This window comes from Paramisgurnus dabryanus, chromosome 19 (genome assembly GCF_030506205.2).
Source record: "Paramisgurnus dabryanus chromosome 19, PD_genome_1.1, whole genome shotgun sequence".
In the NCBI taxonomy this organism is placed as follows: Eukaryota; Metazoa; Chordata; class Actinopteri; order Cypriniformes; family Cobitidae; genus Paramisgurnus; species Paramisgurnus dabryanus.
The window spans coordinates 10,013,472-10,157,650 of record NC_133355.1 but is presented as its reverse complement, the minus strand read 5'-3'; the positions used below and the strand labels follow the sequence as shown (position 1 = coordinate 10,157,650).

At 37.1% G+C, this 144,179-nt stretch overlaps 10 protein-coding genes across 16 annotated transcripts in view; 8 read left to right on the top strand and 2 right to left on the bottom strand.

Annotated features, from left to right (window-relative positions):
* grb10a (growth factor receptor-bound protein 10a) overlaps positions 1-39,242 on the bottom strand; it is a 53,565-nt gene extending 14,323 nt beyond the window's left edge. Inside the window, exons 1-6 of one of the 2 annotated variants that reach the window (XM_065288623.2) lie at positions 39,061-39,242; positions 31,447-31,561; positions 27,631-27,724; positions 21,965-22,211; positions 20,238-20,373; positions 66-222 (exon numbers count right to left, since the gene is read on the bottom strand). In XM_065288623.2, the coding sequence (XP_065144695.1) occupies positions 66-222; positions 20,238-20,373; positions 21,965-22,211; positions 27,631-27,724; positions 31,447-31,497 (685 nt within the window). In that variant the 5' untranslated portion in view covers positions 31,498-31,561; positions 39,061-39,242. Of the gene's footprint in view, positions 1-65; positions 223-1,132; positions 1,277-20,237; positions 20,374-21,964; positions 22,212-27,630; positions 27,725-31,446; positions 31,562-39,060 lie in introns of those variants that run through there. The other variant, XM_065288632.2, reaches the window with a different exon arrangement.
* Positions 39,243-56,369: 17,127 nt separating this feature from the next.
* On the top strand, positions 56,370-60,585 carry LOC135771937 (interferon-inducible GTPase 5-like). The gene is made up of 4 exons (XM_065282253.1): positions 56,370-56,484; positions 56,732-56,822; positions 58,169-58,745; positions 59,015-60,585. Exons 3-4 carry the CDS (start codon positions 58,169-58,171, stop codon positions 59,632-59,634), a joined length of 1,197 nt encoding a protein of 398 aa, XP_065138325.1. The 5' UTR covers positions 56,370-56,484; positions 56,732-56,822; the 3' UTR covers positions 59,635-60,585.
* Positions 60,586-70,785: 10,200 nt separating this feature from the next.
* On the top strand, positions 70,786-72,187 carry LOC135773234 (interferon-inducible GTPase 5-like). Its single transcript, XM_065282718.1, has 2 exons — positions 70,786-71,332; positions 71,589-72,187. The coding sequence occupies exons 1-2, from the start codon at positions 70,786-70,788 to the stop codon at positions 72,185-72,187; spliced, it is 1,146 nt and encodes a 381-aa protein (XP_065138790.1).
* Positions 72,188-74,757: 2,570 nt separating this feature from the next.
* On the top strand, positions 74,758-77,474 carry LOC135778138 (interferon-inducible GTPase 5-like). The gene is made up of 4 exons (XM_065288590.2): positions 74,758-74,877; positions 75,143-75,224; positions 75,476-76,043; positions 76,296-77,474. Exons 3-4 carry the CDS (start codon positions 75,476-75,478, stop codon positions 76,922-76,924), a joined length of 1,197 nt encoding a protein of 398 aa, XP_065144662.1. The 5' UTR covers positions 74,758-74,877; positions 75,143-75,224; the 3' UTR covers positions 76,925-77,474.
* Positions 77,475-79,850: 2,376 nt separating this feature from the next.
* Positions 79,851-83,872, top strand: LOC135778122 (interferon-inducible GTPase 5-like). Of its 3 annotated transcripts, none has more exons than XM_065288561.2 (4): positions 79,851-79,960; positions 81,067-81,164; positions 81,369-81,939; positions 82,142-83,872. In XM_065288561.2, the coding sequence occupies exons 3-4, from the start codon at positions 81,369-81,371 to the stop codon at positions 82,768-82,770; spliced, it is 1,200 nt and encodes a 399-aa protein (XP_065144633.1). In that variant the 5' UTR covers positions 79,851-79,960; positions 81,067-81,164; the 3' UTR covers positions 82,771-83,872. The 3 variants fall into 3 exon arrangements, with proteins under 3 accessions (XP_065144633.1, XP_065144649.1, XP_065144641.1); XM_065288569.2 differs by having other exon boundaries at positions 79,876-79,960; positions 81,070-81,164; XM_065288577.2 differs by lacking the exon at positions 81,067-81,164 and having other exon boundaries at positions 79,871-79,960.
* Positions 83,873-85,034: 1,162 nt separating this feature from the next.
* On the top strand, positions 85,035-87,972 carry LOC135771921 (interferon-inducible GTPase 5-like). Its single transcript, XM_065282252.2, has 3 exons — positions 85,035-85,136; positions 85,243-85,813; positions 86,529-87,972. Exons 2-3 carry the CDS (start codon positions 85,243-85,245, stop codon positions 87,155-87,157), a joined length of 1,200 nt encoding a protein of 399 aa, XP_065138324.1. The 5' UTR covers positions 85,035-85,136; the 3' UTR covers positions 87,158-87,972.
* An 8,444-nt stretch (positions 87,973-96,416) lies between these two features.
* On the top strand, positions 96,417-105,566 carry LOC135778091 (uncharacterized). Of its 4 annotated transcripts, none has more exons than XM_065288537.1 (7): positions 96,417-96,621; positions 100,087-101,024; positions 101,222-101,318; positions 102,783-102,893; positions 103,938-104,026; positions 104,341-104,384; positions 104,503-104,653. In XM_065288537.1, the coding sequence occupies exons 2-7, from the start codon at positions 100,108-100,110 to the stop codon at positions 104,517-104,519; spliced, it is 1,275 nt and encodes a 424-aa protein (XP_065144609.1). In that variant the 5' UTR covers positions 96,417-96,621; positions 100,087-100,107; the 3' UTR covers positions 104,520-104,653. The 4 variants fall into 4 exon arrangements, with proteins under 4 accessions (XP_065144609.1, XP_065144601.1, XP_065144594.1 ...); XM_065288529.1 differs by having other exon boundaries at positions 103,860-104,026; XM_065288522.1 differs by lacking the exon at positions 104,341-104,384 and having other exon boundaries at positions 104,503-105,566.
* A 120-nt stretch (positions 105,567-105,686) lies between these two features.
* LOC135778114 (uncharacterized) lies at positions 105,687-116,510 on the bottom strand. Its single transcript, XM_065288548.2, has 14 exons — positions 116,001-116,510; positions 115,713-115,837; positions 115,394-115,426; positions 115,175-115,264; positions 114,940-115,011; positions 114,185-114,273; positions 113,318-113,420; positions 112,858-112,963; positions 110,160-110,212; positions 108,599-108,668; positions 108,364-108,423; positions 108,203-108,262; positions 107,001-107,194; positions 105,687-105,816 (listed from the first exon to the last, which is right to left on the bottom strand). The coding sequence occupies exons 1-13, from the start codon at positions 116,005-116,007 to the stop codon at positions 107,151-107,153; spliced, it is 912 nt and encodes a 303-aa protein (XP_065144620.1). The 5' UTR covers positions 116,008-116,510; the 3' UTR covers positions 105,687-105,816; positions 107,001-107,150.
* Positions 116,511-123,506: 6,996 nt separating this feature from the next.
* LOC135773225 (interferon-inducible GTPase 5-like) lies at positions 123,507-125,080 on the top strand. Its single transcript, XM_065282708.1, has 3 exons — positions 123,507-123,528; positions 123,603-124,091; positions 124,187-125,080. Exons 1-3 carry the CDS (start codon positions 123,507-123,509, stop codon positions 124,810-124,812), a joined length of 1,137 nt encoding a protein of 378 aa, XP_065138780.1. The 3' UTR covers positions 124,813-125,080.
* A 15,387-nt stretch (positions 125,081-140,467) lies between these two features.
* LOC135778087 (interferon-inducible GTPase 5-like) lies at positions 140,468-143,301 on the top strand. Its single transcript, XM_065288498.2, has 3 exons — positions 140,468-140,784; positions 141,483-142,050; positions 142,191-143,301. Exons 1-3 carry the CDS (start codon positions 140,641-140,643, stop codon positions 142,820-142,822), a joined length of 1,344 nt encoding a protein of 447 aa, XP_065144570.1. The 5' UTR covers positions 140,468-140,640; the 3' UTR covers positions 142,823-143,301.
* The last annotated feature ends 878 nt before the right edge of the window (positions 143,302-144,179 follow it).

Genomic DNA, 144,179 nt, shown 5'->3' with positions numbered 1-144,179 from the left:
TCCTCCAAGACTGGGTGTGTACCGTACACAGACGCGTACAAGAACCTACAGACGTACTTGCTTACCCAGACCGAGGACGGAGTGATGCTCCACCAATGACCAGCAGTTGTCATCTAGACAGTGGTTCTTGTAAACCAGAAACTGGCACACATCTCTGGCCGTCATGTCGGCAGGAACCTCCACGACTTTTCCCACGCCATCCTCGCTGTAAACCTTGACGATCTGGTGAACGCACAAAGTTCGTAATGCATTATGTAAATCGAGGGCAATGTTATAATTTGAATAAGCAAATATATACACGATTACATACAATTTAAACATCTTGTACTTTAGCACATTAACATAAAACATGAGACTGAAACAGCAAAGTAAGTACAGGTGAATACTGTTGATAGATGTGCAAAAGTACATAGTAGAAACAAAAACTTTTAATTAACAAAAAGTGATGCGCAAAAGATTTATAATGTGAATTCTCAGAGAAAAAGTTTTGCACATAGATAATTTATATATTTTGGGATGCTCTTGCTGTTGCGAAGTATCCACACGAAGTCTAATCACATTTAAATGGAGCATGGCATTCTTAAGCCCGGCTCAAACATGCACGCACATGAGGATGTGCTCTTTAAGAGGAGTGAATTCACAAAAATGCCAACAGTCCGAGAAAAGATATTAATAGAGAGACGTTTTCAATTCTAACCAATCAAGTACGTGCACACAACCCAAAAAAATCCAAATTAAATATACATTAAATATATTAAATATAGACAATTTTAAGATCTGTACAGGGACAACAAATAAAAAATAATTTTGGCTATTTCTGGTGCATTTACAGTAATGTTAATTCATGTACACTGTCCCTGTCAAATAAATAAATAAATACAATAGGTGTAACAGCGCATAGCAAAGTTTTACAATACATGCTTTTAAAGGTTCACAAAATCATGCATGACAGCAAACGTTTACATCTTTAATTATTACAGACGCACTTTTTTACAACTTGGCAGCATTGAAGAAATCTATAATTTACAAGCTTTTTTTAAACACACTAAATATCAATATCAAGTGGCAGCATGTGTCCAATTGTCTGTCTGTACAGTGTCAGTCTATGATTAGTAGCTGCTGTCAGTCTTACCTCGCCTGCCTGATACAAGCAACAGTCCAACGAACACGATGGCATTTTCGCTCTGACACAACCTCTCTCGCTCACGCAGAGAGAGAGTGTGCGAGAAAGAGAGAGGGGAGGAGAGAAGAGGAGGAGAGGATGAGAGGAGCTAAGAATGGGTTGCTGAAATGAGAGAGGGACATAGAAAAGGAGCGAGAGAGAGAGAGCGACAAAGAGAGAGAGAGAGAGAGAGAGAGCGACAAAGAGAGAGAGAGAGAGACTCAGCTGACAAGCTTATACTAGATTAAGCTGTGAGAAACAAACTCTAGGTGTGAGTAAGAGACAGAGAGAGAGAGAGAGAGAAACAAAGTATTTGGCAATAAATTTTTTGGTAAAGTATGACAGCTGGGATCTAAAACGCTCCAAGTGCGTCTAACACGATTTCTTGTAAATGAGATTTTTTTTATCAGACTTATTGGATTCTGCTAACAAACTGGTATTTCTAAATGACCTGAGGCCAGGATTAAGCAAAAAGATTTTAAGCAAAAGTATTTGATGAACATATAATACGTGCCGAGAACGGTTAATTCTCTGTTAATTATTCTGTTAATATCTTATTTTTGACAGAAGTGGCCCTAAAGGAATAGTCAATTTTCTTAAAAAAAATCCAGATAATTTACTCAGCACCATGTCATCCAAAATGTTGATGTCTTTCTTTGTTCAGTCGAGAAGAAATTATGTTTTTTGAGGAAAACATTCCAGGATTTTTCTCATTTTAATGGACTTTAATGGACCCCAACACTTAACAGTTTTAATGCAGTTTAAAATTGCAGTTTCAAAGGACTATAAACGATCCCAAACGAGGCATAAGGGTCTTATCTAGCGAAACGATTGTCATTTTTGGCAAGAAAAATAAAAAATATGTACTTTTAAACCACAACTTCTCGTCTTCCTTTGGTCGGACCTCACGTAATACACATCATCATGTCAATAGGTCATGAATGACGTATGCGAAACTACGCCCCAGTGTTTACAAGTGTGGAGAAAGAGGACCGTTCCGACATTGTTGTATGTCGAATGATACTAATGTCTTTGTGTGAGTGTATTATTTAAAATGTGCGCTTCATATATGTAACACGTGACCTTTCGCGGTGATTACGCAATTACGTGAGGTCACGCTGAATTGTCACACAGCCGGAGGAAGAGGAGAAGTTGTGGTTTAAATTGCATATTTTTTATTTTTCTTGCCAAAAATGACAATCGTTTCACTAGATTAAGACCCTTATGCCTTGTTTGTGATCATTTAGAGTTAAACTGCATTAAAACTGTTAAGTGTTGGGGTCCATTAAAGTCCATGAAAATGAGAAAAATCCTGGAATGTTTTCCTCAAAAAACATAATTTCTTCATGACTGAACAAAGAAAGACATCAACATTTTGGATGACTAATCATTTAATTATTCTTACTAGCTAGTGATACAACAACAAACAGGCTGAATAATCTGCCAATGTTTCATTTTGAGGCATCGCCTAATATCCGTACAAAGTTAAAATTAGATTTGCACATATAACATGTTACAGCGTTCAGACTGCACATGTAAACAAAGTAGCGCAGCATCTCAGAAACGACATTTAAAACTTATGGTCACCCAATAAAAAAAATTATCATATCCTTCTTAAATAAGTTTTATGAGTCTACAAAAAATGATGCAAAAAACTGTCTGAGGCTTTATGCAAGTTAAAGAAACGGCTTTTTTATTCAAATCTGTCTGAATCCAGGCAATTTAAGCAAACTATTACTATTAGATGTAAATGTAGCCTCCCTTCTAATGTAAATTAGATAATACTGCAATAAAATATATAATAGTTCTCCATAAAACACTCACAAAAATTTTCTTAAATAAATACCCAATGCATTATCCAAAAATTACAATTTCTATTTTATAAATGTAAATGAAACAAGATGTATGAATGTACGCTCGCCCACCACCGCCACAGATTCAAGATGTATGAAACAGGTTTAATAATCATGATCATAATTCTTTATCCATACCACCTCTCTCTCTCTCTCTCTCTCTCTCTCTCTCTCTCTCTCTCTCTCTCTCTCTCTCTCTCTCTCTCTCTCTCTCTCTCTCTCTCTCTCTCTCTCTCTCTCTCTCTCTCTCTGGTCCTCAGAAAGTCTTAAGACAGAGAGCCACGTCCAACTCTCACGACACACACACACACACAGACCAAGTGAGATTTTGTTCTCATTCTCTTCCACTTCAGTTTCTCCCCCGACGTTTGGCTTTGAACTCCACAGCCAAAGAAAATCTTTCGCTCTCTTTTTCTCAAAACTCAGCATATCACAAGCGAAAAGTGTTTCTTAAACACACAACCGAGTCCAAATCCAAGTAAAACCCCTACTCCCACAAAGCTACACTAGGGAAACAAGTCATTTTTCTTAACCGCTGACACAAAACGCTCACAATACCTTCATTCACATACTGTTTGAACTTCATCTTTAGGGAAAATAAAGACAATAAATTCTGAAACCGATCTGATCAGGACAAAAACGCTGGAGGTCAAGTTACAGGCCACTAAACCAAAGCAAACCATTTATAATGTAAACACGTATACAGCGTATTTGTGTCGAATGCCCTTTTCTATAAGCTTTATGACGTAGCGATATTTACTCAATGTTGTCAGTATGCATCCTCATTGTCGTGTTCCTGTTTGTTCTCAACTGCTCGCTCCCACCTCGGCGGGTCACACGGGAGGATTGTTAAATGTTAAATAAAGCTTTTTAAACATTCTAAGAGGGTCACATGGTAACAAAGTGTTTGTCTGAAGTTAATTGAGGGTTGTTCAGGCATTGTTCTCCGTTTGTCTAAAGGGGGAAGAGGTTAACCAAGCATGGAAAAGAGGTTACAGTTGATGACAAATATATAGATACTTATGTTACATTATTTTAGTGCTGTGACAATGCATATCATACAGATAAACAGTATGCACGATACAACATTTCTACTAATATTCGATTACCGTATTTTCTGGACTATAAGTCGCTTCGGAGTACAAGTCGCATCAGTCAAAAATGTGTTTTGAAGAGGAAATAACATATATAAAAGTCGAGTTTATTTAGAAAATGATTTCACAAAATCAAAGCCGAAAAACAGACATTTAATCTGGAAAGGCAATTATTCAACTAAACAATAGCACAGAACAGCAGGCTGTATAGATGTCCATACATGTTAAAGTAACATAAACAGTTATTTACACGATACACAATAGCATACAGAACATACCTGGGAGGCTGAATAGGCTAAATTAACACGACAAGCCAAATCAAGTTCAAAAAGGTCCCAAAGTCATACCGCATCACTGAATCCATTGAATTACATAAATACAGGAGCAACGTAGAGCGGACTCTCGCCAAACTATGAAAAAAGTGCTACTTATAGTCTGGAAAATACGGTGCTTGGAAAGACATCTAACAATTCGATAGATATAGATAGTTGATTTTTTAAAGCATTATGTCACTAAATCTTAGAAATGCAGAGCGAATCAGACAGTTTTTGATAGGGGAGAAAAATGCTTTTATTTGCAGATACCAATTATAGGCTGATATATCAGTGCATCTCTAATAAATATCTTTTTATATTAAATAGCTATATTTGAATAGCTGGTCAGACAAAGATAGACATTTGAATAGATATATAGATTATATAGTTATGTATATAAAGCATTAACAGATATACAGACAAACAGATGTCTATTTTAACTGTAAATGTTTTTAAGATCACCCACACTGTAAGAAAAAATGGTCAAAATATGTACTTCAGCTGTCACTGGGGCTATACCCTTTTCAAAACGTACAGCTTTGCACCTAAAAAGTTCATATTAGTGTCTCAAATGTACATATTGGTACCAAATGCATTCAAATCTGTACCATAATGGACCATTTTTAAAGGGTACTGCCCAAGAGGCAGCTAGGGTACATATTTTGACCATTTGTTTTTAACGGTGTATGGCAAACTAAATATATAATACTAAATATTCAAGTCTGAAATAGCAGTTTTCCCTCAGTCATAACACAAACTACACTATTCTTTTATATACAATCCCTAATCTAAACAATATGCCGCCATTGGATTTGCACAACAATAAAAATCCTTAGATTCAGTGTTACAAATGTGATTCAAGTGTTGTGTTTGGCATCGCTCAGCATGTCTCAGTGAGTCAGGGGAATAATCAAACTCATGTGTCTATGAAACCAGCACTGGCCGGCTTCTGACCATGTGTACGTGTGATCGTGAGCGTACACTACAACAAAAGAAAAGTTGGCTCGTGGGCACACAGGCGCATACGCATACATGTGTGGGTGAGAGACGTTTCATTTAAAAGTCATCCTATAACAGGATCGGCCTCCACAGTGCATGATCAAAAAGCTGAACTGCACTTATAGCATTAAAATTGACCCTGATATTGCACCGCCAAAGGGTCCACCCAAATTCAACACCGTGCCTGTGTAATTTATTACATTTTTATTAAGATACACACACATTCTTGTCAGTTGCTTAGGTTAGGAGGCATCGTAAAATTGTGGTTTTTCCAACAAATGGAAATATTATTCTCAGAATCGTATAATTTACAGAAATAAAACAAGTCTACGCTTTAGTAGGTTACAGTAAATGAGAATAGGAGACCCCATCTAACTTTTTGGAAAATTGTGTGATTTCATTGTAAACTGTGCTGTCTGTAGTGATCAGGTTCATTCAATTTAAGTCCTGTGCAACGCTGAGACACAAAAAACCACATATATACACACACACAAACACAAACGCGTGCATGCACATGCATAACCACCCGCAGTATAATGAACTCTGAATGAACCCTGACTTTTAATTACATCAAAAACACAACGTAAAAATCCACATTCGCACACTTCAGGCAAAAATACAACCAACGCGCTGGTACTCGCACGTACCTTTGTTGAGATCTCAAGGGACACACTTTACTGACAGCTTTGAAAGTTTCGGATTTCACAGTGTGTGTGTGTGTGATACAGAGAGACAAGTTTGTACAGTGCAACATATTTGACAGTTTAACAGCAAGTGGAAACAAACCAGAATGAAGAATAAAATATAGCACAGTAATATATTTTCTAAATTTGAAAATATAAATCATATCTGAACCCGGTTGGTGGAGCACTACATTTACAATGCAAAGGTCATGGGTTTGATTCCCAGGGAACACACATGGTGATAAAAATGTATAGCTTGGAAGTTGCTTTGGATAAAAGCATGTGCCAAATGCATAAATGTAAAGTAAAATATGGAAAGACTGATAATTATGAAACCTATGAATGGTTCATGTAAATGATAAACAAAGAACATTGGCAAGAGGAAGTTGATCCGCATGATGATCAATGCGATGCCAGCATGTTTTGGGAATGTTCCAAGGAGTGTGGTCAATGTCAAAGATTTTCCTACATTTGAATAGCAGCTACATTAACGCATTTGGCAGATGTTTTTATCCAAAGCAACTTACAGGTATGCAACTTTTTCAGCATGTGGGTGATTCTCGCGAAATTAGACTTATAAGGTGTCATGAAACATTTTGATAAAAAAGTAAATGCTATCAAAATAAGAAGCATACGGTTACAAACATCTCTTCATGTACTATTTTGCACATGATTTCAAATGACATCATACAAACCAATTTTGTTGTTTTTTTCCACATTTAAGGGGAAAATTTTCATTACCGCAACATGTCCATGACTGAATTTGGGTTCTTTGACATGGAAAATTTATAATTAAAAAATCCAAAAAAATACAAAGCTTCAGTGCATGTTATACTATAAACATTTACAGTAAAGAAACATGTGGTATTTAGTGATCATCGGTAAATGTAGAGACAATAATAAGGAATATAAATGTGTCCAAGACCAATTTTCTCATCCTCCGCAACAATTTTCAATCATTGTTTAAGCTCTCAAAACTAACATTTTCAAAAAAAAAAAATGTTGTAAGGGACATAATTGACTGTGACACTTAAGATGGCTACCAGATAGGAAGTTCTTATTTTTTCTCTCCAGTTAAAAGTTGAAATTGTGTTTGTCATAGTACCTAGACGACTGTTCTCATTACCGAAACATGAGTTTGTAAATACATATATTAATGTAATATCATGTTGCGGTAATGATCATTTTTGATAATGATAATCTAAAAAAATGTAAATAATTAAATAGGAAATATTTTTTACATTCTCTAAAAATAATAGTTATAGCAAGTTCAGACCTTAATCTTGTGCAAAAAAAATTGGCTTCAAGAGCTAAAAAATCTAATGCTGGACACCTTCTAAGTCTGGATTTCGTGAGAATCACCCATGTGTGATCCCTGGGATTGAACCCACCTTTTGCGCAATGGTCTACAACTGAGCCATGGGAATTCCCTTCAAATTAGGACTTTTTTAAGGTTTCAAATGTGAAAGCGAAATAATTTTCTCATGATAATGTTTTTCGTGATGTTATCATGTTATCTTAAGGGGGATTTGTGTTGCAGTCAGCTGACTGGGAAGTGTGTGAGAGGTGTCTCCTTAGGGTCTGTCACATAATCTGAAGCAAACTGGTGCCGAGTGTACACTAGGGTAGTGACGGGCTCCACATGCACAGACAGATCCAACTCTCCTGCGGTGGTGTCTCGTTTCAGAGCACAAATCTTTCACCGGTCACCTGGGAAAAGGGTTCGGCGAGGGTTTTGCTAAAAGGGGGCATTTGAGTTTCTGTGGCTACGCGAACTAAGAATACAAAGTGGTTCTCACACACAGCATGACATTAAAAAAACAACTATGTGGCATTATGGGCCATAAAAATATTTGAATCCAGCATCTTCATCATACTATCAATCACAATTCCCTCTTAGTTAAAAGGAGTTAAGATCTAAAGTCTATAAGACTTCAGGCTACACACCCAGTAAAGCTCTTCTGTAATAATCTCTATTGTTAAAAGCTTTACACAAATAAAAATACAATGAATGACAGTCATTGTAATATTTTGGTCATATATATTTAAAGACTATAAATAGCAAAAATGAACAAAAGCAATGTATACATTTATATTGACAATGGCTCAGTGAAATTATAGGGTTTGAAACTTAACAAAGACTTTTATAGTGTGTGCATATAGAAACTCCTAGACACACACACCCATATGCATACATGAATGTAAAAGGTCACTTCTTGGAAATCTTTCTCATCTAGGGTGAGTTTATGACAGTGGATAAAGCAAATACGCAGAACACAAAACAAATAGTTTGTGCAAACACAAGGAAACCGGTCGCTGCCTAAAATACCAGCCAGACAAACATTAAATGCATATGAACAATGCATGTTAGGTTATGTGGTAAAGATAAATGACAGATCATATCGCAGGGAAAACTTTGGAAAAAGGGGTTTGACCTGAGAAGATGCACACAATGTGCAAAGTCTCATGAGATGACTACAACATCCTGATGAGAAAATGTACTAAAAAAACAACAAAAAACAGATAAGAAGTGTTGTCTTTTGCAGCCCGGAGCCTGTTATTTGAGAACAATGTCAGCCTATCATGACAGTCTGGCCAGTTTAAAGATACTCTGAGCATCTTACTGCAGATGGAACAGTATACAACAAATATACTAACTTTATGCCATATTATTTCTGAAAGAGCATATATTTAAACTTATGATGATGTCTTGCTACTTCAAATACACTGAAAAAATGATTCATTCAATTTACTCAATTTTTTAAGGTAAGTGGTTGCAATCAATTTATTTAAGCTACATTTAAACAAAAAAAATTAGAAAGGCAAAACAAAACAAAAAACTTTTGTTTAAATGTAGCTTAAATAAATTGATTGCAACCACTTACCTTAAAAAAATTAAGTAAATTGAATGAATACATTTTTTTCAGTGTAAAAAAACAAAAATGTTTGCATTGTTGCTGGTAAGTACTTCACTGAAATACAGACTGCAATATTGTAATATGCTGGGGCAGACAGCCATGTTTAAAGTACACAAGGAGGACGCATAACACTCACCCGCACATGTCTGAATTAAAGATAAATAAGACACTTTCCAAATTTGTCCCTCACAAAAGCGCACAAATGAAGCTCAAAGGACCACATCAAGTGCTGCATATTGGGGGTGTAAATGCCGTTTGCTAATTTCCTAACTTGTCATTTCGCTAACATTTTCATCCTAATGACTTACAGTTTACAAATTACAGGGACAAACCCCCGAAGCAGAGATGATGTGGGACACAAAAAACAGCCCATTACAATCCACGCCTCTTATAAACCTGCCCGCTGTCTAATCTAGATGATCCATTGATTTTCACTGTCTTAAATAGCCGCTTTTATATTGTGAAAGCACTTAAAGCTTGCGCAATAAACAGATGCATCAGTAATTAAACAGATGGATCTGAGGTCATGTTTTCCCCAGACAATGTCTGAACTTTTACTTGCATTTTTGTAGTTTGCATATACAAATTGCTTTCCAAACCAGTCAATCTCTGTCCATACCCACCCTGAAGCAACCTGGGGTTAAGTGTCTTGCCCCTTAAAGGGACACTCCACTTTTTTAAATAATATGCTCATTTTCCAGCTACCCTAGAGTTAAACATTACATTTTTACAGTTTTGGAATCCATTCAGTTGATCTCCGGGTCTGGCGATACCACTTTTAGCATATCTTAGCATAATCCATTGAATCTGATTAGACCATTAGCATGGCGCTAAAAAATAACCAAAGAGTTTTCCTATTTCCTGTGGTTACATCACGTACTAAGACCGACAGAAAATTAAAAGTTGCAATTTTCTATGCAGATATGGCTAGGAACTACTCTCATTCTGGCTTAATAATCAATGACTTTGCTGCCGTAACATGGCTGCAGCAGGCGCAATGATATTACGCAGAGATTGAAAATAGTCCCATGCTATAGAAAGTAACCAAGGAGACTATTTTCAGGCACTGCGTAATAACAATACGCCTGCTGCAGCCATTTTACGGCAGCAAAGTCATTGATCATTACGCCAGAATGAGAATATAGTTCCTAGCCATATCATTAAAATCGCAACTTTTAATTTAATTTTCCGTCAGTCTTAGTACACGATGTAACCACATAAGAGTCAAGTTTTAAATAGGAAAAAATATCAAAACTCTTTGGTTATTTTTTAGCGCCATGCTAATGGTCCAATCCGATTCAATGCATTATGCTAAGCTATGCTAAAAGTGTTAGCGCCAGGTCCGGAGATCAGCTGAATGGATTCCAAAATGGTAAAAATCAAATGTTTAACTCTAGGGGAGCTGGAAAATGAGCATATTTTCAAAAAAAGTGGTGTGTCCCTTTAAAGAGTCTTAAACTGCAACCTTTTGGTTACCAGCCAGGGTATTTGACAACTAAATTAAATTACCCCAAAACCACAAGTACTACGCTGTATATTTTCATCATGACAAATTAATGTTGACACTTATGATTAATAACAGTATCTACTGTAACTTTTCCCTGTTGGCAAAGATCCAAGAGCTGATCTCTGCAGTATTTTATTCCCATCATCAGCAATTCATCTTGTCTATTCATGGTAAAGCGCATATATACACCACAGAAGACTGAACAAATATCATCCTATAATAACAACAGCAATAAAACTATAAACGTTAACATCATAAACATCTCCCAAAGCGCCTGCCAACAGAGAAAAAAAAGCCTTCTCCTTCCAAGTCTAAATCCTATAAGGAGGACAGTAGGTGTCACAGTAAAATAAACAAGTGATGGATAAGGTATAGAGATACCTGACAAGTACACGCTGAATGCTTTTTTATCCCTTTTATCTTCTATTTCAAAACAAAAACTAACTTTCTCTCACAACAGGTATGTCTCAGACTTGTAAAAACTAAAAACTTAGTAGCACTTCTTGTATTATTAACTGTAAATGATAAAATGATTTGTAGTGTACTCTTTGTAAAATTGCTTTGGATAAAAGTGTCTAATGTAAATAGACTACAACAGAGTAGCTTAACAGTCTGGGTCAGACATGTGATATCAAATAATAATAACCCAAGCCAACGGCCTGAACATTCTGTTCAGTCTCTGTGCATATGCATACGTACATCTAAAACACACATCAAGAAGCGCTACTGAGCTGTTTTCATTTGTTGCTATGCGTGTGATCCAAAAATTTTTAATCCAGACAGAGTGAAAACAAAGAACACGTTTAGGTGTTAACAGCTCTCTCTCACACACACAGACGTGTCTTTTTAACACTTAATCACTTGTCATTATATTGTCTGATTTTACGAGAGTCTTTAGGGCCTTTGGTGTCACCGTACACAGCTTACAGACACGCACCTCCTGAGGCGCTATGCTCTGGCCCTACGCCATTAATCTCTTGAGGTCACGGCAGGTTCAGCGCGTGAAACTTGAATTACTGCATCAGGGACGGATCGCTCGTGTGCAGAATATGCTGTTAGTATTTGTATGTGCATGAGGGGAAGGCGACACACAGATGTACAAAAAGAAATAATAGAAAGATACACGCAAAGCATAAGGGAAAATTGTGTTACGATGTGTCTGCCCACACACAAACACAAATGTTTTGTAACAAACTTTACCCTATTTGTTTTCCTAATGCATATATGTGGTACGAAAATGATTTACAGTTAGGCCACAATAATGGCGCTTTTCCATGGCATATTACCCCACAATTTGGTTTGGGTCAGGTCGGGTCAGCTCACCTCACTTTGGCCTGGTTAGCCTTTCCATCGAGTTTATTAACACTTCGGAATTGAAGGGATTATAGGTGTGTCGTTATATTTGTGCTGCGTACTGCTGTGACATCATACAAGTGAGAGCGTCGTTGTACATTCCCATACATTCATTTATTCATGACCACCACAAATAGATGTTTGCACATCGCGTTTATCACTACCTCTGTCTCACATGACAGTTTCTGTACAAACACCCGTTTGTCTGTACAAACACCGTGACGTTGGTCGACGTGCTCCGCTGAGCCTAATTTAAGTTGCATTTAAAGGTGCAAAAGAGGATGTTTGTTTTATACATTTTTGCAATATTACTTAAAAATGTCTTTACTAAATGATAAAAGACTATTTATTAGGTGTACTGACAGTAATAATATTAATATACGTCATCTGTGCACAAGATAGTGCCTTAAAAACATCAGCCAATTGCTCATGCGGTCATCGCATCAGCGATTGGCCCTCTGGCTTGTCAATCACTGCCATTACGATCCTTGTGAGAGACGTGCGCGCTCCAGTAACTTTACACAGGCGACGCATGCGCATAGCGCATAAAACTCCGTCTTAAGTTTCGGTTTGTTTTCATTGTGGATCCTGCTTTCCTCCTCGAATTTGCACCATGGAAGAGAAAAAACCCAAAGTAGGACGCAAAAGAAAGACTTTTTTAAGCCGCTGGGAATAGGAGAAAATTGTCAGAAGAACGTAATGTAACCAGAGTCGTTATTGGAGAAACATTTCAACGCTGGAGAGCAATGAAGGAACAGAGAGGTGTCAAGACAGACTGGTATAGTGTTTCTGTTTCTCAACCTGTGGATGTTTCTCATCGTTAAAGGGAATTTGGGAACTTACAGCAAAGCACAGATGACAACAGGTTTACTCGAGACAGCGGAAGCTAGCATGAAGGTAAAGCTAATCTTTTACATTATAGTGATGACTCTTGTAGTGACGATCCTCTCAGACCAATCAGTGATCTACAGTGTTTTCGCGTCACGTTTTCGTATCAGCTCGAGTCGCTTGGAACCCTGACCGAGGTGGTACTAAAAAAGTAGCGGGTACTGCACCCAGTGGAAAAGCTCCCAAAGTAAGTTGACCCAACCCAAACCGTGGTGTACTATGCAATGGAAAAGCGCCATAAATATGGCGTTTAAACAGACCCAAAAGTCGCGCGCACAAAAACCACGCGCGAGCGCGAGATACGAGCGCGCAGAACACTATTCGCACGCGGACAAGCGTCCTCGCGAGCGCGCAGAACACTATCCGCGCGCGGAAAAGCGTCCCCGCGAGCGCGCAAAATACAGTTCGCGCGCGGTAAAGCGTCCTCGCGAGAGGGCACCTCCGCTCAACACGCACAAATGTAGTCACGCGAGCAAAGGCTTGGATGAGCGCTCGCTTGACTCTCTCTATGCTTTCACAGCTGCACCACACGCGCTCGCTCGATCAAGATGACTTTTGGGACTTTGGGGGCGGGACATTGACTGATGTCTCCGCTTCTGTGATTGGTTGTTTGATTTGATTAGTGACACGCATGATCTCTTGTTCCACTATCCGTATCCAGTCAATCTAGGTAGAGAAAACATGTTTTAATATGACCATTATGTCGGAGTAGGTAATTTATGTTAAAACATTAGTCTTGTTTAAACCATGCAATAAGCTCCCCTAACAAAAATGAACCATGGTTTTACTACAGTTAAAACCAAAAAAACATGGTTACTATAGTAAAACCATGGTTACCACAAAATAACCATGGTTTTGATAACCATGGTTTTTAAAAACCATAGTTAAACCATGGTAAGTGTAGTAAAACCATGGGGTTGTTGATAGTAATCAATACACCAAAAAACATGGTTACTACACTTTTACTACAATAAAACCATGGTTAATTTTATTAAGGGTCCAAACATAACCAAACAATAATGCTCATTTTAAGGTATTAATTTTGTTTGTTGTTTAATATGTAGATAATTTAACAACCATATTATGGCAAATGAAACTCATTGGGAAACTCAAATACAACAACAAAGTAAAATTAAATGCTATTTTGACCCTGAAAAGATACAGAATAAAACTAATATATTAAACAAAACTAGTATCTAGTTTTTTAGTTTTTTTATATAAACATATACACATACACATTTATACACACCAACACACCAGTCCATAATTTCTTTATAGTGAGTTGGTGTTTGTATGTATCATTTCTGGTAATCTTTGTTTACATATTCTTTACACTATACTATTTTGTTTTGTATATTTTAAAAAAATCTTACTGTTCCATTTGACATTTTTAACTCTCTCACATTTACTTCTTTTATTTGTACACAGCCCAACTGAAAATGCTATACATGTACAGTCTTTGTCATGCTGATAAGGTACACTAAAATTACAATTGTTAGATAATATCACCTTTTTTTATAAAGTTTTGTACAGGACTATACTAAAGTTTGCTAATGCTAAGTCCGAACCAACTATGTGACCTGACAATGTCAGTAGCCTACAGTATATATGCAAGATGATAAACAGTAAACATAATAAAATTGGCAATGTTGTTTGGTTTTGCAATCATTAAAATTACGTGCTCCGACATAATGGTCATATAAACATGTCTTCTCTACCTAGATTGACTGGATACGGATAGTGGAACAAGAGATCATGCGTGTCACTAATCAAATCAAACAACCAATCACAGAAGCGGAGACATCAGTCAATGTCCCGCCCCCAAAGTCCCAAAAGTCATCTTGATCGAGCGAGCGCGTGTGGTGCAGCTGTGAGAGCATAGAGAGAGTCGAGCGAGCGCTTATCCAAGCCTTTGCTCGCGTGACTACATTTGTGCATGCTGAGCGGAGGTGCCCTCTCGCGAGGACGCTTTTCCGCGCGCGAACTGTATTCTGCGCGCTCGCGGGGACGCTTTTCCGCGCGCAGATAGTGTTCTGCGCGCTCGCGAGGACGCTTGTCCGCGCGCGAATAGTGTTCTGCGCGCTCGTATCTCGCGCTCGCGCGTGGTTTTTGTGTGCGCGACTTTTGGGTCTGATTAAACGCCATAGAAAAAACCCAAAATAGGACGCAAAAGAAAGACTTTTTTAAGCTGCTGGGAATAGGAGAAAATTGTCAGAAGAACGTAATGTAACCAGAGTCGTTATTGGAGAAACATTTCAACGCTGGAGAGCAATGAAGGAACAGAGAGGTGTCAAGACAGACTGGTATAGTGTTTCTGTTTCTCAACCTGTGGATGTTTCTCATCGTTAAAGGGAATTTGGGAACTTACAGCAAAGCACAGATGACAACAGGTTTACTTGAGACAGCGGAAGCTAGCATGAAGGTAAAGCTAATCTTTTACATTATAGTGATGACTCTTGTAGTGACGATCCTCTCAGACCAATCAGTGATCTACAGTGTTTTCGCGTCACGTTTTCGTATCAGCTCGAGTCGCTTGGAACCCTGACCGAGGTGGTACTAAAAAAGTAGCGGGTACTGCACCCAGTGGAAAAGCTCCCAAAGTAAGTTGACCCAACCCAAACCGTGGTGTACTATGCAATGGAAAAGCGCCATAAAGGTGCTTTATGATACCATATGGTGCTTTTCCATTGCATAGTTCCCAACGGTTTGGTTTGGGGTTGGGTCAGCTTACTTTTATGAGCTTTATCATTGGGTGCAGTACGTAGTACCCGATACTTTTTTCGTACCACCTCGGTTGGGGTTCCAAGCGATCCGAGCTGATATGAAACGCGACGCGAAAACACTGTAGGTTACTGATTGGTCTGAGAGAATCGTCACTATCAGTGTCATTGCTATAATGTAATAGATTAAATTGTGGGGGACTGAGAAATAAATTAATGTATGGGGATGTATAGCATTCCAACAATGCTCTCACTTGCATGATATTACAGCAGAAGGCAGTGCAAATATAACGACACGCCTATAAACCCTCCCACTGCAAAGTGTTGCTAAACTCGATGGAAACGCTAACAACGCCAAAGTGAGGTGAGCCGACCCGACCTGACCCAAACCAAACCGTGGGTTACTATGCAATAGAAAAGTGCCAATAGAGGAACCATTTTTACCTGAATGGTTCCATAAAGAACCTTTCTGTTGCATCAAAGTTTTTGTAGTGAGGAAAAAAAGGTTTATAAAATTTTAAGAAAGAAACAGATGCAAAACTGGTTCTTCTATGGCATCGCTCTGAAGAAACATTTAAGCACCATGATTTTTAAAAGTGCACACTTAAAATGCAAGAAATGTACAGCATTGAATAACAAAACATAAAATGATTTTTACAAAACCTTTAGAATATCAATTATTATGCAAGTTTATATACTTTTTGCATCCCCTCATAGTTATTGGATTTTACATTATAGAATTATACATTAAACTAAATACAACAAAGAATATATACATATACAAGTACATTTACAGAACCAACCCTAAGGGTTTTAGCACACAAAAAAACTGTGCAAAAGGCAAACATTCAGATGCAGTGACAAATGCGTTCACCTGTCAAAAATCTTACACGATTGGTCTACTGTGTATCTGGGCAAGAAAGATTTCAGTGGCAGATGTACAGAAAGTGTGCTGTAATCTTGTCTAGTCTGAAAACCATGCCAGTATAAATACAAAGATTAATGCACGCATATAAGCATAAAGGAATTCTGTGCAATGCAAAACCTGTTGAAATGACAACAGATTCCAGCCTTGTCACGCATATTGACAAAAATCACGAATCAGCATTACACACAACAACGACTAAATGTATTTTACTTCCATTTTCTCACGGTCTATAACAGACCATTAACTGTATTGAGCAATGTGTGCATGGTGCCCGTGGCATGCCTGCCAACGACAAGGCATTGCTGTCAGATGCCCGCCGGTCAATAAGGTTCAGATAATCCTCAGGAGAACATTAAGAAACTATTTGTGTAAATAACCTATCTACAGCATTCTTCTGTTCTAATGTCATATCCATCAATGTCAACACTTTTCTGTCAGTACGCTTTTGTCAAGATCATGTAGCTGATCAGAACTGTTTTAAGACAAATACCTGAGGTATAAGAACAACAACATAATGTGCTTTACGGTAGCTCACGAGACGCCTTCAATAAATAAGTTACGGATCATGTGATTCCGTTTGGGAACAAATGCATAAACCAAAACCCTAAATATGCCTTAAGTCTCGAAAACAGACCTCGTACCTTAAGCAGACTGCCTTGAATTCGACCTCACATCCAACGTCACGTCCTGTTTTCCTGTTGTTATATGTTCTCCATTCACTCAAGGGAGAAAGTACACAAGGGGAGGAAAACCATGTTTGCAAACAATTCCAAGTAGTTTCCAATAATCTTCTAACCCTTAGTCTAGACGTCGAAACTTTTCCAGCTGTACTTCCTAAGGAACCAGACTTTGCCAAGTCTTTAAACTGAGGTGTCTTGTTGACTCATGGACTCATTTATGTGTTCATTTAAAGGTCATCGCTAATGTTCATAACGACATTTTTGCATTTAAAATTATGGGCTGAGTGGCGAGACCGCAAATACTGTTGTGGTACTTTATGCAGCGGTCACACAGGAATTCTCATTCCATTGACTTCGAAACATGCCAAAATACGATTTATTTTCTCACAAGTTGCGTTTTTGGTCTGTCACATTCATATGCATATATCAAAAGTTAAAGGATGGGTGAATCGTGAACCGTGAATGCGTATCACGTCAAGACGTGACCAATAGATGATTGATACGTAACAATGTAACCTTTTCTAGTGAAGGAAAATTGAAAATAAAGTAAATCTGTACAATAACAATGAAAGTAGCATGTGTAGCACGTTGGAATAAAGGATGTGTGAATAATAAAACAACACTTCAGTGTGTGATGATATCTGTTTGCTGCCCATATAGGCAGATGTCCTGAAAATCCTGAAATGTGACCACAGCATCTGTTGTTTTATACTGTTCGAAACATATATTGTCGCGTATGCCTAATTATTTGCAAACAAATGCATGCATGCATCTTATTAAAAGTGACTTAAACTATGCACTTTTTGTGCCATTATGTGCTGCCTGAAAATGGAACCCATATTAGATTGATAGCGCACTGCTCTTCCAGTTGAGTTGCAGGAGTTACCAAAAACATTTAGCTGATAGTGCCATACAATCAAAAAAAAAAAAAATAGACTACAAAGCCACAGATAGGCTATCCCAAGGCAACTTTCAGAACTAAAATGATCCCTTTCACATGTAAAACAAAAACAGTGCCGAACAACACGGCGTTCAGAACATCACAAGATCTCACAACACCCGAGGTAAGGTCACCCAAAGTTAAGACTTTCAAAGCATCATTCAAAACAACATCTCTCCAAAGTGTTTGTGAATACCAGTGTGTAAAAATAGTAATTTTTTTCCATTCATAGGAGAGCTCAAGGCACTGCAATGTGGGAAAGGACAGAGAGGATAGCAAGAAGGAAGGAAGGGCCGAGACTGCTGGCGCAGAATCAGACTAATACACACACTCGCGAGCAGACGCAAGTGGAAACACAAGCAGCGTGTGAAAGGAAAGTGACTCGCATCTCCAGGAAAAGAGTCTCCGCTTAGAGGATGTTATGGGAAGATACGATGAGGCCGGTCGGAAACGAGATTGACACTTTTCCGTTCAGGATCTCGGGCTCGAAATATACATGCGTACGGCATCTCAAAAGGTCAACTGCATGCTGCTATCTAACAATAGTACACACTTCATAAGTATGGCTTTACAAACAACTCCTCTGACCCTGAAAGTCCAGGAGGAGTGCGAGAGATTAATCAGTCCTTGTTAGCTGTGTTCCATAACTTAGAGACCTTCAAAGGGGCCGTTTACACATTTTTTTAGCACATTTGGGGGTCCTGAATACGCAAACTAATTAAGACAGTTTTTAAAGAGTACATTTTTGAAAACAACTTCTTGTCGTCTTCGTGTAAACTACATAAATGCAGATCATTGTCTTGTTTGTATTTACTGCTTCTAAAATTTGAGAAAATCCTTCGCTACACCTTTAATGTGTAACTTTGTTCTTTTTTAAATGTTTGTAATTTCTTTATTTGTTATAAAATTTTTCCCACCCACTTTTTTGCTAATCCGAAAAATTATCCGATCCATACCTCAAAAACTGTAATGTGATCCAAACCGTGAATTTTGTGATCCCTCACACCCATAGTGTTTTGTCTTCGTGGATCCATGTAAACGCATTTTCCTTTCATCAGCGTTGAGGTGTGTATGTGAAATTTTTCAAAAACACAAAAGGAAAAAAAATTCTGCTTTTAACGTTGTGTAAACATAGCATGAGACAGCGATTTAGTTAAAATAAATCCTGACGTGTGACTTAATTTAAATAGTATTTACAAACTTTGAAATCGCACGTTCCACATGAAGCACGTAATATAACTATATTATCAGTGGTGTATAAAGACCTTATATAATGAACCGTATTGTTTTTATTATTTTAAAATTTTTATCTACATACACTGCGGGTCCCCTTACATTGAAGTCACTGTCATGTTCCTACAGTATCCCTAAGTGGAAAGCTTGTTTCATCCTTACATTGTTTCAAACTATGACATGTTTGTCCTGTGGCAGCTATCGTAGCTTCTCATTGCGTTTTGAAATTGAGCTTGGTTGCAATCCCACCACTAGATGGCGCTAAAAACTTTTACTGTACCTTTAAATGTTAAAACGTTACCTACGCAGGCAACTCACAAGATTGGAAACGTAGCTAACCTGTGCATGCGATGCAAGTTATGCAGCTTTCACATAGGACACCGTGTGCGCTGAGCTCGCAGCTGGGTTCAGCGCAGCCAAGATGAATACCCTGTTTGAATGGCCCGTTTCTATTGGTCACGCATGTATTCGTCACAGAGCGCAGTGCAAAAGTTAAACTATTTTGAACTTTGACCGCGGCGTGAGTGCAAGCAGTGCTCCGCTGCGCTCGCGCTTTGGTCGACGCAACAACAAACCGCCCTCGCGCGGCGCAAGCCACTGAAATAAATGGGTTTCATAGGGCAGGGCAGAGCACACCCTATGTGAAAGCCGCATTAGGACGAGAGCTTTCTGTAACAAAACTAGAAACATGCAAAGACAGACAAAATGTCAAAAAACATATAGTTTGTTAATCTCAAACCATGCACATTTCTTTTCCGTCGCACATAATGTTTTAGCTTAACTACACTCCGTTCCTATTAAATATTCTTACAAACATACGTGAGAACAGACTGAATATACCAAACGCACTGATGCTAAAAACCGAGTCTCATACTTGCAATAAATCAGTCATGCAACATCCCATGTGTATGTGACAGATAACAGCTCCAGGGCAGAGGGCGCCAATGTATGCATTAAGATCTTACATGCGACTCTGACGGCTGTGGCAGAGATCCAGGGCTCAGCACAGGAGATCCTGAGGGGCTGCAAAGTTCGGGGAAAGGGTTTGGAATAGCTGGCAAAGAAGCAGGACGAACCAGCGACTCTTCTTCTTGAAGACGCCTACAAAGGGTGACAGGCACAGAAAATACAGCATATATAAAAAAAAGTTTAATAAGTATTTAATTACTTAAACAGCTTGACCTTTTACATTAAACTTTTTAGACAATTTTATTGAAACTAACTAAATGTACATCATGTACTGTATATCTTAAGATATATGTGTTGCTGGGGATCAACCGCACTTTGCACTGTTAATACAGTGTAATACCTGTTACTTGTACTGTAAAGTCTAACCTGGTCTTGGTTTATCTCATTGATTCATTAACTATTCTGTGCTCCTGTAACTGCACCAAATCTGTATTTCAATCGTGCAGGGAATCAAAGCTAAAATTCCCCTATAATAATGAAACTTCAGCACTGTAAAGTGATACGTTCATGAAAAATAAAGTAGCCTTAGCCTACGCATTAAATTTTTATTACATTACGAATTCTACTACAGAATACATAAATGAAACCGAGAGGCAGCCGAAAATCAGTTCATGAACTCTCGCGGCGTTCAGCAGAGTTCAGCAGACGTACTCGCAGCCTACGGATGCTAAACCCATCTGCGAGTCTTTGATCTACATCAATGAGACCAGGAATAAAACATGACTGCCTCAACTCAGTTGGAGCCACCACAATAACTGAGAGAAAAACTGAGGGAATTTTTAAAATCTGACGCGTAGCAGGGGGTGTGCTGTTCAGAGTTCATGGCCAAGTCAGAACGAAACAAGACGCGTTTGTGAAACCTCTAAATGAACCCATCTCGGGGTAGATGTGTGTGAAACTACACCCTGCTGCCATGGAGATCAGTGAGGCTGGGATGAAAGACAGAACCATGAAAGTAACCAATAAAGTTGAGGTGTACATTAAGATCCAACTTACCACCGCCATGCAATTTATATTACATAACAGTCAATAATTGGACATGTTATTTATGGGTGATTCTCGCAAAATTAGACTTATGAGGAGTCATAAAAAAGTAAACGCTATCAAAATTAAAAGCATGCAGTTACAAACATCTCTTCATGTACTATTTTGCACATGATTTCAAATGACATCATATAAACATTTTTTTAGTTTTTTCCACATTTAAGGGAAAAGTTTTCATTACTGCAACGTGTCCATGACTGGATTTGGGTTCTTTGACATGGAAATATTTATTATAAAAAAATCTTAAAAAAAACAAGCTTCAGTGCATGTTATACTATAAACATTTACAGTAAAGAAACATGTGGTATTTGGTGATCATGTAGAGACAATAATAAGAATGTTCTCATCCCCGCAACCATTTTCAATCATTGTTTAAGCCCTCAAGGAACTAACATTTTCAAAAAAAAATTGTTGGAAGGGACAAAATTGACTGTGACACTCAAGATGGCTACCAGGTAAGCAGTTCTTATTTTTTCTCTCCAGATAAAAGTTAAAAATGTATTAAAACTTTTTAGTTCTCATTACCGAAACATGAGTTTGTAAATGCATATATATCATGTAATATCATGTTGCGGTAATGATAATTTTTGATAATGATAATCTAAGAAAAATATATATATTTCTATTGGAAATAGAGAGAGAGAGAGAGAGACACATTTCTTATTTTAATATATTTTACCTGACAGCCTGTATGTGCATTGGCTGAGATCGACGAAGCTTTTGGGCAGGAAGGTGGGGGACGGCCACTTTATTAGTAGGGGCCCGTGGCAGAAGGGCAACTCTACTGCCATGGACTTCACTGCCATCGTTTCTGTGCAAGAGGGGGGCGGAGTCAGCATGTAAGGTCCCGCAGGATGCATATGAGCTATCATAGGACGAAAGAGAGGCCATGTCATTCACCAGGGCCTCCAGATCTACATCATCATCTATAGCGAAGAGAAACAAAAAAATTGTTGTACCATGTCATTAATAAGGCACAGAATTGTATTATCAATTTTTTCTATAAAGCTCTTCTTAATATCATATTTTTGCATTATTGCAAAGCAAATACATTTTAGAACAAAGTAGAGACATAAGGAAAAACACTGAGAAATGAAATGATAAATAAATAGAACGCATGGTGGATTATTGCAAATAATACATTACCATCTGATACCATCACTGTACTAAGGCACAACCAACCACAGAACATTTTTGTACGGGTACATTTCCTTTTTTTTCCATTTTCATTCTCACACTGACAAACTGTCACCACCATGTTTGACTGGAATGTTCTTTCGCTTCATGCCAGATATAATGGGATGCATGTCATCCAAACCGTTCCATTTTTGACTCGTAAAACATCCCTCCAAAAGTCTTGGGGATCAGCCAGGTGCTTTTTGGCAAATGAGAGATGAGCGTTTATGTTCTTGGTTAGCAGTGGTTTCCACATTGCTCCTCTGTCAACCCACATTTCTTTGGAAGTTTTTTTAAGGCACACTGTGGCTTCCTGGATGATTTTAAGCTGAGCCACAGGACACATTTTGGCATTTTGGTCGTGGAAGATTCACTACTGTGTCCACTTGTTCTCCCCGTTCGGAGATTATGACTCTAACCACCATTCTGTGGTGTCCCAGATTTTTAAAAACGGCCTTGTAAATCTCTTCGAAATCGCCATTAGGTTTCCTGTCATCTATATCTAAAAGATCTTCCTTTCATTGTGGTATAATATGGTTGCTACGTCTTAGTGCTTTGTGGTGTAGTGGGATCTGGGATGATAATCAAACTAGTATGGCAAAAGGTTATACTTTTGAACCCAAAGTTTAAAACGCCAAGCTTCACCTCTAGTCAAACACTTAAATCAGCTAATCCAAGTCTTTTGCACTTTCAATTTTTTATTATTATTATTTTGAGGAGTTGGAGCTAAACTCTCCACAACTGCAGCGTGATCTAAACTGTTGAATAATAAGGATGACCTGAAAGCAATGTGTCACTAACAGCAATTTGCCACAAGGTGGCAGTATCAAGTTATTCGATTATACAGCATATTCAAGCGGTCAAGCCATTGGATCACAATTTCCAGTGTCCACTTGGCAAGACCCTTTATACCAGACTCAAAGCAATTCAAACTGACCTGACAACAATTTCTAAAATATATGCCATTAATCTTTCTTATTCATATACAACGTATCATGTGCTGTGAGTAAACCAGCAGGTGTTTTGGAAATTTGTTTGCTGTAGTTGACAGACACACACACATACACACGTACATGCATGCCATTACAGGCTTTGTTTAAAACAAATATGTCAGGTTTAATTTCTGCATTTCAATTATTTAATGACTGAATCATCTTGTATGCTTTAACCAACCACTGTTTCTGTTATTTTATTATGCAAACAAAAACATTGCATAATAAAGAACTAGAACCTGGCACAGGTCTAAGAACAACAACAAAGAAATCCTCATGAAATGCTTAAAAAGATGTCTACATGTACATGTAGTCTAAGTGCTGTGTAACACGTGTGGGTTTACTTTATTACTATTTAAGATATGCATAGATACAGAGGCAAATGTATGCAACAACTCTTGGCAGTGTAAGCTTGCCACTGAAAAAAGGAAGACCATTCTTTGTAGTTGACCCCAAGGTCCCGCAATGTTCTGGTCTAGGACAAGATACGGTTTATGATACCATACCAGGTCTAAATCAAAGTTCTGCCTCAGACTTCCTCAAATATACCAGCAGTGGCCAAACACAGCATTCCTCACATACCCCAGATCCACACATTTCCGTGTATGTGAGGGTTTGTGTATGTACAGAGAGAGTTCGGTGAGTGACCCGTGCATTTTACATGCCTACAGCAGTCTCATCAAAACACACAAGAGGATACAGTGGTATGATTCAATAAACTTTAAGACAATGGGATTTTCAAGAGGTACGACCTGTATAAATGTTAAAGAGCATTTTTCTGTTAGCTGTTCTCAGTGCCAGACAGACTGCTCTTTAAATATGCCATAAGAACAACAAAGTTAGTATTAACACTAACTAAACCTGCATTGTATTACCTTGGTTTTACCATAGTAATGCTCAGTACCATGATGGCACTATTTTGCATCATAAATACATCCTTGGTACAAGGAAACATGGTAAAACCATACATCTTGGCAATACTTTTAGAAATGGCACCACCCCAGTGACAACTTTTGTACTTTTTTATCTGAGAGCATACTAACTTAATCCCATCACATTTACTTTAAGCAGTAGCCTATCTATATGGTACTTTGAAAATGTACCACGGTATTACCATGTTTTTGGATGTTAAAACATGATGCAAACCATACGACATATCACCAAAGAGGCTAAACATCACTTTGCAATGTTAACAAAAATGTTACTAACATGCAATCCTGATAAACTTATCTTTTTATGTCTTAATGACAAACTAGAGTTTAAATAAATCACTGTGTGTAAATGTCCCATATATCAGAGCCAGTCAATAAGGACGATTCTTAGATAACAGCATGTAAGTGGATTAATAAACATGGATACAATGATCTCAGAGGCCAATACAGACACAGTGTCTCTTTCCTTGTCTCTCCCACTCTCTCCCTCTGTGTTACTTTGTGTTAGAAGACGGTCCAACTGTGTCCAGCTCTTCAGTGTCTCTGTTATTTTGTGTGTGTGCTGAATGTAGGTCACCTCATAAAACTTCAGCTCCAACTTATAGTGCGCAAACACAGACATGTAAGTGCAGGCATGCACCCCCTCCACCCCCTTGATTCCTGGCCACAGATAACTAGAAGCGAACACAGCACAAAAGATTTATGGGGTTCTCAGTGTGCGCGCGCGCGTGTGTGTATGCCTATAATTGTGGGAGCCAAATTTTGTGAACTCATATATAATCTCACAAATATAATGAAACATTGATTTATGTATGACACATGGGTATCTATATGTACTGTCTTATAAACATCACTGCATGCTTGTGTATGTTTACTTAACCATATAAATATACAGCTTTGACTAAAGTTTGCTAAATATTACAAATAGTCCTTATGTGGACAATGTAAATATCTTACTTAACGTTTCTGAGGATGATTAAAGGGACACTCCACTTTTTTTGAAAATATGCTTATTCCAGCTCCCCTGGAGTTAAACATTTGATTTTTACCGTTTTGGATTCCATTCAGCTGATCTCCGGGTCTGGCGCTACCACTTTTAGCATAGCTTAATCTGATTAGACCATTAGCATCACGCTAAAAAATAACCACAAATGTTCAATATTTTCCTATTTAAAACTTGACTTCTGTAGTTACATCGTGTACTAAGACCGACTGAAAATTAAAAGTTGCGATTTTAGGCAGATATGGCTAGGAACTATATTCTCATTCTGGCGTAATAATCAAGGACTTTGCTGATGTAACATGGCTGCAGCAGGCGTAGTGATATTACGCACTGCCCGAAAATAGTCCCCTGCTATTAAAGGACAAGTTCGGTATTTTAGACTTAAAGCCCTGTTTTCAGATTGTTTATGGTCAAATAGAATGGTTTTGACTGAAATTTCGACATTTTCGGCTGCCCTGAGAATTTTCGCTTGTTTGTGTTTCAGCTCAGACCTCTACAATGGCTTTATAGGTGCACTGGAACAATCCTTCCTAAAATGCATTCAACTTTCGTTTACAAAGACGAGAAACTCACCGAGTGGTCAGGGGTGTTCACTGATATGCTCACACAAAAATCGCGTCAAAAGATGCTTTCCAACAGCTGTTTTACCATTCGTTGTTAACTTGTGGACCTATTTCCCCAAACGCCTCACACCCGTACATTCTTCCGCTTAGAGCTTGAATAATAAACACTCCAGCCCAGGAGGTGGCGCTAATCCGCCTTTGCCAATTGCAAGAATAGAAACAAAGTTCCCGGCGCGGAGTAATACCGTACCTTACAGGACGTCTAATACAGTCAATGGAGTTGGTAAAAACTACGATAAAACCTGTTGGAATGCGTCTTTTGGAGCGATTTTTGTGTGAGCATACCAGTGAACACCCCTGACCACTCGGTGAGTTTCACGTCTTTGTAAACGAAAGTTGAATGCATTTTAGGAAGGATTGTTCCAGTGCACCTATAAAGCCATTGTAGAGGTCTGAGCTGGAACACAAACAAGCGAAAATTCTCAGGGCAGCCGAAAATGTCGAAATTTCAGTCAAAACCATTCTATTTGACCATAAACAATCTGAAAACAGGGCTTTAAGTCTAAAATACCGAACTTGTCCTTTAAAAGTAACCAAGGCGACTATTTTCGGGCAGTGCATAATATCACTACAAATTTTAAATTTTCCGTCGATCTTAGTAAACGATGTAACTACAGAAGAGTCAAGTTTTAAATAGGAAAAATATTGAAACTCTTTGGTTATTTTTGAGCGCAATGCTAATGGTCTAATTAGATTCAATGGATTATGCTAAGCTATGCTAAAAGTTGTAGTGACAGACCCGGAGATCAGCTGAATGGACTCTATAGGGGAGCTGGAAAATGAGCATATTTTCAAAAAAAAGTGAAGTGTCTTTTTAAATCTAGAGATATTAAAAATCGTCTGATTTCTAATTTGTCTGATAGACTCGAAGATACACAAAAAGACTAGTGAACAATAGTTAACAATCAAATCATGAATATTAATGTGTATATACGTGTATATATTTACATTTTATCCAAAAAAAATACATTTGCATTTATTCATCCAAGTGACTTACAGTGCATTCAAGCTAAACATTTTATCAGTACGTGTATCAGTATGATATACATCAATGTCAGTATTTTTGACAGCACTGACCAATGTGGTCGGCCCCACAATCTATATACATGCATGCAAAAAAAGCCTTCTTGGCTTTCTCAAAAATATATTTGCCGGCGGGTAGTGACATAAAGCAAGACAGCATCTGGAAAGCAGAGCTGAACACACACACACTGTGAACACATATGCACACAAAAAAAAATCTGTGGCCAACAGCCTTGCTCACAGCTATAAAACAGTTAGGGATTGGGGGAAGGCCCTGGCTTGCACAGTCCATAGAGGATATACAAATTTAAGTGCTCACAACCACTGCAGCTACAGGATTGACCCCGGTAACCTTTCCGACCTTACAGAACCCGGTGACCTGCTACACATATTTAAATACACACACACAACCACTGAGAATAACCGCTGCATTGTACTGCATGTACGCTAATTGTTTTTTTTTTTTTTTGAAATACAACCTGGCTGGATGAACAACAAGTGGCTAGTGAATAAAAGACTTGATTGTGAGAAACAATCATGTCCCATTTTATTCAAGTGAATTGTGTGAATTATTCATTAACCTTTTAACAACGCACCTGGGTGATTATGAGAATTCCGATTGGATGACTGTTGGAAGCGTGAGCCAAGGAGAGTGGATGGCCTGTGAGAAGGGGTGCGGTCAACATTGTCCTAAGGAAAAAGAGCGAGAAGGTTAGAGAGATTCAAGCAGGAGATATGTATGTACAGCTGTATGTTATCCATCTCATGGTATAGACAGACACAATAGATAGACATACAGACAGATAAGTAGTACTGACGTGGACAGATCAGATGGAATAATTATAAAATATATGTGATATATGTGCATGTGAAATTTTGCTGAGTTGCACATATTTTCTTCAACGCAACTAAATTAAGCCAAAACCAATAAAAGCAAACATACACATGCAGAGTCAGCTCACATCTTCTCAAACACATGCACTATATCACACTATATAATTCAAAGCAGAATGCATAAAGCTTCGAGTAGTCCAAGAAAAAATAATAAAAATAAAGCCACATTTTCAATTTCCAGTTTTCTAGGAAACCCAAGAACATGGAAGCCGAGTTTCCAGGAACTGGACTCTGCCAAAGGTCCCCATACACTCCACTGGGCCTTTCTTCTTTCTATTGCTCTCCTCGCACTGCAGCTCTCCTCGCACTGCAGCATGCCAAGCGGCTCTCAGAAAATGAGAAAACATCTATAAAAACGAGCGGCGGAAATTTATAGCTCTGAGAAAGAGCTTCTTTAATGCTTTAGCCAGTGCACTGTTAATCTTGCACCGTGTAACAAACACAAAAATGTACAATGGGAAAGATTCTGACTCCATTCAATGCTTTATGTTTGTTTTATTTGGTACAGGGTCATTTTCTTGAACTGTTACAGAGTAAAAAGCACGCAAAAAAAGAAGTGGAACAAAGCAGAGGATGATCGAGGAATGCAGGAGGGTGTGTGCAAGTGTGTGTGTGTGTGTTGCACTTGGATGATCTCCAGGCCTTGTGGCCGTTATGTAAACCTTAACCCCCCAGCTGATTCTGTGGGGCAACAAAAGCGCAGAATTTCCTAGAAAGGCGGGTCACGTGACCCGCGCAGAGCCTAGGCTATTGACAAAGGGTGGTTAGAAAGCTGAACCATTTAGGCGTTGACCTCCGACCTCTCCAGCTAAAACTTGGCAATTGGAGGCGCTGCTGTGATACACAAATGCACAGACACACACACACCTTCCAACTACTCAACTTTCCCATTTGGCTCCTACCCGCCAGACTTTTTGTCCCCTGCTATAAACCTGAAACTCTATTCCAAGTCTCAGTTTGACCTTTGACCCTAATCTTCATTCGCAACACAAGCAGCTTGCAACCCATCCCCAAACTTAAGTCAGTGGAGAACAGTGCAAAGAAAAAGTATAGGAGTACTAAAGTAGCAAGTAGCAGTACTACTAGGTAAGTAGTAGTAGTATACAAACTGCAGTTTTAAATCTAACAGGATGAAGTAAAATCCACCAAATGCCATTTTTGATCTTATAAAAAGCTACTAAAATACAGAACATGGCCCCTTTAATTCATTAAAGACAAAATGAGCAGAACCACGGGGCAAGTCAGGGTGACTGTGTTGTGTATACTTGTGACTTAAGTGGATATTTGGGCTGCACTCTTCCCCCACACTTATAAAGATTTAGCCCAGGTGCCCATGGCTCAGAGAAACCCCCTGCAGAGTTATATATACGCCCACAGGGGGCAGTCCGCACCCCTTCCTTCACTGTGTTTACACTAAAGTCCTGCCACGTTCACAGGCACTGCATAGGGCATCCCAGGCGAGGAGAATGGGGGAAGGTATAGAGGTAGTTGATATAAGTTGAGTATAATAAAGAAAGGAATAGATTGTGAAGGGATAAGTCGTTCGTGAGGTTAAAGTAAAGGAATGATTTAAGAGAGAGTGAAAAGTCAGAGAGAGGGCTGACTGTGCAGCGAGGGTATAAATAGCAACAGCCTCCACTTTGCAGGTCAGCATGTCAGCTGTGTGGCACCATGGCAACGCCATGGCGACGAAAGGCATGCGGACATGCCACAGAACCCTGGGGAACCACTGCTGGTGCCGGCACACTGGAGGGACGAATCCGCTTATGCTGGTTTTGAAGGAGTTGGGTTCTACATAAATTGTCTCCCAAAGTACTTAAAGCACAATGTATGACACAATATATGAATGTCTGTGCCTTTGAAAGCAAGTGTTTAAAAAAGCACTTTTCATGTAAAATCATTCACAACAAAATTGATACTATGGTCAACATCATGATATATTTGTGCACTGTCTACACCCGTGGATACTCTGTCAGGACACCTGTGTGAATTTGATACAATATGACCTTGTTGTTGTGGGAGATGCAGACTTTTATCACACCCCCAACCGGTACCAATTAAATCCACAACTGCCTAATGTGATAAATGTTCCAATGTGACCCTGTTTGTGAAATCCAGGTTAAAGTCTCATAATCTTATGTCTATCAGGAGCATCAGAGTTTGATTTCAATCATTGATTTTAATCATTGTCATGACTTTCCTGAGATAATATTAAAGGTGCCAAAGAATGCATTGAAATAATATGTTAAATTGTTCTCTGATATCTACATTGAAGGTATGTGCGAAAAAAAATATCCAGAAACGTCCATTTACAAGCCTGGGATTTGCCCTTGGAATGAAATGGCCTATTATTATCTCATTTGAATATTCATGTCGAGCTCTGCTCTGATTGGCTGTTTCTCAGAGCAGTTCAGTTCTATGTGTGTGTAAACAGACCTTATGTTTGAGCCTGTATCATATAAAGATACAGATTTTAAGGAAAAATCGATTATTCAGAGATTGTTAATGGACGTTTCTGAGTGGTAAGTTTGTGTTTTTTAAGTATGATTCTACAAAACGCAACTGTAATGTCAATACTTCCGCCTAAACCGTAGCATGCAGCGTTAACTAGCATACTTGTTTTTAAGCATTGTAACAACCTTGTAATTAATTTAAAGGAACAGTTTGTAGGATTGTGGCCAAAACCGGTACTGCAATCACAAAACTTGTGGCCAATACACAACATGACAACATAAACATCAGTTGAGGGCTGCAACTCCACTTTTTAAAAGACAATATCTTGGCCAGTGATATAAGTATTTGAAATGAAAATGATTTCTTAATGTCTAGTGACATATCAGGGCCATTTTATGATTTAATTAATATAAATTTCTTGCATACTGTTCCTTTAATGTGTAATTTAAAGTTGGGGCTTACATCATGACTGTAAGGTCGCAGTTAATGTTATGTTTAGATTGACGTGTTTTCCAGCGGTCTTTTGCATGCAAAAGATTTAAATAAGGAGGAGGAAACAATAGTGTTTGAGGCTCACGATATGTCATTACCATGTGCAAAACTCATTCATCTATGCAGTTCAAATACAGTTTTCTATTTAACGGCACATTTAAAGATATCAAGGTTACATTTTCACATTATGTTCTTTACATTATGTTGGATGATTACATTATGTAGGGTCACATATCATCATTTACATTCATGCAATTGGCAGACACTTTTATCCAAAGCGACTTGCAGTGCATTACAAGGTACACATTTTTATCAGTATATGTGTTCCCTGGGTTGAAACCAATGACCTTTTGTGCTGCTAATGCAATGCTTTACAACCGAGCTATACAGGACACATATCATATAACTATAAAACTCTTGATTCATTCAGAACATTATAAAAGTTAATTTGTAAATGTAACTGAGAAAAATGGTTAAGTGAGTGTTTGAGAAAAGGTGTAGTATAATTTGTTTGCAATTGCCACTGATATTTAATGCAGTATGTAATGTGTTACAGGAATATTGGACCTCACCTGGTAGTTTGGATGATGTAGAAAATAGTCTGGGCATCCAGCTAATGCCATACTCAGAAAAACTGCAGATGTTTTTAGTCGTCACATTCACCTCCTAACCCCTCTGTGCAGTAGCCTGAGAGAGATGACAGAGAGAGAGAGAGAGAGAGAGAGAGAGAGAGAGAGAGAGAGAGAGAGAGAGAGAGAAAGAGAGACAGACAGAGAGAGACTTGATGTTGAATGATTTATTACTAAATATCAAACATTTTTGACATATTAGCCACATATTAGCCATGGTCTGCTACTTTCCAGACAGTTGCAGTTGGTATTAGGGGAGGGACATGCGCATACTAGAGAGCATTTGATGGGATAAAAATCTGTGTAGTGCAACATGAGTCACCATCAATATTTTTAGTGTCTTCTCAGAAGAGAAATACTGGAAACCGTCCATGTGTATCTGCTAACGTTCAATTTGTCAACATTTAGGAGTACACCAGCATTACTGAGGGAATCAAAGCTAACAGACATGGGCTATGAAGCTACATAACTCTTTTTATGGCATCTCAAGTGGGATTGTTTATTAAAGGACCATCCAAGTACTATACCACAATCACAAACAAAATTTTACATGTGACCATGGACCACGAAACCAGCCAAGCACATTATTTTTAAATTGAGACGTACACATCATCTAAAAACTGAATAAATAAGCTTTCCATTGATTTAGTGTTTGTTAGGATAGGACAATATTTGGCCGAGATACAACTATTTGAAAACCTGGAATCTGAGGGTGTAAAAAAATCAAAACATTGAGAAAATGGCCTTTAATATTGTCCAAATTAAGTCCTGCATCCACTCACAAAAATAATGTTTTGATATATTTACTAGAGATGCACCGATATATATCGGCCAATAATCGGAATTTTTTTACACTAACGGCCAATAGTTTAAAAACAGCCATGTTGATGCAAATATATCCTGTCAATCAAAAGAGAACAAGAAAATAAAATGAATTTGAGCTCTTTGTATAGACTGTTTCATCGGACGCACGTGCGGTGACGTGTTACACGTCTGTTCGGAACTTTACTTCTGGTTTCTGTTTGTTTAATGGTCTGACTAGTTGCTAAACTGAACTCTTGAACAAAAACCTTGTCGAAAATACCAAATGTTTTGGTTTCCTAGGTAATCTATGCTTTCTTTTGCTTGTTATATAAATAAAGTACTTTAAAAGGACTTTGTTGTTATTTATTCTTAGCCGAGTTTACCGGAAGTTACGTGTACTCCACGAAAGCCGCTTGTTTATGTTGTTACTTCTGAAACAGTCTATAGAAAATGTAAAGAAACATCACTCGTTTAATATTTAATATCTTCAATATGTCTTCAGAATTTAGTTAATGAAAGTTAATATAGCCACTAACCATCGGTATCAGCAATGGACGATATCAGTCTGAAAAATCGGCTATTGGTATCAGTGGAAATATTTTAACATTGGTGCATCTCTATTATTTACGGTAGGAAGTTTATGAAGTATCTTTGTGAAACATAATAATTTTGACCCATAAAATGTACTGTTGGCTATTGCTACAAATTTACCTGTGCGACTTGAGACACAGACCTGGTTTTGTAGTCCATGGTTACGTATGACTATCAAAGAACGTTTAACATTTAAAATTCCTTTTTCACCCCCACAACACAATTTACAGATACTCTACTGAAGATTTACCAAAACAGATTCACTTAACAAGGTATGTGGTAAAACTTAATCAAGTGGGGACACAGATATGCCTTAACATAGTTTGTAATACGTTTACTGTAGACTACCAACGTGTTTGACACAGCATGTTACACGACAGAATTCACTACTTAAAATAGCACTGCACCATTTAAAACTGATCTCCTCTGAGCGAGAGGGTTGGGAGATGAGGGCCGTGTTAGGGCAGGCTTAAAAAGTGAGCTACAGGTCAAGCTGAACAAGAACTGTCAGAAAGAAGATGTAAAGAACTGAAGATAGATGAATGGAAGCCACAGAGAAATGATGTTTTGGTTTCCTCCAGGAACATTTTGATCTAACATGCCTGAAAGTAAAGCTCAACCCTGAACCAAAGTACTTTTTGACAAGGTACTATATAGGTCCAAAGTGAAAACTAACAGAGCCAAACATGTGGTTCTAAACTTTGGGATGAAGGCTCAACCTGAACGGCATGAGCACTCCACCAAAAAACCTCAAATTAACATCCAGCACTGAAAGACTCAGGGCCGCTACGCATCAGTGGACGAGCTCATTATACTGAAGAAAAAGAAAGACACACACATTCATGCACGTATACGCACAAAGACGCGCTGGCTAATGACTGAGACCACACGCTTAGGTAGTCTCTATTAGGCCAGCAAAGGAGGTTCAATCAGGTGCATGAAGTTCAAGTGAGCACAGACCTGGAACAGAAAGTCGAAAGTTGAATTTTGTGGTTTTTAGTCCATGCATGTTAACTTTGAGACCACCTATATACTCTACATCCGTAGTCACCAACCCTGTTCCTGGAAATCTACTGTCATACAGTTTATGAAAATTAGATATTTAGTCCAACAAGATAATCTTTACAGATGAACACAACTTTTTATGAAATTTAAAGTCTAAATGCATTGTGCCCATGCTGCATTGTTTTTGATGGTCTCGATGTCACCGAGAAAGTCTGTAGTCCCATATAGCATCTCTTAAAAGACACTTAAGCATTCAAAAACCCATTGACTTTGGGACGATGGAACCAGAAGTGCTAAAACTCGCTTCCAGGGTTTGCCCACCAAAAATACGTCATCCCTGCTGCACTCTATTTGATGGGCTTGTTGAAGAACAATGCATGTTTAAGAGTTTTGGACAAGCTCAATGAAAAGCCTGCACAAAGCACGTTATAAATTAGAAACCACATGTCTCTTGACAACAACAATGAAGTCATTTTAACACAACTACTGATGCAACTTGTGAAATCAGCCTGGTCGAGGTTCTGAAACGCAGATGCATGACAAATCCACTTTCCACATCTGCATCAAATCTTTTAAAGTTTGTGGTTCGAAGACAAAGCTGACCTGAACATACTTTTAAAATCCATTTAAAGAAAATGTTTCCAAGTTCAAGTGTCAGCAGTTCATTTAACTTCCCCTTCTATCGATGCAGGTGCTGACTGACAGGGGCTCAATTGTTTCGGTTATGTAATCCAACCTGTTATTGTTAAAATATCAGACACTATATAAAACTGCCAAATACCGATATGGTCCACCAGCGTGTTGGATGGCGCTCTGTACAAGAACCGACAAGAAATACTTTTTATAGAATGAGAAGAAGAAATGGGCACATGAGGGATCTTCACTGTTTAGAGATGGCTAAAATTTTTAATGACGGTCTTATCGGGAGGCAAATTAAGAGGGCGAATGGATCCCACTACTCCCTCTCATGACTGCTGAGGAATTCCAAGGTCTTGGTGATCGTTCCAACTGTGTCCCATTCTTCTTTGAGTACATACATAAACATAGGTCAAGTGCTCTTCTTTCCTTCATAATAAAAAATAGTTGAGGCATTCTTCCTGGAAACACTCAATTAGTGAACAAGACAACCACTTGGCCTGAAACCTCCTTTCTCATATCAACAGTTGTCATCACCATCATTGGTTGGAACATCTCTTGAAGAAAAGTCATTGTGGGTCATCCAGGTCAGCAGATATAAAGGCATACTGAGCTTTGTGTGTTTAAACAAAAAGTAAAAGTCCAAAGGATTAAACTGGCAAACATTGTTTTTAAAAATCAAGCATGGGGAAATAATTCATTTTATAAAAAAGCTAATTATCCAGTAAAAACATTAGTTCAACTAAAATTTCTGTCATGTAATCCCAAACTCATCTAAGTTTCTTCCTCCCATGGAATGCAGACGAAATATTTCGTAATGAAATCGAAATAAATGGGGACTGTCAAATTCAGCCAATAATGGTTATTTTATGGCATCGTTATTCTCAACAGTGTATATCTGATTGATTAAGTTCTTCAACAACCACATACCCAAGTCAAAATCTTCCCATGCAGAACTTCCCAGAAATCTTCCAAGGCTTTCAGAGACTCCCACTCCACCCAAACTAGGTTTTTGAGGAAATGTTTCTAAGAGACAAGGGCCAGGTGCATGTTTGTTTTATGCCTTTATAATGGTATCCCCTGCTGTAAGAGGAATTTGGGTGATTGGGGTTAAGGGTTATCATGAGTTGACTCAAAGGAGATACAAAGGCTTGAGGTAATCACCACAAAGTTGTGTTTGTATTGCAAATGAGAAAACGCTACATCCCTAATGTACAGACCAACGGAGATGCGGTCATCTAAACACGGAGGAGCAGAGGAATACAGTGGACACGGATGACGAGTGCCACATTGTGTTATCTTGGATTGCACAAAGGCCAATGGAAGGCGGTCGTGGTAGGATGGAGAGATCAAAAGAGTTATCGCCCTGTGACGGTCTGTCAGAGGCAGCTGGGTATGCGTGTGTTCCAAGACTCCAAAATCAGGTCAAAATCTAACACGGACCACCCGTGTGACCACACAAACAAAAGTGAACGAGAAAATATGTCCAACTTGGGACAGCGAGGGTATCAAAACAAACTGACAAACTTAATTCCTATACGGACTATCTCTGTAAGCGAACAGAGTTTGATAGGTTGTGACTGTTCATGTGTAGTTTCAACATACTCATGCTCTAAATATACAGTTTTGGACCGACCTAAACCACTTATGCAGACTTCAGCAATTCTGACCAAAACAAACACAATAGGCATGGATCCGTCAGCAATGGTTAAATTAGGAGCACATGTAACAGAACTCTCCCTGTCAAAACTTTTGCACGTTTTCTTATTCTCTCAATCCCCAGAGACTCCATGTGGCCAAAGCTAATAATAGTGAGTACACTACTCTTAAACCTCATCTCTCTCTTACTTTAGCTTTCTAACTGCAGTTTTGCAGGACTTTGGCATACATGCTAATTTGATAATTTTTAGAATGAACACATTGGGTGCTCATACAGTAAGTGCATACTCACACTATTCAAACCAAACTGCACTCAAGTGCGTTTGACCCCCAAAGCCTTGTTCGTTTGACTCGTTGTGATTGCTCTGTACCGTGCCTGTCCGGTTAATCGCACCCTGGCCTGGTTGCACAGGTGGGCTTGGGGCATGGTTCACTTGGATTATAGGCCGTTTTTTAATCCAAAGGCTGCAGGCTCAGTTGTCCCATATGCAGGTTGCATACGTCACCAAGCCTGGTTTATTTAAGTTAACTAAGCATTATATTCATAAGTCACAAGCATATTACAACAATTTACAATTAACTAAGATTAAAAAGACAGTCTTTATGACTTATGCCGCCTACAAATGCAACTTCCGGAGGCTGCAGCCTTTGGATTAAGTACCACCTCATTTGGGATTCCAAGCGATCTGAGCTGATACTAAAACGTGACGCAAAAATACTATAGATAACTGATTGGTCTGAGAGAATTGTAACTACCACGATCATTGCTTAACCTTTGTCATTAGCTTTACCTTCGTACTTGCATTGTCTTGAGCAAACCTGTTGTCATCTGTGCTTTGTTGTAAGTTCCCAAACTCCCTTTTAACGGTGAAAAACATCCACAGGCTTTGAATCAGGAACACCATACCAGTGTTTTCCTTGTAGTTTGTGCACGTTAGCATGTATGCACGGCATTTTTGCAATTTAGCGGAGGACATCAATGACGTCACGGGGGTTTGTACAAAAACTGTTAGTTAGTGGTAAACGCGATGTGCTAACATCTATTTGTAGTGTTCAATTTAGATTTTGTAGCAGACTGACAAATAAATGAATGTATGGGGAAACGCTCCCACTTTTGTGAGATGTCACAGCAGTAGGCAGCGCAAATATAACTCTGAAGTGCTACTAAACTCAATGGAAAAGCTAACAACCTGACCCGTGCAATGGAATAGCGCCATTACTGGTTGGAGAATAGTTACTAGTTGAGACTGACCAGTTCATTGACACATAACAATTTCAGGTGTCAGTCACATTACTTTGTTTTGCATTTACATATGCATAACCTCTCTTCTGCTACACTGAATGACTTTTCGTCACTTTGGTGCTGCAAATCACTGTCAGTGTGCTTGACATTACCTCTATGACACATCATTCATGTCCAGATGATCCATTAAAACCAATTACAAACTAATGAGGTGCATTGTTACAGTCTGTTCTATTTGAACCACACTGTATGCGTGATGTATCAAGCTTCACTTATCTATAAAATAGTGAACTGAAATGACATAAATGTGAACTCTTTAGCCCTGGAGGAGGCAATTTAGAGTTGTCGACTTGCTTCATTGCTCGCTGCAAAATCTCAGCCAAATAAAACCCACACAATTCTAGTTATGATGTGTGTGCGCGTGCATGTGTGTGTGTGTTTGTAAAAGAAAGTGGCAGAACTCATGTGTGTGTCTGAACATGCCTTTTAAAACACAACCCCAGCATTTGGCCAGTCTATTGTTAGTTAACAACTAAACAACTTCCCTTCCTGCCTTGACAAAAGATACACCTTTTTTGTTACAGTGTGTCTGTGTGGGTCTCTGTGTGTGTCTGTGTGGGTCTCTGTGTGTGTCTGTGTGGGTCTCTGTGTGTGTCTGTGTGGGTCTCTGTGTGTGTGTATTACATAGAGAGAGAGAGAGAGAGAGAGAGAGAGAGAGAGAGAGAGAGAGAGAGAGGAGATGGCTCAAACAAGATTATTACATAACTCTATTGAACATTTCCACTGGACAATTATTTTTTAATAAATGTAAAATCTTATTTGCATGTGTGGTGCACAAATCAAACATTTGCATAATATGATAATGTAGGATTATGTTGCGGTTTATATGGCCACACTTCAGAACAAGCTCATTCATAACAGTCCTTTTTTCACTGAGACCTCATTGAAAACCAGTCCAAAACAAAAAATGTGAAGTCTCCATCAGCCTAACCACAAACTCGAAATACAACAAAAACTTTGGTTTAGCCCAAAGGTGCATTTTCTGCATCAAACTATAACTTTACTTTATGCACAGTCTAGTAAATGCCATCTTAAATACACCCCCTTGTGAAAATGAACATGGTTTTATTATTTTATTACAATAAAGGTAGTTGAGATAGCTTTTTTGTTGTTGTTGTTGTTTTGGTGGACAAATTATCATCTGTATTAGCATTGTTTTACTATAGCCTAGATATCTTCTTTAAACTATGGAAACTATATATTTTTTTGTACATTATGATTTCCAAAACAAATACCGTTACTGTAGTAAACCAGTAGTTAATTTTCGTGGGTGGAGACTCGTTAAGTTATTTTGTAAACATGCGTCCGCAAAGTTCACCGGTAAACACTGGCTGCAGACTTTACCACAGACTTTACTTTATTAAAACTTATAGGTGAACTTATCTCACTCATAAAGTCAAAGTACCTCAATTCGACTCGAATAAACATCTGTGAAGCTTTTGCTCACGACAGTATGAGTAAAACGCTACACAAGCACGCATGCATTACATCCAAACATGTACAAACTATAGCATGAACACGATACCATATGTTTCAACGCAAATAACTAGAGGACTCACCTTTAAATCGATACTCTTCTCGGGTAAATAACGACGAAACCTGAATGAAAAGGGAGGAAATTTAACTGGATTATTTTGGGATGACAAACTGTGTGCACGGGGACGGGGTTAAACGTTTTCCTCGCGATCCCGCATGCGCTACGAGGTCAGAGCCGCGTCCGCACAACTTGTGCTCAGCTGACTGCTTCAAGCGCACGAGGGTGAGGAACTCTTCCAGTCCCGCCTCCTTCGCCTAAACCACACCTCCTATGATAGGACCCGCCCACATTAACCCATTCCGTAATGGTCTGTTGAAAGGCTAACACACAGAGCCATTTTATTAGTATAATATTATTGTTTTATTATTCAATATAATCATTTACCTATAAAATCTGAATTGATTACATAATGTATTGTTTTCCAAGTAAAAAAGCACTGTAAACAGGACATATATTCAATATGAGTAACGTGAGCTTAATATGGCCTCTCCTATCTGACCTGAAATTCCCAAACCACATGGTACCTTCTGTCCATGTATTATAATGCATGAGACCTTTAGCACTTCTCATGATTTATGATATTCCAATGTAAGGTTTCATTATCCAAACATCTGCTGTCTCTGAATTTGTTACATAATCTGAAATCCATTTGAGATGCTCATCGCTACAAGAATCTAACTGGACAAAAGGACAGTAATTCCAGGAGCTGGCTCTGGGTGTTGACAGGGCGAGTGTGGGAGGATGCTTGGGATTGCACAGCCCATAAAATATGTCCCTATGCCAAACCTGAAGGGATGTGCCTCTGGAATTCCAGAAGAAGTGGTTATAAGATGCTTTTTTGAGACGGATGAGACGACACTTAACACTGTACAAACTTAAAAGTTATTGCTGGGGTGAACCCTTTCAAAAAGTACTTTTCTTAGCTTAAGGGTGCATAGCACTTGGTAGCAGAGGTATCTTGGTAAGACCTTTTAAAATGGTACCAATCCAGTGACAGCTTTTGTACCTTTTTTTTACAGTGTAGTGTGTTAAAGGGTTGGAGATCTCATTTAAATCAATGTGTATTGTCTAAAACAAAGCCATTTTCTAGTTGTAAAATTACTAAAACTGGCATAAAGGTCATTTAATGTTTTCCGAATTGAAATTTCCCACAGAAAATCTCAAATAAAACAGCTTGAACCGCGTATGTAAACACGCTCATTTCCTAACACTGGTAAGCCATGTTACGTAAAAATTCCACTGGTTACTTCTGACAAATGTTTGGAGGATACAGATGTCTTGTGTACCCTGTTTCTCTCCGTTTCCCCAAGCATCACAGAAACCCTTAAGTGAGTGACTTTCAGAATTACCACAGAAAAAAGCCACAGTCTTAACCTTCCATGTAAACACAAATTACACATTAGCCATGTTTAAGGGGTTGACAAGAAAACATTGGACTACTTTAACTTTCTTTTCTCTCTTTACGTAGACTGGTAATCCACAAAGGGCAGTGCAATACCAGAGGCATTCGAGTTATTTTGGGTGGTCGGTGACCCACAGGGATATGTGTCAATGTCTATAAAGCATTGAGGTATGTAAACACCTAAGGACTTTAAGGAATGTAACATTCAAAATTGCATGTTATACCAAAGATATTGGATATAACAAGATTGTTTTTTTAAAGGGATAGTTCACCCAAAAATGAAAATTATGTCATCATTTACTCATCCTCATTTTGATACAAACCTGTATACATTTCTTTGTTCTGATGAACACAAAGGAAGATGTTTGAAATCAAACTGTTCTTGGACCCCATTCACTTCCATTGTAGGAAAAAAGAAAACTATGGAAGTGAATGGGGTCCACAAACGGCTTCAAGTAAATATGACTTGCATGACTGAAATAACTGCCCGGAGGCATTGCAAACATGGCCGCTATGTTTGCAATGCTGGTGCGACCTCCCTAAAGGAACTATTTAACATACAGGCCTACATATTGTTGTGTTGATACATTTTGAAATGATTGATTTTGTATTTGATAAGTAAGCAGAACAAAAATCATTTTACTACACCCTTAAAAACAATTATTTTATTGTAGTATGGTCATTGATGTATGTTATAATTGAAAACATTATGATTTTTTTAAAAGCCACCACTATGAAGCAGAAAGGTGTTTAACTCTCAAAGATTCAGTCCCGCTTACAATCAAAAGGTAAGGCGAGCATGCATCACCGCCTTTAATCAGGAGACTAATCTTTGAAGGGCATACTATAATCCCTTTATTCAAGTTTTAATTAGACATTAGTAGTCAGGAGGACTTGGACACAACCAAAAAAGTAACACTAACTGCGATGCATTTTAAAATCTCATATCAGTGTGTGCCGAAGCACAAAGAGGTTTTTATCTGCTTTCTGGCCACCCAGCACCAATCTGCTCGCTCTCCAAAATTCTTCTCCCTCCGCTAAGGTTTACAGGCTTAAAAATGTGTGAAAAACGAAGTTTCCTCCAAGATACAAGGCTACTTCGAATATGTGGAGATCAAAGTATTTTTAACTTTTCTGCTAATCCACCGAACATGATCTTTCTCTCTCTATGAACTTTGAATTCCTTTCATTCCTCTTGGTGTCTGGCAGAGGGAAACTCAGGAGGGTTCAAACCCACATTGTTCTCATGCCCAGGGCGCGAGGCCCACAGAAATGGAGAGCTAAAGCTGTTTGACTTGGCCTGTTTAAGGGGGACACTGCACCACCCTGGATGCCATCTGGCTAAAACTGCTCTTTAAGAATAGAGTACTAGGAAACATAAGAACGCCATCACCGTTTTTCTGACAGGATTGTAAAATAGCCCAACGCACCTGCAAATCATTTCACAATGCAGCTGAAGAAGAAAGTTTCCATTAAAAGACTTGTGCAATAATCAGCTCAGGAATTCAATTTTCAAGAAATTCCTCAATGTATTATGACCTCCAAGACCTCCTTTTTTCTGCATTTTTCCATTTTTAAAGTTTCACAATGTGGATCTTTGACAAGTCATTGTTGGAGTTCTGGCTGATATTTATCATGTTTTATTCGAGCCAAGTAAATTTATAATAAAACTTATCATGGACCACTCATCATGTATTATTTTTTAATCTTTCTTATTTAAATCCCTTTAAATTAACATGAGGAACACTGCAAAAAAATTACTTTCTTTCTTAGTATTTTTGTCTTGTTTTCAGTAAAAATATCAAAAAAATTCTTAAATCAAGATGTATTTTCTTGATAAGCAAAATTACCCAAAAAATAAGTCTAGTTTTTAGACAAAAACTATCAAATTTAAGTGAATTTGTGCTTAAAACAAGCAAAATTATGCCAATGGGGTAAGAACATTTGGCTTAAATTAAGTGTTTAAGAAAAAATAAAACTTATTTTTAGATTTTTTTCTCACCCCATTGGCAAATATTTTTGCTTGTTTTAAGCACACATTCACTTAAATTGTATATTTTTTTTTCTATGAACTACTTATTTTCTTATAGGCCATTTTGCTCATAAAGAAAACGCATCTTGATTTAAGAATTTTTAGATATTTCTACTGAAATCAAGACTAAAATATTAAGCAAGAAAGCCATTTTTGCAGTGAAATTATTATTTCTCAGCACCACCGGTTTCTCTTTTTTTGCTTTGATGTTTCTCCTAAATTGCTATGGAGAAATAAAAACAGAAACAAATGAAACAGCTGTGGATTTTGGTAAATTTTATTATTTTAAATATTATAAAATCATCAATAATAATGATTGATGACTTGACAAACCTGAACTCAGTTTGTGACATTGTTGAGATTTCTTCTAAAAACTCAACTAATGGAGAAATTTTTGAGATGCATTCATGCAACTTTTGCATTTAAAGGGATAGTTCACCCAAAATGAAAATTCTGTCATCATTTACTCCCTCTCATGATGTTACAAACCCACATAAATTTCGTTGTTCTGATGAACACAAACGAAGATATTTTGAGAAATGTTTGTGGACCCCATTCACTTCCATAGTATTAATTTTTCCTACTATGAAAGTGAAGTTGGTTACAAACATTTCTCAAAATATCTTCCTTCGTGTTCATCAGTACAAAGAAATTGATTTAGGTTTGTAACAACATGTGAGTGAGTAAATGATCACAGAATTTACGTTTTTGGGTGAACTATCCCTTTAAGCAAAAGTTTTCATTTGCTATAAAATAAAAAATAATTGAGATATTAAAGAGTCAGTATGGTACAGGACGTTTTACAGAAAAGTACATAATATCTCTCCACTGCAAACTTACTGAACCTATATTTTATTCCTATAAAATCAAATTATGCCTTGCAATCATGTGAAGACTTAACTAGCAGAAACCGCTTTGTTTGTAGATTGCATTACCTAGACATCTGACTTGTACAAACAGACGTCATGCGCTTTTGCAGAAAGCCTTCAGCTGGTGAGCTCTCACAGAAGCTTTCCTGTTACTCCCTCACAACTCATTGAGAGGTTATTGCCAGCCCAATGTGCATGACTTTGTATGAACTCTCCCACGTCAGTCTAACCTGTCTCACATAAGCACAGGATAGAAGGTTATCGCCTGTTATTTCCCTGTTCTCCAGTAGCTCCTGCTGTGCATGACCCTTCGACCCGTTGCCCCTGCTGAACTTCAACTAACTCTCACTTCCTGTATGACACATTTTATTCTGCAGATAACATAGTAACAAATTATATACAGTACATCTGATGTCCATGCAGTTTTAAAAACATAGGCTTTGACCATTTTACATGTTCATGTGTTGCATTGGCACCCTAAAATTTGATAGTGGTGAGAGAGTGCAATAGCACCTCTCAATGGTCAAATGTACCAAAAGGTCACCAATTGAATAGCCGTACAAACACAGCCCAGAAGTTTTGGCCAAATACAAGGCAAAATTTAAGCTGTGAGTGAAAATTGAATAGACGTCATAGCCCAAAAATAAATAAAGTAAATAAATAAATGAAACCAAACACCCTGCTCACTGTTGACTTCACCTACATGATGAAATATCATACATTTCGTAAGTTATTTTGGCAAAACATTTATTTTTGCTAGAAGTGGTAAAACGGTGAAATGATGGTTATTGCTTTCTGGGTTTAAAAATGAGTCAATAATAACATCACCTTGCATGTTCACATGACCAAGACTGAAACTCATGCCAGATGAGCAACTCTCACGCTGTTAATGCACAAACACAAAGCTAAAACAATGCCAATAAGATATGGTTGTCAAAAATCAACACTTTGACAAAATAAAAATAATATTTACTCTGAACTCTTCTTTAAATTGTCTAATATGCTATGTAGCTTTATGTCATATGTATACATATTAATATGGGGATGTGCATGTATGTCATAGTCTATAGTGAATATATTTAATTTCGATCTATGTGTAAACTCTATGTGTGAAATACCCGTGAAAGTTCAGAGATATAGAAATGTTCCGTATAATATATAATACTATATTGCAGTGGTTTTCAAACTGGGGGCCATGGATGATGCCAGTGACGCCCCAGTTTTATGACATTTAATAAAAGACATACATTTTTCATAATTTTTGTGTTAAACCTAACCAACAGCACGACATTGTATCATTTAATGTTTTGTTTAATAAAAATTTTAAGTTTTACAATGTTTGATGTCATAAATTTTCTTTGCGGGCCATAAAGCGATGCACTGTACCCAAGGGGGGCACACACCGAAAAGGTTTGAGAACCACTTCTATAGTGTATACTATACTACGCATTTAAAGGAAAACACCACCGTTTTTCAATATTTTCCTATGTTCTTACCTCAACATAGAGGAACTAATACATACCTTTCTTTTTTGAATGCGTGCACTTTTAATCTTTGTACAGCGCCTTTTGGATGTGTTAGAATTTAGCCTTGCCCCATTCATTCCTATGGGTCCAAACAGGGATGAATTAAGAAGCCACCAAACACTTTAATGTTTTCCCTATTTAAAGACTGTTACATAAGTAGTTACATGAGTAAGTATGGTGCACAAAATAAAACTTTAGTTTGGAGCCATAGGAATGAATGGGGCTAGGCTAAATGCTAACACATTCAAGAAGCGCTGTACAAAGATTAAAAGTGCACGCATTGAAAAAAGATAGGTATGTATTAATTCATCTAAGTTGAGGTATAAACATAGTAAAATATTGAAAAACTGTGGTGTTTTCCTTTAAGAGTCACTTTACCACTTCATGTTTCTCATGATCTTTTTATCCGAAGGCATTTGCTTAGACAAAAATATAACAAAACAACATAAATATTATTTATTAGAAAACCAACATTTAATAAAAAATAAAAAAAACATTTTTGAAATGCTGGACTGAAATGCAGAGGGTGACGACACTAAATATGCTAAAATATAACAGTTTTTTAGTGTTTATTTAGTTTATTTAGTGTTTTAAACAGTGACAGATAAAATGGTTAAAAAATGGTTCCAAGTTGTCACTGGGGCAGTACCCTTTAGTGTTGGGGAAAGTTACTTTTAAAAGTAATGCATTACAATATTAAGTTACTCCCCAAAAAAGTAACTAATTGCGTTACTTAGTTACTTTTCATGGTCTCTTGGTACTTACATGCTTACTTTTTAGTTACTTTTTCTTGCTTGGCTGACGCTTGATCTCTTTCAGGCCTTGCAGGTGTTTTTTTATGATCGCAAAAATGTCAAGCTCTGGCCTGCCATCTTTGTTTCTGACACAAACTGTTCCCGCGCAGGCGCACAAAGTGCGTAATTCTACGTTAATTATTTTTTTTTTATTATTTAATGTATAAACTGAAAACTAACTTGCATTACTTTTTTAAAAAGTAACTCAAATATTATTGTGTACATTTATAAAGTAATGCGTTACTTTACTCGTTACTTCCGAAAAGTAATATTATTACGTAATGTGCGTTACTTGTAATGCGTTACCCCCAACACTGGTCCTAATGTACCATTTAGGTACAAATGTGTGGACATTTAGTACCATTATATCTTTAAGGTACTAATGTGTACTTTTTAAAGGGTACCGCCCCCAGTGACAGCTAGGGAGCATTTTTTCTGCCAGTGTAGTTTTTTTTCACAGTTCTGATGAGTTTCATTTTATTCTAAAATGTGAAAAAATATCAACAAAGACTGAGTGACCCTAAACCTTCGAATGGTAGTGTACGGTATATATAGTATATGCATTGTATACATTGTACATAGCAGCTGCAGCATGCGTAACTGATATCTTTGAGGCGTGTACGAGACGTCTGCTTACATGTGGCACACAGGACGTAGTGCAGAGAGTTGGGAAACATCACTGAGGCAGGACAGAACATTCTAAAGTGCTGGACGTGTCTTCCTTACACACACAGTTTAGTTAGTACACTGTGTTCTGTCTGTGTGTTTGTGTATGTGTACGTGTGTAAGTGAGAATGATAGACTTTCAATGTTGTTTTAGTAAGATATCAATTCCCAACATATACAACACTCCCTCACCAGAAAACAAAGTCTACAATTGGTTTAAACAAAAAATATTTACAATAGTGTACAGTAAAATATGAACACACACCCATTTAGAGTTGAGTAATGGAAGGGCAGAGGTTCAGCAAACAGAAAAACTAGATAAGACCAGCCAGACAAACCTACAATGACTACAATACAACTATTACTCATGTTTTTGTATTAAAAGCATCATTTCTGGATGGACAGCATGGTGAGATGTAATATCCATACAGAAAGAGAAATCCTCCATAAGGTTTATAAGATATATAGTTATAGGGCTTACAGATATGACACTCCTAAAAATAAAGAAATTTCAAAAGGTTTTTCACAGTGATCCCATGACAACAATTTTGATTCACTAACACATATTGTGTTAGTTTGACCAGGACACCCTGTTTCCTTATCCATGTTTTAGTGGACCCGTGTACAATGTCAAGTTCAAACATCAATTTTGAAAGGGACAGTTTCCCAAAAATTCTGTCCATTTTTCCAAAACTTTCACCATTCACTGAAACTTTCATTGGGTGAAAAATCTATCAACATTCTGAATTTGATTAAATAAGGACAAGATAGAAAATGTTAGGTAAATTAACCTTTAAACCCAAACACTAATGGCTTCAAAAGAAAGCAACACCCAGTCTTTGTAAGTCTGAGGTCAAACCAAGCACAAATCTGCATTACCATAATGCAACAGTAAGTCCTTTATGGCAGTCTTAAGTATTACTTCACCCTTGTCAAGACCCTTTATAATGAAACTGTTAAGTAACCTGTAGTTTCTTCTGCTAACCAGGTGGTACATCCTCTCCCAAGGGAAACAAATCAGAAAGCAGACAGCATCTTATAAGTATATGTTTTGTGGTTAAAGCCATATGAAGGTCCAGGTCACACTAAGCTCTTCATCTTGCCATAAAACAATCTCATCTGTTCAACCTGATTGCCTTTAAAAGTGGGCAGTCAGGGGCCATGACCCCATTTCTCCATTCTTACAGTAATTTATTGAAACTGTCCATCTAACAGAAGCTTTTAAGTAAAGTTGATTGTGTCACCCTTGCTTTAAATGTAGAAAACACCAGCTTAGCCCACACACACATACAGAGAGCCAACTGAAAAGAAAGCAGAATTAGAAAGCTTTAGCCCCTGAAGTCAAAAACAAACTATAACCAATCCAAATAAACATATATTAAATATATAATTGAGGTAATTTAACAACCACAGCTATAGAAAATTAGTTGTATTACAGCGACATCTAGTGGAACATTTGTGCATGGTTATCCATGGTTCTTTGTATTGCTTTTTTAAATTAATTGTACATTTTTTACAAATGTAAAGCAATATTAATGTATTTCATCGAAAATATAATAAAATTTTTTATAGAAAATGTAAATAATTAAAGGCACGTTATTTCTTATTTGTTCAGAATACATGATTTATTTATTAATTTAATTTGAATATTTTCTCTCATCTTCATAACCATTTCAAAACAAGTTAATGAAGAAGCACAAATGCTTACATTCTTTGTTATACTTCATGTTTTTCTATTTTAATTTAACTGCAAACTTGGTCTTGTGCAACTACACCGGTACTGTATCCTTTGAGACAATCCCCTTTTTGCTTATTACTGCTCAACATGACCAAATGAATCTGATGATTGCATAACAGGTCCAGCAAGGCAATATAGATCTATTGTCTGAAGATGTCAATGCTGATATTAACTATATAAATCTTTAAGTAGCAAACAGATAGAGCATACATCCTCATAACAAATGAACTCACATTATCCTTTTTATTATTTGACACTTGTTACTATATGATGAATCATAAATAGAAATGAAAGTAAAAGTATTAACCATGTTTTTTTTTTGTGTGGTAAAAGTGTAGTAACCATGTTTTTTGGTGTTTTGATTGCTATGAGCAAAACCATGGTTTTACTACAGTAACCATAACTATAGTGTGGTTAATTCTAGCAAGGGCAGGTCCGGAGTGGGACTCATTTTCAGCCCTGAACTTTCATGCCTTAGACCCACTTCAGTTCACGACTGATTATATTAAAATAATATCATTAAATCCTCTTTATAAATCTGCAGTAGTGCACTGTTCTCTGCAGCCTTGCAATTCAATTAATTGTATTTTTCAAATATATCAATTCCAAAATACAGTATCGCCTAAACCATAGGAATTTTAATATTGTTCAATTAAACTTTCATAAACTACTGAAAGAGAACAGCAGTGTTTGCCCCTATATTTCTACTTTTAAAAAACTGTGGGTCTTAAGATTTCCTGTTTAAGTTTGGAAACCCCTGATATTCAATACACAAGCAAGATTTATCAAGTAGCCTATGCAGATGAAAAAATAAAAATCCTCATCTTACTTTTTTATTAAATTGATCATGTTTATTACCAAACAACGTAGGGTAGGCCTACTTTGTGTCACAGATGAATAAAATATATAATGGATTTAGAAAATGTAGTTTTACTTGAGATAGCAGCATCATATTCATCTGAAACTTACTCATATCCAATGAGTTTTGCATCAAATAAATTTTGTTACTCTAGCAATAGCCAATAATGACGAATCATAGACGATTTATTGTTACATGACTTTAAAAGATTATAAAAAATTACGATTTGTAGATTATTTTCCTTTAGAAGCCGTTTGCATCAAGTCATGCTCAAGTTTATTTTCAATCTAGATGCGCGGCAAGCAGCCTAGGGACAGTAACCTTCAACCCGGTGGCATGACAACACCGGCCAGGGCCTTTTTAGGCATAGGCGAACTAGGCGGTCGACACCAGGAGGGGGCGACAATGAGCGCATATTTTGTATCCACTGACTACTGACATGAATCAGTGAAAATGAGAGCTACAGCAGAGTTTTTTTGTTTTTTAAGACTACAACCTGCTTGTCTCTGTTTTAACACATATTTTTTCATGATTGATTTGTAACATGTATTTAGCAATGCACTTGAGATGATTTGGTCCTTTAAAAATTGAAGCATGATTTAACTATAGTAAACATTTTATTTTATTTATAGTAATAAATGTCTTACCATAATTACCATGATATTTTTATTTGTAGTAAAACTGTGGTAATAGAAATGATAATTAACCTGCTAAAATCATGTTCTTCAGAATTTCATATATTATGCGCTATCCAGTATAGGCCATGCACAAGAGTGCAAATTCAAGGGGTTTTTTTAAAATATGAAAGTGAGTTCATAAAACCAGAGCAAAGATGACTATAGTACAGTAGTAATTTGTTGTTGATTTTAATAATAAGTTAAATTTGTCATTCACATAGTATGCAGCACAGCTATTCAACTGTATTTTAAAACCTGATGTGGCTTTTGATTTTGATGTTTCCCCTGTTCTAACAGGTGACACAGCCAGGGCATATTCACGCTTAAATGTAATTGCTGCCCCCACTTTTCCCCCAATAGCATTGTACTGGAGTGCTGTCAATCTGTTGATGTCTGCCACTGGTATAAAGTGGTGTCAGTTACTGGTTATTAATGTAAAGTATGCATTGTCAACCTTCAACATCACAATTTGACCAAAAAGCTCCCATTAAAGATTATTTAAAACTTGGTAGAGTATAAAGGTCACAAAATCTGTATCAGTTCCCATTGACTTCCCTGAAAACAAATATATGAAAGTCACCGTCAAGTTCTTACCATCAATTATCAAAATATCTTCTTTCATGTTCAACAGAATAAAGAAACTTTAGAACAACATGAGGGTGAGTAGCAGTGGCAAGGCTACATAAGGGCCAGGGTGGCACTGGCCCACTCAGATTAATGGCTGGCCCACCCAGTCAGAAGAGACAAAAAAATAAAAATAAAATATCATGCTCAAATTTTAATCTATTTAATAATAATCACTCAAATAAGCATAATTCAGAAAAAAATAATTATTTATGTAGAAAGTTCATAATTTGCATGTGTTTTTAAACCTTGCAAATGTTTACATTTAAGCCATTTTAAACATGTGAGAACAAGATGTTAAAGTAAGCTGTTACTGTGCTCACAGACAATGGTGCAAACACACACATATGGACTCAAATGCATACTCAAATGCATTTTGCCACAGAAGTGTCAGTAGGTACAAATATTAAATAATAAAAAAAATGATTATAGCAGTTTACATTAACTTGAATAAATAAAGTAATACAATAACATATTCATTTTATAAATACAATTATAAAAATGTAAATGTTTCATAAAATATAAACATAAAGCTCAAGTTAAAATCACAAAAATGAGGTTTGTGTCACACTTTTTGTGGTTTTACGAACAATGGCCATTAGGTGTCAACGGTTTGCTGCATACTCTTTTCACAAACCTAACATAAACCTATTGTTCCCTTATACCTACAAGTACGTACTGTAGAAGTAGGCTACTCTTTTGTTACAATTAGGTACGCTGTAAATTGGGTTTAATTACGCGGTACATTGCGGGTCGTTAGTAAACTTAGGTGTCCTGTTCACCGGACAGTGTGTTAATACAGAGAAATCTCCAAACATTCTTGGAGGAAGCTGATAAGCTGAATCAGGTGTTTCGTACTGTACAGTATTTCTAAAACATCCTGATAGGGGTGGCACGTAGGACTGTGGGAAACACTATCTAAGATGTAACACTTTTTGGTTTTATTTGGACATTGGACATTTTTTTTATTGAAATTAAATGCTAGGAATTAAAGTGAATAAAAGGAAATTTTAAAATGATTGGCAAAATGATTTATTTTTAATAACAGTTACCTTTGAAAATAAAACCGCATTAGTTATGCATAAACAGAGCGTTTGCTTATTTATTATTTAAATATTAGAAAATCAATTATATTTATAATTATAAATTAGGAGAATCAGGGCAACTTTAATTTTAATATAAAACAGCAACATTTATGTTTTGGCCCACGGCCCTCAGTCAGGTTTAATTTGTGGCCCTTATTGGTTGGAAAATGTTTGGGCACCCCTGCTTTAAACCCAAAGTTGTAAAATTACAACATTGACATAACGAGTTCAACATTTAATATAATTCCAAGGGGTAACTGATGTATAATTTTTTAGGATCACTTTTCCACAGAAGAGTTAAAACTATAAGCCCACTGTGTTTTTATATCTGTAATCTTTAAAAATATTAACAACAGTAAAAACTTTAAATCTTACAAATTCTAAAAATTATATTTAGCAACAGTTAAAAAACTGTTATAAAAGCCTGTTAAAGGTTGTATTACTGTGTTGTAAACAGTAGCAGCCAGAAAAGATTTCACATTTATTGTCATATTGCTACTGTGCAAAATTATTAACCATAAGCATAAAAGTTAACCATGCTATAACCATAATGTTATGAATGAGAAGGCAGAGGCTGATCCAAATGCAACAATTTTTAAGACAAGAAATAAGCCAGGCAAAGGTCAGTATCGGAATCAGTAATATTCTTGCCCGTTGGCGCTGAACCAGAGACGGACAAGCTTGCGCTTGTAGCCTACTGTATATCACAACTATGCAGTGTTTTCAACCAACCATATATAATGTTTATTTGATGTTTTAGACATTTAAATACACATAAGTACTAGTAAAACAATACATTTGTAGTTTGTAAAATACACACTGATGTCTATAAGGGAAGCAGAAAAAACAATCCATTTAAATGTAATTTGCCGATGTGTTTATATATCAGACACACATAGCGGAACTTAAGTCTTACTCAGTTCTTTTAGCACTTCAACAGCCACTTACTTTTATGTATTTCGGGAGAAACTGGGAAATTCAGGTGCTCTTAACTGCAGCGCTCATCCCATTATAAATCAAGATAATTTATAAAGGTTTTTAAATGAAGAATCAGAATATCAGATAGCTGACATGGTAAGCAAGTTAGTAAATATTTTTAATAACAAAAGAAACCAAACAAAACGAATAGCATACATCTGTTAGTTACTATAACTGCGGTGTGTCACGTGACAATTATGACGCATGAAAGGGTTAATTTTAAATATATATATTTTAAGAAAACAAAAATAGCCCAAGTTTAGTAAGTTTTATGGAGACTAAAACATTATTCTGCATCCAGGTTGGTTGTAAATATCTGAATGCTATTTCAGCTTTGCGCAAATTTCAGGACTGCTTCTACGACTACTTTAATAAAGTTCAGTCGTTTCCGGTAAGAGTATTCAGACCAGATCTACATGCAGAGATTAATTCATAATGACAAACTATACTTTTAAGAGAGGTCACTTGGCTAAAACAATAAATCAGTTTTGTGGCTTAAAGGTAAAAAATCTCAGAATAGGTGAAATGCACATATTTTCTTAACAAATGTACCCCTGCTGTCCTTTTTGATAAGTGTTTTCATTCATTGATTCATACATCAGCAACAATTTAATTATAGGCCTACCAAAATGACTGCAAATGATTTTGCTTTTGCTAAATTTTCGTTGTCGATTTAAATTTAAATCAAATATTTTTTAAACAGGCCAGTCTTTAAAAACCACACAGCACAGAATAATGCAGATTTAATGTTAAATAAAATAGATGCACAAAATGCTTTTCATTTAATCTCAAATGTTATTTTCAGTAAATATTTGCTCAATGTGCATTTATCTTATAGAAGCAACATACCTGAAAATAATAATTATTTGCATTAAAATAACACAGACTTCAATTTGACTTTCTTATGCACAAGGGTTAAGTCACGACTGCAAAGATTTATTAAAATTTCTAACAAAGCCTTTTTTCTAAAATCACGTGACTTTTATGAAGTCAGACTGATAGGCCTTTGTGTGATCTAAATCGCGTATTGTAGGTCAAACAATAAACTCATAAAACATAAGAGAGTCAAAGATAAACACTGTTTCTAAACACACCCATAAATAAAGGGGAGATCTGGGTTATTATTCTGTAATCTAACGGTTTTATAATGTACTAAAAAGTCTTATCTTGTATAACGTCTATGATGTTTATACAACCTAGTCCAACTCTACAAAGAGTTAAAGTGACGGAGGTAGGGTTAAAGTTAAATAAAGTAGGTTCACATTTTGTGTTAACAAACTAAATCACTGAAGAAACACACCAGGAACAACAAGACCAAAGGCCCACATGAGAGCATGATTTGTATTCTGGTTATGCAAATAATGTAAAAACAATAAAACTTTTTTGCATCAATATATTACAAACTCAATGATTCCACTGTGTCTGTAGTTTCTCTACTAATGCAATACTATTACAGAGATGTATTTACTGTACATGTACCATAATGAAACCTGTATCTACAATATTTAATGATTGATATTTCAATGATATTTCACAGTAGATTTGTGTTTTGAACCAATGATTGTGCAAGTGCAAGATTTCTTTAAAGATGTGAATGCACAATGCAATGTTTTGAACATTAGACAGCCTGTGTTACAAGTGATAACCATTTTGAGTTTTGTATCTTGAGTTGCTAAAATGACATCAAATGACATTCTGAAAATAGTAGCAAAGTGATTGTAAAAAAACACTTTATGGTACACACTGGCATTGTTCTTGAATCTTATTACACGGCTCTCTGGAATGCTTGATTCTGATTGGTCAGTTGAGACATTTGCAGGTTCGTTCTTTTCGAATAATAACCGCTCCAAAATAATAACGCATAGCCGGTACTACTTTTACGAGTAAGATCGCTCCGCGCCAATAAAGATTACTGTTTGTTTGGCGCCATCTTGTGACAAACACTGGACAACCACGACAAGACACAGAGCTTACAGAGACTGAACTTGACAAAATAGAGCATGACAGCTACGAAGCCAACACACAAAAAAATACAGAATGGGCATTAAAACTTCTCAAAGACTGGCTAAAAGAGAAAAAAATGGAGACAGACAAGTATGAAGCAGAGGATCTTAATAAGGTATTACGATCATTTTATGCATCTGTGCAAAGTTTCGCGGAAGGATAAAAATGTTAATTTAAAACAAATATGCCAATAAAATGTTTCAAATTCATATTCATGTCCAGTTTTTTTCTTATGTGACAAGTAGCCGTGTAATAAGCGGGATAATGTAGAGTCAGCCGGTAGTTATCGGGAAATAAGCCCCTTCCAGTGTGATACAAGACCCTCCGCTTCGCGTCGGGTCCACACTGTCGTCGGGGCTTATTTCCCGATAACTACCGGCTGCCTCTACATTATCCCTTACTTATACAGAGTTTTCAAGCGAAGGTTTTGTGGTGGGCAAGGTTACATGATCACTGAAAAGCAATCAGCACCAAATTGTGAATTTGGTCTTGCCTACTTTAAAGAATTTGTGTGAATTTTAATGAAGCCACAAATGCTGTGAGTCCCTCAACAATACATTATGTTTTTTGGAAAATCAACTGAAAATGAAATGACCAAGTCAGGCTGACTACATACTGATCTACATATTTAACATCTCTCGGCCAATTACTTTCAGCCTTGTACAGAAATGTAAGCTTAAGAAAGAAGAGGTTTAGGTTTTGAATAACTGATATATCCAAAAATATATAGCAACAGGTGTTTGCAAGGTAAGGGAAATGTTTGCTATTGAGATGTGTTTTTGATATTTTAAATGCAGTGCTTCATTTTGCAAAGAGATGTGAGGCATTTTAAATTTGTGTGTGCAATTCTTGGATTTGTGTGCAAAGTTTTAAAACAGAGGCAAAGTTTAAGCCGTTAAAAAACAGCCACAGCTACACACTGTAAAACCTAACAGTTACCTTAACTCAAACCATTTAAGTAAACCGGTTGCATTAGACCATTTAAGTTTTAAAACACATAAATTTAAGTACTGTGAACTTGAGTCATTTGCAATTATGCACTTATATTTTAGTGTGAACTTAAATATAAGTGCATAACTGCATATGACTCAATTTGTTTGAGTTCACAGTACTCAAATGTATGCGTTTTAAAACTAATGCAACCAGTTTACTTAAATGTTTTGAGTTGAGTTAACTTTTAGGTTTTACAAATGACACTCAGAAATAAAGGTACACGGGGACAGTACCCTTTCAAAAAGGTACACCTTTGTACCCACATAGTGCATATTAGTACTTCAAATGAATATTAGGAACTTTTTAAAGGGTACTGCCCCAGTGACAGCTTTGTACCTTTATTTTTGACAGTGTGGTATGGCAGCATCTAGTGGAGGATCTGTGCATGTCTATGGTTCCTCAGATTGTTTTAATAATTTATTAGTACATTTTTAAAACGTAAAGCTTGTTTTAATGTATTACAGCGAAAAAATGGTATAATAAAAATAATAATGTAAATAAGCTATTTGTATGGTAATTAAATTGATGAAGTAATACAATGCACATTATTTATATACAGGAATATACAGCATTTTTTTTTCTTTGTTCCTTCTCATGAGCATCTTCACAACCATTTCAAAGCAAGTTAATGAAAAAGCATGAATGCTTTGCATTCTCTGTTATACTTAATGTTTTTAACATTTGAGTTTAACTGCAAACTTGGGTTTGTGCAACCACCAGTCCCCTTTGAGACAAGCTGTGGGACTTTTATTGCTCCACATGAGCAAAAAAGCTGATTGTTGATTAACAGGTCCAGCAAAGCAATAAAGATTTACGGTCAAAAGATAAGATAATGCTAATAATAAGTAGAAAAATAAGTCACAGCACCCATCCTTTAGATAAGAACAAATAAATTCACGATACTCTTGATAAAGCTTAATTTGCCTGTAACTGTTGTCATTGTGATTTATAGCAAATGAAAGTAAAAGTATGGATGCTTGGTTTTGTGTTTTGCAATCCAATACATGTCACCCCTCCCAGGATGTTTTAGATGTCTCCCTATAAAACACCTGATTTAACTCATCAGCGTGTTAGTGTGTTATTAGAGAAATCTCCAACATTCTGGGAGGAAGCTGATGAGCTGAATTTTAAATAAATAAAATATCCTGAGAGGGGTGCCAAGTAGAACTGGGTTGGGAAACAGCTATATCGGTTGCTCGGTAAGACATATGTAGGCCTACAGGCTATTTCATTTAAATTGTTTTTAATGATTGTTAATAAAGATATATTGAATTGTCAATTAAACCATGTTTTATCATGCTCGCCTCATGTGCATCGCTACAACAGAGTAAAGTGAAAATAATGTAAATGTATTTAATCTCTTACATGTAGGCTATTTAATTTATTCAAATCAAATCCTTTAATTGTGCAATGCATTTGTTTTTATTTTAAACTTTTTTATGACAGAGAATTTCACATCCTGAGGAAAACAAAGGTTTGCTTTTCTTGCTTCTCTTCTTGGACTAATAAGTAATTCTCTCTGGTCTCAAACATAAAGGTAATATATCCATATGTTAACCTTAGTGCCTACCATTGCAATCTTAAGATTAGAGCTTAAGGTGATACAAAAGGTAGCAATGCCATAGAAAAATAAATTTGTGTTATTTACTGGCAACATTTTGTTCAAAGTTAAATAAACATTAAACATTTACAAACTAAAATAACAGTATCAAGCAAAGCATTCTGGGAAACAAAATCTGAAGCAAAAAAAACAGAAAAAGGTTGATGAGGATTTCTGGTTCCCAGAATGCTTTGCATGTGGCTGTTATTGTATAGTTTTAATCTGTATTAAATTTATTTAACTTTGAACAAACTCTTGCCTGTAAATAACATAAATAAAAATGAAGAAACTCATACAGAACAACATGAGGGAGTAAATGTGTTCCCTTTAAAATAACCATTTCTTTCTCACCTTTACTCTTAAGATTATTCAGCCTGATCTCACAAAATATGTGAAATAGTCACGCATTATTTTGCTACGTTTTGCTAGACGTATTTCCACCATTTTACGTGCCCCTGCCACGACTTTCTTTTCCGTGACAGTTTCACGTATTGGTTACTCAACTGTTTTTCCTATTTTCTTACAATTGTCGCTTCAGTTTGGGTAAGAACAACTTTCTGTTACATAAAATGACATCTTACCCAAACCCAACTCTAACCTTAACGTCAGGCGACAATGGTTTAAAAAGCATATAAAAAAAATAGTATAAACCTATTTTAAGTGACATCGTAACGCAAACGGCAAATTTAACCCCAAACCAAAACGACAATTGTTTAAAAATAGGAAAAACAGTTGAGTAACCAATACATGAAACTGTCACGGAAAAGAACGTCGTGGCAGGGGCACGTAAAATGGTGGAAATATGTGACAATGTCAAGCAAAACTGAGCAAAATAATGCGTGACTATTTCATTGTAATTTGTGAGATCAGGATGGATAATTTTTTCCACAGTTCCACTACAAAGAACCATTTGTGAAACAGAAAGTTTCTTCAGATGTTAAAAGAATTATATGGAACCATACAGTAAAAAACAGCCTTTCTATGGCATCATGACATGTAGGACCTTTAAATATCATAAAGGGGCACTTAATAAAATTAACAGTGTAGTGATAAAGTTTCTTTAGACTACTGTATATTATAAAGACACGTTATTTCAAGAACCTTTGACCAAAAGAACTAACAATGTTTTTATAAAGAACCCTTTAATTTAAAGCACCTTTATTTTTAATAGTGCACTGCAACAACATATAAAATCATAAACTGTAAGTTATTTCAATCTTTTATCTGTCCATTCAGTCAGAAAAAAAAACTAGACGTTAATGAGAATGATGCATATTTTTCAGATGGCCACATCTGAAGAGGAGCCTATAATAATGGAGGATGACTCAGAGGGACTTGAAGAATCCATATTCACAATGGGTCTTCCATATGTGCTAAACAAAATCAAAAATTACCTGAAACAGCAAAATCTTGTAGAGCTTAATATTGGTGTGACAGGGGAGTCTGGATCTGGAAAGTCCACCTTTGTCAATGCTTTCAGGGGCTTAGGGGATGAAGATGAGGATGCTGCCGTTACTGGTGTAGTGGAGACCACCATGGATCCTGAAGTTTTCCTTCACCCAAAAAGCAAAAATGTAAAAGTGTGGGATCTCCCTGCAATAGGAACACCAAACTTTAAAGCCAGCGAGTTCCTTGAACAAGTCAAGTTTGAACGCTATGATTTTTTCATCATCATTGCTTCAGATCGATTCAAAGAATGTCACACCCAGCTGGCCAAAGAGATCATGGGAAAGGAGAAGTTGTTTTACTTTGTTCGGTCCAAGATTGATTGTAGCATTACTACTGAAAAGAGAAAAACTACCTTAAAAAACCTTTTTGACCTTAAAAAGCTGGATACCATCCGGGAGGATTGTAAAAATGGTTTGTTCATGCAGTTGATTCCATAACATTTTGATAGAAAAATAAATATCTGTTCAGATCCAATATTTCTTAAACAGATGCCATGAGAACCTTACAAAAGCATTTATTGATTTTACCAAGATTTATACACGGATGAATCTCTTTACATAACAACTACAACAACTGTAAATACAAAAAATATATATTTAAAATAATATACTGTAACATTATATACATAAAATATTTAATTTATAAATATTATTCATGATGCCTTCTTTGATTTTGTTTAGGGCTAAAAATGTTTGGCATTGAAAATCCTGATGTCTTCTTGATGTCTGGTTGGGAGATGGGCAAGTATGATTTCAATCTGCTGCAGGAGAGGATGGAGAAAGAGCTTCCACAGCATAAGAGACACGTGCTGATGTTGGCGTTGCCAAATATCACACTGGAGATTAATGAGAGAAAGAAGAAAGCTCTGGAGAAAAACATACACAGAGTTGCCTTAATATCTGCTTGTGTGGCCGCGATTCCTCTGCCTGGATATTCAGTTTCAGCAGATGTAGCCGGCCTAGCAGATGAGTTAAGAAAATACTACAGTGCCTTCGGACTGGATGATCCATCCCTGCAGAAGCTCTGCGAAAGATCTGGGAAGACTGTAGAGGAGCTGAAGAGTCTGATGAAGTCATCTCTACATAATGGAATAAACAGAAAGTTAATAATATCCCTGCTGGGTACTGAATCTAGTCTTATATTTAAAAGTGCTGTTAATTTCGTTTTGGGCTTCTTCCCTATTGTAGGCACTGTGGTGGCGGGGGGAATGTCTTATTCGACTGTCTTAAATATGCTGAAGAAAGTATTAAATGAGATAGAAGAAGATGCCAAGAACGTGCTAATGGCGTGTGAAATGTAAATGCATCAATTAGACAGCTTGACATAAATATCAACACAGATAAAAGATACCAGAATTTATAATAATTAATTAAAGGTTTACACTTTTACAGTCTCAATTAATAGAAAAATGCAGGCACACAAATCTTTATTTATAGCAATGATTGTTTATAACAATATCAGTAGCAGTTGTTGAAACAAAATAATTTCCTTACTCCTAATACTATTTGTATGCTTATAGTGATCCGAGTCAGAAGTTGAACATTATTTTAGAGAACCACAAAATGTATGTATATTACACAAATATATGGAGGCTTGATCTCTTATTTAGACTTCCTCAGAAATCTTGTTAGATATCTACTGTATATGTCTTTTTGATCGTGAAACCTTCTTTCTAAATTGTGTTGGTGATCATTTTCAGAGGTTATGATCTGGGTCAATGTAAGATCAGCAAAATTATTCTTTGATTTCATAATGCTACACCAATAGAGAAATGTTGCTATATGTGTATATACTTTAAATTCTTCTTCAGAATGCTTTTGGTTTCACAGACAGCTATGGCACTTTGTAAACACATATCCTGGAAACTATCCATACAATTTCAGGTCAGAAGTATATGTCCGAAGACTCAGTGCAAGTAGTCTAAGTGGAAGAAAATAGCCAGAAAAGTGAACTATAGCTTAACATGACTTTTAAGCCTCAAATACACAAGTTTCATAATTATTGTCACATCTGGTTTCAGATTTTTAATAATTATTTTCTCTTATTTTAATTTGGGTCATATTTATCAAGATTAGAAAATAATAATTATTTGTATTAAAATAATATAAGACTAACAGAAAATACTACAGCTGCAAAAAATGAGTGGTGACCGCAACATCTAGTGGAAGATTTGTGTATAATCACTGTTCTTTGTATTGTTTTTAATATTTAATTGTACATTTTTAAAAATTTAAAGCTGTATTAATGTATTCTACCCAGCAGCGAAAATATAATAAAACAATACTAGATAAAAAGCTATATGGTAACTAAATAATTTAAGTAATTAAAGGCATGTTATTGTTTCAAAATATAGCATTTATTTAATAATTTTATTTTTCCCTCTCATGGGGATCTTCATGACCATTTTAAAGGAAGTTAAAGAAGAAGCATGCATGCTTTGCATTCTCCATTACTTAATGTTTTTCAATTTGAATTTAACTGATGCAAAGATTAATTCATAATGACAAACTATACTTTTAAAAGAGGTCACTTGACTAAAACAATAAATCAGTTTTGTGGCTTTAAGGTGAAAGATCTCAGAATAGCTGAAATTCACATATTTTCTGAACAATGTACCCCTGCTGTCCTTTTTAATAAGTGTTTTCATTCATTGATTTATACATCAGCAACATTTAAATTAGGCACACCAAAATTTTGATCGATTTAATTTTAAACCAATCAGCCATCTTTTTTAAACAGGCAGTCTTTTAAAACCACACAGGACAGAATAAGGCAGATTTAATGTCAACTAAATAAATGCACAAAATATTTTTCATTTAATCTCAGATGTTATTTTCAGGAAATTATTTGCTCAATATGCATTTATCTTTAAACATGAAGCAACATACCTGAAAATAATAAGTATTTTCATTAAAATAATACAGACTTCAATAGGTTTTATGCCCAGCTGCACTACTTCCTGAACTTCAGCCAGCCTTTATTGGACAAACTGGTTAATCCAGGTGTGTCTGATTATTGTTGTAGTGACTACTGAGATCAGGCACACCTGGATTAATCAGTTTGTTTGTGACTACTGAGGTCAGGCACACCTGGATTAATCAGTTTGTCCAATAATGGCAGACAGGAAACAAGGAGCTGGCTGAAGTTCAGGAAGTTGTGCAGCAGGGCATAAATCCTATTTGACTTTCTTATGCACAAGGGTTGAGTCACACCTGCAGAAAATAGATTTTTCAACTATGGTACGTGTGACTTAACAAAGCCTCTTTTGTAAAATCATGTGACTTTCATGAAGTCAGACTGATATGTGTGATCTAAGGCACGTATTGTGGGTCAAACAATAGACTCAGTGTTTATAAACACACCCATAAATAGATCAGATCTGAGTTATTATTTTGTAATCTGTTTTATAATGTACTGAAAGTCTTGTTTCAGAGATCTTTCATGAATATTGCCTCATGTATGGATTTTCAGGTTGAATTTGTTTACTCTTTATAGTTGAGAAGATCTAACAAAATAATAATAATAATAATAAAACTTATACATGTAATTTTTATACAACATAGTCCCACTCTACAAAAAGTTAAAGTGACTGATGTAGGGTCGCAGTTAAATAAAGCAGGTTCACACTTTGTGTTAACAAATTAAATCACTAAAGAAACATAAGGATATGAGAGCATGATTTGTATTCTGGTTATGCAAACAGCAAAACAGTGTTGTTCAATACAACCAACAATACTGATTTATGAATATTTTCATGTAAAGTATAAGTCAAAAATCTATGAAAATTAGAATGAAGTGTGAAATGTGTAATTTTCCAACCATTTACAAGAAGCACTTATTTCACCAAAAGTGAAAGTAGATGTTTGGTACAAGACATTAAAGAAAACACCACCTGATGAATCAATCATATACTAAGAGCCAACTGTATGGAGCGAATTTTGTGCCATAATTTTACAAACAAATTTGGCATTTTGCAAACAAACTCAATCTGCTTTGCAAAGGGAAAACTTGACTCGCAAAGTAACAGAAAAAACTTTGCAAATAATAAAGGCAATTTGAGAGAAAATGCAGAGGTGTTACAAATATGTACTGTGTTTTGTAAATATGACCATGATTTTTTCACAAATGTGACCATGATTTTCTCACAAATGGGACCATGATTTTCTCACAAATGTGACCATGATTTTCTCACAAATGTGACCATGATTTTCTCACAAATGGGACCATGATTTTCTCACAAATGGGACCATGATTTTCTCACAAACGGGACCATGATTTTCTCACAAATGTGACCATGCAATCCAAAACAGCAGATGGCGCTGTTTCAACCTTATTAGGCATTTTCAACTAGTCTCCCTGAAAAGCCCTGAATTTTAACTTACATATCACCCCGGACAGTGCCAGCAACTGAATGAAGACTAAATTAATTTTTCGTGGTTCATGTTGTTAATCTCTGCATTTATTGAAAGTGTTGATAATAATTAATGTCTGTTAATAGTAAACACATTCTGTGTGTAAAGACATTGAATTCCATCTGAATTCTATACATTTGCAATTGTCAATCCCTATACCCCGTCTGATTCTCTAAATTCTCTTCTTTTGGTGATAAGAAACTCACCATCACTGGACTGTTTTAAGTGATCCTTAAAGACTTATCCTTTTAAAATAGCTTACTATTGCAAAATGATTATTACTAACTTGTTTACTTTTGTATGTGTATGTTCCTGAGAATCTCATATATTATGGTGCTTTGAGTTTTAGAAAGTGCATTATAAATAAAATTTATTATATCCCCTGCAGAAAAATAACAGCTAATACCAGCCTATGCTGGTTGACTGGTTTAACCCTCTGGGGTCTAAGAGGTTTTTAGGGCCCTGGAGAAGTTTTGACCTGCACTGACATTTGTGCTTTTTTCAGTTGCTTAAAAACATAATAATGGCAAAAGTCTTATAACACTGCATTCAGCACAAACTGGGCTACTATATTATATGATTAACATGTATGTACATGTTTGTATTTTTGAGAGAAAAATGTTTATGCGTGGTTTTTGAAAAAGAAAAAAATTAAGTGACTGATATAAGTCCACAAAACTCATTCTAAACATGTTTTCCTAAAACTTTTCAAAGCAGGATCTAGTAGTCTAGAGTTTTTTTCTTTAAAATGATGTGAAAATCATTCTGCTTACTCCTTCACATAACACAATATATTGATTTACAATTTCAAAGTCACTTTTTGGTTAGGAAGGCAATATGCAAGGAGGCTGGAAGCTCTTGAATAATCTGTGATTGACAATACACTGCTGAAGAACAATACACTTGCATAATGAGCTGCATAATGAGCCTTTAGGCAGGAATGTGAAGATGCCATTATTGTTAAGTGTTTGTTTGTGAAAGCAAGACAAAAGAAATGCCTTCACATGCATGATCCTGCATTAAATAAACTTACTGTGCAGAGATATACGCGAATAAACTGGGTTTTAGATGTGTTTAGATGCGTCTTAATACAAAGTGCGTCAAATATGATTGTGTGTTTGTGTATGCGTTTGGCCGTTGATCACGTCTGACGGAAGCACAAAGAAAACATAAGCGCATGGAGATAACTTTTATTTACTAGGCGAGAGTAACCAAGTAGATGTGATGTTTGCAATCGTCTTTTATAAGAATACCAAAAAGCGCGTCAAATGAGGCATCGTGTCTTTGTGTGTGCATTTGTACATCGCGTCACACCGTCGAAGCACACACACTTGCATCTTTTATAAGAACACCACAAAGTGCGTCAAATATGAGGCATCGTATGTTTGTGTGTGAGTTTGGACATCGCGTCACACAGACGAAGCACACACACTTGCATCTTTTATAAGAACACCACAAAGTGCGTCAAATATGAAGCATCGTGTGTTTGTGTGTGCATTTGGACATCGCGTCACACAGACGAAGCACACACACTTGCATCTTAAGAATACCACAAAGCGCGTCAAAAATGAGGCATCGTGTGTGTGTGAGTTTGAACATCGATCCCATCACACTGACGAAGCACACACACTCGCGTCTGTCTGGAGATTTAGGCGCGAGTAAACAGTTATGTGGTGTGTGCAATCGCATCTTTTATAATGATACCACAAAGCGCTTCAAATATGAGGCATTGTGTGTTTGTGTGTGCGTTTGGACGTCGATCGAGTCACACTCGCGTCTGGAGATAACTTTAGTTACAGTCACTAGTAAACAAGTAGATGTCATGTTTCCAGCACTCGGATTAAAACTCAACACAGCAGTGAATGGCTGCAGAGACGGAATGTCCATTGACTGTGGGGTTGATTAATGAATATGGATGATCTCTGCTCTTCTCTTCAATGGAGCGGGGCGTGGCTCATTATAGATAATGAAGCAACAGAAGAAAGACGGTACATCTCTCTCTTCTAATTAGTGGTGCAACGGATCGCAGTTGATCCGTGATCCGTACGGATCACGACCCACGGTTCGGCTCGCATGTGATTCGCGGATTAATACGCAAATTTAAATAGGGAAAGTTTATAATTTGTAAGTGTTATAAAGGTTTGCAAATGTTAACATTCAAGTGATTTTAAACAGTTTAACTGCAAAACGGCGCTAAAGTGATCGGTTTACTTTACGCACAAACGCACGCGTGCGGTTAAATGCGTCCGGTCCAGCTCGAGTCAGACGTAATCATCCTTCAAAGATCAGAACTCTTGATGTTTAAATTTCAGAGAGTTGCGCTACTCTCTCTCATACTGTAGTGTATTAAAATACATTTGGCTAATAGAGCAATGAAAAACAACGTAACGTTTTTATGTGGGACGACTGTAATGCTGCGCCGTCTGTAATTCACCCTTTGTCTGTGTCTGTGCGCTCGTTTAAGGGGACTCGGTAGTGCACAAACAGAGAGATGCAGTCTGTGCACATTTGGTCTTAAAGAGACAGTAAGCTCAATTGACCTACTTAAGTCTGTGTCATTAATGTTAATCAAACAACCCAAGACAAAGAGAAAATCACTTCTGAAGCTTTAAAAAAATAATAATTACATTTAATTAATACAATAAATGCAGTGTTATTATTCATTTGATTTCTGTAACTAATGATTTTAGACCTTACTTAATGTGCAACCTTGTTCTTTTTATAAATGTTTTTTTCTGACGTGTTTCTGAAAGGACTTCACTTAGGGAGAGAGAACAAAACGCGCATCATGTTTATTTTCTTAATTTTGCGAAAAGCACAACATTCTGTTTTTATTGGGAGTGGACAGAAAAAAACTAGACACTTTAACGTTTTAAATGATGTATAAATCATATCTGTATGTCCAAAATCAGCAGAGTTATCTAAGTCTCTTTGGGGAGTGATTGAAAAATAAAGAGTTTGCGGCGCCCGCGCCGCAGCCGACCCCAGAGTGTTAAGATGGTGTTCCAGCCTGGTTTTAGCTTAAGCTAGTATTAGAAGGATTTTTGCTTTTATACTGTAGCTGGTCAGGCTGATCACACCAGCCCAAACCAGCTTGACTAGGCTGGAAGCTTTGCCAGCTTGGCTATTGTGAAAGAAGCTGGTTTAAACTGGTCCTCCTAGCCTGACAAGATAAGACCAACTTTAAAAGGATTAACATTTTGTAGAAGTTTATCTTGTTCAGAGTGCTCAAATGACTATGATCCTGGTTGGTTGGTTACTGTTGCTTGAACTGGCCACTCTGTCCAGACAGCCGATGTTGGGTTTATTATGTCCCTACCACACTCTTTCTCCAAAGAGTTTCATTTATTATCCTGCATCTTTTGATAAGCATTGTAAGTTGAATTCATTGTCTTGACACACAGAATTTGTTTACTATTAACAAACATTTATTATTATTAACACTTACAATAAAATCAGTGAGATTAACAGAATGAAGCCCGACAAATGAAATGTCTTTATTCAGTTGCTGCCACTCTCAGGGGTGATATGTATGTTAAAATTCAGGGCTTTTCCCCTGGGCTTTTTTCCAATGCCTGAAAAAGTTGAAACAGCGCCATCTGCTGTTCTGGATTGCATGGTCCCATTTGTGAGAAAATCATGGTCCCATTTGTGAGAAAATCATGGTCCCATTTGTGAGAAAATCATGGTCACATTTGTGAGAAAATCATGGTCCCATTTGTGAGAAAATCATGGTCACATTTGTGAAAAAATCATGGTCACATTTGTGAAAAAATCATGGTCACATTTACAAAACACAGTACATATTTGTAACACATCTGCATTTTCTCTCAAATTGCCTTTATTATTTGCAAAGCGTTTTCTGTTTGTTTGCGAGTCAAGTTTTCCCTTTGCAAAGCAGATTGAGTTTGTTTGCAAAATGTTGTATTTGTTTGTAAAATTTTGGCACAAAATTCGCTCCATACAACTGAAACTCAAACAGCATCATAAGCAAACCATAACCAATCCATACTGTATATATTCAGTATAGCATATATAATTGAGGTCATTTATATGTTTTTTTTTCAATTGTTTACACACACAATCCTTTTTGTCACACAACCTGACACTCAAACATCAAAACCACACACCAAATCTGTAAAATCATACACTAATTATTGGCCATTGACTCAATTTTCAATTTTAAAAAACACTTTTTGCAAAACACAACCCGCATGTCTCTACAGGATGTATAGTCAGGCTATTGACTAAATACTGTTTGTATACGATATATCCAAAAATATATGGCAACAGGTGTTTGCAACGTAAGGGAAATGTTTGCTTTTTGTTTGTGATATTTTAAATGCAGTGCTTCATTTTGCAAAGAGATGTGAGGCATTTTAAATGTTGTGTGTGCAATTCTTGGATTTGTGTGTTAGGTTTTGAATAAAAGAGGAAAACTTAATTTGTAATTAAAAAACTGTAATTGTACATTTTTTTAACGTAAAGCTTGTATTAATGTATTACAACGAAAATATTGTATAATAAAAAATATAAATAAGCTATTTGTGTGATAATGTAATCGTTGAAGCAATAAAATGCACATTATTTATATACAGGAATATACTGTATTTATTTATTCTTTTTATTTGTTTCTTCTCATGAGCATCTTCATAACCATTTCAAAGCAAGTTAATGAAGAAGCATGCTTTGCATTCTCAGTTATGCTTAATGTTTTTAACATTTGAGTTTAACTGCAAACTTGGGCTTGTGCAACCACACCAGTGCCCTTTGAGACAAGCTGTGAGATTTTTATTGCTCAACATGAGCAAAGCTGATGGTTGAATAACAGGTCCACCAAGGCAACATAAATCTATCGTCAAAAGATGTATATGCTAATTATTCAACTGTTAAAATAAGTCACAGCATCCTCAGATATGAACAAATAAACTCACAATACTCTTGTTAAAGGTTAATTTGCCTCTACAGGGCTCAACATAAAGGACTGCCTGGTGGCCTGGAGCCAGCGTGAGAGACGTTCGGGCCAGTTAACAGTAGGCATGTCACTTGCCCAATTAGGCCAGTGCTTTGCTCTCAGTCACTGAAATATATGTCTGCCTGCAGTTTTTCTGTATGTATTCTTATGTAATGTTACAAGACACATTTTAAGCTTTTCGAACGTTAACTTCACAGCAATGTCATGAGGTTTCTTTTACCCAATTGGTTGTGGACACTGTTGCATGTTACGTCAGCTGGTACAGCAAAGAGACATTAAGACAGCTGCACCCTCTAATTATGAGGCCAAACGAAATCGTAATTTTTAAAAAAATTTGAAAAAGACATTTACTTGGATAAAACACAACAAAAAATTATGCAATGTTTTCCAGTTTGCCATCAGTTTCCAGGTGAACAAAACCTCGAAGCTCATGAGAAAAGTCTCATGGTGTCTTGCCGATAATCCTTTATCTGGTCCACTGAACTTTATTGCCAATTGTCTTAACAAATAATGAATGAAATTCATATTATATTTTACTTTTTAATTATTATTTTAAATATGTGACACTAAAATCTTGCCAGAAAAATGTTGCCAAGGCAAGTAAAAACCTGAACCACTGGCCCGACTGGGCCAGTATAAAATATTTTTTCATTGAGCCCTGCTCTAACTTTTGTCATTACGATTTATAATAAATAAAGTCAAAGTGAAAATAAAAGTATGGATGCTTGGTTTTGTGTTTCTCAAGTTGTACATGGAACCCCTCCCAGAATGTTTTAGAAGTCTTCCTATAAAACACCTGATTTAAGTGATCAGCATATTAGTGTGTTATTAAAGAAATCTCCAACATTCTGGGAGGAAGCTGATGAGCTGAATCAGGTGTTTCTTCTTGCTTCTTTTCTTGGACTAATAATTATTTCTGGTGTCATACAAAAAAAAGGTAATAACACTGAAAAACCAACTTGTAAAATTTACTGTTTTTTTAAAGGTACATCTTACCTACTAAAATCAAATAAAATCTACTGAATAATGCATGAAAACATTTGTTAAATAATTAAGTAAATGTCACTTAATTATTTTTATTTAAGAAGTTAGATTTATTTGAATCGTTTAGGTAACGTCTATTACTTTTTTTGAATATTGAAGCATTGCTGTCCTAAAAATATTAAATAAATCTTATTTACGGTTTTATGGTAGATTTTACTATTTGTTGTTTTCTTTAACATAGTTGTAGGGAGCTCGATTTACTAAGAGATATAGTGCATCATTTTTGCGTCCCTCTTTTTAAGTAAGTTTCACATGGAATTTTAAACAATTCCTTAAAAAGATAAGCTTAAACTGCTTAAAATTCCATGTAAAACTGACTTCAAAATTGCAATTGCTTAAATTTCTTAAAATTTAATGTAAAACTTAAAAAGTGGGTGCAAAAATTATGCACTATATATACATTTTTTAGTAAATCCAGTGTATTATTTTTTTCAGTGTATTCTAAGTGTAATAAATGGCATAACATAAGTCAGTCATTGAATAAACTGGATCATCCACATAAAACACACAAATAACAGTGTTATTGACATGCATTGTCAGCACTGTAGAGAAATGTGTTTTGAAGTGTTCTGAACAGGGTTCATGTAAGGAAACATATACCTGAACAGTGACTTCACAAAATTATCATTTACAAGAAAACAATAAATATAAGAGCTTAAACTTTTATGACATTTTATTAACAAATATTTAAGTACGTTCTTATCAGTTCTTATTCTTTGAAAAAGCTTTAAAAAATCAAAATATTCAGGTGCAAATAAATTTAAGTATATTTAACTTTAATGTTTTAGTTTAATGGATATTATAAGCTTAAGTTAAATGAACTTAGATTTTTGACCTGAGCTCGCTAAAGTTTTTGATTAAAATGTACTTAATTATTTTAGGACTATATGTGCAGCAACTATGCAAATATATAATACAGCTTCATATTCCCACACAGTTCATTTTGTAAATGAATTAACTTTGTATTTTTTATCAATTTTCATAGGATAATCTATTTCTCAATAAATGGTAATATAATTATGTAGAAATTATGAGGGTAAATCTAATATAGGCTATTTAACTACAACAAAAAGTTCGTTTTTTCAGTGTATCCACATGTTAACCTTTGTACATCCCATGCACTCTTAAAGGTGCTCTAAGCGAATTCACATGTTTTAGGCCATAAAACATTTTTTGTTCTATACAGTAAACATCTCCTCACTATCTGCTAGCTGCCTGCCCTGCTGAACACACTCCACAAACTGCAACAAAAACAAAGTGGTCAAACCTACCACCACAAAACATTACAAACGTGTTCCAGCCAATAAATAACAAGAAGGATTTGGGAGTGGTGGTTGGGCGCGTTAATGACTCTTTAAGAAAGCACGGAAGGGAGGGGGAGGAGTTAGCTACGATCCATTTTGTTTGACAACACTAACGTCAAGTGATGTCACACAGATTTGCTTAGAGCGCCTTTAAGAATAGAGCTTAAAAGATTATTCACAGTAACGCCATAGAAAAATTTTTGGTTCTCCATTGAGGCAAAGGTTTAACCCTCCCCAAAAGAAAATTCTGTTTATCCTGTTAGTCAGTGGGTACTGTCCATACCACCATTTATCAAAATATCTCCTTTTATGTTTAACTAAATAAAGAAACTCATACAGGTGGTAAGGGTGAGTAAATGTGTTCCTTTTAAAATAATAATTTCTTTCTCATGTTTACATTCTTTCAGATGTTTAAAACTTTGTAAGGAACAATACAGTAAAAACAGCCTTTCTATGGCATCATGACATGTAGGACCTTTAAATACCATAAAGGGGCGCTTAAAACTGTATAAAGGAGTGATTATTTTAAGAACCTTTGATCAAAATAAATAACAATGTTTTTACAAAGAACTCTTTAATTTAAAGTACCTTTATTTTTAAGAGTGCACTGCAAAAACATAAAAAAAATCATATACTGTAAGCTATTTCAATATTTTATCTGTCCATTCAGTCAGGAAAAGCCTTGATGTTAATGAGAATAATGCTTATTTTTTCAGATGGCCACATTTGAAGATGCTCAGGAGGACCTGGAGGGAATTAGGGGATCATTGGATCTTCGATCAGCGATAAACATGATCAAAGATTTCCTGAATCTGCAAAATTTTGAAGAGCTTAATGTTGGTGTGACAGGGAAGTCTAGATCTGGAAAGTCCACCTTTGTCAATGCTTTCAGGGGTTTAGGGGATGACGATGAGGGCGCCGCTGTTACGGGTGTAGTGAAGACCACTAAAGATCCCAAGGTTTACATTCACCCAAAATACAACAATGTTAAAGTATGGGATCTCCCTGCAATAAGAACACCAAGGTTCAAACCCAGTGAGTACCTTCAACAGGTTCAATTTGAACGCTATGATTTTTTTATCATCATTGCTTCAAATCGATTCAAAAAATGTCACACCAAGCTGGCCAAAGAGATCATGAGAATGGGGAAGAAGTTTTACTTTGTTCATTCCAAGATTGACTGTACCATTACTGCTAAAAAGAAGAAAAAGAACTTTGATCTGAAAAAGACGCTGGATACCATCCGGGAGGATTGTAAAAATGGTTTGTTCATGCAGTTGATTACATAACAGTTTGACAGAAAAAGAAATATCCGTTCAGATCCAGTATTTCAGATGCCATAAGAACATTAAAAACACGTTTATACATTTTTACCAATATACTGATAAATCTCTTTACATAACAACTTAACAACTGTAAAGACAAAAAACTATTATTTAATATAATATAAAATAATAAACATAAAATAATTAATTTAGAAATAAATATTATTAATGATGCCTTCTTTGATTTTGTATAGGGCTAAAAAAGATGGGCATTGACAATCCTGATGTCTTCTTGATGTCTGGTCTGAAGATGGGCAAGTATGATTTAAATCTGCTGCATGAGATGATCGAGAAAGAGCTTCCACAACATAAGAGACACGTGCTGATTTTGGCTTTGCCAAATATCACACTGGAGATTAATGAGAGAAAGAAGAAAGCTCTGGAGAAAAACATTTCCAAAGTTGCCTTCCTATGTGTTTGTATGAACGCGATTCCTGTTCCCGGTCTTTCGATTGCAGTAAATTTAGCCATCATAGCAGCTGAGTTAAAAAAATACTACAGTGCCTTTGGTCTGGATGATAAATATGGGAAGACGGTAGAGAAGCTGAAGAATCTGATGAAGTCACCTCTACATAATGGAATAAACACAAAGTTAATAACAGACTTGCTGAGTGCTGAATCTCTTCTAGTATTAAGAGATGCTGTTACTTTTGTTTTGAGCCTTATACCCATTGTAGCCTCTTTGGTGACGGGGGGAAAGTCTTATTTGACAGTCTCAAATACGCTGAAGGGAGCACTGAATGATATAGCAGAAGATGCCAAGAATGTGCTAATGGTTTCTTTAGAGTGTTAAATGTAAATGCATTTCAATTAGACAGCTTTACATAAATATCAACACTGATAAAAGATACCAGAATTTATACTAATTAATTGTATAAAGGTTTACACTTTTAACAGTCTCAATTAATAGAAAAAACAAAGCCACACATATTTTTGTATATAGCAATGATTCTTTATAACAATTTCAGTAGCAGTTGTTGAAACAAAATAATTTCCTTACTCCTAATACTATTTGTATGCTAATAGTGATCTGAGTCAGATGTAGGCTTGATAATCACATCCCTTTTTGGGAATTCCTCAGAAATCTTGTTAGATATCTACTGTATATGCCTTTTGGATCGTGAATGTCATTTCTAAATTGTGTTGGTGATCATTTTCAGAGGTTATGATCTGGGTCAATGTAAGATCAGCAAAATTATTCTTTGATTTCATAATGCTACACCAATAGAGAAATGTATATGTGTATATATAATTTAAAATCTTCTTCAGAACGCTTTTGGTTTCACAGACAGCTATGGCACTTTGTAAACACATATCCTGGAAACTATCCATACAATTTCAGGTCAGAAGTATATGTCACAAGGCTCAGTGCAAGTAGTCCATCAGTCATAAATAAAAAGTGTCAAAATATATGTTGAACACTGTCTCAGATGACCATAATGCAAATGCACAATTCTGACCATTGACACCACTGCTTTAAAGTAACATGTGCCATCAAAATACCAATGTTACAAAAGTGAGGCAGTAGCAGCTGTGTAGAGTAGTTACTGTTGTTATCTTTGGCATAAATAAGAAAGATCTGAACTAATAAGAGAAGTGAACTATAGCTTAACATGTCTTTTAAGCCTCAAATACACAAGTTTCATTGATATTGTCCCATCTGGTTTCAGATTTTTAATAATTATTTTCTCTTATTTTAATGTGGGTCATATTTATCAAGATTAGAAAATAATAATTATTTGTATTAAAATAATTTAAAGCTTACAGAAAATACTACAGCTGCAAAAAATATGAGTGGTGACAGCAACATCTAGTGGAAGATTTGTGTATAATCATTGTTCTTTGTATTGCTTTTAATATTTAATTGTACATTTTTAAAAATGTAAAGCTGTATTAATGTATTCTACCCAGCAGCGAAAATATAATAAAACAATACTAAAAAAAGTATGGTAACTAAATAATTTAAGTAATTAAAGGGACGTTATTTTTTTCAAAATATACAGCATTTATTTAACAATTTTATTTTTTCCTCTCATGGGCATCTTCATGGCCATTTCAAAGCAAGTTAAAGAAGAAGCATGAATGCTTTGCATTCTCCGTTATACTTAATGTTTTTCAATTTGAGTTAAACTGCAATCTTGGGCTTGTCCACAATACATTCCCCTTTGAGACAATTCCCTCTGAGCCTTTTATTGCTCCACATGAAAAAGAAAGCTGATGGTTGCATACAGGGGCGTTGCTAGACATAAAGCTCTACTGGGGCACAGGCCCCCCATTTTTTTTTTTTTTACTTTTTCTTGAAAGCCTGCGGTGTGCAAGATACAATTTCCTTTGCTTAACCCACTATTCCAACATTGCAACAAGTACTGGGAAAGACAAACATTTATTTAAAAATATTTAAGTATCATCTTCATATATACATATATACAACATAATTAACATGTCTTAAGGCATAAAATGTTTGGAAATAATGGCTGGAGAGAAAAACATGTTATGCACATTTGCATTTTACATAACAATGATTAATAACTTCTTTTTTTATTTTTAAGAATATTTTCATTTTATGACTACTAAAAAATCTATCTTAGTTACTGCTAACTGATTATGTAATGACCTAGAGCTAGTGAACTAAATATTAATTTCATATCTGAAAATACAGAACAGTATAACACAGTTTTGGATGTGAACAAAGCAATTTTATAGACTATTGACAGAGGTTTTCCTGAAATTTTCCCTCTAATGTTTAAGCCCTGACAGGGTAGGATGTTATGTGTCTTTACTCCCTTAAATTCATCATCTCTCATTTTTCCTTCCCTTTTCCTGCTTTGCACAAAACATTTCTGATGTCCATCACATGCGTCAATGAGATTTTCATTATTATTTAGAAACTTACTTTAGTCTCGCCATGTTTTCATAAACCAACTCAATCGCGTGTACTTTGTATGCGGCTGCACACGGCAAAACAGTCGCGTGCACGCCTCAATTCATGTCCGCGTCCGCGCACCCATTCATGTCCGTCAGTGCGACTGTTGCGTCGCTTTTCCAAACGTGAATTGGGTAACTACATTGCATATAGATCCGTTTTGCCGCGATTGTCTTTGTAAAGGAATAAACTAGTTAACTGCTAAAATGTAAACTTGAGATTTACACAGGGGCACAAAAGATTTACACTGGGGCACGTGCCCCAGTAAAAGGGGTCTAGCGACGCGCCTAACAGGTCCAGCAAGGCAGTAGCCTATAGATCTATTGTCAAAACATGTCTATGCTAATATTTTTAAAATAAGTTGCAGACAGATATAAGCACGCATAATACAATACCCTTGCTAAAGTTTATTTGCCTCTGACTCTTGTAACTATAGTGATTTATATATAGCAAATGAAAGTAAAAGTGTGTTATGACCGGGGTGGATCCCATCCGGATGTTTAGTTAAATGTGTGGAAAGTTTTCCTCTCCGCCGTGGACACATCGCGCTCTGCTGCTCGGTAAGAAATAGATACATCTTCATTTAAATCATTTTAAACTTCACTGATTGTAGATATATTGAATTTGAAAAAAACGGTATCATGCTCGCCTCATGTGCATCACCAACACTCATTAAAAGATAATATAATGAGTTTAATATATGTATTTAATTTAATCAAATCCGTCTCAATGCTGTATCGTGCAATGCAATTGCCGGATACTTTGTTCTTCATTTTGTTAACATGTTGTCAATTTACATTTAACTTAAAACTCTTTGTACAATAGGGTACAGGAAGTTTGCTATCTTGAAGAAAACTTCTTGCTGTTCTTCTTCGACTAATAATTCTCTTTGATCTCAAACATAAAGGTAAGACACCCACATGTTAACTTTTTGTATCTACAAAAAAATAGAGCTTAGAAGTGCGACAAAAGATTATTCACAGCGATAAACCTGTATGAGTTTATTTGGTTGAACATATAAGAAGACATATTGATAAATTATGGTAACATTTGACGGTATATTGACTTACATAGCATTTGTTTATCCTACTATGGAAGTCTATGAAACTGTCAACTGTGTGCATAGATGTAGATGAGAATTGGCATATTATTTTCCAGATGGGCACATTTGAAGACGATTGTATAATAACTCAGGAGGACCTGGAGGGACTTAGGGAATCCATATCTAATCAGGATCTTCCATCAGCGATAAACACAATCAAAGATTACCTGAAACAACAAGATCTTGTGGAGCTTAATGTTGGTGTGACAGGAGAGTCTGGATCTGGAAAGTCCACCTTTGTCAATGCTTTTAGGGGCTTAGGGGATGAAGATGAGGGTGCCGCCGCTACTGGTGTAGTGGAGACCACCATGGATCCCGAAGTTTTCCTTCACCCAAAATACAAAAATGTAAAAGTGTGGGATCTTCCTGGAATAGGAACACCAAACTTTAAAGCCAGCGAGTACCTTCGACGGGTTCAGTTTGAACGCTATGATTTTTTTATCATCATTGCTTCAGATCGATTCAAAGAATGTCACACCCAGCTGGCCAAAGAGATCATGGGAATGGGGAAGAAGTTTTACTTTGTTCGGTCCAAGATTGATTGTAGCATTACTGCTGAAAAGAGGAAAAAGAACTTTGACCTGAAAAAGACACTGGATACCATCCGAGAGGATTGTAAAAATGGTTTGTTTATGCAGTTGATTACATAACAGTTTGACAGAAAAATAAATATTCATTCACATCCAGTATTTCTTAAACAGATGCCACAAGAACGTTACAAAAACATTGATTTTACCAATATTTGTATACTGATGAATCTCTTTGCATAACAACTAAACAACTTTAAAGACAACATTTTAATTTTTTTAATATATACATAAAATATTCCATTTATAAATACATATTATTCATGATGCCTTCTTTGATTTTGCATAGGGCTAAAAAAGATCGGCATTGAGGTTCCTGTTGTCTTCTTGATGTCTGGTTGGGAGATGGGCAAGTATGATTTAAATCTGCTGCAGGAGAGGATGGAGAAAGAGCTTCCACAGCATAAGAGACACGTGCTGATGTTGGCTTTACCAAATATCACACTGGAGATTAATGAGAGAAAGAAGAAAGCTCTGGAGGAAAACATTCCCAGAGTAGCCTTACTATCTGCTTGTGTGGCCGCGATTCCTCTGCCTGGGCTTTCAATTGCAGCAGATGTAGCCATCATAGCAGATGAGTTAAGAAAATACTACAGTGCCTTCGGTCTGGATGATCCATCCCTGCAGAAGCTCTGTGAAAGATCTGGGAAGACTGTAGAGGAGCTGAAGAGTCTGATGAAGTCACCTCTACATAATGGAATAAATACAAGTTCAGTATTAACCTTGCTGGGTGCTGCATCTCTTCTTATATCAGAAGATGCTGTGGAGTTTTTTTGTAGCCTCATACCCATTGTAGGCTCTGTTGTGGCAGGGGGACTGTCTTATTTGACTGTCTCAAATATGCTAAAAAGAGCTCTGAATGATATAGCAGAAGATGCCAGAAAGGTGCTAATGGCTGCTTTGGAGTCTGAGGTGTAAACACATTTGAATTAGACAGCTTTACATAAATATCAACATCAGATAAAATATAATAATATAAATGAATTGATTTTAATAAAGGTTTGCACTGTTTACACTCTCAATTAGTAGAAAAAAATACATATTTTTATAGCAATGATTGTTTATAACAGTTTCAGTAACAATTCAAACAAAATAATTTTCTTACTACTAATACTATTTGTATGCTAATATAGTGAGTCACAAGTTGAACATTAACATTGAAGAGAACCACCAAATGTATGTATAACACAGTATATATGTAGGCTTGATAATCACATCCCTTTTTGGGAATTCCTCATAAATCTAGTTAGATATCTACTGTATATGCCTTCATGGACCATGAAATGTTATTTCTAAATCGTTGTATGTAATCATCAATGTAAGACCAGCAATATTGTTTTGCACACCAATAGAGAAATGTTGCTAAACGTGAGCATTTGTGCAGAATGATGTGTATATCTGTTATAAGTTTACACCTTGACATATATTTAAATCATGCCTTTTATTATAATAAAAATTATATTACACAATTTAATAGATTTGTTTCTGTCCTTGAATCTGATTAGACCAGAGTCCATGCCTGATGCAGAATGCTTTTGTTTAGTATCACTTTGCCACAAAAGAGTTAAAACTAAACCCACCGTGTTTTTATATCTGTAATCTCTTAAAATATTAATATCAGTAAAAACTTAAAACTAACAAATTCTGAAAATTATATTTACCCACAAAGTGCAAAAAAGTTTAAAAACAGACTGTTAAAAAAGCCTGTTAAAGGTTGTTTTACTGTGTTGTATACATCTGAATGCTATTTCAGCCTTGCGCAAAATTGCCCTGCAATCCTGGAAAAAAACACACAATGTACAACTGACCGGAAGCACACAATTTAAAAATGGCCAAGGCTTTCCTCACTATCTGTTTTGTAACACATTGAATAGACTGAATCGTGACAAAAAAAAAAAAAATCAGGTCTGTGGCTTTAACCTTCTGGGGTCCGACCATTTTGGGACACTGGCAGACGATCTGACATGCTCTTATATTTGGTCTTTCTTTCAGTGGCTTTAAACATATTAATGGCTAATATTAGCAGAAACTGTAAATAATATACTAAAAGAATATGTAAGTAAAATGTGTGTACATGTTTGTATTTTAAGTAAATAATGTTTATGCGTGGTTAGAACAAATAAAAAGTTGCTAAAAATAAGGCCAAGGAACACTTACTAAAATAATTTTTCACCAACAAAAAAGTACTGGATCTTGTAGATTTAGGATTTGTAACAAAAGGATGTAAAACCATTTTACCCACTTATTTACATGAAACAATATATTGATTTAACTTTCGTAAGACACTGTAAAGGCACTAAGGTTCAGAAACTGTTTAAAACACACTGTTTTAAACACACCCATAACTAATAATACAACTTATATGATGTTTATACAACATAGTCCCACTCTACAAAGAGTTAAAGTGATTAATGAAGGGTTGCAGATAAATAAAGCAGGTTCACACTTTATGTTAACAAACTAAATCACTGAAGAAACACACAAGGAACAACAAGACAAATATGAGATCATGATTTGCATTCTGGTTATGCAAACAATGTAAAAAAACAGTGATCTTCAAAACAACAACCAGTACTAAGATATATGAATATTTCCATGTACAGTAGCCTGTAAGGTAAGAAATCTATGAAAATTAGAACAACGTGTGAAATAAGGAACCCTATATAACCATTAACAAGAAGCACTTCTAGTTTCACCAGAAGTGAAAGGGCATTGGTGCAAACCCTGCAGACATTGGATGAAGCATAACTCAAACTTTTTTCAATTGCTTTCACACACAATCCTTGCATGTCACACAATTTCTGGACCCTGACACTTAAACACAAGGGCCCGTATTCATAAAGATTCTAAGAGTCTTCACAGAAAACTTTTAATTTAGCTTAAAAACTTTTATGTAGGAGTCTTAGCTTAAGAGCTATTCGGAACTGATCTGAGAGTAACTCTGAGTAAGGAAAAGACAAAAACTTTTATCTTAGTTGTTGTCCAAGAAGGAAGAAAAAGAGAGAAAATGTAGGATCTATATTAGCTATAAATTACAGGTACTGTATACTTTTACATATTATATATATTTATATTTATATATATATAAATTGAGAAAATATACAATATAGAAATAATATATAATTAATATATTTATTTTATATATATTTATAAATAAATAAAGTGTAAACTTATAAGTAAGTGCTGTTAATGTCATACGTAACGTATTAGATCACAAAAGAAAGGTTTAGGTTTTGAATAACTGTGTGTACATATCCAAAAGAATAATATTATGGCAAAGGTGTTTGCAAGGTAAGACAAATGTTTGCTTTTGTGATGTGTTTGTTGTTGTTTTGAATACATTGCTTCATTTTGCAAGAGCTGTGAGGCATTTTGCATTTTGTGTGTGCAATTCTTTGATTTGTGTGTTAAGTTTTGAAAAAAGGCAAAGTTTTAAAAATGTGAATAAGCAGTTGAAAACAAAACTAATATAGCCACAGCTACAGAAAATGAGTGGTATGACAACGACATCTAGTGGAACATTTGTGCATGTTCATGGTTCTTCGTATTGCCACAGTATTGCTTTTAACATTGTACATTTTTAAACGTTAAGCTATATTACAGCGAAAATACTGTATAATTGAAAATAGAAATAAGCTATTTGTATGGTAACTAAATCATTAGAGTAATACAATGTACGTTATTTATTCAGAATATACAGAATTGATTTATTATTTTTATCCAACACCTGTAATTATCAAGCAACCCTGAACACCTCATCTGTGTATAATTGGGGATAGAGCAAAAAATCTTCAGGACGGTTGCTCACCAGGAACATAGACCCCTGCTTTAGTGATTTAGCAAATGAAAGTGAAACTTTGACCGGGTGGGTCCTATCCGGAAGTTTGGTTTTGTGTTGGGAAGTTTTCCTCTCCGCGCACGCATCAGGCTGTTGTAACTGTTATCGCTTTCTCGGTAAGAAATTTGCACATGAATCGTTTTTAACTCCACTGATTGTAGATTGATTGAATTTTGAATTAAACTAGTTTACTATGCTCATGTTTATCGCTAAAAACTAAGAAAAATGATGATATAAATGTGTTTAATTTAGGCTAACCAAATCCATCTCAATGTTGTATCGTGCAATGCATTTTCCAGATGAATTTGTTCTTTATTTGTTTATTGAAAATGTGTAACGAATCAAGAAACATTTATAGCCTACTTAAAACAAAATACATTTCACATCTCGAAGAAAACAAAGTTTTGCGCTTTTCTTGTTGTACTAATAATTCTTTCTAGTATCTTACATAAATGTATGGTAGCCTACCCACATGCTAACCTTTTATGCACTCAAAAAATCTCATCAGTTGAATGTATTAATTTCTGGGTAAAATTATTACATTATCTAATCATGTTTGTTGGATGCAACTAAACTCTTTTTCGTTGGTTTAACGTGAAAATTTGCCACAGGTTAAATAAAAGACATTCAACTGAGCAATGTTTTTAGTATATCTCCCATGCACGCTTAAAAATAGACCTTCCTAGGTTCCAAAATAAGTTTATGTAACTGTCTCGGTATGATCATGTAATCCAACCAATCAGCGCGTTTCTACAGAGCCGTCCCGTGACAGTGTTTTGCATACCTCCTCCACCCAATCACCTCTCTCAGTTGGTGTATCTATCCCTGTTAAAGAGGTGGCCAAGATTCTGGGTTATAATATATTCTGCATATTATAATATATGCAGCAGTCACATTTTGTCACATATTGGACCATGGGTAGGCAAATATTTTTGACCGCCTTGTTTGCCTATGCCTGAAGTGGTTCTGCCTTGAGTCACAGGTTACTAAAAGAGTTCACCAAAAAAATTCAATTCTCTCATAATTTTCTCACTTTCATGGTGTTCTGAACATGCATGAGTTTTTATTATTTTTTATTATTCTGTATTATTATTTTAAGAGTGCACTACACCAACACATGCAATTATATAAGCTATTTTAATAGTGCATCTGCTAGGATAAACCTATAAATGTAAATGAGAATTTACACAGTTTTTCTAACAAAAAAATAACCATTTACAAGAAGCCCTTCTAGTTTCACCAGAAGTGACAGTACAGATGTTTGGTGCAACCCACACTCCAGATTGGATGATTTTCTGTTAAGCACTGCCCACTATTAAGGCAAGTTTATCTAGAAGCATGCAACAGGCATTGTTACATTGAAATGTTTGAAAAGTAAATTACTAAGGATTTAAGAGTTGCTATAAGGGTAAGAATGTGACATTATGGGTTTATATATTGACAGCCATAATAAAAGCAACAAACACTAATTCTTTAATTAATTTATATATATATATATATATATTTAATCTGTCTTTTTTACAGATGGATTCACTTGACGACGGGTTTTGTATAATAGGACAAGATGAGCTGGAGGAAATTAAAGAAGCTTTATCTACACAAGATATGACAACAGCAGTTAGTAAAATCAAGGATGTTCTTGAGCAGCAAGATCGAGTTGAGTTAAATATTGCTGTGACGGGAGAGTCTGGTTCTGGAAAGTCTACATTTGTCAATGCTTTTAGAGGTTTGGGAGATGAAGATGAGGGCTCTGCCAAAACCGGTCCAGTGGAGACCACCATGAAACAAGAAGTTTACCATCACCCAAAATACGACAATGTAAAAGTGTGGGATCTCCCTGGAATTGGAACACCAAACTTTAAAGCTGATGAGTACCTTAAAGAAGTTCAGTTTGAACGCTATGATTTTTTCATCATCATTGCTTCAGATCGGTTCAGAGAATGCCATACGAAGCTCGCCACAGAGATTATGAAAATGGGGAAGAAATTTTACTTTGTTCGCTCCAAGATTGACTCAAACATTGATGCTGAAAAGAGAAAGAAAAGCTTTGATCAAGGCAAGACACTAAACACCATACGAGAGGATTGTATAAAAGGTATCCAGTTAATCATTACCTGATTTATTTGTTTAACAAGGTTTTATTCAAAGTGTATATGCTCTTGTTCAATGTAAAACAAAAATCAACATCAAGAGAACTGAACTTCATAAGTCCAACTGCTCATATACCAAAGCTGTAGCTGTGGAGGAAAATGACTGTACATTTGTTTACGTTTGTACGCTTTCTGTTTTGTTTGTAGAGTTGACAAAGATTGGTATTGAAAATCCTGTGGTATTCTTGATCTCTTGCTTTGAGCTGGGCAAGTATGATTTCAATCTGCTGGAAGAGATGATGGAGAAAGAGCTTCCACAGCATAAGAGACACGTGCTGATGTTGGCTATTCCGAATATCACGCTGGAGATTAATGAGAGAAAGAAGAAAGCCCTGGAGGAAAACATTCCCAGGGTAGCCCTCCTGTCTGCCGGCTTGGCTACAATTCCTCTTCCTGGTCTTTCGGTTTTTGCCGATTTAGCCATTGTAAACAATGAGGTACAGAGGTACTATAGTGCCTTTGGTCTGGATGATCCATCCCTACAGATGCTCTGTGAAAGATCTGGAAAGACCATAGAGGAACTGAAGAATGTCATGAAGTCACCACTGCACCTTGGGATAAACCCAACCACAATCATAAGCTTGCTGGGCGCTGCATCCTTGTATGTATCAGAGAATGCAGTTGAATACGTCTGCAGTCTCGTACCTATACTTGGCACTGTGGTGGCAGGAGGGATGTCTTATTTGACTATCTCAAAAATGCTAAAGAAAGCTTTGGATGAGTTGGCTGAAGATGCCAAGAATGTGCTGATGGCTTCACTGGAGACTGAAGTGTAATAAAATCACCAAGGACGCAAATGTTTTTTAGCTTTTGAAATAACTATTTTAATATTTTTGGGCTCCTGGAGTAAATAACCTCTATATGAACAGTTTTAGTTTACATTGCATTCCCACATTAATTAAGATATTAGATATGTTATTAAAATCAGTTTAACCAGAGGAATTAGGATACATGTATACTCTATGTAGCCCTTCGTGTGTGTGGTCTGTAATTTCAAAATATGTGTTCCACGCGTCGAGTGATCCTATGTGCATCACGTGTCTTGTCAAAATAAGTGCCGGCTGCAGACGCGTCTAAAGGTTTTATGATGAAAGAGACACTCGCGTTTGCGAGATACTCGCATAATCTCATGCGTAATCAAAGTTCACTGTTAAGGGAGTGTCTTGCGTATATTTTGTGAAAGTGAGCGTCTCTTTTTTCATAAACTTAAAAGTCTTGACGCGTGTGAAGCAGGCATTTATTTTGACAAAACACGTGATGCACATGGTTCATATGACGCAACACACACATATTGTGAAAACACGAGCAACACATGACACTCTGAACACATATTTTGAATTTGCACCCCTCGGAAGAGCAGTCACGAGCTGCCACTGGAGTGTACTTTCACTTTTAACCATTTATTTTAAAGAAAAAAACTTAAAAGTTTACATTTATTCATTATTAGATGCTTTTTAGCTGTTTATAAATGAGAGATGAACTTAATATTTTTTTCTTAAGAGATTTTAGTTGAAGATAGTTTTAAAAATATTATGTTCTTGAAAGACTTGGGCTACTCAAACGTGATATGTAAAGCTTAAAACATCAATGTAGGCTTTACAAAGCCTGGCCTGAATGTTTGAAACAACTTCAAAAGCTTGTGACAGTTTTATGGCTGTCAGATAAACAGTAAGACAGACTGATTAAATGACATTGGACATTGTTATGTAAACACTGGTGTTTTTGAGACAAAGTATGCCAAGTTCATGGCATTGTGCATGTCAAACGGTGTTGGCTTATTGTCTTAAAGGACCCAAATGTATTCTGCTTTGTAATACTGTATGAATTCCCTGTAAAATATTTGGGAAATAAAAATATTTGTTGAATAAAATATAAAGCGAAGGGGATCTGCCCTGTTGTGGATTTTTTACCTTGCTGATCTTGTACAAATGATTAATTAAAGTCATAACCCAAATAGAGTTTCAATAAATTTTAATATCTTGCAACAGGCACTTCCGTCTACAATTCTGACTTCTGCTCCACGCTCACGTGTTTTTTCCCGTCTTCTTCTGTTTTGCTAACCATACACATCCTGTTCTTGCAGCTCTTTTTATTTCTACCTCTGTACAAATCATTAAGTCTGAACTGTAAGACAGTAATTTTACATTGCTACATATGTCACATAGCCAACTAAACCTAAGGTCAAGAAAGAAAATTTAGCTTAGTTAACAAATGCAGCTTATACCATAAAACTCTTAATAAACACCAAAAATGCTCAAATCATAAGGATAAAGATAAAATTTTCAATGTTTGTAGTTTATACCTTCACTTCTTTAAATTTTGATTAATTTGAAATGTTTATTTTCTCATTTAGTAAATAGTTAAGTTTTAATCAGTTTTGTGAATAAAGTAAGCAAATTAGAGTCAATCTGAAAAACAATCTCTCTATGATTTTTGGGCATGGTGGGTGACTTTTCTTCCGAGGGGCACGAATTCAAAATATGTGTTTGGTGTGCCCTGTGTGTTGCTGGTCATTTCAAAATATGTTCATTGTGTCATGTAACCCATGTGCCTTGTGTCTAAATATTGTGAGGAGCTTCCCAGCGTGCGTCCTTGAAAAATAAGTCACCAGCCGCCACTGCTTTTGGGGGATGTCCACAGGCTCTTTTTGACAAAACCCACAGGCTGATTTTGCAGAAAGTACACACTCATTTTGTTGTTGGTCTGTCACACCCATTGTGTAGAAATAGAAAGAGGTGAAGGGCTAAACAATGATCTTTAACTTTTCACTCTGATTCCATTACACAGATTACAAAGTCCAATTTTGACAGCAAATCATTGTAAACATTGCTGTACAAAGCAGTGCACGAACAAGAACAATTGAGCATTAAGCTAAATTAGGATTTCAATTGAAGGCTTGACTCAAATTAAAAACCGTAAACAACAATAGTGGCGAGATATAAATATATGAATATTTTCCTTTACGCATGTGACAATGACAATGTGTAATGCAAAATATCTGGTTTCACCAAAAGTGAAAGTATAGGTGTTTGGTGCAACCCACTCTCCAGAGGCAAATTTACCTAAGCATGCAGAAGGCAAACTTTTTGCAAATACTTCTCTTGAATAGAAAGTAAAATACTGAGTAACTTCGTGTCTAAAGGTAAAAATGTAGCATTTCTAGAATAACAATACAACAAACCAAACACTGTATTTTTCACAGAATATATATTTAATCTCTGTTTAATCTTATTCTTTCTGATTTGTAGATGGATGCACTTGATGAAGGGTATTGTGTAATAGGACAAGATGAGCTGGAGGAAATTAAAGAAGCTTTATCAACTGAAGATCTGCCAACAGCCATTAATAAAATCAAGGACGTTCTTGAGCAGCAAGATCGAGTCGAGTTAAATATTGCTGTGACGGGGGAATCTGGTTCTGGAAAGTCTACATTTGTCAATGCTTTTAGAGGTTTGGGAGATGAAGATGAGGGCTCAGCCAAAACAGGTGTAGTGGAGACAACAATGAAAACTGAAGTTTACCATCACCCAAAATATGAAAATGTAAAAGTGTGGGATCTCCCTGGAATTGGAACACCAAACTTTAAAGCTGATGAGTACCTTGAACAAGTTCAGTTTGAACGCTATGATTTTTTCATCATCATTGCTTCAGATCGGTTTAAAGAATGTCACACCCAGCTGGCCAAAGAGATCATGAGAATGGGAAAGATGTTTTACTTTGTTCGTTCTAAGATTGACACAAACATTAATGCTGAAAAGAGAAAGAAAAGCTTCGACCAAGAAAAAACACTAAACACCATACGGACAGACTGTGAGAAAGGTATGCAGCTTATCATTATGTGGTGTATCTGTTTGTAGTCACAAGTATTTGTATTTTCTGATCTTAAATTGTTTTGTTGGTGCAGTCTAGGATGAGAACTGCCTTTTTACATTACCGAGCAATAGTGCCAATCGCCCTTTTATGCCATCTGGTGGTGAATTCGTAAACATCTGTAAAATGAATAGTTAAGAAAAATATATATTATTTATAATTTACTGACCCTAATGTCATCTTAAGCTTATGTGATTTTCTTTCTTCAGTCGAACACATTTAGAGTTATAATAAATAAATCCTTGCTCTTCAAAGCATGGCATTAAATAATATCCTTTTTTTGGGCTAATTCATAACCAGAAAATTATATCCATATGACTTTGTTGGGTTAATGTGTGTCTTTTAAGTAAAAGATTTGTGAGAGAAAATTATTCATATTTTAAATCTATTAACAATCAATAGATCTAAAATGGCCACGTCGGTACTTAAACAATTATTGGTTCTCATAAGTCTTGTGATTAGTCGTCAAAAAGTACCAAGTACCAGGTCATTCAAATTGTTTGGCGAACCATTCCTGTAAATGTGACTGTTGTTGGATTCAATAAGCATTGTGCTCTATTTTTAGTGCAATAAAATTTGTGGAAAATCATTACTGTATAAAATGGACCACACAGTTGCAGTCACATAGCAAAACTGATCAGAATTCACCTTCTGTTTTTTCTAGAGTTGATGAAGATCGGTATTGAGGCTCCTGATGTATTCTTGATCTCTTGTTTTGAGCTTTGCAAGTATGATTTCAATCTGCTGCAGGAGAGGATGGAGAAAGACGTCTCCAAGCATAAGAGACACGTGCTGATGTTGGCTATACCAAATATCACCCTGGAGATTAATGAGAGAAAGAAGAAAGCTCTAGAAAAAAGCATTGTACAAGTATCAATCCTGTCTGCTTTTGTGGCTGCCATTCCTGTTCCTGGTCTTTCATTTGCTGTGGATTTAGCCATTGTAAAAAATGAAATAGAAAAGTACTACAGTGCCTTTGGTCTGGATGATTCATCCCTGCAGATGCTCTGTGAAAGATCTGGAAAGACCATAGAGGAACTGAAGGATGTGATGAAGTCCCCACTTTATAATGGGATAAACTCACATACAATCTTGAGCTTGCTGGGTGCTACATCACTTCAAATAACAGAGAGTGCAGCTGAATATACCTTCAGTCTTATACCTGTACTTGGCACAGTGATAGCAGGAGGAATGTCTTATTTAACCGTCTCAAGAATGCTACAGAAAGCTTTGAACGAGATAGCAGAAGATGCAAAGAATGTCCTGATGGCTTCACTGGAGACTGAAGTGTAAAAAAATGCCACAAACTACATTTAATTTAATTTACATGGTATTTGAACATTAATGTATGTCCACATGTATGTATATACACAACCACCCTAAAGTGGTAAAAAAAATCCACTCTTTCCTTTTTATATTCCTGTAACTCAGCAACAGTTATCATTAATTAGTAATCAAAAACCACCCTGACTTTGAGGAACCCAAAACGTTTCTGCTGGCATTGCTGTGAAGAAACTTTTAAGCAGTGTACATTATTTATGTTTTTATGTCAAATCTGCTATAATTTGAAGATTGTGGTATTAGTTTAGGGTATCATTATCTTGGGCCCTATTTTAACGATATAATCCCATGGCATGAAGCGCATGGTGCAGGTGCAAGTAAGCCGTGTCAAAACCACCTTTGCTAGTTTCAAAAAAATGGTCATCACGCCAGGCGCATTGTCCAAAAGGGTTGTAGCTATTCTACTAACAAGTCATGGATTGTTTTGACCTTAATGTGCAATTAACCAATCAGAAGCTTATCTTCCTTTAAAAGCCAGTTGTGTTAACACCATGGCGGAATCGCTATATACATGGCAAAAATTGTAAGAACAAAGAACGCTTCTCCAGAGAGGAACGTTATTTCATTCGTCATCATTTTATCTTTATGTAATAATATTTTACACTGTAATCTTTTCACTTTTAATATTTGGCATGTTTGTGTATGTGCATTGTGCTCCCATAGGCACATATAATGCGCCCTTTCAAAAAAACTGTATTGTTTAGCTATACAACAGTTGTACTGTATTGTTTCAATTGTTAAAATTGTTCAGCTAATAATAAAAACAGGTGTGCTTTACAAAGAATCCTTGTAGCTAAAAACTTTTCTGTAAAACACAAGCAGTGGTGAGATATGTGTTTGCATGAATATTTTAATGTATGAAAGACAGAGGCCAATACAACCTGACGGCAAAATGCCACTGTGCGAGGTTTCAAAAAATAAGAAACATTTTGGGGGACATTCTGTTCCTGTTTTACCAAATATCACAGTAAACATTTTAGGTGCTTACTCATTTTCGGTTTAGTAAATGGATTGTAAAGCGCTTTGGATGGCCATAGGTCTGTTAAAAGCGCTATATAAATGCATTATATAGCGCTTTTAACAGACCTATGGCCATCCAAAGCGCTTTACAATTAGCCTCACATTCACCCATACGCGCACATTCATACACCGACGGCGGTGTCAGCCATGCAAGGCGCCAGCCAGCTCGTCGGGAGCAGCTGGGGTCAGGTGTCTTGCTCAAGGACACTTGGTCCGGTGGAGCCGGGGATTGAACCACCAACCTTACGGTTTGTAGACAACCTGCATGAACCACTGAGCCACTGCCGTCTTTTCAGGATTTCTGTATATTGGTGTTCACTGTAAAAAGGTGACAGCTATGTGCTTGACTCACAAAGTTTTGTTTTAGATTTTTTATAAATTAGCAGACAGTTGCAATTTAATTTGCAAAGTTTGCAGAGTTCATGGCATCATATCTATAGATTTACAAGGACTGCTTTAGGGCCCTTTTACACACTTTGATGTATACTTACAGTCTTCATTCATAACAAACAATGAATAGTTGCACAACAGGTTTGAAAGATGAAGAATCTTTTAACTTTAATTGTTATAATCTGTGTCTTTTTTGTCTTGTGCTTAGTCTGGAAGGGATTTGGGGCAGTATGATTATCATGATTTGAATAAAAATAAATAACTTCTAAACGTAACCATTATAGAACAACAAACAATAACATGTCCTCCTCGTAACTTTTATCTTGCTTAAAAACACATGAATTTTAACAATTACTGTCTTCATTTGTCATAAGAACAAATAGGAACTCATTCCTCTTCATAGTTTCAGTTAGTCGATGTTGTCCCAACACAAATGGATTAAGTAAATTTCCAACTCATCTAATTAAGTAAACTGAGCAAGCAGTTAATCATCTTAACTAAAAGAATAGATTACATCATGCAAGAGTTACTTATGTACGTTTTATGCATTGCAAATGGGTTTGAACAAAAAACTAAACCAAGGTGTAGCATTAAACTAGTCTAGGTCAATATTTGCCTATTGTTACTATGTTGAGCCAGAGCAGTAAAAATGGAAGTAAATGGAATGGGTGGATCTCTGGTTATTTCTTTTCAGTATGATGTAAAATAATGTGGGGGGGGGGGTCCAGGGCCAGAGTTTCATGCCTTAGGCCAGCTTACTTTAGTTTACGACTAACTAAAATAATATAATTAAATCCTCAGTAGCCTACTTAAGTCTGCAATAGTGCACTGTTATGATACTTGTTTGTCCTGTTCTATTTATTATTGGTGAATAAGGTGAATGTTTACTTCTTGTGTTTTCTCTTTGCTATGGTGAGTCATATCAGTTATAGAGAAAGTAAACAAACTGGGCGGATCATCCTATAGATATATATTTCTATTTAGGTGCAAATACTGACAGACTTTGCTATTTCAACAATCAGAACTACTAGTGAGAACAAAATAAACTTTTTTATTTTAAATGTATTTTTTTGTACTTATTCATAAAGCATTTAAATGATTATTCTTATTTTGTAAATTCAAAACTTTGCAAGAAGTAATTAAACACTCTTCATCTTATGATCTTGAAAACATCTTGAAGTTTTGCTTGTCATACAGCCTTTTAAGGTAAGAAGACTAAAATCTGGTTATTTAATTTGTGTTGAATATAATATCATTACCTGTCTTGTTTTTCATTATTGGCTACATGTAATGACAGTAAAAAAACAGAAGCAGAAAGAAATTTGGGAAATTTCATCTACTCAGCATGAGGAAAGCATCCAAAAACCTAATTTGATATTACAAGATCAGGAGATCTTAAATAAATGAAATAGGCGTTATCCACTGAAGATTTGCCAACAACAATAAAGACAATCATATTTATCCATTCTTTCAGGGGGTTAGAGGATGCGTGCTCAGCCAAAACAGGTGTAGTTGAGACCACCAAGAAACCTGAGGTTCACCCAAAACACGAAAATGTGAAATTTGTATTTGGTTGGTGCAGTAATAAAGGTTCACTGAGAAATCACGCTTTAAAATGGGCAGAACACATAATATAGCTCAGTGATTTTGTTCCTGTAACTTTCTTCTTTAACTTGAACCTCCAAAAGATGTGCTTTTACTTCAATACATTATTAAAGGGTCAGTGTTAACTGTCCCATATAAAACTATAATAGCCAATTATAAAATATAGGTACCTCTTTTATCGAACCACTTGTCCATATTAACACATTTAAGATTTGACTGTTTACATAATCAGTTTTATGTGTTTAGTTTTTTGTATGTAATATTTGCAACTTATGACCTTGTTTAGATGGGGGATTTTCCAAATAGGGAATTTGCCTAGGGCTTCAAAATGGCTAGAAACGTCCTCCATCATAAGATACTTGGTGTATGCATTCAGATGGGGGTGCGCCTTTTATCTAACGAAGAAGCCTTTTTCTAACAAAGTATTAGGGGCTTTTAAGTGCATGAGGATGAATGAACAATCACAGATTTTTTTTATCTTTATTTCATTAAAGGGGTGATTCTCTGAATTGGGTGCCCTTTAAGTCCCCCAAACTTACTTCAAAGATTTTTAATTAAAGGAAATCACAAAATGCATTTTAACGCTGTCAATTAATAGAACCAGGTGCCTTTGCATTATAATGCAACAAAAAATGCTTTTATTTTATTTTAATTTATAGATACCTGTATGGGTTGCCTAAGTAGTAGACAACAAGCATACTTGCATGTCCTCACTAACCATCATTACATTTTCATTGAATATCAAACACATAAAAACTGCAATTAATGCAAAATAGTTACTGCTAATTTAATCATACATGGGTTTACTTTAACTAAAATATACATATGTATATAAAAATGCATTAATTATATATGAAATTGCAATATTTATTCACGTCCTCCAGTTTGTTTTCAACCCCGTCACGCCATACTATTTACCCCCCTATAAAAATAACGGATCAATCCCTGTGGCATCACACCCAGAAAGTGATATCACACAAGTCTCTTGAAGAACATGCTGCAAAGAAAGGCAAGTGTCAGAATCTTTTCTTACATTTATTTCATGTTTTTCACTGTCAGATTAAGATTGTCAGGCTCAACATTTCAACTCTGTTGTATTACTAAATGATAGTAAACAACGGTTTAAGAAAAATTAAATAATAGTTTTGCAAAACATTAAACTTGTATGATTTCCTAAATGCCATGTGATGCTACTGTCTTAGTTAAGTACGGAGTTACAGCTACTGTTAGGCAAAAACTTCAACCCCGTCACATTCAACCCCGTCACATTTTTATTATAACAGGGTTGAATCGTTGTGACGGGGTTGAAAATTTGACACTTTTTAGTAGAGTACTCAATTGTAGACTTGTTATATTGTTATGTGACCTGTTAGAAATAATCGATTATGGTATTTTATGTTCAATAAAACCAAATGGAAAGATCTATTGGTGTTTTTGATCAATTAATCCTTAATGCTTTTGATTTAATGTTAAATACTTATTAAAATGTTTGTTTGTTTTTGCTAACTTTAATAAAATACAATTTTATTGAATGTGATATCATTAATTTTACAGGTAAGAAATCCATGCTATATTAAATAATGATCATCACTTCAACCCTGTTATCATTTTCAACCCCGTTATGCTGAGTTCAACCCTGTTATTTGATAGTTTTTATTAATATTTTGGTGATAAAACGACAAATTAGGTCAATGTTTGTTTTGCTGTGTGCAGCATTTACAGGACAGTCTGAAAAAATATGAAAGCCTGATTAAATTCTAATGTTAATGCATATTTTGTGATAAGATATGAAGACCAATGTTAGATACAGTTTTCATGACCTGATTTGGTATTCAAATGGTGAGTATTAAAAAAAAATTCTACATGCAATAAATGATATCAAACAAGGGACATCACATTGAAAAGCTTCTACAAGAATTTACTTGAAAATCTTTTTAAATCATATTTAAACAGGGTCCAAGTCCAAGTGGAAAAAACACTCTATATTGATTAGAATTTCATGCCTGAGGTGGGAAAATGTATTATCTTAAAGGTTTGACTAATCCACTATCACATGAAATAATCAAAAATATAACTATTTAAGATATATATTTAAAAAAAAAGTATGACCCAAAAGGCACCCATCTCAGAGAATGACTCACAGCACAGTTTTGTCACACTGTTGAATGACAAATAACCGTATGTTAATATATTATTTCAAAACTACAGTGGTATTCAGATCTTCTGTAATTATGAAAATTAAAAAGAATATTGAGAGAAACAAAAAGGTATTTTATGACTATATCAAAATCATCTAATTAAAATACAATTTTAATGTTAATTTTAATGGTAATGCAATACCATTAGGCTATGTATTGTATTGTCAATAAAAAGTGAAATTACTTGTGTTGACTGTTGAGTTAGTCAACGAATGAATTAGGTGGTGCCACCTTTTGTTAGATTGGACAAAACAAAATACAACACACTTCTTAACGAAACAGGGAACAGACAGGTCCATTTATACAAAGAGATATGAGCCTAAGATAATCCGACTGGTAGAACAAGAAACAAAAAGTTAAAATTCAGGCAAGGACGCCTTCATGTGGCGGGGATGGAAACGGACAGTTTAAGTGACAGATATGAATTCTGTTAATGCTACACATTGTTTTGTTAAAATCTAACATGGACTTACTCTGTTGATTATTTGCGCGCATCAGGCAATAAACGAAAAAGTAAATAAATAGATAAAAAACGAGCACGTCAGCGGGCGAATCTATTATGCCATCGCTGTAACCTCGTTACTATGGTGATTGCTTCATAAGTGAAATTGAAAGTAAACGGGAACTATTCTCATTAGATTTTTGTCCACTAAAGCTGGGCGTACACGGTGCGAATTCTGACGGTCGGAACGTCGTGAGCTCTCGCACACGACACGAGTGAGTTTATACGAAAATAATTCGGACGCAGTCACACACGACAAGATTTTACTGTACGACTTGACGAGTTCTGACGTAGGCATTTTCACACCTGTGAGGATGAAGTAGGCTACCTTTCGTTGTGGCAGAATGTAGCCTACAAAAAATAAAACAAAAAGAATAGGGAAAAGATATTGGCTTAGTATATAAAACAGCCTGGAATTTCTGTTCTTTAGAATTTCTATTTATACATTCCGAAATTGCAATATAGGTCTGCTGTGGCGGTGAAGGAATTTCTCTGGCAGTGATTGTTCGTGCTAGCGCATATGCGGTTTTACCGTTTTAATATATCATGTTTTTAGTGCCAAGTAAATATCTATATTGCTATTATTAATGTTACATATATTGTTGCTTTTTTATAAATATGACCGTTCAAAAAACACATTCAGTGGGCCTATTTATTTATTTGTAAATGCAGAATGAGAAGCAATGAGGTAAAACGCAAGCTAACGTTACACGTCTTTCCCTTTATAATTAAATTATTAAGACAACACATCTATAGCCAAATATTAATTTGTAAAACGAAAATAATTTAATTTAATATAAGCACACTGTCTAGGCTTGTTATGTGCAAATGTTCGGTCAATGCGGTGTCTTGAAGTAAAAGTGCGACCGCAGCATTTATGCTCCTGTAACTGCACAAATAAATGCCATACAGAAGGCAATGCATATTAATATAGGGCATTTTCACAGTAGGCCTATGTAAATTAATACATAGCAATACAAATATAGTATGAAAACAAATTAATCATTATTTAAATAAAGTTTCAGAGATAGCCTACATTTTTTGTCATTTAAATGTTCTCATCATTTCAAAACAAGCTAAGGCTACCATATAACTTACACTGGGCTATATCATTTGTTTCTTTGGTCGAAAATATGTAAAAAATATATATATATGTGTGTGTAAAAATACCGAACAAGCTCACTTGTTAAAGCAGAAGCTCCATAATAAGATGGGAAACATCGTCTCCGCATATGATCATCATGTTTATGTACTCTCTCAATAAATGCATATCTTAGCCCATTAAACATGGACATTCCGTTGCTTTTTTCTGTCGCGACAGCCCTTTTAATATCCAATCATTTATGAAACTACAGCAACTTTGGCACAGCTTGGATTACACAAAAATTGCGACATTCTTTGTACATCCTGTACTGTTTAAACCAGTTGTCTCTGCACGGAGTCTAATAATTTTTATATTTATTTATTACATAATTTAGTTGGCTTATTTTATGTTTACATTGTAAATAATGATAAAACATATTAACAAGTAAAGAAAAATCAACAAGTAAAACAAAAAAGTTTTAATATCAGCCTCGTTTAATGCTTTATGGTAGCACTTATCAGAACAGCGGTATAGCCTAAAACAACTACACTCTCTCCTGTTTCCACACACATCCAAAGCTATGTCCCGACATCACAAAAACACATATGACAGGTTTTTTTCAGGCAAATAAGCTGATCAAGAGGTCGTCACTGAAAGGACCTGTCATATTTGTCATGATGTCCGGTAACCGGAGTGTGTGTGTGCGCGAAACATAGCCAGCTATAGAGTCATCAATATTTGAGGTAGCAGTGCTACATTTGTCTTTCTTCTTCTGCTTTTTGTACATTCTGATTGGTCAAATTCAAGTGCTTTGCCAGATCGTCTCGTACACCCGCACCAACACTACGAATTTATACCGACAGCTCCCGAACTTTTTTGACATGTTTAAAAATTATCGGGAGGTCGTAAGGTGCTCGTAACCTGCTCGGCTCGGCTCGTAATTCCTCTCACACGGTGCGAGCCGCGACCATACGAGCATGAACGATTTGCTCCCGAGGAAAAAAATCGCATGCGAGCCCCTACGACAGCAAAAATCGCACCGTGTACGCCCGCCTTTAGATGCGCACCTTCCGGAAGAAATATTATAGGTAAGATTAATATACCTAATTATAATAAATCTTTCTTCATTTACTTTTAGATAAGTCAAACTAAGATGTAAGGTGAAGCGTTACATCCATTTGAAAAGAGAACACCTGTGCGAAGTCTTTGTTTTGGAGTTAAGCGTTTCCTGCTCTGAATTGTAAAGGTAAGAATGAACTTCAATTCTGTCCTAACTTTATCACGTTACTTACAACAGTCTTAAAATTATTTACTTGTTGTTGTGTTATATGTTTTTATGTTCAGCAACAAAAGGCAATCATATTTTTTATGTTAAACATTTACTTGAATATTACATATTTTGGTAACACTTAAAAAAGGGTTGTATTTGTTAACAATTTGGTTAATGTATTAGCTAACATGAACTAACAATACTTCTACAGCATTTATTAATTGTTCATTTCGGCATTTACTAATACGTTGTCAAATCAAGCGTTGTAACTGTTGACATTTATTTGATGCACCATGAAGTAGGCTATTAACTGAACATTAACTAAAATTAATAAAAAATAATACATGTATTGAACACGTCACCGTTTTATATTTCTATAGGTTATGTTATGTGTAAGTTAAGTGTAAGAATCTAAAATGAAAAGTATTAAATACACGCTTACTGAAATGTAAAATACATTGTACAAAACATTTGTTGGTAATAAAAGCATCAATAAGTCTCCTTTATGGAAAAACAAGTTGTATGCATTGCTCAGGTGTGATTTTGACCCATTCTTCAAAGTCTTCAAATCTTGAAGGTTTTGTGGACCTCTTCTGTGAACTCTGATCTTTAGTTCTTTCCATAGATTTTCAATTGGATTCAAGTCAAGTGATTGGCTAGGCCATTTTATTTTCTTTCTCTAAAACCAAATGAGAGTGTTCAAGGCTGTGTGTTTGGCTGAGGGTTTACCCATCATGAGATGTTTGCATGCATCCAACTAGTTTCTCTATACAGGATGCTTCTTATCAACAAGGCTTTTGTACAAAGTATTAAAAACATTTCAGTAAGCATGTAATTAATTATTTTCCACTGTGTCATGTTACATTATTAAACATAACTTAATTAATGGACATCTATGGCTTGATTTCTTTAAATGTGTGGATTGCATGGATTGTTTTGGTGAAATTAATATTTTATAATAAAAATACATTCCCAGAAAATCACTTCCTAAGGTATTTTTCAATATGCATCTTTATAGCTGAAAACATTTTCTTTTTCCCAGATGAGTTTCCTTGATGATTTCAGTACCATTACAGAGGAGGAAATAAATGAACTTAAAGAAACTATATCTAATCAGGATATTACATCAGCAACAAATGCACGTCCTGATTTTGCCAAGTGGCTGATGTCCTCAGACCAACTTTTTTAATGTTGTTCCTGGAACAACAACTGCCGCTACCAATCAACGCTTGAGGTGTCATCAAATTGAGCCGCGCTCAAAAACTGGGGAGGTGCTTAACGCGAAATTGTTCAACCGCTCCAGGAGTGAAGGATATCAGACAGGTTGCAGATTTATAAGTTGCATCGGTAAGCAAATTTTTATAAAATTATGCATTGTAAATGTGTTTCTACTGAGCACGATGTATTGCTTGTCGTTTCGCGAAGAAATAAAATTTGCGCAAAACCAAAGCTGTTAGCTCGCTCATGTAACGTAAGTTAACGAACCGAATCCATTTGCACGCTCGCGGCAGGATGGCGCGCTTGACTGTTTCTCTGTCTGCCCCCCGGGAGATCGTAAAGCCGGATCTGTTCACTCGTTTCGCCCCAATATATCGCACAATACTATATCATATTTATAATATTATTTATTCTGCAACGCGACGACGCCTTCAGACCATCATTTAAGTGTTGATCTCAAGTCATCTTATCATATATATTTATTCTGTACGCGACGATGCCTTCAGACCGTCATTTAAGTGTTGATCTCAGTCATCTTATCATATATATTTATTCTGTACGCGACGATGCCTTCAGACCATCATTTAAGTGTTGATCTCAGTCATCTTATCATATATATTTATTCTGTAACGCGACGATGCCTTCAGACCGTCATTTAAGTGTTGATCTCAAGTCATCTTATCATATTTATTCTGTAATGTGACGATGCCTTCAGACCGTCATTTAAGTGTTGATCTCAAGTCATCTTATCATATATATTTATTCTGTAACGCGACGATGCCTTCAGACCATCATTTAAGTGTTGATCTCAGTCATCTTATCATATATATTTATTCTGTAACGCGACGATGCCTTCAGACCGTCATTTAAGTGTTGATCTCAAGTCATCTTATCATATATATTTATTCTGTAACGCGACGATGCCTTCAGACCGTCATTTAAGTGTTGATCTCAGTCATCTTATCATATATATTTATTCTGTAACGCGACGATGCCTTCAGACCGTCATTTAAGTGTTGATCTCAAGTCATCTTATCATATATATTTTTTCTGTAACGTGACGATGCCTTCAGACCATCATTTAAGTGTTGATCTCAGTCATCTTATCATATATATTTATTCTGCAACGCGACGATGCCTTCAGACCGTCATTTAAGTGTTGATCTCAAGTCATCTTATCATATATATTTATTCTATAACGCGACGACGCCTTCAGACCATCATTTAAGTGTTGATCTCAGTCATCTTATCATATATATTTATTCTGTAACGCGACGATGCCTTCAGACCGTCATTTAAGTGTTGATCTCAAGTCATCTTATCATATATATTTTTTCTGTAACGTGACGATGCCTTCAGACCATCATTTAAGTGTTGATCTCAGTCATCTTATCATATATATTTATTCTGCAACGCGACGATGCCTTCAGACCATCATTTAAGTGTTGATCTCAAGTCATCTTATCATATATATTTATTCTGTAACGCGACGATGCCTTCAGACCGTCATTTAAGTGTTGATCTCAAGTCATCTTATCATATATATTTTTTCTGTAACGTGACGATGCCTTCAGACCATCATTTAAGTGTTGATCTCAGTCATCTTATCATATATATTTATTCTATAACGCGACGATGCCTTCAGACCGTCATTTAAGTGTTGATCTCAAGTCATCTTATCATATATATTTATTCTATAACGCGACGACGCCTTCAGACCATCATTTAAGTGTTGATCTCAGTCATCTTATCATATATATTTATTCTGTAACGCGACGATGCCTTCAGACCGTCATTTAAGTGTTGATCTCAAGTCATCTTATCATATATATTTTTTCTGTAACGTGACGATGCCTTCAGACCATCATTTAAGTGTTGATCTCAGTCATCTTATCATATATATTTATTCTGCAACGCGACGATGCCTTCAGACCATCATTTAAGTGTTGATCTCAGTCATCTTATCATATATATTTATTCTGCAACGCGACGATGCCTTCAGACCATCATTTAAGTGTTGATCTCAAGTCATCTTATCATATATATTTATTCTGCAACGCGACGATGCCTTCAGACCATCATTTAAGTGTTGATCTCAAGTCATCTTATCATATATATTTATTCTATAACGCGACGACGCCTTCAGACCATCATTTAAGTGTTGATCTCAGTCATCTTATCATATATATTTATTCTGCAACGCGACGATGCCTTCAGACCATCATTTAAGTGTTGATCTCAAGTCATCTTATCATATATATTTATTCTGTAACGCGACGATGCCTTCAGACCATCATTTAAGTGTTGATCTCAAGTCATCTTATCATATATATTTATTCTGTAACGCGACGATGCCTTCAGACCATCATTTAAGTGTTGATCTCAGTCATCTTATCATATATATTTATTCTGTACGCGACGATGCCTTCAGACCATCATTTAAGTGTTGATCTCAAGTCATCTTATAATATGTTTATTCTGTAACGCGACGACGCCTTCAGACCATCATTTAAGTGTTGATCTCAGTCATCTTATCATATATATTTATTCTGTAACGCGACGATGCCTTCAGACCGTCATTTAAGTGTTGATCTCAAGTCATCTTATCATATATATTTATTCTGTAACGCGACGATGCCTTCAGACCGTCATTTAAGTGTTGATCTCAAGTCATCTTATCATATATATTTATTCTGTACGCGACGATGCCTTCAGACCATCATTTAAGTGTTGATCTCAAGTCATCTTATCATATATATTTATTCTGTAACGCGACGATGCCTTCAGACCATCATTTAAGTGTTGATCTCAGTCATCTTATCATATATATTTATTCTGTAACGCGACGATGCCTTCAGACCGTCATTTAAGTGTTGATCTCAGTCATCTTATCATATATATTTATTCTGTACGCGACGATGCCTTCAGACCGTCATTTAAGTGTTGATCTCAAGTCATCTTATCATATATATTTATTCTGTAACGCGACGATGCCTTCAGGCCGTCATTTAAGTGTTGATCTCAGTCATCTTATCATATATATTTATTCTGTACGCGACGATGCCTTCAGACCGTCATTTAAGTGTTGATCTCAAGTCATCTTATCATATATATTTATTCTGTAACGCGACGATGCCTTCAGACCATCATTTAAGTGTTGATCTCAGTCATCTTATCATATATATTTATTCTGTAACGCGACGATGCCTTCAGACCATCATTTAAGTGTTGATCTCAGTCATCTTATCATATATATTTATTCTGTAACGCGACGATGCCTTCAGACCGTCATTTAAGTGTTGATCTCAGTCATCTTATCATATATATTTATTCTGTACGCGACGATGCCTTCAGACCATCATTTAAGTGTTGATCTCAAGTCATCATATAATATATATTTATTCTGTAATGTGACAATGAATTCAGACTGACAGAAGGTTTTTAATGCCTCTTTATAAAGATCATTATCTTTCCAACTATTCAATACATGCAGAGCTCAGAATCTACATGGCATTTTATTGTTTTGAGATTTTAGTTTTTTTACATTGTTGGTGTTTGTAGACTAATTTTTCGTTTGTTTCCCTTTGCTTTTAGGTGTTATTCTGTACATCTATAATGGATGATTATATAAAGACAGCTGTGTTCAAAGAGGAGAGATGTAAAGGAAACAACAGAAATACTGATATTACAGTTCATGTTCTGAAAAAGGATTCTGAAGCTTCTAAGTTCATTCAAGATAGGCTAACCACCATAAACACCTCCAAAGATGCAAATTTTAGGATTGTGAATTCTGCAAGTCTGCAAAATCAGAGAGATGGATATTTTTTGTTTACATGCAAACGCTCTGGAGCATGCATGCCCCGAAGTTATCGAGCCAAAGGATGTAAGGCCTATGTTTCCTTTAAAAGGAGGACAGATTGGGTCAATAAACTGGTTATAGTTGAAAGGATTTACAGTATTCATTCAGGACATGACCCAACAAGTTCTTCTGAGGTTCACTCAGAAAAAATTTGTGAAGAGCTAGTAAAGCATATTCAAGATCTTTTATCTCTTGGTGTTAAGCCAGATACAATTCTCCTAAAATCTCATGAATGGTCCAAGGAACAAGGGCATACTGATCTTAACAACCGAGCATATTTTGTTACTCCAAAAGACATAGACAATATTCGGACATGTATGATGCGAAAAAATCAGCAACACAAAGATGATGCCAATAGTACAACACAACTTCTTGAGGGCCCTTTTAGAGAGTGTGTTGTTTTTTATCAGCCTTACAGCCCTCAAACAGATCTTGTCATAGTTTTGCAAACACCATCGATGAGAGACAACCTTCGAGAATATGGAAAAGATATTGTCTTCATGGACGCAACACACTGTGTCAATCAGTATGGATTTCCTTTATTTACATTAATTGTTAGGGATAGCCATGGTCATGGCATACCTGTTGCCTATATGATCTTGGGAAATGAAAAGCAGGCTACAATTCAGCTGGCACTAGAAAAGCTGAAACCAACGTTTTACATAGCTCCAAGGTAATATAAAGTGATGTAAACTAATTAATTTCAAAGGATACAATAATGATGTGTTAAGTGTTTCTTTAATATTAAACTTTTATGCATGTCTTTCATTTTAATTGTCTTTATTTTTAAGAGAGGTCTGAAATAGATTTGAATGGTTTATATAGATTCTAGTTTCTCTGCCTTTAAGCCTAAAATATTTGTATTTTTAGGTGCTTCATGGTCGATAAAGACCAGGGTGAAATCAATGCCATCCGCAAGGTATTCAAAGAGTCAGATGTCCTGCTTTGCTGGTACCATGTCACACAAGTAAGTACTAAGTTAAGTTGAAATGAAAACTGCTATGATTTTTGCTCCTTTTAATAGTAATGGAATAGAAGTGTATTTAATTGTAACAGTTACAATGATTACATAATGTCAGATGATTTAAAGGTGGTTTCCTGGACATGGATTAGGTTAAAGGTGCTCTAAGCGAATTCATGCATTTTAGACAATAAAACATTTTTTGTTACATACAGCAAACATCTCCTCACTATCTGTTGCCGCCTGTCCACTGATCAAACTGTAAAAACCGCAATCTCTGTAGACAGCCCAGGCTCCACAAACTGCAATAAAGACACAGTGGCCAAACCCATAGATATGTATAAAGGCTAGATGTCTCGCCCGCGCTGCTGGCCAATTGAGTGGAACGCGGCCATCTTACCACATGACGCTCGCTCACTCGTACGATTGAGTTTTAATGGTACAGGTACTTTTAAATGACCATAACTTGCTTAATTTTTTACAGATTTTCAAACGGTTTGTTTTTTTATAAACGTCAAAGATGTACCTATGACACTGCATGCTTATACTAAAAAAATAGAAAAAATTCATGAAAAATGTTAAAGCATCCAGAATTATAGCCACGTTAATAACGTTTGTAAGAAACCAAATCGTTTGAAAATTGGTAGAAAATTGAGCAAGTTATGGTCATTTAAAAGTACCTGCACCATTAAACTCGATGCTTAGAGTAAGCGAACTGTCTGTGGTAAGATGGCCGCTAGGTGAGGACGTTAGAGACTCCGCCGTAAGACATCTAGCCTTTACATATCTATGGCCAAACCTACCACCACGAAACATAACAAAGTGTTCCAGCCAATAAACGACAAGAAGGATTTGGGGGTGGGGGTTGGTCGCGTTCATGAAAGCACGGAAGGGAGGGGATTCACAGATTCCCTTAGACCGCCTTTAAGACAGTTAATTAGGAAAAATAACTTGTTTAAACAAACATGCCTTACTTAAAACATAACTTGTGTGCATTTTGAAACAAAACAAAGGGCACTGATGTATTTTAAGATATGTCAGTGCAAATTGTTTTCAGTTCAGACATTATTCAGCTCTTACATTTAGACTATTATAGGACTAGTCTAGTCCCTGTCTGGGATAAACCAACAAGTTTAAATGTGAATGGTCTACTCTAAAATGTCCCAGATGGTCACTTAGTTTTAGACATGGTGTTTGCAAAGTAGCAGGACATTTCAAATATAAGTTTTGTCATAGTTTAATCTAGAGGACTATCTACAGGTGCAAGCAACTACAAATAATTGAGAACAAGTTTTCATTGTAGCCTAGTGGACTATTTTATTAATTCTTTGATTGCTGTGTTGATTTTTTCCGTTAACACAGCATTACTCTCATTTTAGTGCTCAGACTAGTTTAGCCAAATGCATTGGATCAATGGAAGGTTACAGCATAAATATTTTCTTTACATTTTCCCATCATGATTATACACAGGCAGTTATCCGTTGGCTGTCAAGGTCAGAGTCTGGAGTGAGTGGACCTGAGAAGGCAGATACAAGAGGACAAATCATGCAATTGATGGCAGAGCTGAAATCCTGTTCCACGGTGTGTTACTTTTTCATTTACATATTTTCAAATAATTCAATTACAACATTGATAAAGTGCTGTAATGCAATATGAACATGCAGTGCCTGGCTTAAGAAAACCTTTTAGATATTGTATAATTTTTTTTACATAGATTATCATGAAAAACAGCTATCATAATTCAGTTTTTAAAATTCTTTCACATAAGAAATTGTACACCTGAAAGGGTAGATGAGTTGAGTAACACAAACATATAAAAAATATTTCAGTCTGTCCTTGATAAGGTGTGTCAATGTGTTACTGTAAATACAATAAGCATATGGTTATTAAATGTCTTCTGTTTCATATTGGCCTAAATTGTTATAAAACCATCAATCATGAACATGACAGAATCTCAGAATACACAAACTGGGGTCAAGGATTACATAAATGCCCTGGGGTCCGTTTCAGTAAGGAGGTTCAACCAAATCAGAGTTAAAACTTGAACTCTGAGTTGACTTTCTCTGAGATAGAAAAAAAACGAGTTTTCAGTTACAAAACAGCTGAACTGAGTAAGTTCAATTGACTCAGAGGTAGGTTGACTCAGAATTAAGCGTGTGCACAACCACTATGTAAAAATGAACACTCAAAATCACGTGATCACGCGCTGTCAAGAGCATGCCACACCAGCAGGTGTTGATACAACTCAAATCGTAAAGCCACCTTGGCCAATCAGAAGCCTAACAAAAGTGACGTTGCAAGGCAAAAACCCTGGTTTTACTGTCAACACGACAACACCGCAACCTGCGTTTCTTAAAATACTCACCCTGGTAGGGGTTTTCCAAAATGTTCTGTTTCAGTGACGTCATATTGCGTTTCTGTGTGGACGGCCGGCCGAACCGCGTAAAAAGTCACGGTGACAAGGCCTTAACCTACTTTCTGGAATGGCCCCTGTAAATCATTTGCAGTTCAAACTAATAATATTGTATTTTTTGTCCATTTTCACAGGAACATGAATTCAAAGAAAAGGCTGGGATATTCCATTGCAGGTTTAAGAACTTCAAAAATGTGTGCATGTATTTCCAGAACCACTGGGAGCCAATTGGTCATCTGTGGTCAGACTTTGGAAGATGCTATAAGCATGGAAACTCTGACACAAACAATCTAATAGAACGGTATATATTTTATGCATGTTCTCTTCATTGCTGATTAATGCCACATTTTCCAAGATTTTTATAACTTATATTTACTTGTCATTTTTATTATTCAAATTGTTTAATAACATACATTTTCCGTTGTGTGACAAACTCGAAACGCACATTTAAAATAGCTTTACGCAGCATTTAAATTTTGGTTTTAAAATTCACAATGTGAAAAATTGTGTGTTGTTTGTAGTACTGCTCAACATGTGTATTATGCAATGACTTTAATTGGCTTATTTATTTAGTCCTTCTACTCTTCTGATTTGCCTATTTCTCCCAATCATCAGCTGCTTTCAGCTTGACTACAATTTTTCAAAGAAAACATACTTATGTAAATATGTTTGACTTTTATAACTTGTTAAAGCCTGACTAAACCAATAGTACATTCAAATTTGATCAAGTCTATTACTACTTAACTAATCAAGCGGTCTCTTTGTTTTTTCCCCTAGTTTCTTCCACCGTTTAAAATACCAGTTCCTCTGTGGTATCCGGAATCGCAGATTGGATCACCTGATTGATGTGCTACTGAACAAGACAGAGAAGTACTTCAATATAATACAGGATCTACAGTCTGTTGGGAGAGTCTATAATCCTCTGCAATGTAAAATAGAAGAAATGAAAAATTCTGCTCAAAGGATGCTAGACAATGGTTGGGCCAGAAAAGTTAGTGTAGCTTCAAGAGAAACGTACATCTACAATGTTCCATCTGAGAACAATCCACATTTAGTTTACTGTGTATGCCCTGCAGAACAGTTCTGCAGTTGTATAGCTGGTACAAGAGGATGTACATGTAAGCATCTAATTTTATTAAGTCTTCTCACTTGTGGTGATAGTGAGACTTTTCCAGACATAAACACACAATTGCAAGCCCATGCCAACAACCTAATTCAAAGGAACAAGTATCGCATTTTATGCAAAGCCTCAAAAGAACTTGAGGTTGAAAGTTTGTTTGGCAGAGCAGCATCAAAACCTTGTGTTGGGACAAATGTATGTGAATGCTGTACTTTCTCATATCATAAAAAATGTGCATGTCTGCTACTTGCAAAGGGACTTTTAAATGAGGTATGTGAGACAAAGTCAGAAAACATTGAAAACATTCCAGTGGAGCCTATTCAACATGTAACTGAAGATAAAGATAGGCACAGTTTGACTATTTGGAAACTGGAAAACATACTGAACACTCTGCAGACATGGAAGAAAATACCTGAGGATATTGCCCATAAAGTCAATGAACTGGATGTGCAAATACAGAAAGTAAATGTGAACACTCAAAGATTTGAAAAACTTTGTGATGACAACTCGCGTAAAATACGTCCACTATTTACCAATAGAAAAAGAAAGACCAACAGAGACATTGCCACAGAGACAATGAACAATATCACCAGTTTCCCTGTCCAGCCAAGAAGAAAACAAAGAGCAGTCATTGGTCCAAAAAAGAATACCAAAATCAAGGTTTGAACAAAGTCGCATTTATTAAAGACTATTATTTTTGTATGTATGTATTTGTCTCCAATGCTAAATAAAATACAAAACAAAAAGTGTCACGTGGATTTTGATTTAAAAAAATTCTTAATTACATTTCTGGGATGGTAGTGTTGTATGTGTGCATGTTAGTCCCTTCTGGGTCCTGGGTTTTTAAAGAGTCCTCTAAAAAAGAAAAGAAAACATCAGCTGCTGTGGGCCCAAAGCGGTGAGTGGCCAAATCCAACTCAGATTCAGGTCCTAGGTTTTGCATGTTAATCTTCATTCTTTCAATGCTTCGCCTGCAAATAAAGATGCTCATGTTACTCAAGTAATCATTCAATCACCGTAATGGCAAAATAAGGCATTTTTGTTTACATATATATTATTTACACAAACAACAACCATGTATGGTGGTAACATTTATAAACCGTGAATAAAGTGTTAAACTGTGCACTGTTACTGTTATTATTGACAGTTACCATCAATAGACACATGCTATCAAATTATTTTAAATAAAACCTGAACAAGAGAAAGGTGAATCCATCAAAACCCTTTGACCCAAGTTTAAAGGTATAGTTTTTCCAAAAACACTTAATCATTTACCATCATGTTGCTCTATATGAGTTTCTTTATTCTGTTTACTCAAAAAAGATATGAATAAATGATGGCAAGCACACAGTTGACAATACCAATTGATTTCCATAGTATTGTTGTTGTTGTTAAAGTCGCAATGAAAGTGTGAAATTTGTTTTGAAATTTTGTGGGTTTTTTTTACAAAACACTTATCTGTGAGCTTCATAATTTTAAATTCATGTGCCCTCATAATCTTTAAATCAAAAACACAAATCTCCTCTCCTCAAACTGATCTCTCTTTACTTCCGGTCATACGGTATGACAGGTGGGCGGGGTCCAGAAAAAGATAACAGTGATTAGCAATTAGGAACATGATCAAACTTAAAACAATTCAATAAATTCTCAATGGAAGAATTTAAGTCCCAGATAACCTTTTTTATAGAAGCTGTTTCACTCGGATATAAATCACCACAGGGAAAATAAGAATCACTACTTCTGTTTCATGTCGACTTTAATGTGTACCGTCAACTGTGTGCTTACAATCCTTTATCAAAATATCTTCTGTGTTCATCTGAAAAAAAATATACTCATACAAGTGTAGAACAACATGAGGGTGAGTAAAAGATGACAAGAGTTTTTGGGTGAACTATCCCTTTAATGCAGTGTTTCCCAATCGTGGTTCTCAAGTACCCGGAATGTTTTAGATGTCTCATTATTTAACACACCTGATTCAACTCATCAGCTTGTTAGGGAGACATGTTAACCAGTCTGGAAGGAGGCTGAAGAGTTGAATCAGGTGTGTTAAATAAGAAGACATCTAAAACTTTCTGTGAGGGGGTACTCAAGGAGCAGGATTGGGAAGCACTGCATTAATGCACCTGTGTGAGAAAGTAAGAGATAAGACACTCACAGCGTTGCTGGAATGTCGTCTTCAGGTATCCCAGTAAGTAGCTTCTCTTTGGGCACATGTTTAGCCAATGCCATGCCAAAGCCTTTGGCAAGGTCTTCTGCCTCTCCCTCTGTTAAGGTGCTGAATATTGTCACCTTTGTCTTTGCCTTTCTAGGCTGCTGCAATACATTGGGTGGAACATCCTTTTTGTTGACCTATGTTTGAAGAAGAAGTGTCCCAGATTTAAAGAATGAAAGCAGGCTGTCGAAATACAATGTGCCATATTGCGTATGACCAAACTATTAAGGGGAGAGTAGCTAAGAGTTTTGATTTAAGAAAAGTTGCTACACATCTATTAAACCACAAAAACATGGCAGTCTTAGACCTATAATTTGACGTTAAAACTTTTGTGCTTTATACTTAAATGCATGTATATAACAGAAATACAAACCCTTATTAACATTCGAAACATGTTTGTGGACATGTTTTCTCCTTTGACCCTCCTCCTCAACTCATCTTCATCTACCTCGTAACACTTTCTTTGTGACGTTAGCCTCCCTAAAACTTTGTACACTTTCTTTTCTTTCTCCACCTTTCCCTCATCTTCCCTATGTCTTTCTTGGTTGTCTTGCTCATGCTTCTTTTCTTCCTTGTCCTCCTCTTCCATCTCTTCCTCAATGCAACAAGCCATAGGTATTCCTATGGTGCCCAACATGGCCATAACTGTTTCTTCTGTGCAAAAATATGTCAGAATACATGTTGAAGTGTCATGTCTACAACAATGTATTTACGAGAAAAAACATTTTCACCACTTCATTGGAGTTTAAATAACACAGTATTAAGATCCTAAACTTCCTTCCTAATTACTACAAGTTACTGGAGATGTCCAGACATCTCATATGAATAGAGATAAATACAATGAAAATGGTATTGAATTATCAATTGAATTAAAATCTATATCCCCAAGTCCAACCTATTTTCAAGCCATTTTGCCTCAGGGGAAACTGTTTATAAACAAAACCCTTAACTTTACCTCCTTCCTGGAGCCACAAACCTAACCCTACCCTAGCGATGAAAAATATTTTAATAATAATTACTTCCTGTAAAACCATGGGTCCCCAAAGCAGAACAACATGAAAGTTGTCTGTCCCAGGAGAAGTGACTAGAAGAGAGTACATGGGAAGTTTAGTTAACTCAAAAAATGAAAGAATTTGAACAGTTACCCTGTTGTAGTGCAGAGCATTCTGCAGATCTAGAGAATTGTTCTACCAGGTCAGTGTCAGCTGTGTTAAAAATAACACAAGATATAAACATGTCTGAGATTATCTAAAAGAAACCTTTGCACGACTGATAAAAAATCTAACCAGTAAATAAAAAAAGTTACCCAGGAGCGCTGACGTGGCTGCTGTAGGCAAAGAGATCTGGGATAACGAGTTGCTGTCATCTGAACACAATAATACAAAACACAAAATCTGTGGTGTCAAGCAACAGCACACTTGTTCATAATCATAACTATTTATCTGTCAAACAGAAAATTAAGATTTTTTGCTTGGCTGGGCAGGGTGAAGGAGATTATATAACATATGTGCCTGGGTGATGAGACTGCATCAATATAGTACCTTGGCATATGTAGCACACAGGTGTGGCTGCACACTGTAAATGCAGCACTGCCCCACAGGTGCATGTTGCCTGTGAAACAATATACATAGAAATCATATACAGTAGGTGTGTAAATCACATACATACATACATACATACACTTTAGACAAGTATTGGGATGCCCCATCTAATTAAGATGTTTGGGACACACAGTGATCATCCCACACAGAGCTCAGTTTTCTTACAGCAAGAAGATCCCTGGGTGAGTCAGGAGGTCTTTCTGTGTGAAGTTTACATGTTCTCCCTGTGTCAGCATTGGTTTACTCTGGGTATTACAGTATGTGGTTTTGTTCCACAGTCCATAAACTATACGCATATAAACACACCAAGAGAAGGGCAATTTGAAATCTCCAGTTTGGCTCAGACCTTGCAAGTCAGGTGTTCAGCTAGGTTTTGGTCTGGGCTTTATGCAGACCAGTCAAGTTCTTCCACACCAGACTAAATCAATAATTTCTTTTTGAACCTTGCTTTGGGAATTGTCATGCTGGAATGGAAAAGTTGCTCTGCCTAAAAAAAACAGGATAATGGTGCTAATGTGCTGTCTTAAAGCTCATGTTCTTTCTGTGTTTTTGAAGCTTTGATTGTGTTTATAGTGGGCAATATAACGTGTTCATGTTTCGCGTGTAAAAAAAGCAGTATTTTTCACACAATTTACTTATCTGTATAGCGCCTGTTTTCACTGTCCTAAAAACGAGCTGATGTCTTCCTTGTTCTATAAGGCCCCTCCTTCAGAAATACGTATTGAGTTCTGATTGTGTAGTTTGTTTAGTTGTGTTGTGATTCGACAGGAGCATCCTGTTGGCGGAGTTTAGTAAAAAAAAACGTTTTACTGATGTCAAAGCAGAAAGTAGAGGGCTGTACTCCAAACCGACCGTTCGCTGTAGGCTTTGAAAGGGGAATTCTATTAAAGAAAATATATCGCCTGGCAGTGGACTTTGAGCTTCATCATTTTACAGCTATTATTTATGCTATTATAGCAAAATTACACACTAACTAGGGTTAAAAAATGGGTTAATGAAGAATGTGACCTTTAAACCATATTGTCACACAGCCATACTATGTTGTTTATATTTATAAAACGATATAAAATTAAGTTCCAGTCCTTGATTCTGATTGGTCAGTAATTGTACTTTACTCCACTTTGCATTGTGCCTAATACGATAAAGCATTTAGTATCAGAGGGTTCCTGCTCCATGCCTCTCTCATCTAAGGTGTCTCTTCCCCGAAAAACACTAAAGACCCCTGCTCTAGGATATCATTATATGCTATAGCACTAAGATTTGTGTTACTCAAACCTGTTCAATAGAAGTGGGTATCCCAAAACCTTTGTCTACATTTGTGCCTGTATGTCAAATTTAAATGCACAGTTAAAACAAGAATATGAAAGTTTACTGTGCCCAGTGTGTATGTTTTCATGTATGTGTGTATATTTTTATATGCATTTTGCGCATTTTCAATAATGAATGCCAGCCACAGAATCCGATGATAATGAATGCCAGAGAATGTGAAAACATGACTTACTCTTTTTCTCCCCAACACATTTTTGGAACAAATTCCACATGTTTTGGTTCGGTCTGGAAATATGAAAATTCACAGTCAATATTTCTTTGTCTTTTTATGCTTATTAAAAATGCTTATTTCATCCCTTATCCCATTTCTAATTTTGACTAGTTTTTTTCCTCATGATATGCTTCATAAAGAATATCCACTTTTTGCAGTTAAGTAATCTGACTACTAAGTGTGTACCAAGATAGCATGCAACCATTGAAACAATGTTAAAAATTGTTGATTTGTCAATGTTAATACCATTGAATCAATATCACGTTTGCACCCTCCATTAATATAGAAAAAATATTGAAATGTCAACAAATTACCATTATTGTGATCAGTGTTTGCTTTAGTTGGGTCATTGGGCTCTCTTACACCCTGCGCAATGCGCAACGCAAGTGTCTTTCGCTAGTTTCCACCCTGCGCAATTAAAAATTTCACGTTTAGCGCCACGTTGTTTAAATAGCAAATGCATTTGCGCCCATGGGCGTTCTGGTCTGAAAACGAGGTGTGTTCAGGCGCATTGTTGGCGCGTTGCTATTTTTGAGGCAACTAAAATAGACTACGCCATTGACCAACAAAAACCTGCTCTAAAGTCTACAGTCAATGGCGCAATATGTTTTTTTTGTTATTTAAAGAGCGCATTAGTAATATGCCCCTATAAATGGGAGGACAACGTTCATATTATTACATGAATGCGAAGCAGCACAAAAACGCTTTTAAATATGAAACATTAAAGGATTGAATGTAAAAGATTATTATTCAGTCTCTTGGACATAAATGAGGACCAATTATGAGACGTTAGAAGAGCTGCTTCACCTGTAGCCTGGTAAGTAAATAAATGCTTTGCTTTAAACAAATGCATCTGTTTTTTAAATGTTTTTTTTTAATGCTACCTCACGGATTTATTGTATATGATGACCTGTGAATATGGTGAGATGAGAAACATTTTTAAGCAATAAAAAAACTCTTTGCTTAAAAAACGCTGTCCAAGTGCTGAACCTGCTGGAGAGCCGTTTGTAAATTCTTTATCTCCTGTTTGTTACAAATAAAGTATTTTTAGAGTACAAACCTTATCTTACATACGTGTAAATAATTTTTTGATGATATTGGACAGCCATACATTTAAAGCAATTAAAAGCCTGCTTTTTACTTCCATGACTAAAAGAAAACGATTTTTAAAGGTTTTAAATAAAAAAAAATAACAATTTCAATACAAGTGAAAAACAACACAATTATTTAACATTAATCTTAAACTGGGGATCTTCTTCCTCCGCTTAGTTTTTCAGTTTACGAAGTCCGTCATCTAAATAGGGATTAGACATAGCGCCAGCACAACAGGCTTTTAAAGGGGATGAGAGCTGTGACTCTCATTGGTTTATTGCACGTTACGCCCAAAATACTCCCATTACAATAGGACCTACCCTTTTCGACCATGCGCTCGGCGCACAAACCATTTTTCCCGTCGTTAAATTAGCAAAAGTGAATTCGGACACACCCATTTAGACGTTGTGCTGTGCGCTTTAGACAATGCGCTTAGATCGTTAAAAGAGGGCCCTAAGACTCTTGACGTTAACTAAGTTAATTTTGTTCTTTTCTTTTTTAGTGTTTGTATGTGTTTATGTAGAAACACGTGTGCATTGGTAAAGAAAGATGTGTTTCAAAGTTCAGTTGAAACTGATTGCTTTTTGTGAAGATGATATAAAATTAAGCTGCTTTACATGATTATGTTGATCCATTTTTGACAATTATAATTGTTTTGGTTTGTAAATACACTGTGACTAGTCAAACAGAAAAAATGCTGACACATTCAGACATCATTACTCATCCTACAAATCTCAACAATGGTGACAATCATCAAACAAATTCAGATAAAACGATCAACAGCAATGCATGCTGGGAGTCATAAATTAGTTTAGTACTACGATAATCCCCAGCATGCATTGCAGCATGAAGCTTTCTTTTGTTGATTGTCACCATTGATGAGATTCATAGACCGATTCATGATGTCAGAGATAGATTCAGTAGCTTGATCTTCTTAATGTGTTTTTATAATTCTCAACATAACAGACCTGACCCTGCTTCCAACGAGTACTGTAAAATCCATTTCTTACACCTCTTTAACAGTATTTCATTAATATTATTTAGGTATATCTACAAGAATTAAACTACTTAATAACATTAGATCTTTGTTTTCTTCACAATAGCAGATGTATTTTAAATCACTGCTTCAGCAGCCAAAGAAAACTTACCATTAAAACACAAGAGTCAAGGGCGCAACTAAAGCAAACACTGATCACGATAATGGTGATTTGTTGACATTTCAATATTTTTTTCAATATTAATGGAGGGTGCAAACGTGATATTGATTCAACGGTATTAACATTGACAAATCACCGGTTTTCAACATTGTTTCAAATGGTTGCATGCTATCTGGGTAACTTATTCCATGCAAAGTAAAGCCGTTTGTTTCTGATGCACTTTTTATTATGATTTAAATGCTTTTTACAGTGGGCCGTTACTGTGCTTTTGAAGCTAACAAAGGAGGAACTGGGTATCCAGTACCCTTATTACCTTCAACAACATTATTGATGAGTGAAAAATAGAAATATAAAAGTAAAATTCTGAACTTAAATTTATTTACTTATGATTACATTTATGGGGCACATACCTAAAGACCGGTACAAAAGCAAGGCAAGGCGCGTTCTCTCCTGTTGTATTGCAGGGCACTGGAAGGAGGTAATGCAACCACCAGACTTTATAAATTCTGTGGCAAACTTTAAGACAGACAAAACATATTTTAAAACAATAAGAATGAAATATATGTATTGGTCACCAAATTATTGGCACTTAATGTAACAGTAATGAAAGAATGTGTGAAATGGGTTACAATTTTAAAGCCACACCCATATGTCATTACAATATAATTTTAATTTAGACTTTTTAACATTTGCAAAAAGGTAATTAAAGTTATAACACAAAACATATTAAAATGGCCTCTTATAAATAACCTAAATAAAGAACTGTAAAAAAAAGAGATCTAGACACTGGCCATCACATATACATCAAGTAATGTTAAGCATCTGCAACCTAACACAAGGTCCTGATCTTGGCAATAGAAATGAACTTACTGCAAGTGTGTGGACACCACATGAGACAGAGTCTGTTTGCAAACTGTGTTTTGTAGTTTTGAGGACCCACTCTCCTTGAACTCCCCTTGCAGTGGCAAAATCACTGTAATCAACAACAAATTAATTAAAACATTAAGAGACAATGTCTTGTACAACTCACATATCAGCAGTTGTACAGTAATGTTAAATCAGACTCAAAGTTTCTTTGTATGAAGGATTTTTTTTTTATCTGTAAGGATCCCTCTGGGAAACAAAACAATAAAGGCCAAGGACCGATGGAAGATGGAAATTAAAGAGGCAACATAAGGTTAAGTAATGGATAATGTACCAGCAGCCATTTATTATTGCAATATAAACCACAACAGGGTGGTATGAACTTCAAAGAGAAGACAACAGACAAATTTTATCATTCTGAAAGGGTATATCTGTAAGGGGCTTATTTTGCAAGTGGAGAAAATACTATAAAAAGTCAATGGTTGCTATCAGACTCTCATGTTGTTCAAAACCTGTTTGTGTAAATAATGACAGAACCTTCATATTTTGGGTGAACTATCCCTTTGAACCAAGACATATTCAAGGTCAAAGTTCAACTTCAAACAAGTTGGACATGCATTTGGTTTAATCTGTAAATATAATCGAAGATGTTATTAATTAGGCATATTTACATTACAAGATGAGATGACTCACAGTAAATGGATGAACCAGTGTTATTAGTTTTTAAAAAAATTGGTATCTGAAAAAAGAACTGGCCAATCAGAATTAAGTAATCCAGAGTGCTATATAAGAAAAGCGTTTACTGTCAATTTATTTTGGTTCTTAAAATAGCCTTAAATTGGTCCATATAGCAAAACAATGAATAATACATACCACCAGTGTTGGGCAATTGCTTGGCACTGCCACTCCATCTCTCCAAAGGAGTTAAAGTAAGTGATACATCTTTTGTCAACATTGCAATGCTAAAACAGAATAACTCAAGTTATAATAGCCATACATAACCAGACACTTCAATTATTAGCTTTTGATTTATGGCTTAGACATGTTCTAAATCCTGAGTTCCATAGCCCAAAACCTCATATCATCAGACAGTTATACCAGATTACATGATCACACAGCTTATGTGCAGAGTGCCAGCCTTTCATTTTCTTAAGATCAGCATGTAATGTAGCCTAATGAACATTGTCTGTAAAATTTTGCAGCTTCACCAAAGATGGTGTGAACTGTTGCTTTCTGTAACTGTAGTTAACTTTTCTTTCAGATGCATATTAAGGTGAATAGTTGTTTTTTTGAAATAGGGAAAGTGAAGCCTTGAATTTAGCCCTACAGGTAGCTCTCCACTGCTTGTGTGCACATAGTGACTTTTTCTGCCAAATCACTGCAGCTTTAACACATACTGCAAATTTAAGAAATCCAACTTGGTTGACTACTAACGTTAGTGGGCATTTTTGTCAGATTTGTTAATTGTCCTGGTTTTATGTTGTCCTTCAGCAATATTTTTACCTACAAGATTTTCACAACAGGCAGTGGTAAATTGACAAAAAAATTTTTTTGAATATTTTTTCAAGACAAGAACAAACTGGAACCCACAAGTGAGAATGTTTTATCTTTAAAATGGTACGACTCACAAAAAATGTCCAGTGATTACCACCCTCGAGATAAGGGCCAAACACCTCTGTTGTCCCCTCAAAAATGTTATTCTATTAAGAGAAAACAGAAAAGAAAATGAATTAAACAGCACCTCTAACAATTTTTATACAGTCAATCTTATACAGTAATTCTAATTGAGTCAAGCTCACTGAAACCTAGCAGATATTCTTTGTATAAAAGATGCAGGTCAGTTACAAAACCATTGAGTCATACCTTGATAAAATAGTGGCTTTTTGCCCTTTTGGACCCATCCAATATTTTGGTTAGTGCCTGAGAATTTATATGTACAACACCTGGGCGAATCTAAATTCAGGTAGAGGAACAATGTACTTTGTATTGCATTTCAACAGAGGTGAAAGTTACATTTCTTTACATATTGTTAACAGTAAAGTATTTATAGATGCCAGTTAAGTATTTATAAATTAAGCTTACCCTGCTTAGAACATCACATATGGAATCCATGACCTGAAATTTCAAGTAAAAAGATAAGGTAAAAGAATCTGACTGCTGAATACTTGAAAACGGCAATGCTCAATATCTTTGACCAGTCACTGTCACAGATAAATACTATGAGACATTTATCAGCAGTCTTGTAGCCTGAACCATTGTGGCATCTGGCAAGCCAATAAAATAGATAAAACTGTAGATTTTATTTGATCTCTGTCTCTTTGTGAATCACATGCAGAATTTGATGGTGAAATATTACTGTTCAAAGTATTTCCATACCCTTACTATAAAAATATTACCTTACCTCATCAGAAACTTTGTCGTCTTCCACTAAAGTGGTCAAACTATTTATTCGGATGTTATATGGCCCAACACTTCCAACTTTGAATGTTGGCCTCTTCATTTTCAAACGTTTTAATACTTCAACATCTACAAAGAACAAATTTAAAGATGACTAACTTATGAAAGCACAAACTGAACATATGACTTAACACTGCAACAGCATGTGTTAGCTAGAGAGAAATGCACTTTGTTGGAATTAAAACATGTTAAAAAATAAATTCTGTAAAATTATAGTAACGTAAAATTATACCTTCCATTCTCTCAACTCTTATTTCCACTTGCTGTCCTTTATACACAGAAGCAAGAATTTAGATCATGTTTCATTGATACAGTAGTTATACTCTTGACACCATTCTATGACACTATTAAATTTTAATTTATGTTATTTAAAAAGGCAGAACAACCATGGTATTTAAAATCTAAATCATGTATAGACCATTTCAAAAGATGTAAACAACACTGGTCCAGAAACACTTCCTGTTACAGTTTGTGACAGTATTTTTGTTTATTTCACATATATCATTATTATATTTAAGATGGTTGTTTAACTTCAGTTAATTCAGTTCTATATGTTCTGTTGGTTTATTTTATCCCAACGTTTATCTAGTGTTAAAAACCTGAAACAGGAAGTGCTTCTGGACCAGTGATGTTTACATATTTTGAAACGGTCTATATCACACCCTTTCTAATGAGATGTCATATAAATGACTCTGACAACTGCTACAGACAACTGTGCAGATTTGAGACATACCATATATACCGTCGTGTGTCATATTGGCTCACTACCACACATCAGATGAAAATAATGGTCAATGTCTTACAACAGAATAAATACAATATGATGACTTGAGATCAACACTTAAATGACGGTCTGAAGGCGTCGTCGCGTTACAGAATAAACATATATGATAAGATGACTTGAGATCAACACTTAAATGACGGTCTGAAGGCATCGTCGCGTTACAGAATAAATATATATGATAAGATGACTGAGATCAACACTTAAATGATGGTCTGAAGGCATCGTCGCGTACAGAATAAACATATTATAAGATGACTTGAGATCAACACTTAAATGACGGTCTGAAGGCATCGTCGCGTTACAGAATAAATATATATGATAAGATGACTTGAGATCAACACTTAAATGATGGTCTGAAGGCATCGTCGCGTACAGAATAAATATATATGATAAGATGACTGAGATCAACACTTAAATGATGGTCTGAAGGCATCGTCGCGTTACAGAATAAATATATATGATAAGATGACTGAGATCAACACTTAAATGACGGCCTGAAGGCATCGTCGCGTTACAGAATAAATATATATGATAAGATGACTGAGATCAACACTTAAATGACGGTCTGAAGGCATCGTCGCGTTACAGAATAAATATATATGATAAGATGACTGAGATCAACACTTAAATGATGGTCTGAAGGCATCGTCGCGTTACAGAATAAATATATATGATAAGATGACTGAGATCAACACTTAAATGATGGTCTGAAGGCATCGTCGCGTACAGAATAAACATATTATAAGATGACTTGAGATCAACACTTAAATGACGGTCTGAAGGCATCGTCGCGTTACAGAATAAATATATATGATAAGATGACTTGAGATCAACACTTAAATGACGGCCTGAAGGCATCGTCGCGTTACAGAATAAATATATATGATAAGATGACTGAGATCAACACTTAAATGATGGTCTGAAGGCATCGTCGCGTTACAGAATAAATATATATGATAAGATGACTGAGATCAACACTTAAATGACGGCCTGAAGGCATCGTCGCGTTACAGAATAAATATATATGATAAGATGACTGAGATCAACACTTAAATGACGGTCTGAAGGCATCGTCGCGTTACAGAATAAATATATATGATAAGATGACTGAGATCAACACTTAAATGATGGTCTGAAGGCATCGTCGCGTTACAGAATAAATATATATGATAAGATGACTTGAGATCAACACTTAAATGACGGCCTGAAGGCATCGTCGCGTTACAGAATAAATATATATGATAAGATGACTGAGATCAACACTTAAATGACGGTCTGAAGGCATCGTCGCGTTACAGAATAAACATATTATAAGATGACTTGAGATCAACACTTAAATGACGGTCTGAAGGCATCGTCGCGTTACAGAATAAATATATATGATAAGATGACTTGAGATCAACACTTAAATGACGGCCTGAAGGCATCGTCGCGTTACAGAATAAATATATATGATAAGATGACTGAGATCAACACTTAAATGATGGTCTGAAGGCATCGTCGCGTTACAGAATAAATATATATGATAAGATGACTGAGATCAACACTTAAATGACGGTCTGAAGGCATCGTCGCGTTACAGAATAAATATATATGATAAGATGACTGAGATCAACACTTAAATGACGGCCTGAAGGCATCGTCGCGTTACAGAATAAATATATATGATAAGATGACTGAGATCAACACTTAAATGACGGTCTGAAGGCATCGTCGCGTTACAGAATAAATATATATGATAAGATGACTGAGATCAACACTTAAATGATGGTCTGAAGGCATCGTCGCGTTACAGAATAAATATATATGATAAGATGACTGAGATCAACACTTAAATGATGGTCTGAAGGCATCGTCGCGTACAGAATAAACATATTATAAGATGACTTGAGATCAACACTTAAATGACGGTCTGAAGGCATCGTCGCGTTACAGAATAAATATATATGATAAGATGACTGAGATCAACACTTAAATGACGGTCTGAAGGCATCGTCGCGTTACAGAATAAATATATATGATAAGATGACTTGAGATCAACACTTAAATGATGGTCTGAAGGCATCGTCGCGTTACAGAATAAATATATATGATAAGATGACTGAGATCAACACTTAAATGACGGTCTGAAGGCATCGTCGCGTTATAGAATAAATATATATGATAAGATGACTTGAGATCAACACTTAAATGACGGTCTGAAGGCATCGTCGCGTTACAGAATAAATATATATTATAAGATGACTTGAGATCAACACTTAAATGACGGTCTGAAGGCATCGTCGCGTTACAGAATAAATATATATGATAAGATGACTTGAGATCAACACTTAAATGATGGTCTGAAGGCATCGTCGCGTACAGAATAAATATATATGATAAGATGACTGAGATCAACACTTAAATGATGGTCTGAAGGCATCGTCGCGTTACAGAATAAATATATATGATAAGATGACTGAGATCAACACTTAAATGACGGCCTGAAGGCATCGTCGCGTTACAGAATAAATATATATGATAAGATGACTGAGATCAACACTTAAATGACGGTCTGAAGGCATCGTCGCGTACAGAATAAATATATATGATAAGATGACTTGAGATCAACACTTAAATGATGGTCTGAAGGCATCGTCGCGTACAGAATAAACATATATGATAAGATGACTTGAGATCAACACTTAAATGACGGTCTGAAGGCATCGTCGCGTTACAGAATAAATATATATGATAAGATGACTTGAGATCAACACTTAAATGATGGTCTGAAGGCATCGTCGCGTACAGAATAAATATATATGATAAGATGACTTGAGATCAACACTTAAATGACGGTCTGAAGGCATCGTCGCGTTACAGAATAAATATATATGATAAGATGACTTGAGATCAACACTTAAATGACGGTCTGAAGGCATCGTCGCGTTACAGAATAAATATATATGATAAGATGACTGAGATCAACACTTAAATGACGGCCTGAAGGCATCGTCGCGTTACAGAATAAATATATATGATAAGATGACTTGAGATCAACACTTAAATGACGGTCTGAAGGCATCGTCGCGTACAGAATAAATATATATGATAAGATGACTGAGATCAACACTTAAATGACGGTCTGAAGGCATCGTCGCGTTACAGAATAAACATATTATAAGATGACTTGAGATCAACACTTAAATGACGGTCTGAAGGCATCGTCGCGTTACAGAATAAATATATATGATAAGATGACTTGAGATCAACACTTAAATGACGGCCTGAAGGCATCGTCGCGTTACAGAATAAATATATATGATAAGATGACTGAGATCAACACTTAAATGATGGTCTGAAGGCATCGTCGCGTTACAGAATAAATATATATGATAAGATGACTGAGATCAACACTTAAATGACGGCCTGAAGGCATCGTCGCGTTACAGAATAAATATATATGATAAGATGACTGAGATCAACACTTAAATGACGGTCTGAAGGCATCGTCGCGTTACAGAATAAATATATATGATAAGATGACTTGAGATCAACACTTAAATGACGGTCTGAAGGCATCGTCGCGTTACAGAATAAATATATATGATAAGATGACTTGAGATCAACACTTAAATGATGGTCTGAAGGCATCGTCGCGTACAGAATAAATATATATGATAAGATGACTTGAGATCAACACTTAAATGACGGTCTGAAGGCATCGTCGCGTTACAGAATAAATATATATGATAAGATGACTTGAGATCAACACTTAAATGATGGTCTGAAGGCGTCGTCGCGTTACAGAATAAACATATTATAAGATGACTTGAGATCAACACTTAAATGATGGTCTGAAGGCATCGTCGCGTACAGAATAAATATATATGATAAGATGACTTGAGATCAACACTTAAATGATGGTCTGAAGGCATCGTCGCGTACAGAATAAATATATATGATAAGATGACTGAGATCAACACTTAAATGATGGTCTGAAGGCATCGTCGCGTTACAGAATAAATATATATGATAAGATGACTTGAGATCAACACTTAAATGACGGTCTGAAGGCATCGTCGCGTTACAGAATAAATATATATGATAAGATGACTTGAGATCAACACTTAAATGATGGTCTGAAGGCGTCGTCGCGTTACAGAATAAACATATTATAAGATGACTTGAGATCAACACTTAAATGATGGTCTGAAGGCATCGTCGCGTACAGAATAAATATATATGATAAGATGACTTGAGATCAACACTTAAATGATGGTCTGAAGGCATCGTCGCGTACAGAATAAATATATATGATAAGATGACTGAGATCAACACTTAAATGATGGTCTGAAGGCATCGTCGCGTTACAGAATAAATATATATGATAAGATGACTTGAGATCAACACTTAAATGACGGTCTGAAGGCATCGTCGCGTACAGAATAAATATATATGATAAGATGACTTGAGATCAACACTTAAATGATGGTCTGAAGGCATCGTCGCGTACAGAATAAATATATATGATAAGATGACTTGAGATCAACACTTAAATGACGGTCTGAAGGCATCGTCGCGTACAGAATAAATATATATGATAAGATGACTTGAGATCAACACTTAAATGATGGTCTGAAGGCATCGTCGCGTTACAGAATAAATATATATGATAAGATGACTTGAGATCAACACTTAAATGACGGCCTGAAGGCATCGTCGCGTTACAGAATAAATATATATGATAAGATGACTGAGATCAACACTTAAATGATGGTCTGAAGGCATCGTCGCGTTACAGAATAAATATATATGATAAGATGACTGAGATCAACACTTAAATGACGGCCTGAAGGCATCGTCGCGTTACAGAATAAATATATATGATAAGATGACTGAGATCAACACTTAAATGACGGTCTGAAGGCATCGTCGCGTTACAGAATAAATATATATGATAAGATGACTTGAGATCAACACTTAAATGACGGTCTGAAGGCATCGTCGCGTTACAGAATAAATATATATGATAAGATGACTTGAGATCAACACTTAAATGATGGTCTGAAGGCATCGTCGCGTACAGAATAAATATATATGATAAGATGACTTGAGATCAACACTTAAATGACGGTCTGAAGGCATCGTCGCGTTACAGAATAAATATATATGATAAGATGACTTGAGATCAACACTTAAATGATGGTCTGAAGGCGTCGTCGCGTTACAGAATAAACATATTATAAGATGACTTGAGATCAACACTTAAATGATGGTCTGAAGGCATCGTCGCGTTACAGAATAAATATATATGATAAGATGACTTGAGATCAACACTTAAATGACGGTCTGAAGGCATCGTCGCGTTACAGAATAAATATATATGATAAGATGACTTGAGATCAACACTTAAATGATGGTCTGAAGGCGTCGTCGCGTTACAGAATAAACATATTATAAGATGACTTGAGATCAACACTTAAATGATGGTCTGAAGGCATCGTCGCGTACAGAATAAATATATATGATAAGATGACTTGAGATCAACACTTAAATGATGGTCTGAAGGCATCGTCGCGTACAGAATAAATATATATGATAAGATGACTGAGATCAACACTTAAATGATGGTCTGAAGGCATCGTCGCGTTACAGAATAAATATATATGATAAGATGACTTGAGATCAACACTTAAATGACGGTCTGAAGGCATCGTCGCGTACAGAATAAATATATATGATAAGATGACTTGAGATCAACACTTAAATGATGGTCTGAAGGCATCGTCGCGTACAGAATAAATATATATGATAAGATGACTTGAGATCAACACTTAAATGACGGTCTGAAGGCATCGTCGCGTACAGAATAAATATATATGATAAGATGACTTGAGATCAACACTTAAATGATGGTCTGAAGGCATCGTCGCGTTACAGAATAAATATATATGATAAGATGACTTGAGATCAACACTTAAATGATGGTCTGAAGGCATCGTCGCGTACAGAATAAATATATATGATAAGATGACTTGAGATCAACACTTAAATGACGATCTGAAGGCATCGTCGCGTTACAGAATAAATATATATGATAAGATGACTTGAGATCAACACTTAAATGACGGTCTGAAGGCATCGTCGCATTACAGAATAAATATATATGATAAGATGACTTGAGATCAACACTTAAATGATGGTCTGAAGGCATCGTCGCGTACAGAATAAATATATATGATAAGATGACTTGAGATCAACACTTAAATGACGGTCTGAAGGCATCGTCGCGTTACAGAATAAATATATATGATAAGATGACTTGAGATCAACACTTAAATGACGGTCTGAAGGCATCGTCGCGTTACAGAATAAATATATATGATAAGATGACTTGAGATCAACACTTAAATGATGGTCTGAAGGCATCGTCGCGTACAGAATAAATATATATGATAAGATGACTGAGATCAACACTTAAATGACGGTCTGAAGGCATCGTCGCGTACAGAATAAATATATATGATAAGATGACTTGAGATCAACACTTAAATGATGGTCTGAAGGCGTCGTCGCGTTGCAGAATAAATAATATTATAAATATGATATAGTATTGTGCGATATATTGGGGCGAAACGAGTGAACAGATCCGGCTTTACGATCTCCCGGGGGGCAGACAGAGAAACAGTCAAGCGCGCCATCCTGCCGCGAGCGTGCAAATGGATTCGGTTCGTTAACTTACGTTACATGAGCGAGCTAACAGCTTTGGTTTTGCGCAAATTTTATTTCTTCGCGAAACGACAAGCAATACATCGTGCTCAGTAGAAACACATTTACAATGCATAATTTTATAAAAATTTGCTTACCGATGCAACTTATAAATCTGCAACCTGTCTGATATCCTTCACTCCTGGAGCGGTTGAACAATTTCGCGTTAAGCACCTCCCCAGTTTTTGAGCGCGGCTCAATTTGATGACACCTCAAGCGTTGATTGGTAGCGGCAGTTGTTGTTCCAGGAACAACATTAAAAAAGTTGGTCTGAGGACATCAGCCACTTGGCAAAATCAGGACGTGCAGCAAGCAATACAATCAAAGAATATCTCAAACAGCAAGATCGAGTTGAGCTAAATATTGCTGTGACAGGCCCGTCTGGTTCTGGAAAGTCCACATTTGTCAACGCTTTCAGAGGATTGGGGGATGAAGATGAAGACTCTGCTGAAACTGATGTTGTGGAGACTACCATGGAACCTAAAGCTTACCATCATCCAAAATACCAAAATGTGAAATTGTGGGATCTTCCTGGAATTGGAACACCAAACTTCAAAGCCGATGAGTACCTTAAAGATGTTCAGTTTGAACGCTATGATTTTTTCATCATCATTGCTTCAGAACGGTTCAGAGAATGCCACATCCAGCTCGCCAAGGAGATCATGAGAATGGGGAAGAAGTTTTACTTTGTTCGCTCCAAGATCGATCAAGACATTAATAATGAAAGCCATAAAAGAAACTTTGACCAAAAAAGGATCCTGGATAAAATTCGGGAGAACTGTATAAATGGTTGGTTAACAGTTAATTTCGTAACAGTTTTCGAATAAAATTTTTATTAATGATACTATAATGATTACTGTAACTCCTTTTCTCATTCTGTATAGGGCTAAAAGGAATAGGGATGGATGATCCTGCCATATTCTTGATCTCTGGCCATGATCTTAGCAAGTATGACTTCAATCTTCTGCAGGAGCAGATGGAGAAAGAGCTTCCACAGCATAAGAGACACGTGCTGATTCTGACTCTGCCAAATATCACACTGGATGTTAATGAGAAAAAGAAGGAAGCTTTAAAGAAAAACATATTCAAAGTAGCCTTAGTGTCTGCTGTTGTGGCAGCGGTTCCTGTTCCTGGTCTTTCGATTGCAGTAGATTTAAGCATTATAATGTATGAGGTAGGAAAGTACTGCAGTGTCTTTGGTCTGGATGAGAAATCTCTGAAGAACCTCTGTGAACAATCTGGGCAAAGCATGGAGACTCTGCAGGCACTGATTACCTCAGTTTGGTATAAAGGATATTTGACAGGTTCACTCTTAAGTGAACTGCGTGATGCAACACTTCTTGTATCTGAAGATGCTGTTGAGCGTGTTTTTAGCTTTATACCCATGATCGGCTCTGTGGTGGCAGGAGGACTCTCTTTTGCTACTGTCTATTTCATGCTAAACAAAGCACTAAATGATATAACAGAAGATGCCAGGAAAGTGCTAATGGCTGCATTTCAGACTTTATAATAAGGTTTTGTAGATATTGGAAGAAAAAACTTTATACTGTAAATGTTTGTAAATGTAGGTTAATTATAGCTGCTTTATGTCTTTAAAGCAATGTGCTCTAAAGTCAGTACTCTATCTCTTTCCAAAACAGACAATCTGAGTAATAATTGGCACACAAACATCTGAGTACATTTAGGCTTGTAGGCGTTGGCATAACTGCTGTGATGACTGGCCCCTTAAAATGCCAACCATGGTTTTAATTATATGCAATTTATATGCAATTTTCTCGGACAAAATTGCAATTTTTTAAGATGGAGTTTGTCTAATTTATTTTATTAGTTATTTTTTTATCATTTTAACCCTGCTTGTGTTTTGTAAAAACTAAATACTAAGTAAAAAACCTAATAATAAGGTTTTGTAGATATTGGAAGAAAAAACTTTATACTGTAAATGTTTGTTAATGTAGGTTAATTATAGCTGCTTTATGTCTTTAAAGCAATGTGCTCTAAAGTCAGTACTCTATCTCTTTCCAAAACAGACAATCTGAGTAATAATTGGCACACAAACATCTGAGTACATTTAGGCTTGTAGGCGTTGGCATAACTGCTGTGATGACTGGCCCCTTAAAATGCCAACCATGGTTTTAATTATATGCAATTTATATGCAATTTTCTCGGACAAAATTGCAATTTTTTAAGATGGAGTTTGTCTAATTTATTTTATTAGTTATTTTTTTATCATTTTAACCCTGCTTGTGTTTTGTAAAAACTAAATACCCTACTATGCAATTACAAAGACTATAATTGTGCAATTCAAGATTTGCAATTAAATTGGGATCTGTCATAAAAATTCCAAAGAAAATGATCATTATGCTGTGTGAAGTTATTTTTGTATTGTTCAATCATTCCATGATGGTGTAGGGGAAGCTATAAGAGTGAAATGTTTAATTTAGCTTAGAGCTATATATTGTAACAATGTTAATGTTGTTTAACACATGGGCGTCGGAACCATTATACGTGGGTGGGACAGGACCAATGATAATGGACCCACCCACTTTTTCTCTAATTTAGCGCATTTGTCTGTTCACTTATCAAAGCGCTGTTAGTCCAAATCCATTCCACTAGAGCAGGGATCCCTAACCTTTGCTATTTTTACACCGCAGACCCAATTACTTTTCATTTGCGATATCACAGAGTTGAACCGCTTCAGGTATTGTTATTATTTGCGAGGTACATTTGCAGATAATTCATAAAGTCATACCTCTGTTTAATCGATTGTGTTTTAGAATTACACATGCTCAAAACTCTTATGACAGCATGTTCCCGACGGATACCATAAAATAAAGTGATCTCATTTCCAGAATCTCACATTTATATTTCTCTAAGAGAGAGAAAGAGAGATTGGGTATAACAAATAAAAAAGGTATACAAAAGTTGTATCAGTTTACCTTCATTCGTTTTTCTTACCTTTTTTCCCCTCAAAATAAAAAATAAACATTGTAGCCTACTGTCAGCAGAGTAGAGAAAATAAATGACACAGATAGATAAATGAAACATGACATCTGTCATATTTGCAAAATATTAAAAGGGCTATTACCAGAATTTCGACCGCAATAGGCTACTGTCTTTAATTTAAAAAACGCAAATGTTCAGGCTAATTAAAAGGAAACATGAAAATGTAATCTATTGCAGTAAATGGGGGGGGGGTTATGTGGGGACCCACCCACTTTTCATTTGCTTCCGACGCCCATGGTTTAACATATATACATTGCAATTTACTTTATGATTTCCTAGTTTTTATTTTATTTTAGTGACCTGTTTGTTTAAAATAATGCATTCAAATTATAATTTGTAGGATGTTGTTGGATATTATCGTTTATGTCTGCATGGTAATATGGTATTTATTGAGGCGTAATATGGTTGGTATAACAATAATGACAGCTATGTTTTTAGCACACAACGTGTTGTTTTAGGATTTTCTTTTACTTTATTTGTTGTATTCTTTGTGTATTTTTTTGAAAATGTATTGTGGTCGGTATGAAATGGATTTGGGGCTGTGTGATTACCGTGATTTAAAAATAATAACTATCAATTGTCACTGATGACTGTCAAATATTTGTTTTGTTAGAATCCTTATTTGCATGTGAAAACATTACAGACTAGGGCATCATACTGTTAGATTTGTGCTTGTTTTGGACTGTATGATGAACCCAGAATCAAAAATTCGGCATTTTGTATTTAAATAAATATTAAGAATTCACAAAAATTGGCAAAAAGAAAGAGCATTTAAAAAATTTTATCTTGTTGTTTTCATGAATGTTGTTCTTCACATGTCACCTGTTACGTGTGCAGCTTTTAAAAAATGAACAAAGTCAGACTAGGTCAATATTTGCATAGTGTTATATGGCGATCCAGAGAAGTAAAAATGAAAGTAAATGGTATGGGTGGGTCTCTGGTTATATTTCTGTTCAGTAGGAGCTTTAGGTGCACACACTGCTTTTACTGAGAAACAAACACTTTACAATCAATCTTACGATCCAGAAAACATCTTAAAGTGTCACTTGTTCTGTAAATTTTTGTTCTCATATCAAAAAGCATACACAGATGATTATCACTTTAAAAAGTTGTGTAAAGTATAACAATAATCCCTCTCAATGTCCTTTTTAGATGGCTACATGTGATGATATTAAGAAAGTTACAAAGGAGGAGCTGAAAGAAGTTCAGGAAACTTTATCTACTCCAGATATTTCATTAGCAGAAAACAGAGCTGAACTTAATGAAGAGTATGTTATCATTAAACAAGAAGATCTGGAGGAAATTAAAGAGACCATATCCACTCTGGATCTGCCAACAGCAATTCAAAAACTCAAGAATTTTATTGACCAGGAAGATCGTGTCGAGTTAAATGTTGCTCTGACGGGGGAGTCTGGTTTTGGAAAGTCCTCATTTGTCAATGCTTTCAGGGGTTTAGGTGATGAAGATGAGGGCTCTGCCAAAACAGGTGTAGTGGAGACCACCAAGGAAACTGAAGTTTACCTTCATCCAACATACAAATTTAAAACAAAATTTTAATCTAAAACAAATTTTTTAAACCGGTATACCATCCAAAAAAACAACTAGTTACTCGTCACTTTTTGTCACAATCACTGATTATTAAAATTCAAAAATCCAATCATCTATGTACCCACGTGAAATTAACAACACAGGAAGCTAGCTCTTTTTAAACTCACCTACTTGCAGATTTTGCTAAATGATACTGCTTTATTTAATTACAGAAGTCATTGATGGATTCAGAGATTGCATTCATAACAAATGACATTTTTTAAGTCATAGGTCTGGGTGAGTATGAGACAAGCATCAAGCACTTTTGTTCTTTAAATTATTTAATGTAGTAAACAGAAAATGTTAAAAACTTTTGCTTAATGTTTAGTCAAGTGTATCTTATTTACATTTTGAATCATTTAAAAGCAGGGTGCATGATCTCTGAAGCCAATGATGACATTTGAAATCACCTAAGCAAATACACCTCTCTAACCCAATAGAATCTGGACCTTCTTTTGATATACCTGCCCCACACACGCAACCCAGGCAATGATGTTGGTTAGTAGACACGCCCCTTACTGCTGATTGGATACAAGTGTGTAGCCAGAGGTCTTTTCCAAAGTGTTTTTCAAAAATCATGCACCCCACTTTTAAACTTTTTTAGAAAATAATTTAAGTTTTTCTCTCTTTTTCTCTCTGTCTTTCTGTGTCTTGAACAGTTTGAGTAAATTTTGAGCCATTTGGAGGGAAGGCCCAAAGTTCAGTTCTAATCCTAATTTGCTATAAAGCAGGAGTTTGATAATAATTCAAATGTAATGTATGTTTTTGTCACAAGCCAGGGGCTGGCTACTAGTGATTAAGCCACGCCCCTTTTAAACTCCCACCTCGAGGAGGTCCCCAAGACCAACCCAATGACCAGACAACAACGAGTACAAGTAAGTATAAAATATCTTTTATTTATTTAAATAGTTAAAATATAGGGGAACTTGGGAAAGGGGAAATTAAAACTAAACTCAGGATCCGCCCTCCAGGGGGCCACGGCCAAATGAAGGACTGAGGGTGGGGGATTGTACGTGGGGGAACTGGCTCCTGCCTCGGTTTCCCTCTACCCGTGGCGCGCTCCTCTTCCTTCCTGGAGGCAGAATAAAACACAATGAGTGCTGGTATGGGTCTTTTTCTGTCGATGTACCTTTACGGCGGTGCGCCGCCTACTTCTCACAGGTCCTTGCTCGTTGACTCACTCGCCTTCCTTATTCTCTCTCTCTCTTCGCAGACTCCAACTGGGACACGAGGACACAGAGAATCAACTTCAAGACGTTCACTCACCTCTGCGCTGGTTACAGCTTCTAGGTAAGTATGGCTCTCTCCACAGCTCAATATCTCAATGTTCACGTTGGCTCTCTCTTTCTCTCCACAGACGGCTGCTGGGATACAGGGACACAGTAAATCGTTCTCAAGACGTTCGCTCACCTCTGCGCTGATTACAGCTTCTAGGTAAGTATGGCTCTCTCCACAGCTCAATATCTCAGCGTGCACGTTGGCTCTCTTTCTCTCCACAGACGGCTTCTGGGATACAGGGACACAGTAAATCGTTCTCAAGACGTTCGCTCACCTCTGCGCTGATTACAGCTTCTAGGTAAGTATGGCTCTCTCCACAGCTCAGTATCTCAGTGTTCACGTTGGCTCTCTTCACAGTTCAATCTCTCAGTGTTCACGTTGGCTCTCTTTCTCTCCACAGCTCTCACGACTCACTCACTTTCCTGTCAATCAGCAGACATAACAGGTTATATGAAAACTTACAGGGTGGCGAGCTTACGCTGGCTGGTTCTGCAATGCGGCGATTTAGCAATGATTTGTAATGGAGCGCCGGGGGCCAAGACCCTCTCGGCGAACTCGTTGATGGGCAGAGGGGCGGGAAAACCACGCCGGCACACCGGGTCGAGCGCTGCCCTTTCCTCGAGACCCGTTGGTCAATCGAAAACTGGACCGGGGCGCCCTTTCGTCGAGACCTCGGGCCAGCGGATCTTTTTCGCCTCTACTCTGTGATGATGAAAAGGACACAAGTAAGGTAACAATAGTAGGTGTAATACTCACACGCACTACCACTCGCACAGTTCTTCGCCGCCACTCTGTAATTCTGTGAAGACTGAAAACACACTACAGCATTATGATACAGGTATTCTCTAGCGCCGTTCTTTCCTCTTCGTCGTCCCGGGACGAGTGACTGAAAGCGGGGTTTCGTCAAACAAGGCACAGCACTCACACTGCAATACACGGCATTACACAGCACCACTTCAAGTGAAAATTTCCAAAGACTCACCCACCACGCTCAGTGCACACAATAGACACCCGTCCTCTTCCACTTCGCTCTGGGCGAGAATAGGGAGATGGTAGACGGCCTAGCTTTTGTTTGTTGTCGTCACTGTAGCTGCTTCCACACGAGACCTTCGGCTCGCCCACCACGCTGGTACAGGGGTAGGGCCGCTCGACCTCTCTTAAAAACACTCAACGATGTATAGATCAATATATGTACAAACACCTACTTCAAAGGATTTGATTACTCACAATCTCTGTCTCTCTTCGTCCTAGGTTGACTTCACGCTATGATAACTCCAGGTAACTAGACAGGGCACTTTCCAGCCACCAACACCACTTGTCCACAGATGTATACTCACAACGGTAAGTTTTTCCTCTTCTTCCGTTTCCCTCATCCAATGTCAGTGTCCGTCTAGTACTTCACCTATAAGGTCTTCGACATCCTTGTTTACATCGATCTATGATCTGAACATAGAGAGAGAGAGCAATACAGCGGTCCAAATATAGCGTCTCCGGCGAGCCCAACTCGGCGCTACAATACACACCAGCACAACAGCGGATAACATCAGCCAAGACTATGGTTTAACTTGTCTTTAAATACTCCCCTGGGTGTTGTTCTCCTCCAATCACCCGGCGCTCCTCTTAATAGCTCCCAGCTGTGTGTACTTTGGCTGATTACAGCGTTCGCGACGCCACCGGATGTCCGGTGTTTTCTCTTACCGGTCCGGGCGGAAATATCCGGGCGGAACCAAAACTTCCCAATTTTTGGTTCCGCCTAAAAGATCGTCACTCCTGTGACATCCTCCCTCACCAATGCATTCTAGTCCCTAGAATGCCTCGGCGTTGTCCACTCACCGTACCGGGCAGGGGGGCGTCCTCGACTCTCCCGTTGGGAACGCCTTACGGGTGAATCGGGCTCGGCTGGCTCGGGTACTACCTCTGGTTGCATCTGGGCCGCCGGGGGCTCAACCGGCTCAGGTGCCAGCTCAGGCTGCATCTGGGCCACTGGGGGTTCAACTGGCTCGGGTGCCATCTCTGGCTGCCTCTGGGCGGCCGGGGGTAGCGCTACCATGGGTCTCCCTGGTACCACAGCCCATCCTTCCATCCAGGGGGCCTCCGGTACTGGCTCGGCGGGCCCCTCCATCACGGCCGCAGGGTAGTTCGGACAAGGGCGAAGCATATTACGGTGTACCACACGTTCGGGGCCAGGTTTTCCCTCGGGCCGGATAGTGTACACCGGTTGTCCCGGCCTCTGCTGCTTGCAGACCACATACGGGATAGCCTCCCAGCGGTCGCTTAGCTTGCCCTTTCCCTGTCGCCGGTTATCTCTCGCCAGGACCCTCTCACCTGGTAACAGGGGGGCATCTCGGGCAGTCCGATCATACAGCCGTTTGTTCCTTTCTCCTACGTCTGTATTCTCCTCGACACCTGTTCATACGCAAAGTGTAAGCGCTGGTGATGGCGCCCCACCCACTCCGTCACACTCACTTCTTCCCGGTCTGCTGCCACTCCCAAGACCAGGTCAGTGGGCATTCGCACATGCCTGCCGAACATCAGGTAAGTAGGGGCATACCCCGTTGTGCTATGAACACTGTTATTATATGCTTGCAAAAGGCTCGGTAAAGCACTCACCCAATCTCTCTGCTGCTGTTGGTCTAAGGTCCCCAGTAGCCCTAATAGGGTCTGATTAAACCTCTCACAGCTTCCATTTCCCTGGGGATGATACGACGTTGTATGGGTCTTCGTGCATCCATACAACTGGCACAACTCACGGATTACCTTGGACTCAAAATTCGCCCCTTGGTCGGAGTGCAGGAACTCGGGGCATCCAAATGTCTGAAAAACATGGCGCCATAAAGCTGTGGCGGTGGTATTGGCTGTCTGATCGAGCGTCGGAACTGCCCAGGCGTATTTGGTAAACAGATCGGTGATTACCAGAATGTTTTGATAACGGTCCTGAGGGCGGCCCAGCGTCAGGAAGTCCATTGCCATTATGTGGAGGGGGGCTTTCGCATGAATGGGTACCATCGGTGCTCGGGCCTCTCGTCTAGACTTAAACAGCATGCACCGGGGGCAAGCTTGAATTAGTTTGTGCACAGACGCCTCCAGCCCCGGCCAGTAGAAGAATCTACGTAGTAGAGATACGGTTCTCTCCTGTCCCTGGTGTCCCAACTGGTCATGATAGACTGAGACCAATGCATTTACCTGGTCGGCGGGCACCACAATCTGGCACACTTCTTCTCCCAATTTCGGATCGCGGGTCTTCCGGCAAAGCACCCCCTCCTGTAGCTCCAGCTTTTCCCACTGTCCCAGTAACCTTCTCCCAGTCTCCGTCTGGGCTAGTCTTTCCGCCGGCGTGGGCCGTTGGCCCTGTTCCACCCACACCTTCACCTGGCGCACGTCCCGGTCCTGGGCCTGCCTCTCTATCCATCGGCGGGGGTCCCACCCCCAGTTCCCTGGTACGGCCTCCTTCTGACCTCCTGGCGCTTCCACGGCCCCTATCATGTAGCCCTCTTCGTGGCTATCCTCCCTTCGATACCCCTGGCGTCTAGGGCTCTTTGCCTCCGGCAATCTCGAGAGGACGTCCGCGTTCGTATGCTCTCGTCCGGGCCGATACTGCAATTTGTAGTTGAAGTTGGCCAGCTGAGCCACCCATCGCTGTTCCACGGCCCCCAACTTCGCCGTCTGTAAGTGCACTAGAGGGTTATTGTCTGTAATAACTGTTACCTCAGCTCCCCAAAGGTAGTCCTTGAACTTTTCGCTCAGGGCCCACTTCAGGGCCAGCAGTTCCAGCTTAAAGGAGCTGTAATTGGCGTCGTTCCTCTCTGCCGGATGGAGGCTTCGGCTCGCATAGGCGATCACCCGCTCAGTTCCTTCTTGTCTTTGGGCCAGTACCGCCCCCAGTCCCAGGTTGCTCGCGTCTGTATACAAGACAAAAGGTTTAGAGAAGTCAGCGTACGCCAAGATGGGGGCCTGTAACAACTCCTGCTTCAGCCTCTGAAAAGCCATCTCACAATCATCATCCCAGCTAATAGAGGGCGATCCACGGCCCCGGCTTCGTCCCGTGCCAACCAGCAACTGGTTAAGAGGCTTGGCAATCTTGGAGAAATCTTTAATAAATCGTCTGTAATATCCCACGAACCCCAAAAAGGATCGTACTTGCCTCACAGTCTTAGGCGCATTCCATTCCTTTACTGCAGAGACTTTCTCGGGGTCCACGGCCACCCCCGCTGCACTGACCACATGGCCCAGGAACTTCACTTCTCGCCGCAGCAGGTGGCATTTGTCCGGCTGCAGTTTCAGCCCGTATCTTTCCATGGCTCGAAAGACTTCCTCTAGGTGCCGGAGGTGGGAATCGAAATCTGGGGAATACACAATCACATCATCCAAATATACCAATACCGACTCCATCAACTGACCTCCAAGGCAGCGTTGCATCAAGCGTTGGAAGGTGGCTGGAGCGTTGCAGAGTCCGAAAGGCATCCGGTCCCATTCGAACAATCCGAATGGGGTCGTGAAGGCCGTCTTCTCCCGGTCTACCTCGGCTACCTGGACCTGCCAGTATCCACTGGCCAGATCTAAGGTGGAATACCAGGCTGACTGCGTGAGGCTAGCAAGGGAGTCTTCAATTCGTGGTAAAGGGAAAGCATCTTTCTTTGTTACCAGGTTCAGCTTGCGATAGTCCACACAGAACCTCCAGGCTCCCGTCTTCTTTTGTACGAGCACGATGGGGGCCGCCCAGGGGCTACTACTCTCTCTGACGATGCCCCGGCCCAACATGCCCTGCAGAAGTGTACGTACTTCCGCATATAAGGTAGGTGGGATCGGCCGATACCTCTCCCTGCTTGGCCCCGCATCCCCAGTGGGGATGTGGTGTTCCACCACCCGGGTGCACCCATAGTCCTCATCATGCCTTGCGAACACATGTTGCCACTTCCGAAGGAGTGCCTGCAGTTTCTGTGTCTGTACCTGTCCCAGGTCATCCCCTTGCAGTGACTCTCCCGCCAGATGTTTCGGCACACCTCCCCCCTGGTTACTCGCCGGGGCATCCATCTGGGTCAGGGCCACCTCGATCACAGTGGGGCACACCTGACGAAAACTGACGTCCCTTTCTTCTCTCACCTGGTGAGGCGTGACCATCGTCAGCCGGGCCAGTCTTTGGTGTCGATATAATTGGACTGCATAGGGGTGCTCATTTCTCACTCTCACAGGGATCCTTCCCCGGTAAACCGCCGCTAGTCCCCGTGCCACCTCCACTTGTGGACAATCCGTGTGTGGCTCTACCAACACCCACTCCTCTGGGTTCGCTTCCCGAAGGGGCACTCTTGCCCATATGATAGCTTCACTCCTAGGGGGAATAGACAAAGCAAAACGACACATTACTCTTCCCACTTCCTCCCGATCTCTACGAACCTGGTTCATTTGGACCCGGCGGCAGTCGGCCACTACGCGCTCCCACTTGGGCCTCTCGGCAGGTGAGATCCTTGGACCAGGCCTAGCCTGAAATATCTCCTCCCAGCACTCAGAGAGGACGTTCATGCCCAATAGGGCTCTGTGGGTGCCTAAACACCTATCCTCCACAATGACCACACCTTTTTGGGGGACGACTACCCCATGCACTTCCAGATCCGTTAGGCGATAGCCAATGTAGGGGATTTCCAGGCCGTTAGCGCCCTTCAACGTCAACCAGGGGGCCTCTGCTCCTTGTACTCCTTCCCGTCCGAATATCTCCTTGGAGAGGCTTTCTGCAAACATCGTTACCTGTGAGCCCGTGTCTACCAGGCACTGAATTCACTTGCCACACACTTTTACTTCTGCCACCGGGCTATGCCCGATCATCTGTTGCCTTGAACTGTTCCTTCTTCCCGGGTCTTCTCGAGGGGTCCCGGCCACACGACCCACTGTGGCCGGTCGTCCTAAAAACCCCCTTCAGATGCCCTGCGAGGCCCACACTGACGACTGTAATGCCCGGCCTCACCACAACGATTGCAAATTGGTCGCCCCTGGTCATCCCATTCGAAACAGGGCCGATTGTAGCGGTTTGGGCGTCCCGGCGGCTCTCGGCTCCTCTTCGAGTATACTCGCTCTCGGGGTGCCGGCCTTGGCTCCTCCCGCGCCCTACCTTGGCGCAGCTCTCCCAGAAGAGTTTTAGATAGTTCTGACATCTGCTCCCGGACATCCTTCAACAGTTCTACTTTTAGAGCCTGCTTCCAATCCGTGCGCTCTGGTGGTGGTGGCACGCCTTCGTTCACAGCCGCACATACTGGGGTCTCACCCACCTCGACCTCGTCGCCCTCCAAGGCTAGCGCCTCCTTCCTTAGATCTTCAAATGTGAGGTCGGGGTCTCTCCGAAACTGGACCCTCAAACTCTGTCTCACGGGGCCCTCTTTCATCCCCAGAAGGAATTGGTCGCGCAGCAAAGTCTCTCCATCTCCCAATCCATGATCGCGGCGGGCCTGCAGCCGGGTGAACTGCTCTCGCAGTCTCAGGGCAAAAGCTCTAATGGGTTGTCGGGGGCCTTGTTTACTATTAAAGAATTGGGAACGGAGGACGGCTACGGGGGTGTGGTCACCATATTGTTCGGTAAGGAACTGAAATATAGTTTGGGCACTAGCTCGGACGGCTTCAGGGGCGGCCTGTACTTCTCGCCGCGCTTCTCCCTCTAGGGAATTTAACACGAACTGGAGCCGCTGGGCGACACCAAGGCCTTGCAGATCGGCTAGATACTCCAACTGGGCCTTCCACTCCGTTAGTCGTACTCCCGACTCTGTCCCTCCATACTTTTGAACCCAAGGGCTGCCCATAAAGACAGGCACCGCACGGGGTTGGGCTGCGGGCCCCGCGTTGTCGGTCATTGGGCTAGTCTGGTTACTCAACTCGAGGTGGGGCCCTGCCGACTACGCCAAAATCTGTCACAAGCCAGGGGCTGGCTACTAGTGATTAAGCCACGCCCCTTTTAAACTCTCACCTCGAGGAGGTCCCCAAGACCAACCCAATGACCAGACAACAACGAGTACAAGTAAGTATAAAATATCTTTTATTTATTTAAATAGTTAAAATATAGGGGAACTTGGGAAAGGGGAAATTAAAACTAAACTCAGGATCCGCCCTCCAGGGGGCCACGGCCAAATGAAGGACTGAGGGTGGGGGATTGTACGTGGGGGAACTGGCTCCTGCCTCGGTTTCCCTCTACCCGTGGCGCGCTCCTCTTCCTTCCTGGAGGCAGAATAAAACACAATGAGTGCTGGTATGGGTCTTTTTCTGTCGATGTACCTTTACGGCGGTGCGCCGCCTACTTCTCACAGGTCCTTGCTCGTTGACTCACTCGCCTTCCTTATTCTCTCTCTCTCTTCGCAGACTCCAACTGGGACACGAGGACACAGAGAATCAACTTCAAGACGTTCACTCACCTCTGCGCTGGTTACAGCTTCTAGGTAAGTATGGCTCTCTCCACAGCTCAATATCTCAATGTTCACGTTGGCTCTCTCTTTCTCTCCACAGACGGCTGCTGGGATACAGGGACACAGTAAATCGTTCTCAAGACGTTCGCTCACCTCTGCGCTGATTACAGCTTCTAGGTAAGTATGGCTCTCTCCACAGCTCAATATCTCAGCGTGCACGTTGGCTCTCTTTCTCTCCACAGACGGCTGCTGGGATACAGGGACACAGTAAATCGTTCTCAAGACGTTCGCTCACCTCTGCGCTGATTACAGCTTCTAGGTAAGTATGGCTCTCTCCACAGCTCAGTATCTCAGTGTTCACGTTGGCTCTCTTCACAGTTCAATCTCTCAGTGTTCACGTTGGCTCTCTTTCTCTCCACAGCTCTCACGACTCACTCACTTTCCTGTCAATCAGCAGACATAACAGGTTATATGAAAACTTACAGGGTGGCGAGCTTATGCTGGCTGGTTCTGCAATGCGGCGATTTAGCAATGATTTGTAATGGAGCGCCGGGGGCCAAGACCCTCTCGGCGAACTCGTTGATGGGCAGAGGGGCGGGAAAACCACGCCGGCACACCGGGTCGAGCGCTGCCCTTTCCTCGAGACCCGTTGGTCAATCGAAAACTGGACCGGGGCGCCCTCTCGTCGAGACCTCGGGCCAGCGGATCTTTTTCGCCTCTACTCTGTGATGATGAAAAGGACACAAGTAAGGTAACAATAGTAGGTGTAATACTCACACGCACTACCACTCGCACAGTTCTTCGCCGCCACTCTGTAATTCTGTGAAGACTGAAAACACACTACAGCATTATGATACAGGTATTCTCTAGCGCCGTTCTTTCCTCTTCGTCGTCCCGGGACGAGTGACTGAAAGCGGGGTTTCGTCAAACAAGGCACAGCACTCACACTGCAATACACGGCATTACACAGCACCACTTCAAGTGAAAATTTCCAAAGACTCACCCACCACGCTCAGTGCACACAATAGACACCCGTCCTCTTCCACTTCGCTCTGGGCGAGAATAGGGAGATGGTAGACGGCCTAGCTTTTGTTTGTTGTCGTCACTGTAGCTGCTTCCACACGAGACCTTCGGCTCGCCCACCACGCTGGTACAGGGGTAGGGCCGCTCGACCTCTCTTAAAAACACTCAACGATGTATAGATCAATATATGTACAAACACCTACTTCAAAGGATTTGATTACTCACAATCTCTGTCTCTCTTCGTCCTAGGTTGACTTCACGCTATGATAACTCCAGGTAACTAGACAGGGCGCTTTCCAGCCACCAACACCACTTGTCCACAGATGTATACTCACAACGGTAAGTTTTTCCTCTTCTTCCGTTTCCCTCATCCAATGTCAGTGTCCGTCTAGTACTTCACCTATAAGGTCTTCGACATCCTTGTTTACATCGATCTATGATCTGAACATAGAGAGAGAGAGCAATACAGCGGTCCAAATATAGCGTCTCCGGCGAGCCCAACTCGGCGCTACAATACACACCAGCACAACAGCGGATAACATCAGCCAAGACTATGGTTTAACTTGTCTTTAAATACTCCCCTGGGTGTTGTTCTCCTCCAATCACCCGGCGCTCCTCTTAATAGCTCCCAGCTGTGTGTACTTTGGCTGATTACAGCGTTCGCGACGCCACCGGATGTCCGGTGTTTTCTCTTACCGGTCCGGGCGGAAACATCCGGGCGGAACCAAAACTTCCCAATTTTTGGTTCCGCCTAAAAGATCGTCACTCCTGTGACATTTTAACATAAAGATACCAGCACAGTCTTTTAATATTGTTGTCCTCCTTCTAATGACCATGTTACTGTATAAGAAAGTGGTATGGCGTAACACCATTTATATAAAAAACATTTTTTTTTTAATTATTTAATGTGCCAGCCAATAAAACAGAGGTGCGATGCAAAATAAGATGGTTTATTTACAGTGAAATTTTTAGTAAACAAAGTGTGGGTGCTATTTACAGTATTTAAAGGTATCGGGAATAACAAAACACATAGAAAGGGGGAGGAGAAGAGGGACGCTAGCGGTTCTATAACAAAGAAATAAACAAAATAAGTCTAGCTCACGAATCTTCCCTCTCTTAAAAAAGTATGATATTACAAAATGAAAACACATTTTTTGTCCAGCTTTTCCATAAATGTTGATCTTATGCCATTGACATTAACAAATGAACAGCAAATCAAACAGCCATTAATAATCCCAGAAACGTTATTATTGTCACTAATTTGACAGCAAACTCTAGTGGACACTTTAGGGAAATACATGAGTGTACAAGTATTTATTGCAAGCATGTGGTGCATGTGGTGTGTAATATATGCTTAATGCTCACTGAGCACTTTATTAGGAACAACTGCACACATAAGAATATCTAAACATCCAGTTGTGTGAAAACAATGCATTGGTTAAATGTACCGATCAGACCCAGGAGCTTCAGCCACAGTGGGGGGAAATGTCATTGTAGGGACTAAAGCTACTGGAGACAGCAGATACTCGATTTCAGTTCAATTTTATTTATATTGCACTTTTCACAATTGTTTAATTGTTTCAAAACAGCTTTATATTAATATGAACACTGCTTAAAAAGATATGAATGTGCAGCAGATAAATCTGCAGAAATTGTGTGATGCAATTATGTCAACATGGACCAAAACCCTTAAAGCAGACATATCATGCTTTTAAATCTGTCCTTTTTACATATAAATCATCTATTTGTTGGTTTTTATAAAGCGAAACTGCAATGCTTGGGTCTGAATTCCTCATTATTATAGCTCCACAGGCCCCCTTTCTACCCCTTTTCTGATGTGCATCTGAGAGCAACTCGTTTTGGTACTGTCTTTTTAAATGCACGTCATACCCTGCCCCCTCTCCAGGTTGCAGAGGTGACACTCGGTTAAACTCCACCCCGTTCGGCCATTTTTGTAGTTTTATAGCAGAGATACGATTATCTAGCGGCACAGAAACTTTTTATTTACTCGTTATTCACAAAATGTCAACAACGGAAGACTTGTCCATCCAGCCTTATATGTTCGCGCCAGAGTCGGAAATGGAGCGAGATGAAAATTAAGACGACAAACCTGCAGAACAACGTCTTCATATGGAGGTATCGCAATTGTGTGTTAATGCCGGCTGTCTTATTTCAGAATATTAACAATTATATAGTTGACTATTATTCTTAGTTAATTGTAAGTTGTTGTAATATGCTATAACTTAATCCCGGGTTGATGACCACATGCGACATCCGCAGGCTGCAGCCTTCGGATTGAGAAACAACACTGCTAAACCGTGACCACCGTGTACTTTACTGTTTTTAAAGTTATTTACAGCTTACCGAAGTGCTCTGCTCGTCGTCTCCAAAGATAGAAGTAATTGACCCCTCAATCAGACGAAGTCTATTGGCAAATCCTACTTTATACTGGTGGAGGTTGGTGAAATAGTTATCCTTGAAGTGCTTCGCGCACTAAAAAATGACATTTCTGTGAAAAATAAAACTCAACCAGGCACAGGTTCAACAACCAAACATTTTGATTTACTCTCTCATAACTTCTGCATCCTTGAGCTTGGATTACAATATCGCAGCGAGAAATAGAAAATGGCGGATTGCTCATAGTGTTGGGCAGGGAGTCGATGTCCTTATTTGGCAGTTCAGCTGCAAATACTGTGACGTAATTGTTCAAAAAACGTAATAGATAATAGAAAAATCAGAACAGGTTGGAAAATATGACCAAAACAGAATATAAAGATATCAACAAAGCACCTGAAGAGACTAATTTCAACTTTTATGTACTTCTAAACACCACAAATATACAACAAAATGCATTTAAGAGCTAAGAAAGTGGATTTAGCATGATATGTCTCCTTTAAAGGAACATTTCCAACTTCTTGTGGAAAACAACATGTGAATATTTCCTTGTTTGTAATTGATGGTTACTATGGTGATTGGTTCATAAGTGAAATTGAAAGTAAAAGGTAACAGCTCGACGCACCCTCAGGAAGTTCATACCTAGAAGAATTTGGTAACAAAGAAAATAGTATATGCCCACTGGTTTTACATCTAAGATTGCAGGGCAACGTTTTTTTTACCTATTTACTTCTAATCTGAACAGGGAAACAGCCGCATTTGACGCTTTTGTTCTGTACTGTGATTTATTGCAGTGTTTCCTGCTCTATATTTCAAAGGTAAGAATGTTAAATTCTATCAGACCTTTATTATGGTATTTAGCCACTTATATTTTCCTAGTTCAGTGTGGTTTTTGATACTTTAGGCACTTTGTAAAATATATATGTCAAAATTTAGTGTGGGGTAGAAGTCTCAAGACATTTCACTTTTGTTGCTGTGTGATAGTTTTAGATGTTCAACAACAGAGGCAATCATATATAGCGAATGGAGGGGTTACGGAATAGGTTTGTTTAAAACAACCAATCATCATTATTTTAAAAAGGTTTCAAAAAGACAGACAACATACATCACACATGCATAAATGTATTTACAGCCAAGACCTAAAAGAGTTTTTATATGGTCTTATCAAAGACATTCCTTGCGTCTCTCTAGGATTATTCACACCTTATCAGCTCTATGTTGAGCTTCAAAAGGGGTCGTAAACAAGATTTCTGGGATGCTTTCGGGGGAGTTCGAACCTACTGGGTTGATATCAAGAGTAGTTATGGTATCATAATGCAACCGTGAATCAGATCCAACAGTCATGGCACCCCAGCCAGACGTTACACATATTTATGTTTTATGTTAAACATTTAGCCTACTTTAATAATAAATATGTAATAATAATAAAAATGAAATGCCCAGATAATCAATCAATCAAAAAATAATAATTTTTTATCTATGCACCTTAACAACTGAAACATTCTTTTTCTCTCAGATGGATTCATTTGATGATTACAGTATTATAACAGAGGAAGAAATTAAAGAACTTAAAGAATCCATATCTAATCAGGATATTACATCAGCAACAAAAACAATCAAAGAATATCTCGAACAGCAAGATCGAGTTGAGCTAAATATTGCTGTGACAGGAGAGTCTGGTTCTGGAAAGTCCAGATTTGTCAATGCTTTCAGGGGTTTAGGGGATGAAGATGAAGACTCTGCTGAAACCGGTGTAGTGGAGACTACCATGGAACCTAAAGCTTACCATCATCCAAAATACCAAAATGTGAAACTGTGGGATCTTCCTGGAATTGGAACACCAAACTTTAAAGCCGATGAGTACCTTAAACAAGTTCAATTTGAACGCTATGATTTTTTCATCATCATTGCTTCAGAACGGTTCAGAGAATGCCACATCCAGCTCGCCAAGGAGATCATGAGAATGGAGAAGAAGTTTTACTTTGTTCGCTCCAAGATCGATCAAGACATTAATAATGAAAGCCACAAAAGAAACTTTGACCAGAAAAAGATCCTGGATCAAATTCGGGAGAACTGTATAAATGGTTGTTGTTGTTGTTTTAATTACATAATTCTTTCCACTTTTCCAAAGAAAATGTCATACTTATATTCCTAAGCACAAAACTAATTTGCTAATTGAATAATAAAAATTATAATGATTCATGTCTTTTCTCACTCTGTATAGGACTAAAGGGAATAGGTGGGATGGATGATCCTGTCGTATTCTTGATCTCTGGCCGTGAGCTTAGCAAGTATGACTTCAATCTTCTGCAGGAGCAGATGGAGAACGAGCTTCCACAGCATAAGAGACACGTGCTGATTCTGAGTCTGCCAAACATTACACTAGAGGTTAATGAGAAAAAAAAGAAAGCTTTAAAGAAACACATTGTCAAAGTAGCTTTAGTGTCTGGTGGTGTGGCAGCGGTTCCTGTTCCTGGTCTTTCGATTGCAGTAGATTTAAGCATCCTAGCATATGAAATAAATAAGTACTGCAGTACCTTTGGTCTGGATAAGAAATCTTTGAAGAAGCTCTGTAAACAATCTGGGCAAAGCCTAAAGACTATTGAGAGTCTGATAACCTCAGTTTGGTATAAAGGATCTATTACAGGTATGATTTTAACCCAGCTACGCCTTGCAGCACTTTTTGTAACAGGAGAAGTTGCAGAGCGCATTTTTAGCTATATACCAATAATAGGCTCTGTGGTGGCGGGGGGAATCTCCTTTGTTACTGTCTATTACATGCTAAACAAAGCACTGAATAACATAGCAGAAGATGCCAGAAAAGTGCTAATTGCTGCGGTAAATACTTCAGAGTAATTACAAATGTGTTATATAAAAGACAATTATATTTCTTGGTTAAGTCTTCTGATTGTATTGTCTTTATATTATTCTTTTAGGTATTAAGAACAAGGGGAGTTAAATATGGTATTAATATTTCTGTTAATGTGTGTTAACCTTGATGGTGAAGCCGTGAGGTGCCAATTTTTTATCCTCTGAAAACAGATGTAATCTGATTATTGTTACTATATACTGAACATTTTCTATAGTGTGTTTGTTCAAATAAATGTATAAATGTAATTCATGTAAAGCCGATAGAGACAAATTGTGTAATCACTTCTGCTCAGGAGAACTGTGAAAACACTTCTCTTGCTGTGAACTTTTTTAATGAAACCGGAAACTGAGTATTGAGTATTTTGAGTATTGTCTTTATCAGGATCATTTCCCTGACAGTAGTTAAATGCTCTAATGTATAAAACAAACATTAAAAGTGTCTGCAAAAAATTTCCATTAATTTGGGTTGTATTTGTCATAATTCTAAGGAAGGGTTCAAAATTAAAAGTGAGAGTTAATAATATAGTGTTGTGAAAAGCTATTTTGTATTGTTGTCTATGTAACAATTCTGATCCAGGCGTATTGTGAAATATCTATTTTAGGTTAGTCCTGCATACAAAACAGTAATAGCACAATTATATTGTTACCAATTTGACATGCGAATTTAACATACGAATGCTAATGGTACAATATATATGATGGTTTTTAATTTACAATTTTATTATGTTTCGGAATCTTTTTGTTGTTAAAGGTGCCCTTCCTCTGTCGTTTTTATTGTTTTATACTGTTGTCTGAGGTGTACTCATGCCATTCGTGTGGTTTTTACATCCAAAAACATCAAAAGCAATAAGTAATAGGCCATTTTGTACCCTGGTTTTGAGGCTGGCTCGAGAAATGATCTGTTTTGATGGGCCAGCCGCCAGCCGCATTGACGACTTGGAAGTAAACGCCCACTGCTGTGATTGGATAACAGTTTTTCGTAGTCAAACTAACTTTCAATACTCTTTTAATGTCATGTGTAATCAGTTTACTGTTAAGTAAGTGTCTTAAGACACTTGTCTTAAGACACAGTGTCTTTCTTACACGCACATTTTATCTTGAACACTTTCAAAGCGTGCGCGCACACACACACACACACACACACAAGTTTTTTATTGTAAACCCTTTCAATGCGTGTGTAGCAGTGCGTGCACACACACATGTGTGTCTTTTATCAAAGCTTTGTTGAGTGTTGGATCTTTCAAACCCAACTTGCCTAAATTACAATATACAATACAGTAAGCAGGGATCAGAATCTAAATCGCGGGTGGTAATTCCTTATCACTAACTTTGTATATTTCTT

Coding starts and splice junctions, on each gene's coding strand:
- LOC135771937 (XM_065282253.1), top strand. CDS start 58,169: ATGGCCACATCTGAAGAGGAGCCTATAATAATGGAGGATGACTCAGAG. Junction 58,746..59,014: donor CCGGGAGGATTGTAAAAATG/GTTTGTTCATGC, acceptor GATTTTGTTTAG/GGCTAAAAATGTTTGGCATT.
- LOC135773234 (XM_065282718.1), top strand. CDS start 70,786: ATGGCCACATTTGAAGATGCTCAGGAGGACCTGGAGGGAATTAGGGGA. Junction 71,333..71,588: donor CCGGGAGGATTGTAAAAATG/GTTTGTTCATGC, acceptor GATTTTGTATAG/GGCTAAAAAAGATGGGCATT.
- LOC135778138 (XM_065288590.2), top strand. CDS start 75,476: ATGGGCACATTTGAAGACGATTGTATAATAACTCAGGAGGACCTGGAG. Junction 76,044..76,295: donor CCGAGAGGATTGTAAAAATG/GTTTGTTTATGC, acceptor GATTTTGCATAG/GGCTAAAAAAGATCGGCATT.
- LOC135778122 (XM_065288561.2), top strand. CDS start 81,369: ATGGATTCACTTGACGACGGGTTTTGTATAATAGGACAAGATGAGCTG. Junction 81,940..82,141: donor ACGAGAGGATTGTATAAAAG/GTATCCAGTTAA, acceptor TTTTGTTTGTAG/AGTTGACAAAGATTGGTATT.
- LOC135771921 (XM_065282252.2), top strand. CDS start 85,243: ATGGATGCACTTGATGAAGGGTATTGTGTAATAGGACAAGATGAGCTG. Junction 85,814..86,528: donor ACGGACAGACTGTGAGAAAG/GTATGCAGCTTA, acceptor TGTTTTTTCTAG/AGTTGATGAAGATCGGTATT.
- LOC135778091 (XM_065288513.1), top strand. CDS start 100,108: ATGGATGATTATATAAAGACAGCTGTGTTCAAAGAGGAGAGATGTAAA. Junction 101,319..102,782: donor GCTGGTACCATGTCACACAA/GTAAGTACTAAG, acceptor GATTATACACAG/GCAGTTATCCGTTGGCTGTC. Junction 104,027..104,502: donor ACAAACAATCTAATAGAACG/GTATATATTTTA, acceptor TTTTTCCCCTAG/TTTCTTCCACCGTTTAAAAT.
- LOC135778114 (XM_065288548.2), bottom strand. Junction 108,263..108,363: donor AGCCACGTCAGCGCTCCTGG/GTAACTTTTTTT, acceptor TTTTTAACACAG/CTGACACTGACCTGGTAGAA. Junction 107,195..108,202: donor ATGCTCTGCACTACAACAGG/GTAACTGTTCAA, acceptor CTTCAAACATAG/GTCAACAAAAAGGATGTTCC.
- LOC135773225 (XM_065282708.1), top strand. CDS start 123,507: ATGACACCTCAAGCGTTGATTG. Junction 123,529..123,602: donor GACACCTCAAGCGTTGATTG/GTAGCGGCAGTT, acceptor TGGCAAAATCAG/GACGTGCAGCAAGCAATACA. Junction 124,092..124,186: donor TCGGGAGAACTGTATAAATG/GTTGGTTAACAG, acceptor CATTCTGTATAG/GGCTAAAAGGAATAGGGATG.
- LOC135778087 (XM_065288498.2), top strand. CDS start 140,641: ATGCCCACTGGTTTTACATCTAAGATTGCAGGGCAACGTTTTTTTTAC. Junction 140,785..141,482: donor TCCTGCTCTATATTTCAAAG/GTAAGAATGTTA, acceptor TTTTTCTCTCAG/ATGGATTCATTTGATGATTA. Junction 142,051..142,190: donor TCGGGAGAACTGTATAAATG/GTTGTTGTTGTT, acceptor CACTCTGTATAG/GACTAAAGGGAATAGGTGGG.